The sequence below is a fragment of the Podarcis vaucheri genome (assembly GCF_965113315.1).
Source record: "Podarcis vaucheri genome assembly, chromosome: 9".
NCBI lineage: Eukaryota > Metazoa > Chordata > Lepidosauria > Squamata > Lacertidae > Podarcis > Podarcis vaucheri.
Genome location: NC_138767.1, coordinates 67,963,855 through 68,108,033, shown reverse-complemented (window position 1 = coordinate 68,108,033; position 144,179 = coordinate 67,963,855). Strand labels below are relative to the sequence as shown.

The window sequence follows — 144,179 nt, the reverse complement described above, 5'->3', positions numbered from 1 at the left end:
TACTAAGGCATTAGGTTTGATTCAGCACAAACACCTTGATAACTATACAAAGATAATGAAGTCTGTGTGCGTGTTTTAGCTGCAAAGAAAACCGCCAGTTTTCTTAATGTCTCATTACAGATGTTTCTCTGTGTCTCATACAAGCAAATGCAGTGATAAGATTGGGGAGAATGGATTGCATGCGACGTCTGGACTGATCAAGTCATATCCTCCCCAGCTTCTTTAAAACTAAGTCATTGCTTAGCAGGAGAGGTAGCCTTGCACTGCTGTCTGTTGTTCAGATTCATTTATTTATTTATAGGTGCTATCACAAAGCAAGGGAGTTATATATCAGTGTAAATCCTACCAGCCAATAGCAATGGACACAAACCAAAATAAAACACAAACTTCACATTTTGAATTTCCTTGGTGAACTGCAGTACAGTGGTACCTTGGGTTAAGTACTTAATTCGTTCCGGAGGTCCGTACTTAACCTGAAACTGTTCTTAACCTGAAGCACTACTCTAGCTAATGGGGCCTCCTGCTGCTGCCGCACCGCCAGAGCATGATTTGTGTTCTCATCCTGAAGCAAAGTTCTTAACCTGAAGCACTATTTCTGGGTTAGCGGAGTTTGTAACCTGAAGCGTCTGTAACCCGAGGTACCCCTGTATTCTCTGATGGGTCCCTATCTGAACAAGTGCTAACGTAAAATGAAATTTACACGGAACATAAATAAAGTGACGTAAAACCTGACTATTCTTGTTTAAAGAGTTACTGTGTTCTTGCTAAAGAGCTATTCTTGAATTGGCAGGACTTTGTTGCTTGTCCAGGCCTTTCTGCCCAGGGATGGGTCATCTCAGCTTTGCTTATTGCTAGAAATATAAGGCTTTCACTGTTCTTGGGGAAAGCTGAGAATGTAAATGGCAGGAAACAGGACAGGAAGGAAAAGTGTGTGCATCTGCCTTCTGAACAACAGCCAGAACTTCACTTTTCTCTTTGTATTCACCCCAGTTGTTCTAAATTAGCTTTTAATTTTTCCTATTTATTAGTACTTTGTTGAGTGTACTATGTTTTGACAGTTTAGATAAGATCAAAAGCTGGTAATGAATAGTGTTGGTTGTAAAGTGTGTGTTTAAGATAAAGGCCCTTTGTCATCTGAAAAAATGTTAATCTGCAAAATAGTAAGCTGCTCAAGAGGTAAAAACCATATCTCAGCCAGAAAATTATTATGTCCTCTGTCAGAAGCGCAGACATTTTCCCAAGACCTTTTTGCTTTTGACAAATGTAATTATCGAAAGGCTGCGTTTACAAAAATATTAAACAAAAAGGAGCTGTCTGAGTGGATGATGCGCAGGGAGACATTGCCATGGCACTGAAAGCATTCTAGGTAGAATGCAGATCCATACACTTTTCCTTCCTGTCAGCTATTCAGCTGCATAGATTTGTCCATACTTTTACAGCAAAATTAAATTAAATGTAATGCAAGAGATCCATGATCAGATCTCCCAGTTTCCTGGTTTTCTTAAAAGCAGCTAACAGGGAACCTCAAATTGCAGAAGCGGGGTTAATATTTTCCATCGATGTCTCTGTCCATCGGTCTCTCCCTCTCTCCCCCCCCCACCTGTTATTTGTCCAGCTGGGGAAAACACAGGTGAAAACAGAATTAGATTTCCAGGAATGCTTCCATCTCTTCAAAATCTAAACAAAAGAACTGTTCTTTTAGACAACTAATGCAATTTTGAGGAGGAAACACAGTTTATCTTGCCTTCATTCTACCTAGAATGCCATGGTAATGTTTCACTGTGCATCATCCACTCAGACAGCTCCTTTTTGTTTAATATTTTTGTAAACGCAGCCTTTTGATAATTATATTTGTCAAAAGCAAAAATGTCTTGGGAAAATGTCTGTGCTTTCTGACAGAGGACATAATAATTTTCTGGCTTTTACCTCCTTGAGCAGCTTGCTATTTTGCAGATTAACATTTTTTTCGGATGATAAAGGGCCTTTATCTTAAACACACACTTTACAACCAACATTATTCATTACCAGCTTTTGATCCTATCAAAACTATCAAAACATGGTACACTCAACAAAGTACTAATAAATAGGAAAAATTAAAAGCTAATTTATAACAACAGAGGTGAATACAAAGAGAAAAATGAAGTTCTGGCTGTTGTTCAGAATGAAGGCAAGATAAACTGTTTCCTCCTCAAACTTGCATTAGTTGTCTAAAAGACCAGTTCTTTTGTTTAGATTTTGAAGAGATGGAAGCACTTCTGGAAATGTAATTCTGTTTTCACCTGTGTTTTCCACAGCTGGATAAATAGCAGGTGTGTATGTGTGAGAAAGAGAGACAGAGACATGGATGGAAAATATTAAACCCCCCCTTCTGCAATTTGAGGTTCCCTGTTAGCTGCTTTTAAGAAAACCAAGAAAATGGGAGATCTGATCATGGATCTCTTACATTACATTTAGTTTTGCTGTAAAAGTGTGGACAAATCTATTGTCTGAATTAGATATACCTTGCTCTGAATTGGTGAGACAATTTACATGTTATAGAGAAACTCAAGGATTTAACTCACCTTTCTCAAAGTGACCGGTACAACTTGAGAGGATGAAGAGGCTAACCTAGTCAAATTTATTTGCCTTTATTTTTATTTTGCAGGAAATGGCGGTTTAATGTCAAACTTATTTGATCTTATTCACTGAACGGTTTCTGATATTCCTGTTGTTGTTTTTACAGGTATTACTTTGTTTCTCACGAGACACTTCAGTGTTGGAACACTTTGCGTACAATAGTGCTACTCCACCCAAGTCATACGTTCGAGGTAAAGAAACAAATATTTATTGATGGTATTCATAAAAGATTATTGTTGGTGACCAGCCTTTGACTTCCGCTGGTGATCGTCAACAGCTGAGCAGGACTCAAAACCAGATTTCTCTGGTCCAGGTCTTAACACTACAATGCAAACTGTATTTGTGGCTCACCACAAATAACCTACTTTTGTGCTGCCTGCAAAAACAGGTGGATTTTTTAATTGGCTTTTTTGTTGCAGAGGTTGAGTACTTGGCAGCAAAGCCGGTAGGCTACATTCGGGGTGGCAAGTCTTGTATTGCGCAAGTCTGACAAAGAGCGGGACTAGACATTATGTGTAGTTCTGTGTTTCTTTTTCCAGGCTTTGCCTCGTTCTATATACTGAGGCTGCAATTTGAAGCTGAAGACCAGGGGAAGAGGGTCATTCTAATCTTTCCCTCTTGCAGTGCTTTTCTCCTGACAAGTCTCACCCACTGATACTGTTATCCCTGCGGAGGGAAAAAATAATACATACCCATACTTTTTTTGATAGTGACTGTAAAGGCTGCTGGCTGTGTATTTGTGCTTTCTTTTCAGTTGCCTACATGTGAGGCAGTTCAATACTTTAAACAGCTATAATAGGATTACTCTCCCCGCCATAAAAGTAGGAAGTCTACAAATGTATATTTCCTGGCAACAGAATGCTTTTGACTTTGTGCCCAACTGTTACTGCATTTTGAAAATGCTAATTATGTTTTATAATGCAGCTTTAAAATAATTCCTACAGAATTCAATGTTGTGGATTGAATTTTCACTGCTAAACATTCTGCACATGAACGGTATTTATGAAAGATTGATTGATTGATGATTGATTGATTGAATTTATATACTGCCCTATACCCGGAGGTCTCAGGGCGGTTCACAGAAAAGACGAAAACAGATCAAACGCAGAACTAGAGAGCATTTTCATCTACCATAAAACCTAAGGCTCTAAAACCAACCATGACTGTCATCTTTTACATTCTCTCCAGATCGCATCATAGGTCCCTGCTTAACTTCAGAGAGAGAAAATGACCCTACAGTGGTACCTCGGGTTAAGTACTTAATTCGTTCCGGAGGTCCATTCTTAACCTGAAACTGTTCTTAACCTGAAGCACCACTTTAGCTAATGGGGCCTCCTGCTGCTGCCATGCCGCCGGAGCACGATTTCTGTTCTCATCCTGAAGCAAAGTTCTTAACTCGAGGTACTATTTCTGGGTTAGCGGAGTCTGTAACCTGAAGCGTATGTAACCTGAAGCGCATGTAACCCAAGGTACCACTGTATTTTAAAATTCATGTAGGCATATGCTAAAACAGCAATTTCGCTCAAATAATGCTTCTGCGCTCTAGATTTAAATAATGGGTTTGATCCTCTCAAAGCAAAGCACTTTTTAAGTCCTGCTAATTTCTTTTAAGCAAAACTGATACTAGGCTGAAGGGATGGGGAAGAGGGAATGACGCTTGGCTTTGTCATGGAAATCTGTCTTCACAGAAAGTGAAGGCAGGAAGGCAATTTTGTATTGTGCTGGGTAGAGCAGCCTAAGATCCTCTTCTCCTTTCAGTAGAAGGTCTCAGCTGATCCTCCCCCCAAAAAACAGAGTATGCTCTGTTCTCCTTGATGCCCTGAGAGAAAAAGTGATGGCCCTTTAACTGAATGGGCAGTAGAGTTTTCACCACTTTTTATTCCCTTACCTTCCTCTGCCTGATGTGACCCAGGGCAGAAATGATCAGGACGTCACACTTCCTTTCCCTGTCATAACAACTGCATGGAACTTTAATTTGACCAGGGAAGTGGGGTTGCAAAGAGGGCTTAGTCCTTTTCTTCTTAGCCCTGATATATGGCATTTTCCTTCAGAAGTTCATCTGGGTGAAGAGGGAATGGTTTGGGTCCCATGTCTCCACATCACCTGGGAGAGAGCATGCCAAAAGGAGTCGGCTTTTCCCTTCACTTAACGTTGAGCAACGACAGGTTCAAATCCTGAGCTGCCGACAAAAATGAAGTGGCTTGCCAAATTATTGGAGTACTACAATATATCCAAAACAATGGGAGAAATTGGAAGGATCTCAAAAGAGAAGATAGATATGGACTGGAAGGTGTTTAAAAGATACTTGCAAAACCATATCGAAAAATCAGAACTCCTATTAGAATAAACAAGTTCCATTTCAAATACTGAAATACTAAATAAGATGGATAAAGGTAAAGGTAAAGGTACCCCTGCCCGAACGGGCCAGTCTTGACAGACTCTGGGGTTTGTGCGCCCATCTCACTCAAGAGGCCGGGGGCCAGCGCTGTCCGGAGACACTTCCGGGTCACGTGGCCAGCGTGACAAAGCTGCATCTGGCGAGCCAGCACAGCACACGGAACGCCGTTTACCTTCCCGCTGGTAAGCGGTACCTATTTATCTACTTGCACCTGGGGGTGCTTTCGAACTGCTAGGTTGGCAGGCGCTGGGACCGAGCAGCGGGAGCGCACCCCGCCGCGGGGATTCGAACCGCCGACCTTTCGATCGGCAAGCCCTAGGCGCTGAGGCTTTAACCCACAGCGCCACCCGCGTCCCAACAATAAGATGGATAACAATGTGTAATAGAAAAAGAAGTATGAAATTAGGTTAAAGGCGTGTGAAAGTAATAGAAGTGGAAAGAAATTGCAATTGAGTAGATTGGAAGTCTAACACAAAAGTGGGGTGAGGGGTGGTGGATGGGAAAAGGAATTATTTGTGGGATTGAGTGTAAGTATGTTTGAACACTTTTAAGTATTGTATGAAATGTATGTTTGTATGCTTGTATATTTGTAATATATGTGTATTAATGATGAATTATTTTAACAATAAAAACTTATTAATTATAAAAAAAACCCAATCCTGAGCCTCAAAGGAAATGTGATGGGAAAGATCCGTTATGAGGATTTCCCAGAAACATTTTTACTCCAAAGTTGCTAGCATCAGCTGCTAGTTTAACTGCGATTGTGGGAGGGATGTTTAACTCCCTTCCCATCTCCAAAATAGATATGAAGAAGGATAATTACAGCAGGGAAATGCCATAGAAAGAAGGCGTTAAGCACCCAGTGATAGTTTGCCAGTCAAACTACCAGCCTCACACAACTGTTTTAAATTAAATCTACCTATCTATGAGAGAACCAAACCATCAACCACATCCGCTTTGGTGCTCAGTATTTGAACTGTTGTTGCTAAATAGCAAGTAAAGTGAGAAAACCACTCTCTCACTTTCTGTGAGCTGCCCTGAGACCTCCAGGTACAGTGGTACCTCGGGTTACATACGCTTCAGGTAACATATGCTTCAGGTTACAGACTCCACTAACCCAGAAATAGTACCTTGGGTTAAGAACTTTGCTTCAGGATGAGAACAGAAATCGTCCAGCGGCGCAGCGGCAGCAGGAGGCCCCAATAGCTAAAGTGGTGCTTCAGGTTAAGAACAGTGTCAGGTTAAGAACGGACCTCTGGAACGAATTAAGTACTTAACCCGAGGTACCACTGTATAGGGTGGTATATAAAATCAATCAATCAATCAATCAATCAATCAATCCTGTCCAACTTGCTTGCCTGCATGCAAAGTCAGAAATGGAGAGCAGGATTGTTTCCCCAAAATTCATATTAAGAAATCCAATAGGTGGCTGTTAAAAGTTTGAGTAAGACATGTTTCACGTATTTGCATAGATCTCATTCATTGTTCGTTCTTTTAGAAGATTATTTTGTAGATTGGTCTGTTTTACAGCTCTGTAGTGTTACACCATAGGGACGCGGGTGGTGCTGTGGGTTAAACCACAGAGCCTAGGACTTGCCGATCAGAAGGTCGGCGGTTCGAATCCCCGCGACAGGGTGAGCTCCCCTTGCTCAGTCCCTGCTCCTGCCAACCTAGTAGTTCGAAAGCACGTCAAAGTGCAAGTAGATAAAGAGGTACCGCTCCGGCGGGAAGGTAAACTGCGTTTCCGTGCGCTGCTCTGCTTCGCCAGAAGCGGCTTAGTCATGATGGCCACATGAGTCATGCTGGCTCCCTCGGCCAATAAAGCGAGATGAGCGCCACAACCCCAGAGTCGGCCACGACTGGACCTTATGGTCAGGGGTCCCTTTACCTTTACTAGCGTTACACCATAATCATTCCTAATTTCCCACTGCCGTTTCACTTTCTCAACTGTATCAGATCTACATTTTCAGTTTGAAAAGTCTTTGTTCTCTTCCCGTACGTCTGTTACTTACTCTTTCCCATTGACTGTTCTTTTCACAGGGAAACTTGGCATGGAAGAATATGCTGTCTTTTATCCGCCAAATGGTAAAGCAGTTATCCTGTTGCCTCCTCTAGTGGGGAAAGGGGAAACTGCAGTAATTTCTAAGACCACGGATTCTCCTGATTTATGTAACGGACAACTGGAAACACACCAGGCTTTGACAGGAAGGGGTTTCCCTCTTTTCTTAGAGAATTGACCATGTTTTATCATGTTCTAGCCACTGTTTGGGCATGCTCAATCCCACCATTGTCTTTGGCTGAGCCTATTTCGCATATGCTGTAGTACAATTTTTACATCAAGAGGTGGCCTTTCTGCCACTAGCTCATGGTTTGGAGTTGGAAGTCTGTGGGAGCGGGCTTGTTGAACGCTTCCCAACTCACCATGCGATTTGCATTAGTAGCAAGTGAGTTGCACAATTTGCAGACTGGGCCACCTGTATTTGGGGGACTGGAATATGGCAGCCCTGCACTAAGACCTTCTAGCAGTTGGTCCCTTACCTTTCCCGCCCCGACCTGGCCACAGTGGTCCATGTGAGGTCACCTCCAGGCTTGACTACTGTAATTCACTCTACGCGGGGCTGCCCTTGAAGCTGTCCCAGAAACTCCAGCGGGTGCAGAATGCTGCAGCGAGGCTCCTCACGGGGTCTCTGTCATGGGAGCATATTCACCCGGTGCTTTTCCAGCTGCACTGGCTCCCGGTGGAGTACAGGCTCAGATTTAAGGTGCTGGTTTTGACTTTTAAAGTCCTTCACGGCCTAGAACCCTCGTACCTACGGGATTGGCTCTCCTCGTATGCCCCACGGAGAACCTTAAGGTCCATATATAGCAACACCCTAGAGGTCCCGGGCCCTAAGGAAGTTAGATTAGCCTCAACCAGAGCCAGGGCCTTCTCAACACTGGCTCCAGCCTGGTGGAACGCTCTGTCTCTTGACACCAGGGCCCTGCGGGATCTGATCTCTTTCCGCAGGGCCTGTAAGACAGAGTTGTTCCGCCTGGCCTTTGGCTCAGAATCAGTTTGATTCCCTCCCCCTTTTCTTTTTCCTTTCTCCTCCTATGATGAGATTGCTCCCTAATTGTTTTAATATTGTATCTTAATCTTTTAAATTGTATTTTAATCAACTTGTTTGTATTATTGGTTGTTAGCCGCCCTGAGCCTGGTCTTGGCCGGGGAGGGTGGGGTATAAATAAAATTATTATTATTATTATTATTATTATTATTAGCGATGGTGCTGCACCGGAAAGAGAAGATATGCCTTTGCAAGACAGTATAATACAATCCCAGACAAATAGCACCAACAAATCCTTAGAACTCTTTCACAGTTGAACTGTCATGAGTGGCTCCACTTCTGAGTTTTCGGTAGGGAGCCAGGCAGAGGGCCTTCTCGGTGGTGGCGCCCTCCCTGTGGAACACCCTCTCATAAGATGTCAGGCAGATAAAGAATTACACCACTTCTAGAATACATCTGAAGGCAGTCCTGTTCAGAGAAGTTTCTAATGTCTGATGTTTTATTATTTTTTATATTTGCTGGAAGCCTCACAGAGTGGCTGGGGAAACCCAGACAGATGGGCGGAGTATAAACAATAAAATTATTATTATTATTCCTCCTAATTGCAGTGGGAAGTGCAAGACAAAGAGAGAGCACTGTGTGTCTCCATGTGCAGCGAGTGTATGCGGTGAACATATATGTGCAATGATTGTGTGCACATTGTTGACATGCAGCTCTTAGAGGGGTGGCTAACTTTACATTTGTCTTTGGGCTCAAAAAAAGCCTTCAACTCTGAACTAAAAGAAGCCTGCAGAATTTTTGACCCTTTACACTGAACGCAGCTCGCCAACCATCTGTTGTTAGGCTTGTTAGGCCTTCTGTTTTTGGCATTTGAAGAATGAGATTTTATTGAGCCACTGGTTAGCAATCATAAGTCAGAGGTGGACAGCATTCTGTTTGCTGGGTCACAGGTTCATTGATCCTGATCTCCAGTTTCCAGGAGAGCAGTTATTAGTTCAGTCTCTAGAGTTAAAGATGTGCTTATGCGTATGAAAGGAATCAAGTTCTGAAATATTTTGTGGAATTCTCCCTGGGTATACTTTTGTCTGGGGGTTTTTCCCGTACAAAGCATAAAGAACTATGGAATCATGAACAATCCTCACAGTAAACTAGAATATCTCTGTTTTGCAGGTGTAATCCCTTTCCATGGCTTTTCGATGTACGGTAAGTGACTCTTCAGTACTAGCACTGGAGCTAAAAATTGGAGGTTTGATTAATTGAATAAGTAAGTTTATATTGTTGCAATATACCGTATTTTTTGCTCTATAGGACGCACTTTTTCCCCTCCAGAAATTAAGGGGAAATGTGTGTGCGTCCTATGGAGCGAATGCAGGCTCCTTGGCTTCGCATTGCTTTTGCTGAAGCCTGGAGAGCGAGAGGGGTCGGTGCGCAGCGACCCCTCTCGCTCTGCAGGCTTCAGGGATAGCTGCCTGAAGCCTTCGGAGCGCAGCGCGAGTTCCCGCTTTGCTCTGCAAGCTTCAGGTTCCTTTTGCTGAAGCCGGGAGAGCAGCCCTTCGACCGACCGCCAGCCCCACAAGCTCGGGGGGGCAGCGGGAAGGCTGCGTGCAGCCTTTGCGCTGCTTCCCGACCTGGTCTTTGAGGCTGGCGGTGGAGGAAAGCAGTGCTTCCCCCCGCCAGCCCCAAAGAGCAGGTTGAAAGGAACCCGAAGCCTCCAGAGTGCAGCGGGAACTCCCACCGCTCTCCTGAGCGCCAGTGTGGTGTAGTGGTTAAGAGCGGTAGTCACGTAATCTGGGAAACCGGGTTCGTGTCTCCGCTCCTCCACCTGCAGCTGCTGGGTGACCTTGGGCCAGTCACACTTCTCTGAAGTCTCTCAGCCCCACTCACCTCACAGAGTGTTTGTTGTGGGGGAGGAAGGGAAAAGGAGATTGTTAGCCGCTTTGAGACTCCTGAAGGGGAGTGAAAGGCGGGATATCAAATCCAAACTCTTCTTCTTCTTCTTCCTGAGGCTTCGGGTTGCCTTCAATGAAGGCGACTGAACACACCTTAAATGCACTGAACGCACCTTGTTTTAGAGGGGAAGAACAAGGGAAAAAATCTCCCCCTCTCTGCACAGCGCCCCGCAGGAGAAACGGAAGGGGCTCCATTTCTCCTGCCCCTTCGCTGAAGGGGCGCTGAGCAAAAAGGGGGAGATTTTTTTTCTTGTTCTTCCCCTCTAAAACAAGGTGCGTCCTATGGTCGGGTGCATCCTATAGAGCGAAAAATATGGTAATATCTGTCTGTGTTTATCATACCTGGAGGTTTGGTGGAGATTGTTGGATTCCTGGTTCCAGCACTTCAGTAGGTGGAATTTCTGGAGAATGGGGCCAGGGAGTTGTTTGAGCTGTCAGGCTCCTATGTTTGGCTTGCATCTCATAGCCTTAGGACCTGGGGAATCTTTGGCAAGTAATGGGGCCTCTTGTTCATCGTTGGAGGAAGAAGAGCCTTCTTCCACATTCTTCCCCTGCCCAGGAGGCTAATTCTGAGTTTTTATTAATTTTTCTATTGTTGCTGTTCTTGATATTAGTATTAATTAAATGTTAGTCACTTTAATTTGCCCAAGATAACTCAAAGCAACTTACAACCAAACAAGTAACCAACCAAACACACACACACCCCATAAATACATTAAAATGAAGGTTAAAAAATACATTTAAAGCACCCAACCAACTTCTAAAAGGCCACAGATAGTTAAAGGCCACAGGCTTAGTTGTAGAAGAAAGAAGAAGAAGAAGAGTTTGGATTTGATATCCCGCTTTATCACTACCCTAGGGAGTCTCAAAGCGGCTAACATTCTCCTTTCCCTCCCCCCCCCCCACAACAAACACTCTGTGTGGTGAGTGGGGCTGAGAGACTTCAAAGAAGTGTGACTGGCCCAAGGTCACCCAGCAGCTGCATGTGGAGGAGCGGAGATGTGAACCCGGTTCACCAGATTACAAGTCTACCGCTCTTAACCACTACACCACACTGGTATATAAAGAGATATAATGATATAATGATGGTGTCAGGCGAAGCCTCCCTGGAGAGAACAGTTCACAAATAGGGAACCACCACAGAAAAGGCCCATTCTTGTGTTGCCGCCCTTGGGATCTCTCATGGAGGGAGCACACAAAGAAGGGCTTCAGGTGATGATTGCCAGTTCTGGGGTGGTTCATATTTTGCAACCAGGTTGGGGTTGCATGGAAGTATCTACCTATAGATAGTATTCATGTGGCTACCCCAGTTTCTTCACTGGTTATTTTACCAAATAAATAAATACAGTGGTACCTCGGGTTAAGTACTTAACTCGTTCTGGAGGTCTGTTCTTAACCTGAAACTGTTCTTAACCTGAAGCACCACTTTAGCTAATGGGGCCTCCTGCTGCCGCCGCGCAATTTCTGTTCCCATCCTGAAGCAAAGTCCTTAACCTGAAGCACTGTTTCTGGGTTAGCGGAGCCTGTAACCTGAAGCGTATGTAACCTGAAGCGTATGTAACCTGAGGTACCACTGTAAATAAATTTGTGTGACTTTGTATGTGCAACCCATGCTTTGGTCTTGATTAACAGCATTGTGCCTTCAAGCAAATCTGTCTCAGCTGTGAGGCTGGCATTCCCAAAGTAATCACATGTTTAAAGTGGCCTGTTGTTATTCCACTTGTCAATAAAAAGACAATACTTGAATGACTGTTAAGAAAAGACACGATTATTCTATAGCTGTGGCTACATTAACGTACGTATTGTTCTTATTTCTACCTCCACAAAGAACTGGTGTTCGTTCAGAATATGCAGGTTTTGTTTGACATGCATCTTGTGATTTTAACAAGTAGTGGTGTTGTGATAACGATTGTCTTTTATCCTTTCAGTCGCTCCGCTTTGTTTCCTGTATAACGAACCTTCCAAGCTGTATCAGATGTTTCGCGAAATATACGTGCGCTATTTCTTCCGACTTCATTCCATCTCTTCTCACCCGTCCGTAAGTTTGCTTTGAACAAATCTGAACATGCAAAATGCAACGAACTAAAATATGCCTCTCTCTTTTTACCGTGCCTGTTCTAAAAACACAGGACCGCTGTCTATGCAAACCTTCGCTTTGTTTGACTTGTACAAAAATATTTTAAAATGTAGACCTCTGTGTTGATAAAATCTCTTGCGTATTAAATATGAACATACAAGACAGCTTTGTACTGTCAGTTTATTGGCCTGTTTCTTAGGGATAATAGAATCACAAGTGTTGGAAGAGACCCTGAGGATCATTAGTCCAGGAACATTGTGATAGGAATTTTGAGGTCTTAGATATATGTTAAATGTTCATAAGTGTACCAACCAAGCACATACATAGATCAGCACAGGAAGACCGACCTGGACCATTTTGATTTTCAAACTGCCCCAAACTGACCAAATGTTTTTTCTGCAACGTCAAAGGAAAATGGAAAAGCCTCCCCATTGTCATTTCCTTCACAAATCCTGTCTTAAGGGTATGTCTGTGTTTGAATATGGTGTGAGCCTATGACCTGGTCCAGGAACTAAATATTTATCACTACAAAAGACTGGCCAGGCTCCCCAGGCAATCCAATCAAGTAACCTGCCAGACAGGAGATAAATAACGACAGGAGAAAAACAACATTCAAATTTCTGTTTTAAGACCGCCTTTTCTGTGATGTAGGTGTGATGTATCTGAGGGGTGGTCTTAGGTTACACCCCTTCTGTGATGTATGTATGATGTTTCTGGGGGTGGTCTTGATCTGCAGGGTGGCAATTTCAAAAGTCTTTATAAGGCCTTGCACGCCATTTTTCTGGGTCCCTCCTCTCTCCTGCAGATGAGGGGAGCACCCTGTTGCAACAGATCAATAAAGATCAAGCTTACTAGCTGCTTTGCTTCTAAATATTCTCTGGTTGGCCTCTGTTATTCTCTCCTACCAATAGGGAACCTATGTAAGGACTCTATATGGGCTCTTGGATACCCCATAAGGGGAAAGGGCAATTTTTGTTTACAACAACATGCAGGTGTCTCTTTTAGGGATCGAACCTGCAACCTTGGTGTAAACTATGCTCTAGCCAACTGAGCTATAGAAGCAACAGTTTAAAGCCTCAGCTGGATGTCTTTTCCAATCCTGCTGAGATTCTTCAACTAGAGATCTGGAGTTTGAACCTGGGACCTAATAATAATAATAATAATAATAATAATAATAATTTATTATTTATACCCCGCCCATCTGGCTTGGTTTCCCCTGCCACTCTGGGCGGCATTCAGCAGAATATTAAAATACCATCTATCATGTCATTTTGCATGCAAAACTATGCTACCATGTGTCGGTTTAAAAGGCAAACACATTTCTTGCGGCCTGAGCTTTTTTTGAGCTAGGGTCCACTTTGTGAGATTTGCAAAGCGTTGTAAAAAAATTGACAGATGTATACATACAGGGATAGAAAAGAATTTCAGAAATGGGAGTGAGTTTGGAAACGAAGTCTCGCAGTTCTTGGGTCGTGTTCAACAGCGGCTAACGTACTGAGCCTTCGATGCCAATATCCTCTTCAGTTTGAGTTTGTAATTTAATTACCTGATGCAAAATTACCCAGGTTAACTTTATCCAGGGTTAACAGGAGTTGCTCGCAACTTAAAACCTAGGCAGGGAAAAAGGTGTTATGTCTGAATCGGGCCAGAGTGTTTCCCACGCATTAAATGTTCTGGAGAAGTTTGATATATTCTATCCAGGGGATTAATTTAGGTTGGCCATGGGAGGGATTCAAATGAGTTTTTGCGTTGGTGGAACAAGATTCTTCCCTCCCTTTGTGTGTTGACACAACCCCTAAATCTGCTCTGGAGCATTGGGGGAATTTCCAGCACAGGTTTATGGGGTACACAGTGAGAAGATAGGGAGGGAAAGCCCGGGGGGGAGGAGAGATTATTAAGTTGTTTTTGTTTTTGTTATGTATTTTACATTTTTATATTGTGATTTTATGTTGTAGATGCCCTGGGACCTGCAGGTATAGGGTGCAAGGCTATGTAAATACTGTGATTTCACAGGGACTCAGAAAAAGCATTAGGTACTAAATTTGGCTTCCTAAGAATCTTTTAGCTTTCATTTAAAAAAACAAAACAAAACAAGAACATAATTCTCATGCTTTTGGTTGCAAATAAATGCTGGAAGATGTAATGTCTACTGAATCCTAGGAAGTAGGGTGGAATCCCAACTTCCTCATGACAAACAACACCAGGATAAATTATGTAAAACAGGAAAAATGGCAAAATAACAGGAAAAAATGGAAGCTTTGCTATTCCGTAAAACTAATATCCATCACAGAATTCAATTTTTCTTATTTTAGTGTGGAGTGCATGTAGTGCTGATTTTGTGGTTTAAACCTATATTTAAGAAAACTCATGCTGAAATCAAGATTATCTTTATATATTAATTTTGTTGGCGTTAAATGCCGGTTTGTTGCCCTTCATTGCATGTATCTAGGAAATAATCTGTTGTCTGTGTCTGCAACCGACGATGTTTTAATATGAAAAATTCCACAACCTCACTTTATCAAATCTTACTGTACTACTTTGACTTGTTATATGTATGTTTTCAATCTATGCATGAACTACATTGGGTATTTTTTCACTATCTATCTTTAAAACTCATTAGTAGTAAGAGGTACACTTGTTGTATGGTTGTGCTTTTATAAAAAGTAAATTATTATACTCTTTCTTTTTTAAAGGGCATTGTATCATTATGTTTGCTGTTTGAAACCCTTCTCCAAACCCATCTACCACAGCTGTTTTATCACCTTCGAGAAATAGGAGCACAGCCGTAAGTATTTTCCCTTACCTTTAAAAACTGACACCATTGTCGTCATTATATTTGCATGCCAACTTTCTGTAGTTAAACCCATGCTCCAGGCAGCTTACAACTTGAAAAGGTTTACTAAATTACAAATACAGTGGTACCTTGGTTCTCAAACTTAATCCATTCCCGAAGTCCGTTCCAAAACCAAAGCGTTCCAAAACCAAGGCATGCTTTCCCTTAGAAAGTAATGCAAAATGGATTAATCTGTTCCAGACTTTTAAAAAGAACCCCTAAAATGAAAGCAATAATCAATGTGCTGTACTATAAAATAAATAAGACAGTATTATAGATGATAAAAATTAAAATTATTTTTTTCCTGACCTGCACTGAAGATAACAACAACAACAACAACAACAACAACAACAACAATAATTTATTATTTGTACCCCGCCCATCTGGCTGGGTTTCCCCAGCCACTCTGGGCGGCTTCCACATAGACCAAAAATACACTAAGATGTCACACATTAAAAACTTCCCTGAACAGGGCTGCCTTAAGATGTCTTCTGAATGTCAGGTAGTTGTTTATCTCTTTGACATCTGATGGGAGGGCGTTCCACAGGGCAGGCGCCACTACCGAGAAGGCCCTCTGCCATTGCTTCTCGCAATGAGGGAACCGCCAGAAGGCCCTTGGCGCCGGACCTCAGCGTCCGGGCAAAAAGATGGGGGTGGAGACGCTAGTCACTGTTTGGATGGGGGGCTTTTATCCATTTCTGCAGTCACACAATCAATCAATCAGTAGCTGAACTGGGTTCCACATGGTCACAAAAACAAACGAACCGAAAAAGCCTCAAAAACAAAAAATGCAAAATAAATAGCAAAAACAAAAGCACCAAATATAGGCTCCAAATATCACCTCAGAACACTGCAATCGGAAACAGATGGCTTGAATTACAATGGGGGGACTCCCGCAAATTAGCAGTGCAACAGTTAAAAACAGAAATGGAAGGTTTCAATTACAATGGGGGACGCAAATTAGCAGTGCAACGGTAGAAACAGAAGCTCAGGACTCAAAACGGAGCACGCTTGACTTTTGAAGCAAAGTTTGCAAACTGGAACACAGACTAAACTGTTCGAAAACCGAGGTACCACTGTATAACATGACTAGTCATAAACAATTGAGAATGTTGAAAATAGGATCTAGGGAGGGGATGATGGGAAATCTCGAAATTCAGAGAAATCTCTTTATATGGCTATGTATTTGGTATTGTTATAACTTTACACTTGTAAAATCAAATAAAAACGATATACCATATTTTTTCATGTATAACACGCCCCAGTGTATAAGACGCCCCCTATTTTTGGAGACTTAGAATTAAGAAAATGGGGGGAGATTGCCCTCGTGTATAAGACTACCCCTCTTTTTAACATTCTTTTTAGTAAAAAAAAAACCTAGTCCACACAGAAAAGTACAGTATATCATTCCTCCCTTGGGATCCACAACGGAATCAGATGTGGGTAGGAACACTAGAAATATCACAATTCAAGTACAGGTTAAAAAAGTTAAAAAGCAGGTCCCAAAACACGTTTTTGGGTTAAAGATGATTTTTCAGGTCTGAAAAAGACTCCTGCTTCAAGGTACAAACTCAGAGTAACAAAAATCAAGGTTGACATCTTTGCTTACCTGCGTGGAGACACATAACATTTGCTGTTACCCTAAGGAGAATGCATTTACAATAGATGCTAAACAGTACTTTCTTTTTCGATTTTGAATATTGAAATACTGTTAAGCTCACGAAGCAGATAACAAATAGATTCTGAATGAGTGAACTGAGTGTATCATGCCAGATTTAGCATTAAGAAGAATTACTTTCTTTAGTTGGCTTTGGCTTTAGCTGTGCTCTTTTCCGTTTAAGGCTCAGAAATCCACATAAGCACATCCAAGTCAAAAGGCAAATCCACCGTGATTGTATGTTATGGGGAAATATAATAGTGTGTGTTTCTTTCCACTCATAGTCTAAGGATATCATTTAAATGGATGGTACGAGCATTCTCCGGCTACTTAGCTACAGATCAGCTTCTCCTTTTGTGGGACAGAGTTCTGGGATACAACTCTCTGGAAATTCTTGCTGGTAATGTAAACATATTTTGTTGATGGTATTGACATTCTCCCTTTTTAAAGAAAAATGATATCAACACTAGAGGCTTTAGTATCCTCGTGTGCAATTGCATGGTTTCAGTAGCTTTTCATTGTGTGACCTCCGACTCAGTGTCTTAAAACTTAGTATTTTGGAAACGGAGAATGGCTGGGCCTCTGTCCTGTTCACACACTTCTGCTATTCTGAGAACTGGCATGAAAGTAAAGGGACCCCTGACCATTAGGTCCAGTCATGGCCGACTCTGTGGTTGTGGCGCTCATCTCGCTTTACTGGCCGAGGGAGCCGGCATTTGTCCGCAGACAGCTTCCGGGTCATGTGGCCAGCATGACTAAGCCGCTTCTGGCAAACCAGAGCAGCACACTTAAACGCCATTTACCTTCCCACCAGAGCGGTCCCTATTTATCTACTTGCACTTTGACGTGCTTTCAAACTGCTAGGTTGGCAGGAGCAGGGACCGAGCAACGGGAGCTTCGAACTGCCGACCTTCTGATTGGCAAGCCCTAGGCTCTGTGGTTTAGACCATAGCGCCACCCGTGTCCCGTTTATAATACAAATACTAATACCAATCATTCAAATACTGCATTATATAATTTAGGTAGTCCCCCGCGTGCTAGATTTAATGGTGTGGTGATTTTCTTTATTTCTGCGTTGCAGAAGCTTATTAATTTCAATTATATTCTGGTCAAAATAATAATCCCTTATACAACAGCTGCAATATTAATAACTTCTATTCGTGTTGACACATGATTTATAGAACTACAAGTAAGGCAAATATCACATTAAGAAATTCTTAATATATTTATTCTGTTGAGCACTTTAAGTGACTTTCTCGAACGTCTTTTCTTTAAAACGAAACTGTCACAAATTGACTAGAATGGCACATTTAAGCTGGCTATATAATATTTCCCAAACTAAGTATTACTGAATTGAACGTAAAGAATAGCTAGACCAAAATATCTGTAGCAACTAATTAGTAGGCCGCCAGTCTAAATATTGTGCATTCTTTTTCAGTCCTGGCAGCTGCTGTGTTTGCTTTCCGAGCTGTGAATCTAATGGAGGTGACATCACTGGCTGCAGCTGAAGTAAGGATAAGTTTCAGTGGGAGAAAATGGAAATAGTTTGTGACATCTTGCCAACCACAGTAATTTAAGCTCCGTGTGCACATAGCATGCAATGTGAGGCTCTCTGCTGAAATTCTTATCTCGGCTAAATATTCAAAGGAAGTTATGAAAATATATGGATGAAGCTCATGATACTCCTATGACAAATACAAAGGAGAATGTTTAAACTGGGTTATAAACACGATGAAATAATTGAATTATTTTTTTCAATTACACTCAGGGCCTTTCATATACTTTGAGTGTACGCTTTTTAAAATATGCACCACTGTTCTGAGAGGTATGACAGAGAAATTCCTAAATCTACTTTAGGGCAATACTTTTATTAGGCCAACCAAAGCGTGCAAGTTTTCGAGTCCTGCTGAACTTCAGTCAGGGCAGAGGCGGAACAAGGCAAGTGGAGAGGATAGAAACCGGCTGGTGGTGAAGCTCTGAATCTTCATCTGCTAAGAGCCTTCCAGAATATTGGAGGAAGTAGCAAGTATTCAGATGAGGCTTTCTCCCTCGTTGCTTTGTTTTACCATCTAGCCTGATAAAGGCTATTTTGGGACATGTTAGTTGCCTTAATAAATGGTAAAGTAAAGGTAAAGGGACCCCTAACCATTAGGTCCAGTCGTGGCCGACTCTGGGGTTGCGGCGCTCATCTCTCTTTATTGGCCGAGGGAGCCGGCGTACAGCTTCCGGGTCATGTGGCCAGCATGACTAAGCCGCTTATGGCGAACCAGATCAGCACACGGAAACGCCGTTTACCTTCCCGCCGGGGCGGTACCTATATATCTACTTGCACTTGACGTGCTTTCAAACTGCTAGGTTGGCAGGAGCAGGTGCCGAACAACAGGAGCTCACTCCGTCACGGGGATTCGAACCGCCGACCTTCTGATCGGCAAGTCCTAGGCTCTGTGGTTTAACCCACAGTGCCACCTGCATCCCTTAATAAATGGTACTGCCCTAATAATGGATTTTGGAACCCTTTTCCTGGGCCAACATGACTACTTTTAAACTTTTTTGGGAAAAAATATGTTTACTACAAACCATTTCTGCTATGTGTAGGTTTTCAAGAGACAATATAACACTCTCACAGTGCAATTCTACACACCTGCTCAGAAGTAACCTCACTTCTCGCAGTGAAGGAACCGCCAGAAGGCCCTCAGAGCTGGACCTCAGTGTCCAGACTGAACAATGGGGGTGGAGACGCTCCTTCAGATATACTGGGCCGAGGCTGTTCAGGGCTTTAAAAGTCAACACCAACACTTTGAATTGTGCTCAGAAACGTACTGGGAGCCAATGTAAATCTTTCAGAACAGGTGTGATATGGTCTTGGCGGCAACTCCCAGTCACCAGTCTAGCTGCCACATTCTGGATTAGTTGTAGTTTCCGGGCCACCTTTAAAGGTAGCCCAAGTTAGAGTACATCACAGTAGTCCAAGCGGGAGATAACCAGAGCATGCACCACTCTGGCGAGACAGTCTGCGAGCAGGTAGGGTCTCAGCCTGCGTACCAGATGGAGCTGGTAGACAGCTGCCCTGGACACAGAATTGACCATGCATAATTTTACACATCAAAATTATGTGCAAATGTTGTAACCTCTTCTTGTAGGGGAGGTTTTCCAGCTTCCTTAGCATTTTGGTTGCCAGTTTCCATGTCTCCAATATCCTGATGATAGTTATTACGAGTTTGGTCACACCATTGTTTTCTTCTCCTTTCCTAATGATCCATGGTGTGTAGAATCCACCTTCTTCATAGCTGCTGCAATACTGTGTGGACTTCTTCACCTAGCTATTAGCCATGACCCCAAGATCTCATTCCTGCCAGTCACTGCTGGCTCAGTGCATATTATTATTATTGAATTTATATACCACCCTATGCCTGGAGGTCTCAGGGCAGTTCACAGAACAAAATCCAAATATAAAACCACAAAATTTATAATCAAAATAAAAACAACCCAATAACCCCCCCCCAAAAACCCCACATTTTAAAAGGTCAGGGGTGCCCAAACTTTTTTCAAAGAGGGCCAGATTTGATGGAGTGAAGATGCATGAGGGCCGACCAAAGTTGTTGACTTTTTTTAGGATTGAAGTCTTTTTGGGGGGATTTTACCCCAGGAAATAAACTGCCGGGGCTGAATTAAACTGTCTGGTGGGCCGGATTAGGCCCCCAAAACGGACTTTGGACATGCCTGGCATAGGATATCTATCAAATCAACCAAAGGCCCAGTTAAAAAGGAACATTTTCCCCTGGGGCCTAAAGGTTTATAATGAAGTTAGGATATTTTGCCCCAATGTACGACACTTTATACATACTTGCACTGAATCACATTTTCCCATTTTATTCCCCATTTGTCCAAACCCTAATTCTCTCTAAGAGCAGCGGAACTACCAACAGGAAACTGGCATTTCCTTGCTGTATCATTAAAGGTCTCCCTTTTTGTTTCTCTCATCTTACCTGTATTAGTCACCTTGCCTTCAAAGGAATGAACTTTGTCCTGAAGAGCTAGTTTTTCAGTTATTGCATCATGTCGACACAAGTTGTACCCAGCAGGGAGATAGTTGTACACGTGGCAATCTGGGTGACATTCTAATTTGGGATTTTCCTTTTTGGGTTTGTTTTTTTTTAAGCTAAGTCCAGTGCTGTGAGGTTTGGTGAGGTTTTCTGAAAAGCTTCCTGGCCCCATTGTGTTGGCAAACTCGCAAACGTTCTTAACTTTCCCAACTGCTTAATTCAGTGCTTCATCTCTAGGGCTCCAGTTCATCTGCAGAGCTCTCTCCAGACTTTTACTAAATATGGCTAGCTTTCCCCCAGTTAGCTAAAATGACTGGCCTTCAAAAAAGGGTGTGTTTGGCTAGTTTGCAGCCCCAAAGCTATTCACGTGGCTTGGCTGCTATGAAGCTCAACAGGCATGAACAAGATTAAAGCTAAAGATGATTAAGGTCATATCTAAACACATTCAGTCCCATGGAAGAATGGGGCAGATTTTATTGTGAATGCCTTTGGCTACATGCAATAAATGGATTGATTACGACTTAAGAGTAGACATACATAGGCTTCTACTGCACTCGTGTTGGAGCCCAGAAGCATGGCTCTCTGTCACCTCGGCTAAACTTTTAGTTTTCAGTTTTTTAAATCTCCCAAGAATTCAGCTAAACTATATTCTACTGCTGAACTAAATCTGTACTTGGAGCTTTTCACTTCAAATATGCTAGCTTTACTCTTTCCAGACTTTGCTTCCGTTAAGGCTTATCTGTAGTTAATCTGTCTTAATTGCTAGAGTAGAGGTAAAAAATTGCAAATTGCTGCAGGATTACCTTCTTAGGGCTTTGTTCTTGAATCTGTTCTAACCCTGGTTTAACTTTAATGTAAAGGTAAAGGGACCCCTGACCGTTAGGTCCAGTCACCAACGACTCTGAGGTTGTGGCGCTCATCTTGCTTTATTGGCTGAGGGAGCCAGTGTACAGCTTCCGGGTCATGTGGCCAGCATGACTAAGCTGCTTCCGGTGAAACCAGAGCAGCGCATGGAAACGTCATTTACCTTCCCACCACTGTGGTACCTATTTATCTACTTGCACTTTGACGTGGGCTGTGATATTACAAAGAAATAAATATAACTTGAGGTAGGGACGCGGGTGGCGCTGTGGGTTAAACCACAGAGTCTAGGACTTGCCGATCAGAAGGTCGGCGGTTCGAATCCCCGCAATGGGGTGAGCTTCCGTTGCTCTGTCCCAGCTTCTGCCAACCTAGCAGTTCGAAAGCACGAAGTGCAAGTAGATAAATAGGTACCGCTCTGGCGGGAAGGTAAACGGCATTTCTGTGCACTGCTCTGTTTCGCCAGAAGCGGCTTAGTCATGCTCGCCACATGACCCAGAAGCTGTACGCCAGCTCCCTCGGCCAATAAAGCGAGATGAGCGCCACAACCCCAGAGTCGGCCACGACTGGACCTAATGGTCAGGGTCCCCTTTACCTTATGAACTGATGAGCAATGACAGCAAAAAAAATTTCATATGCCTTGGATCCCAAACACCTTGATACTCAGACGTTTTGACTCCTGAACGCTGCAAACCTGGAAGTGATCCAGTTTGTGAACTATTTTTGGAAGCCGAACGTCCGATGGGGCTTCCGCAGCTTCCGATTGGCTGCAGGAGCCTCTTGAAGCCAATCAGAAGCCGCGCTTTCTGAACGTTTTGGAAGTCGAATGGACTTCCGGAACGGATTACGTTTGACTTCCAAGGTACGAGTGTACTACGGCTCCATTCACACATAACAAGGCAGATTTCTAACTTACTGTGTTTTTCCGAGTATCAGTTCTGTGTTTATATGGGCTGCCAGGGGGCTCTCACTTCGCTCCTCGCCTGGCAAGAACAAGACAAACCTTGGTTTTGTGTCATCTCTGAGCCAGGGATCATTCTTGGCTCTCATAACAGGCAACAATTTCTAGCCAAGCTACAGCCGTGGTTTGTTGTTGGCTTGCTGTTCATGATTTGTTAAGGAGCAAAAAAATCCACAATATGTGCTTTGGAAATATCCCCTGGTTTATCCCACTCATATTGAGAGGCAGGGGGAAATGAAATGGGAGCGATCAGGCTGTACACAAGAATGCTCTTGTTCTCAGTTAACAGTGATAAGCCAGAAAACGTGTTGGGGGCGGGGGGAGAGAGAGAGAGAAACTCTTTAAAACATTACTAAATAATAGTGGATCGTCCTGAACCCCTGAGCAAGGTAATTTTAAAGAGAATGCAATACCAGTTCATTACCAATCACCTTTTTCCCATGTTCGACGCTTCAAGAGTTACCCACACATCCGCTATTTGCCTAACTCAATTAAGGGAGCTATATTTAAAAGGTTCATCCATACTCATTCTGCAGGACATAAGTCGTGCCCTTATGCAATTTAAAACTTTGAGCTGATGAGTACACTTTCCAGTATTTGCATCGTCATATATTTTCAGAAACCACAGATGCTCACGGTGTTTGGTTCTTCCTCCCCCCCTCCCCTTGCTAGTTTTGTACTATTGCATTTTTGTTGTTGTTACTAATACATTTTTAAGTCCTTTTAGTCTCCAAGTGGCCCACATTTGATTAGGTTTATTAGAACATTTTTAAAAACAGCAGGTTTATTCATTTACTTTATGACTAGAAAAAACTGTTGTCCCAAAAAATAATAATGGCATGGATCAATACAGAAGGACGTGGGTGGCGCTGTGGGTTAAGCCACAGAGCCTAGGGCTTGCCGATCAGAAGGTCGGCGGTTCGAATCCCCGTGACGGGGTGAGCTCCTGTTGCTTGCTCTCTGCTCCTGCCAACCTATCCGTTCGAAAGCACGTCAAAGTGCAAGTAGATAAATAGGTACCACTCCGGCAGGAAGGTAAACAATGTTTCCGTGCGCTGCTCTGGTTCACTAGAAGCGGCTTAGTCATGCTGGGCACCTGACCTGGAAGCTGTACACCGGCTCCCTTGGCCAATAAAGTGAGATGAGTGCCAGAGTCGGCCACGACTGGACCTAATAGTCAGGGGTCCCTTTACCTTTACCTTTTATCAATACAGAAACAGAAATTCCCTATCTAAGGCAGACAATCTAAAGTTCTGCTGAGCGGGATCCACGGGCATCCTACAACCTTTGGCTATACAGATCTCATATATTTCTAATGGAAGGAAATATCATTACCATGGAGCCACCACAGAAAAGTCCCTAGTAACAGTAGTGATCATCTCTGTTTCAGATGGTGATGCCACCTGCGAAAAGGCCATATTCCAAAACTTTAAAAATGGGGAGACAAATGTCAGAGGATATGGTTACTTAAATATCCAAGACTTGGGCTCTAAAGCTTTAAAGATTAACACCTTTGTTGCCATGAGAAGATTAACTATGATTTATTATGTTTCCATAAATGATCCTTCCATTCATCCCTACCCCCCACCCCTGTCCCACTTCTTAACAGTTCCATGATATTGTGTAGATTGCACGGTATAACCTTTTCTGTCCAGGCATCATTTACGTCTGAACAAAATGTCCCTCAAAATATTTGGACTGGGGAGAGTGATATTTGCATTTTGCTGCCTTTATGAAAGTGGGTCATCTGCACATGATTATGCTAAGCACTCTTACTTTAAAATAAGATTTTAAAAAATGAATGTCACTCTCACTGTGAAGGCTCACTGAAGGATTCTTACAAATCAAGACTTATTCCGCAAGTACTACTCCAGACAAGCAGGGTAAGGGTTCCTAACGTACAATTATTTTTAGATGCAAGGTGAAATGTTAGACTGTCTTCCGCACCCATGATACCGCATATATTTGAATGAGGCCTAAATCCTAAAATAAGGATTCAGTGTACTTGATCCCACTATGTATAGGACTCTCATAGTACGGTTCAGAATTAAAGAGAATTTCTGTAGATAAAAGCAAAAGCAGGTAAATTAAGGAGATGTTGCAATTTTTTTTAAAGCGACAATTATTTCTTAATTATAAACATAACGTGATATTTTCCCCTTTTATTCCAGGCTGTACTTGCTGATCTTTCGACTCTGAAAGTTATGCCTCTTCTTCAGATTTTTCTGTTCGCCACCGGCACTTGATGTTCCTCAGAGCTGCTGTGCTGCACTGCTAGACTTTCATCAGATGCTAATAATAAACTATGCAACACTTTCATTAAAATCAAGCTCAAACGTTAATGGGCGGAATTCTGCAAGAGATAAAACTGCACTTCTCACATGGAAACCCCCCCCCCAAAGGCTTTTTGCATATCAAGTTAGCGCTGCTGCATGCTGCTGAATTTTAGCCAAACTGCAGTACCTGGATGTAATGCAAATCACATAACAGCCAATCCACCTAAGTGATAACCCCAAATGCATGTTCAATTAAATGCACCAAAAAGGAAATAGCGTATAATCATTCTAGAGTTCAGTTCTGCCTTTCTGACGCTGTAAGGTGGGGAAAGGATGTCTTCACTTATAATCTATTATCCAGTCACACCATCCATCATCTTAAAAGTCCTGCAATACTTGAAAAAAAAGTATTTCTGTAAAGTATTTAACTTTAAAAGTGTAATAATAACACTTCCTTTGAAAAAGCGCAGCAATACCTCTCTTTGCAACCTTTCTATATCATTCCTGATGGAAGAAGCATCTTGTTTTATTGTTCTTGGCTGGAGGCCGTGGACGAGTTTAGAGTTGAAGGTGGTATGATGGAGGCATCCTTTTTCTGTGACGTACTCCCTTTCCCCTTTCCCCTGCTGTTCTCCTTGGACTAACAGGTCTTGTAAGTTTTTGAAACGCTCCAAAAACCTCCAAAACCTGTTCGTTTTGGAGCTGACAGCAGGACCAATCGGCAACAATTGTCCTTATCATAGAACCTTCCGTGCCGTGAAAGAAACTAATCTTTCTCCTCCAGCCCTTACCAACTTATTCTCAAGCCTTTATCCTTGGTCCGTGTTGATTCTGCTTTGCAAAGATAAAAATGCCTCGGCGCAGCTTTCTTCAGAACCTATCAAAGCCTTTCTGAACGTGAGCCAAAGCAGTTGCTTGTGAATGACGTCAATAGTTTTCTCCCCCCTAGCTCCCACCTCCTCTTTAGGCGCTGAATGTGCTGCATCTGCCATTTCCCTAGCCCCTGCTGGTCCAGGAACTTGTGTATCAACTCGCTGAGTCTAAGCTCGTATTGCTGCGTGACTTGAGTCGCGCTGCCATCGGGACAGACAGTCTTTTACCGATGATGATTCCTCCTCCCCCCCCTTTTCTCCAGGGATTCCAGTAAGCCTCCCTAAAATCCTAATTGATTACCAGGTTGTTCTAATTTAACCACATACAGCTGTTGGCCAAGATTGGATGTCGAGACCTCATTCGCGGTAAAGCTGTATCATTGATATGCTGCGTTACTTTGGGCCAATTTGTTTCACGAGGTCCAACTTTGCTCTTGCAATTCCCAGCGGCCTAAAGACGTAACTTGTAATACTTTCTTTTGCCCATCGAAAGGAAGTTTTATGAACGTTCCTCAGCTCTAAGAAGTTGTCTGTCATTTGCAGTATTCAAATCTTTGTAGAAAAGAGAACGGCATGGCTTTTGAGCAGATCCACAAAATGTCCCGTTGCCCCCCCAGCATAGACCTTACTGCAAAGAAACTTGCACCAGGGACTTGAGAGTCACTTGTCCACCTGATACGTGTGGCACTCTCATCATCCAGATTTTGAGCTGTCAGCAAAACTGAAAAATGATTTCAAGTCCAAATTTAAATTTATGCTCTGTTGCATGTAAGATGGTGGCTACCTACACTGATATTCGCCCATTTCCCGAAAGTGTATTTTAAAGGTTGAGTTGAATAATTTAAAAGTATTTTATTTATTGTACTGTACACAGCCTTTCTGTTGTTGTGAAGCTTCCATTGCATTGACCTTGGAGCTTAATTCCTTCTTTTGTTAACTGAAATAATAAAAATGGTGTTTTCTTTCATAATATATATGCTGGCTGCAGAATCTGTTGTTCAGTTTTGGGATACAGTGGTACCTCGGGTTACATACGCTTCAGGTTACAGACTCCACTAACCCAGAAATAGTACCTCGGGTTAAGAACTTCAGGATGAGAACAGAAATCGTGCTCTGGTGGCAGCAGGAGGCCCCATTAGCTAAAGTGGTGCTTCAAGTTAAGAACAGCTTCAGGTTAAGAACGGACCTCCGGAACGAATTAAGTACTTAACCTGAGGTACCACTGTACTTACAGACCACTGTGAAGCATTCCCCATTTTTACACCTTCCATAGATAAAACCTCGTTTGTGAGGTGAAAATACATCCCTATTCTCTCTACAACTAAACAGTTCTGCATACAAGCAGGTTTTAAATGGGGATGTTGTGTACTACAGCATCCATCATCCCTAGCCGTTGGCCATGCTAGAAAAGGCTAATGGGAGTAGGGATCCACACCAGCACAAGTTCCACATCCTGTTAGAATGCAGTCAGTCCCAAAATATAGCACTTTTTTTAGCCAATGTCACCAGTGGTGCAGTGGCAAAGTTTGAAGTCCAGGAGCTCATCACAACAGACCCCAAAGGAGAGTCCAGAGATAAGAAGCAGCCTAACTGCAATTCTTGGACTACTGCAGTGCGCTCTACATGGGGCTACCTTTGAAGGTGACCCGGAAACTGCAATTAATCCAGAATGCGGCAGCTAGACTGGTGACTGGGAGTGGCCGCCAGGACCACATAACACCAGTCCTGAAAGACCTGCATTCACTCCCAGTATGTTTCCAAGCACAATTCAAAGTGTTGGTCTGACCTTTAAAGCCCTAAATGGCCTCGGCCCAGTGTACCCGAAGGAGCGTCTCCACCCCCATCGCTCAGCCCAGACACTGAGGTCCAGCGCCGAGGGCCTTCTGGCGGTTCCCTCACTGCGAGAAGCCAAGTTACAGGGAACCAGGCAGAGGGCCTTCTCAGTAGTGGCGCCCGCCCTGTGGAACGCCCTCCCACCAGATGTCAAGGGAATAAACAATTACCTGATTTTAGAAGACATTTGAAAGCAGCCCTGGTTAGGGAAGTTTGTAATGTTTGATGTTTTATTGTGTTTTTAATATTCTATTGGAAGCCGCCCAAAGTGACTGGGGAAACCCAGCCAGATGGGCAGGATATGAATTTATTATTACAGTGGTACCTCGGGTTAAGTACTTAATTCGTTCTGGAGGTCCGTACTTAACCTGAAACTGTTCTTAACCTGAAGCACCACTTTAGCTAATGGGGCCTCCTGCTGCTGCCGCGCCGCTGGAGCACGATTTCTGTTCTCTCCCTGAAGCAAAGTTCTTAACCTGAAGCACTATTTCTGGGTTAGCGGAGTTACATACACTTCAGGTTACATACGCTTCAGGTTACAGACTCCGCTTCAGGTTAAGAACTTTGCTTCAGGGAGAGAACAGAAATCGTACTCTGGTGGCGCGGCGGCAGCAGGAGGCCCCATTAGCTAAAGTGGTGCTTCAGGTTAAGAACAGTTTCAGGTTAAGAACAGACCTCTGGAACAAATTAAGTACTTAACCCGAGGTACCACTGTATTGGGAAGTTTTTAATATCTAAAGTTTTTACAATTTTTTAATGTGCTTTGAGCCGCCCAGAGTGGCTTGGGAAACCCAGCCAGATGGACAGGGTATAAATAATATATGATGATGCTGATGATGATGATGATGGGGGGGGAGTATTTGATTCCCTGCTAAATTTGCCCGTTTGCCCTCTGACCAAGAAATGACCAGTCCATAATTTTAATGGTAGGTTTATTGTAACTGTGAATAACAGAATAACAGGGAAACCCCCAGAAACCCAGAAGACAAAAGTCAGAGATGGATGTGCATTATGTATTATTATTATTATCATCAGCCACTTCAATTTTTTTATTAAGCGGTATACAATTTGTGATAGCTTGCTTGTACGAATGAGTCCTCACGGGTCAAACATTTATAACATCTCACAAAGCTTTTGCAGCTCACACATTCAGCTTTGAGACATCAAGTGTTGAGGAAACCAATTGATGAGAAACCAAGTGATGTTATCTGCATGCATGACTGTATCTCCAGCTCCCAAATTCCATACGAAGATAGTACAGTGGTACCTCTGGTTACGTACTTAATTCATTCCAGAGGTCCGTTCTTAACCTGAAACTGTTCTTAACCTTAAGCACCACTTTAGGTAATGGGGCCTCCCGCTACCGCCGCACGATTTCTGTTCTCATCCTGAAGCAAAGTTCTTAACGCGAGGTACTATTTCTGGGTTAGCGGAGTCTGTAACCTGAAGCGGATGTAACCTGAAGCGGATGTAACCTGAGGTACCATGGTATGTGTGGCTGAGAAAACAGAGACAGGGCCTAAAATGATTTGGAAATTTCTGCTTGCACCTGTGTCAGTAGCACCGTTCGGTTTCAAAACAGAGACCCGGATCCAAAATGCTCGATCCAAGAATGTGGGTTGGGGTGGACGGAATGGTTAGGAAACTTGACTAGTGTGGAGGAAATTTTCTAGGGCAGAAGTGATGATGCTTGTGCACCATTGTTCAGGGTTCTCCCACTCTCCTGCGTATGTTGAGTGGGGACCCTGTTGCAACAGTTTTCCTTGAATAAAGATCAGGCTTGCTAGCCGCTTTGCTTCTCAATTTATTCTGGTTGGCCTCTGTTATTTCTCCTACCAATAGGGAACCCACTTAAGGACTGTATACAGGCTTTGGAATACCCCATAAGGGAAAAGGAGCAGTTTTTCTTATAATAGCTTCCTGTTATGTACTGAAGTTCTCACCCTGGGCCAGCAGGGGGGATACTGTAGATAGTTATGCAAATGAAGGATCGAAAGTGACGTTCAGTGATTGGATAGTTTTAGAAAGTTGCTACAGTAACGTTGTACTGGAGCTCTATATAAGCAGGCTGGCTGAACCCTTCAGTTCAGTTCTGTTATGGTCTGTGAATAAACAAGAGCTGTTTGAAGAATCGCTGTGTCGTCTGATATGTTCACCCACAACTTAACACTTCCCTTGCTAAAATTCCTTCTTCTGCGCAACTACTGATGGTACAAGTCCGTTCATTTTACCAGAAGAAAGCTTCAGACTAGTTTCCTCTGAAAAGGAGCAGTTAAGGATGCTTTTCGTTCCTGTTTTATTTGCATCATGAATCAAGGGCAAAATTCAGAGATTTCCTTCTGGCATGGCCCCAAAAGGGGCTTCAGGCAATGTGTGTGTACAGTATGTGGTGTAGAGAAGGGATGGTTTTTGCTCAGAGGAAAATAATTAAGAATCCCATGGGCTTTGAGCAAAGTTAAAATGGACATCCTCGAGATGGCGGCTGGTGGCCATCCCATAATTTGTCCATGAGGTATTATGGTTGACTGGGAAAGGCTTAAGGAAGTGATTTCCATTAAGAAAACCTTTGTGCGGCTTCCTGTGGTTTTGCTGGTGTCCCACCATGCAATTTGAATATAATGATGCCATTCAATCCATTTAGCAAAAGTTATTTTTTAAGTGCAGCATGGCTAACATTTACAAATGTTACATATATAAATGCGAATAAAGGTTCTGTAAGTCATGCTGGCCACATGACCCGGAAAAACTGTCTATGAACAAACGCCAGTTCCCTTGGCCAGTAAAGCTAGATGAGCGCCGCAACCCCAGAGTCGTTTGCGACTGGACTTAACAGTCAGGGGTTCCTTTACCTTTACCTTTTAAGTATAGATGCAAATTCCTAGATGCTACTATTGGGCTGGAGTGTTTGAGGGTTATTTTGTTTTGTTGGGGGGGGGGTTGTTGCTGTTGGTTTTTTTTGGATTTTTATGCTAGATCTTGTGAATTGTGTGGAAATTGTTCCATTTGGTTGCGCATTTTTAAATTTATTGTTTATGACTGCTTTTGTCATGTTGCAGTTAAGTAGTTTTTTCATGTTGTAAACCGCCTTAAGCGTGGTTTGAAAAGCTGGCACACTAATAAAATTATGTCTGTGTGCATGTATGTACTTCAGATTCTCCCTCTGTCAGGCTAAATCAAGTATCTTATTATTTATTTATTTATTTATTTATTTATTTATTTATTTATTAATTATTATTGTTGTTGTTGTTGTTGTTGTTGTTGTTGTTATTATTATTATTAATTATTCATCAAACCTTTTATCGGCATCACATACAAACATCCAAAACAAATCAATACAGAATTACCACTTCCCCAGTGGCACAAAACATTTGCTAAAAGGAAGGAGGCAGAGCAGTCTATCGTCACATCTCTAGGTCTCCAGGGAGATCAGACGTCTGCAGTGTATTTCAACGACAAAAAACCAAATAGAGATACAGTGGTGCCCCACAAGACGAATGCCTCGCAAGACGGAAAACCCGCTAGACGAAAGGGTTTTCCGTTTTGTAGGTGCTTCGCAAAATGAATTTCCTATGGGCTTGCTTCGCAAGACGAAAATGTCTTGCGAGTTCCTGCGGGTATTTTCCCTCCCCCCCTTTTTCCCAAGCTGCTAAGCCGCTTATCAGATGATCCTAAGCCACTAAGCCGCTTAACAGCTGATCCGCTAAGCCGCTTATCAGCTGATCCGCTAAGCCGCTAAGCCGCTTATCAGCTGATCCGCTAAGCCCGCTAAGCCGCTAATAGCGCTAAGCCGCTAATGGGCTTGCTTCGCAAGACGAAAAAACCGCAAGACGAAGAGACTCGCGGAACGGATTCTTTTCGTCTTGCGAGGCACCACTGTATTTAGCATCTAACTTGGTGAGCTCCTGATCATTCCCCAGTAATAGAAAATGTATGACCTCTGACTCTGGTTTCCATTTGGGGATACAGAGTTGATCTAGAAATTGCTGGTGGAGATCGGCATATAGTTTACAACTGAGAACCATATGTGTAAGGGTTTCCACCAGGTGGTCTTCACATGGGCAAGTTCTTTCTCCTTCCATCCTGCCTGAGAAGCTCCCCCAAAGGAGGTTTGATGGATTTGAATTAAACCTGGCCAGCAAAAATGCCCTTCTTTCTTGAGGGTTAAGCAGAAATTCAAGGTAATTGTGGTTAGTTTCATGTGCCCAAGAAAGCTGAAAATAAAGAGGGGAACATATTTATTTAATTTAGATACCACCTTATACCCGGAGGTCTCAGGGCGGTTCACAGAATAAAATCAAAATATAAAACCACAAAATACATAATCAAAATAAAAACAACAACCCAATAACTGCCCCCCTCCCATCTCAAGTGACAATGGAATTCCTACAGCTGGCAAGTGCCTAAAGATTGCATGATGAAATGGAACTCCTTATTTTCATTCCCAATTTCAGGTAGAGACCACAGGGTTTTGTGTGTGTGTACAGTTGAATACTATTTTGAGGTACAAATTAGCAGCAGGGCCCAGCTGGTCGCCTTAAGATTAAACGGCAAAAAGGGGGAAAGGAAGGTATTTCAAAAGCAGTTGTAGGTATTTTATTTTTAAAGTACTCCATAAGAACTATAGCAATGTTGACACGGGGCAAACAGAACACCCTCTTTTATGGAAGCAGAGGCCCAGTTAATATGAAATAATTGCCATTCCATCTGGCTAGATACCAGAAATACACTTCCTTGTAAACCATAATTGCATATAATCTAGGATATTGGATTGGGGTCTGGCTGATCCTGCTGTCATTCCTAAATGACATAAAAAAAAGAAAATTATGCTTTTCAGGTTTATACATTTCACAAATTTTACAATCATTTTAACATTTCAAAACTTGACTTCCCCCTCATTCTGCAGTTCCCTAAATTTATTTTTAAAATTTTCTGCATATCCCAGTTAACTTAATTTGCTCATTTATTCATCTTCTTTAAATACTCTTATGAAACTGCAGGTTATTACACTAATCCTGCCAATGTTCTTATCTGTAAATATTCAATAAACCATTTCCATTCTTTTATAAAAAGTTTGTTATTTTGATTTCTTATTCATTCTTCCAGTAAGTTTCACCATTCCTAAATGACATTAGAACCCATGTCCATCAGAATATTTATAGCCAAAAGACATCGGGGGGGGGAGAGTTTCTTTCCACCTTGCTTATTTTTAGACCACTTTGCACAAAATTGTGACCAATTGTGGTTCGCAATATATCCGACAAACAACAGGAATGAAAATAGCTTTTAAAAAACAATTAGAAATAATATCAGTACTGTAAGTGAATACAAAAGGGAAAAAATCAATCCATACAACTTTGTTCAAAAGGGTACATATAAACCAACCTCGTTTCGTAGCTTAAATGAAACAGAAGAGAGAGTAATAGCAACAAACAAACACTATAAAAGCACAGTAGTATACAAAATGTTATGTACTGAAGTTCTCACCCTGGGCCAGCAGGGGGATACTGTAGATAGTTATGCAAATAAGGGATCAAAGTGACGTTCAGTGATTGGATAGTTTTAGAAAGTTGTTACTGTTACGTTGTACTGGAGCTCTATATAAGCAGGCTGGCTGAACCCTTCAGTTCAGTTCTGTTCTGGCATCTGAATAAACAAGAGCTGTTTGAAGAATCGCTGTGTCGTCTGATATGTTCACCCACAACTTAACACAAAACACCACCATGTTTCCAGATCATTCAGTCGTATAGATCAGAGACTCAAATCTCTCAACATCCAAGAACCTGGCTTCATTTCTCACCTAGAACAACACAGACATTGCTACCAGCTCTCACCCAGAGGAGTCTAATGCCCACCATTATTGCTGGTTCTCATCCCACGCGGCAGACAATTACCTTTCTTCCATAATCTCCCACCAAGCGAAATTCAGGGGTTACACTTCCTCTGAAGGAGCAGGTTCGTAGCTTGGGGGTTTCCCTGGATCCTTTGCTGTCGCTCGGAATGCCTTCCATCAGCTTCAGCTGGTGGCCCTATCTGGGCAGGGATAGCCTAACTACTGTTGTCTATGCCCTGGTAACCTCTATGTTAGATTACTGCAATGTGTTATATGTAAGGCTGCCTCTGAAGATGGTTCGGAAACTTCAGCTAGTGCAGAATTCAGCGGCGCAAGACGGTTTGAGCATATTACACCCATCCTGGTCTGACTGCACTGGCTACCAATTAGTTTCTGGGCCCAATTCAACCTTAAGATATCTGGAGGGTGGCAACAAGAGAACAGGGCCTTCTCTGCAGTGGCTCCCCGTCAAATGCGCTCCCCAGGGAAGGTTGCCTGGTACCTTCACTATACACCTTTAGGCACCAGGCAAAAGCATTCCTTTTTAACCAGACCTGATGGACATCCTATACCCTTTTAAAATGTGGCTCTTTTTGTGGGCAGTTATTGGGTTATTGTTCTTATTTTGATTTTATAGGTTGTGGTTTTATTCTGTGAACTGCCCTGAGACCTCTGGGTATAGGGCGGTATATAAATTCAATCAATTAACCAATCAATCAATCAACCAACCAACCAACCAATCAATCAAATCCATCCAGGCCAGTATTTCCCAAACTTGGGTCTCCAGTTGTTTTTGGACAATACAGTGGTACCTTGGGTTAAGTACTTAATTCGTTCTGGAGGTCCGTTCTTAACCTGAAACTGTTCATAACCTGAAGCACCACTTTAGCTAATGGGGCCTCCTGCTGCCGCCACTGTGCTGCCGGAGCATGATTTCTGTTCTCATCCTGAAGCAAGGTTCTTGACCCGAGGTACTATTTCTGGGTTAGCGGAGTCTGTAACCTGAAGCGTCTGTAACCTGAAGCGTATGTAACCCAAGGTACCACTGTACTGTAATAGGTTAAGATCTGGTGAAGTACAATAGCAACTTTGTAAAGTATACAGTTTTGGGTTTTCCCCCCTCCCCCCTTTATTTTTCCTTTTACATGGGTGCTGCTTCTTTTTTCTTTTCTCTCTCTTTTATTTACATCTCATCGTGTTTAGTGCACATATAATTATGTACTTTTTGAACTTTCAATAAAGATGTCTGAAGAATTAATAATAATAATAATAATAATAATACACAAACGGCAAATGATTAAATATCCCAGTTGCCCATTGTGTGAGGTCATGGGGATTGTTTTGCATGAAAGACAGTCAGATGGCACCAAATTAAGTCATTAAAATGTTGCTGTTGAACCAAGGACTTCATATCAGAAAGAAAACAGCAACATGCTCCACCTGTGGGATGTAATCCACTGGGAGCAGTCAAGTACAACATTCCTTATAATGCTAGAGAAGACAGGTGAGGGAATGTTTGGTACAGCCAGTTGAAACTTCCTGTTCCTCCTGGCTGGAGCATCCTTCCTTTGCATGTGACTAAAGGTGGGCGTGACCTAACCTGTCCAGGTAACAAAAGGATGAGTCGTGCAGCACACCTCTCTCTTTTTCACTTTTTTCTTTGTTTGACCAGTTTCTAGCTAGGACTGCTCTGCAAGCTCTCAGCTAGCAGAAGCACTGGGATTATTTCCCCATATGGGGTAGATCCACATGTACATACAGTGGTACCTCAGGTTAAGTACTTAATTTGTTCTGTAGGTCCGTACTTAACCTGAAACTGTTCTTAACCTGAAGCACCACTTTAGCTAATGGGGTCTCCTGCTGCTGCCGCGCCGCTGGAGCCCGATTTCTGTTCTTATCCTGAAGCAAAGTTCTTAACCTGAAGCACTATTTCTGGGTTAGCGGAGTGTGTAACCTGAAGCGTATGTAACCTGAAGCGTATGTAACCCGAGGTACCACTGTATTTGTAACTAAGTCTGCCTTCAGGGATCCAACTGTGAACTGATGTAACTAAACTTCTTTTATTGACTTTGAATAAGGTTGTGGCGTCTTTATTCTTTTAAGAGGGATTCAAGGGAATTTACCAGGAACGTACAATTCAATCTCAGACAGACTGAATTGTACAATAGTGAGAGGCTTATACAAGCCTGCAACCAGCTATCTGCTGTGCATGTGAAAAGGGGAATGTAAACCCTGCTAAGTAAAGGAACTTGCTAGCGCAATGTAGGAAGAATATTAATAAACAATATATCCTCTCCTGTTACCCTGAACATTCCCACACCACCAACCTCATTCTGCTCTCAGACAGCCTCTCATCCATCTGCCTTCTTACTTACAACATACAGTGATACCTCGGGTTACATACGCTTCAGGTTACAGACTCCACTAACCCAGAAGTAGTGCTTCAGGTTAAGTAATTTGCTTCAGGATGAGAACAGAAATTGTGCTCCAGCGGAGCGGCAGCAGCAGGAGGCCCCATTAGCTAAAGTGGTGCTTCAGCTTAAGAACAGTTTCAGGTTAAGTGCAGACCTCCGGAACGAATTAAGTACTTAACCCGAGGTACCACCGTAATACCTCTCAGGATCCTCTTAGCAGAACTCAGAAGAGAGAAGGAAGGGACAAAATCAGTATTAGTTGGTTCTGGTTCAACCTGCTGTTGGTCACCCCATCAGATCCAACCAGCAGAATATTTGCATAGAGAAAAATCAGAATTATTTGCAGTTTTATTACTGGTGACTGTACTAAAACGCAAGACTTGGTTGAGGCCATTGTCACCTTTGGAAATTTACTCAGCAGTATGCAAAAAGAAGAGAGAGGGGCCTAGTCTAAAAATTGCCCTCTATCTGATAAGAACAGATATGACACTTGATCTTAGCCAAAAGGCCGAGAAGCGAGAATGTTACTTGCCCCAAAATGGAAAGAAGCAGAAGTCCCAGCAAAGGAAGAATGGATACAAAAACTTATGGAATATGCAGAAATGGAGAAACTTACCGGAGGACTAAGAAATAACAATAAGATAAGATAATAAGGAATAAGATAACAAACTTTTTATAAAAGAATGGAAATGTTTTGTTGAATATTTACATATAAATTGCAAACGGAGAAAAACACTGGCAGGATTATTGTAATAACCTGCAGTTTTATAAGAGTATATATATTTAAAGTAGATAATTAAATGAGCAGATTAAATGAATTTGGATATAAAGAAGATATTAAAAGATAAATACAGTGGTACCTCGGGTTAAGTACTTAATTCATTCTGAAGGTCCGTACTTAACCTGAAACTGTTCTTAACCTGAAGCACCACTTTAGCTAATGGGGCCTCCCGCTGCTACCGCGCAGCTGGAGCACGATTTCTGTTCTCATCCTGAAGCAAAGTTCTTAACCTGAAGCACTATTTATGGGTTAGCGGAGTCTGTAACCTGAAGCGTATGTAACCTGAGGTACCACTGTATAAGGAACCACAGAAAGAGGGAGAAACAAGTCAAACCTTGAAATGTTAAAATGATTGTAAAATCAATGAAATGTAATTTGAAAAGTATAAATAAAAATTTAAATAAATAAATAAAAATTGCCCTCTATCTTGCAGGATGTGAATGAGTTCCACCGCTATTCTTAAAAAACAAACACAAAAAACATGGGAAGCAGATATGCAAGTTGGAAATTCAGGTGTCTGACAACATGAGAGGAAATTCACTGAAGCTGATTCACAAATGGTATCAGACTCCAGCTCAGCTATCCAAAATGTTTTCTTCTGGACCACCGATATTTACGAAGGGATGTGGAAAAGTTCCGAGAAATGGTTTATGTGGAACAGCACATATTTTGTCCACAACTGTCGTAGCTAAATATGTCTGAAGACGAGAACAAGGATATATTGACAAGGATATATATGGCGCTGGTAGATTCATTAGTTATGGGAAACTGCTAAGGACCTTTCCCTGCAGAGTTCGTATCAATTTAAGTGGAATATAACTTTCATAGAAAAGATCACTCATCAGCTGAAGCTTTATCAATGTCAAGACACACCGGGCTCTCTTTATATGATTTGGCAATCTTTTTTGACCTTATGTCATGACTTGCATATCTCAAACATCCTGCACTTCAGGCGTGGCACATTTGGCAATACTTCTGGCAGTTATAGCTGGATTAATAGTTATAGTTTTCTCTGTGCAACTGTGGAGGGCAAAGAAAAATTAAGAACTCTAAGAAGGCACATGCATAAGACGTTGCGTTATTCTGTTTGTTCTCTATTCTGGTTTTATTGTTCATCCCAGTACTGGATAAAATAAGAAAAGCAATAAAAACGCTTATAACAAAGTAAAAATCAGAATAATTTCACAGGTACCTGATGTAAGAGGGTGATAAGTTTATTAGTGTCAGGCACTTCCTAACTCCTACATGGACAAAACTAAAAACAAGAAATAATGTGAAACACGACAACAGCAGTTCCTTTGCCTCCATGGAGTTCTCTGAGAATTCATGTCACAATAACGTCAGTAGGGAATACTCCTAAGTTCCCCTTGATACGACACAGTGGGTATTTGTGAGTTAAATGGGATCAACCATTCCATTGTGTTGCAGAGGGCTATGCGATCTTCTTTTGAGGAACCGATAGAGAAGAGAAGCGCACATCCTTTTGCAGTAGTCTCAAACTTAACCTGTTCTGGAAGTCCGTTCCAAAACCAAAGCGTTCCAACCCAAGGTGCGCTTTCCCATTGAAAGTAATGCAAAACCGTTCCAGACTTTTAAAAACAACCCCTTAAAACAGCAATTTAACATGAATTTTACGCTCTAACAAGACCATTGATCCATAAAACGAAAGCAATAAACTATGTAAGGTAAAGGGACCTCTGACCGTTAGGTCCAGTCGTGGATGACTCTGGGGTTGTGGCGCTCATCTCGCTTTACTGGCTGAGGGAGCCGGCGTTTGTCTGCAGACAGCTTCCAGGTCATGTGGCCAACATGACTAAGCCGCTTCTGGCAAACCAGAGCAGCACACGGAAACGCCGTTTACCTTTCCACCAGAGCAGTACCTATTTATCTACTTGCACTTTGATGTGCTTTCTTACTGCTAGCTTGGCAGGAGCTGGTACTGAACAATGGGAGCTCACCCCGTCGCGGGGATTCAAACTGCTGACCTTCTGATTGGCAAGCCCTAGGCTCTGTGGTTTAGACCACAGCGCCATCCGCATCCTCTAATAAACAATGTACTAAATAAATAAGACAGTATTGTAAAGGTAAAGGGACCCCTGACCATTAGGTCCAGCTGTGACTGACTCTAGGGTTGCAGCGCTCATCTCGCTTTATCTCATCTGGTCATGTGGCCAGCATGACTAAACCGCTTCTGGCGAACCAGAGCAGCGCACGGAAACGCCGTTTACCTTCCCGTCGGAGCGGTACCTGTTTATCTACTTGCACTTTGACGTGCTTTCAAACTGCTAGGTTGGCAGGAGCAGGGACCGAGCAATGGGAGCTCACCCCATTGCGGGGATTCGAACCGCCAACCTTCTGATTGGCAAGTCCTAGGCTCTGTGGTTTAACCCACAGCGCCACCTGCTGTATTGTAGATGATAAAAATTAAAATTACTTTTTTTTTTTCATACCTGCACTGATGATAGTCATTGTTTGGATGCGGGGCTTTTATCCATTTCCGCAGTCACACAATCATTCAATCAATAACTCAGTAGCTGAACTGGGTTCCACACTGCACAAAAACAAACGAACCGAAAAAGCCTCAAAAACAAAAAAGCAAAATAAATAGCAAAAACAGAAGTACCTAACTTCATCAGTTCCAGAAGTACGTTTGACTTTTGAAATGTTCAAAGACCAAGGTGCAGCTTCTGATTGGTGTGGGCGCCCTGGAAAAAATAGCTGACAGCCGCATCAGATGTTCAGCTTCTGAGAAACGTTTGAAAACTGTAACACTTACGTCCGGGTTTTCGGCGTTTGAGTACCAAGGCGTTTGAGAACCAAGGTACCGCTGTATTCATTAACAATTGTGGCATAAAGGCCACAGGTCATTTACCTTGGCACCCCCATCCCCATAATTCCTAGACCTATATCTAGGAGATGAGTGCAACAAAACAATAATATGGGAGTGAGTGGTTTCAGAGAGCCAGTGTTCCTGAATGTTTAAAGGTCAAGGTAAAGGGACCACTGACCGTTAGGTCCAGTCACGGACGACTCTGGGGTTGCGGAGCTCATCTCGCTTTATTGGCCGAGGGAGCCGGCGTACAGCTTCCGGGTCATGTGGCCAGCATGACTAAGCCGCTTCTGGCGAACCAGAGCAGCGCACGGAAACGCCATTTACCTTCCCGCCAGAGCGGTACCTATTTATCTACTTGTACTTTGATGTGCTTTCGAACTGCTAGGTTGGCAGGAGCAGGGACCGAGCAACGGGAGCTCACCCCGTCACGGGGATTCGAACCGCCGACCTTCTGATCGGCAAGCCCTAGGCTCTGTGGTTTAACCCACCGTGCCACCCGTGTCCCTGAATGTTTAGCCCACTGTAAAAGATGCAGCTATATATGTTTGTGCCCAAACAGCATTGGCTTTGGCCACTGAGAAAGGCTCCCTTTCTAGTGTCCAAACTTCTCTGGATTTTTAGCTCATCATTGCTACGGAAAAAACCTGCTCCTTTTCCCTTATGGGGTTCCCAAGAGCCCGTATAGAGTCCTTAAGTGGGTTCCCTATTGGTAGGAGAAAATAACAGAGGCCAACCAGAGAATACAGTATTGAGAAGCAAAGCAGCTAGTAAGCCTGATTTTTATTAAACTGTTGCAACAGGGTTCTCACTCACCACACGTAAGAGGGTGGAGGAACCCAGAACAATGGTGCGCAAGCCCTTCTATAGACTTTTAAAATTGCCCACCCTGTAGCTCAAGACCCCCCCCCCCAAAACATCATACATACATCACAGAAGGATGATGTATGTCTACAGCAGAAATACATCACAGGAGATGGTGTGCAGCAGAAATCCTGTTTGCCAGGATGCCTGATAATGGTCAATAACGGCCATTCTTTTGTGATGGTAAATACTTTTAATTCCTGAATCCAGGTCACAGGCTCACCCTATTCAAACACAAAGACGCCCTTAAGACAGGTAAGCAAAACACAATGGAGAGGCTTTCCCATTTCCTTCCTCCTTGCAGAGAAAAATTTGAAGTCAATTTGGGAGAGTCAAAATGGTTTGGGAGAGTCAAAATTGCTTCAGGATTGCTATCCTGTACTATTTCAGACATGTGGTTTATATACTTATGTACAGTGGTACCTCGGGTTAGGTACTTAATTCGTTCCGGAGGTCCGTACTTAACCTGAAACTGTTCTTAACCTGAAGCACCACTTTAGCTAATGGGGTCTCCTGCTGCTGCCACGCCGCCGGAGCACAATTTCTGTTCTTATCCTGAAGCAAAGTTCTTAACCTGAAGCACTATTTCTGGCTTAGTGGAGTGTGTAACCTGAAGTGTATGTAACCTGAAGTGTATGTAACCTGAGGTACCACTGTATGTGTTTGCCTTGTACATTTATGAACGTTTATTTTATATTTGGGACCTTAGAATTCTTATAACAATATTTATCGTCTCCGTTTCAAGAGTGCTTTCTGGAAGGCTAGACTGACAGTGTGAGTTGCTTTAAACTGCTGGGATGAACAAGCCAAACCCCATCGTTAAGATGGAGTGCATAGTGTACAAGGAAATGAATGAGATGTTAGTGCAAGATAGAGAGATAGAGAACCACCCTTCATATTTTAAGATGCTGCAGCAATTTGGGGGCCTGGGTATATCCTGAACAGAAAGCATATAACATTTTAAACATTTGGACACTGAAAACTGCAAGAGCGAGCTTACTGTTTTGCTGGATATCAAGTCTCCACGTCGTTTTTCTATTTGTCTGGTTTGACCCTATCCCTCAGCCAGCATCTGAATCATAGAATCATAGAGTTGGAAGAGACCACAAGGGCCATCGAGTCCAACCGCCTGCCAAGCAGGAAACATCTGAGATGTTGGTCAAGGCCTGACATTCTCACAGAATTTTTTATACTTTTCAAATTTATACATTTCACTGATTTTACAATAATTTAGACATTTCAAAACTTGACTTCCCTTCCCCTCTTTCTGCTGTTCCTTAAATTTGTTTTTAATATCTTCTGCATATCCAAATTAACTTAATATTTAAATATTAAACTTAATATTTAAAGATGACTCAATGAACAAATATATGCTCTTATAAAACGGCAGGTTATTATGATAATCCTCCCAATGTTTTTTATTTGTTTATCTGCAAATATTCAATAAACCGTTTCCATTCTTTTATAAAAAGTTTGATTTCTTATTCTTCCAGTAAGTTTCACCATTTCTGTGTATTCCATAAGTTTTTGTATCCATTCTTCCTTTACTGGGACTTCTGCGTCTTTCCATTTTGGGGCAAGTAACATTCTTGCTGCTGTAGTAGGATACATGAATAAGTTTCTATACATTTTAGGTATCTCTATACATTTTCTATACATTTCCAAATATTTTCTTCTTTAAGATACATGCGCTCTCTTCCTATTTCTAGAGAACATGTTGAATTCTTCCCTGCTTGCAAGAAATTCTAGGCCTCCTTTATAGGTTGCCTGGCGTAAATCAAATAATAAAATTTCCTATAGGAACTCACAATGTAAAAGGATTACAGTTCTAGTAAGAAAACTGAAGCAGGAAGCCCCAGGCAGATGTTTGGGGATTAACAGTGTTTACTTTAACTATCATGCAGCCGCAGATTGTTCCAACGTCTCCCATTCCCCATAATTCTATAAATATTTGTTGAATAATATAGAATTGGTCAAGGGATAAAAATTCTGACGTGATTTGGACAGTTGATTTGACTTTGCTCACAGGATGGAAGTTTAATCAGGGTGATCAGATATCTAGCAGGCTGTGGGTATTTTCCTGTAATAGTGTTTTCTATCATCTATGTGGGACAAGAAGCTACAGTTAGAACTGGATATGGAACAACTGATTGGATCAAAATTGGGAAAAGAGTACGGCAAGGCTGTATATGGTCTCCCTGCTTATTTAACTTATATGCAGAATTCATCATGCAAAAGGCTGGACTGGATGAATACAAACCGGAATTAAGATTGCCGGAAGAAATATCAACAACCTCAGATATGCAGATGACACATCTTTGGTGGCAGAAAGTGAGGAGGAATTAAATAACCTTTTAATGAGAGTGAAAAAGGAGAGCGCAAAATATGGTTTGAAGCTCAACATCAAAAAAACGAAGATCATGGCCACTGGTCCCATCACCTCCTGGCAAATAGAAGGGGAAGAAATTGAGGCAGTGAGAGATTTTACTTTCTTGGGCTCTGTGATCACTGCAGATGGTGACAGCAGTCACAAAATTAAAAGACGCCTGCTTCTTGGGAAAAAAGCAATGACAAACCTAAACAGCATCTTAAAAAGCAGAGACATCACCTTGCTGACAAAGGTCTGTATAGTTAAAGATATGGTTTTGCCAGTAGTGATGTATGGAAGTAAGAGCTGGACCATAATGAAGGCTGATCGCCGAAGAATTGATGCTTTTGAATTATGGTGCTGGAGGAGACTCTTGAGAGTCCCATGGACTGCAAGAAGATCAAACCTCTCCATTCTTAAGGAAATCAGCCCTGAGTGCTCACTGGAAGGACAGATTGTGAAGCTGAGGCTCCAATATTTTGGCCACCTCATGAGAAGAGAAGACTCCCTGCAAAAGACCCTGATGTTGGGAAAGATGGAAGGCACAAGGAGAACGGGATGACAGAGGACGAGATGGTTGGACAGTGTTCTCGAAGCTACCAGCATGAGTTTGACTAAACTGCGGGAGACAGTGGAAGACAGGAGTGCCTGGCGTGCTCTGGTCCATGGGGTCACGAAGAGTCGGACACGACTAAACAAAACAACAAATCATCTGGATATTCAATTCCAGAGGTATCTCCCTCCTTTTGCAAACTTGGTTAGAGGGAATAGACTGAAATGCAGCAATCAGCCACTACGGGTGAGATTTTAAGTCTGATTGCAAGACTGATTTAAAAGACCAATGTGCTGTGTACTCAGAAGAGGCATCCTTCTTTAAAATGCATACAGTATACAAAAATTTCTAGTCCTTTATGTTTAAACTAATATATTATCATTGCTGCAAGGATGAATGGATACAAAAACTTATGGAATATGCAGAAATGGCAAAACTTACCGGAAGAATAAGAAATCAAGATAACAAACTTCTTATAAAACACTGGCAGGATTGTAATAACCAGGAGCTACCTCCTGGCAAATAGAAGGGGAAGAAATGAAGACAGTGAGAGATTTTACTTTCTTGGGCTCCATGATCACTGCAGATGGTGACAGCAGTCACAAAATTAAAAGACGCCTGCTTCTTGGGAGAAAAGCAATGACAAACCTAGACAGCATCTTAAAAAGCAGAGAAATCACCTTGCCAACAAAGGTCCATATAGTTAAAGATATGGGGGTTTTCCCAGTAGTGATGTGTGGAAGTGAGAGCTGGACCATAAAGAAGGCTGATCGCCGAAAAATTGATGCTTTTGAATTATGGTGTTGGAGGAGACTCTTGAGAGTCCCATGGACTGCAAGAAGATCAAACCTCTCCATTCTTAAGGAAATCAGCCCTGAGTGCTCACTGGAAGGACAGATTGTGAAGCTGAGGCTCCAATACTTTGGCCACCTCATGAGAAGAGAAGACCCCCTGCAAAAGACCCTGATGTTGGGAAAGATGGAGGGCACAAGGAGAAGGGGACGACAGAGGATGAGATGGCTGGACAGTGTTCTCGAAGCTACAAACATGAGTTTGACCAAACTGCGGGAGGCAGTGGAAGACAGGAGTGCCTGGCGTGCTCTGGGCCATGGGGTCACGAAGAGTCGGACACCACTAAATGACTAAACAACAACAATATAAGAGTATACATATACAAAGAAGATAAATAAAAGAGTAAGTTAAGTTAAGTGAATTTGGATACGCAGAAGATATTAAAAATAAGTTTAAGGGACCGTAGAAAGAGGGGGAAGGAAGTCAAGATTTAAAATGTCAAAATGAATGTAAAATCAGTGAAATGTATATATCTGAAAAGTATAAATAATTGGTAAATACCAATAGTTCTGATTTTGCCATGTAAGAGTTAGAACCATCTGGATTTATAAGAGTCCTTAAGTAAGCCGGAGAGCAGACTTGAAGGCTGGCAACACAAATGGCAACGCAACCAGTATTTTATAGTGCTAGTTGGAAACTGGGAAACACACACACACACACACACACACACACACACACTTGATTCTGTTGCTTCGAATACAGAAGGTACTCAATAACAAGGCATCAGTTTTAGCAGCCCATTGTTTTCTTTTTACAAAACTTCTGATTAGCTTGATTGCATTTTGATCACAATGTCTCCAGTAAACGACGCTCTTACATGCAGTAAATAGAATACACAGTCTTTTTCAAAGGGATGGATGATTTTGCAGTTCTCCATTCGCCATTCATTTGAAAACTGACTGCAATTCGATGCACACCTTTATTTTGGAAAGGAGCCTCATTCAAAGAAGAAGGACCTGCTTCTGGATAAACAGGAACTAGGGATTAGCTTGTACAGTACACACGATGCCCTCTCATGAAACCGTTTTTTCTTGTGGGAAAATACGGACAAATTGTTACAGTGGCACAGAGAAACTTCTTTGAAGAAGTCCATAAAAATGGGATCTGTAGTATCAAGTTGGCAGGGCTAAAACTTGAGTATTAGATGTGGTGGAATGTAAAGGTAAAAGTAAAGGGACCCCTGACCATTAGGTCCAGTCGTGACCGACTCTGGGGTTGCGGCGCTCATCTCGCTTTATTGGCCAAGGGAGCCGGTGTACAGCTTCCGGGTCATGTGGCCAGCAGGACTAGACCACTTCTGGTGAACCAGAGCAGCGCACAGAAACGCCATTTACCTTCCCGCCGGAGCGGTACCTATTTATCTACCTGCACTTGGAAGTGTTTTCGAACTGCTAGGTTGGCAGGAGCAGGGACCGAGCAAAGGGCGCTCACCCCATCGCGGGGATTCAAACCGCCTACCTTCTGATCGGCAAGTCCTAGGCTCTGTGGTTTAACCCACAGCGCCACCCGCATCCCTGTGGTGGAATGTACTTCTTCGCAAAAGGAAAAAGAATTACCGTAATCCTTCTGGCCCACCCCTGCACTTAATGAAAAGTGATTCCACGATTCCACCGTATAGGGAAATGATCCACAATAAATTCAAAAAAATGTTTAAAACTACTCCCCCCCAACTGCGGCCCCAAAATGGAAAAAGAGCGAGGTCCCAAACAAAGAACCAAATTATATATATATACACAAACACATAGTGCTTTTTTCTGGGGGGACACGGGGCACACATATGTGACGTTAACATATGAGTGCTGGAGGTGAAATAGTTAAACAGGTTACCCAATCAGAACCCAGGGGGGTGGAGTCAGAGGGACTATAAAACCAGCTCTGGGAGGGGTGAAGGAAAAGTTCGTTGGGAGGTTGGTTGGAGTGGGAGTGAATTGGGATAAGAGTCTGGGGGTAGGTTGAGTTAGTGTAGCGAAATAAGCTGAGTCAGGAACAGTTAGGAGCTAGGAAGATAAGTAAATATCTGAGAGGTAGTTTAGTGAGTGAGAGCAGGGAGCGGAAGTTATAGGTCTGGATAGGCACCCCATGATTGTAACTGACTGAGACGCTTGTTTAAACTGCAATTAATAAACAGAAGTTTATGTTCCAATTTAACCCTGACTGGACTCAGAATTGTACCAGGTAGGGCCTGGGTGGCAGCAGCGAGAAATAAAGTGGTGGCACAGGGATCAATAGATGGTGAAACGTCTGGGGACCCTGTGTGATCGCCACAACATACCCCTAAACATTTTGTGAATTGAACTTTGGCCTCATTGAGGGGCAATATTACATTATGTGTAGGAAAATGAGAGTACCCCTAAACATTTTTTAAAGAAAAAAAGCACTGTGTGTGTGTGTTTATATGAATGCAGTAATGGAATACTGAATGGTATAGATTTTGTAAAATATGCAGGGATTCATGATATGTAAAATGAACAACAGGAAGATAAGGGAAGTCACTGATCTCTTAAGGATGTAAAATGAGTATTTTAAATAATATATATATATATATATATATATATATATATATATATATTTGCTTTCGTAGATTTTCACGGGTACAGGAATGCAGGTTTTGGTGTCTTCGGGTGTCTTCCCGTGTAAGAGTCGGGGTGTCTGTGCGACGTTTCGACGAGGTCTCACTCGTCATCTTCAGGCTGGTGCTTTCGGCTTCTTGTTACTCACGGTGGCGTCGTCGGTGCCTCCGAGGCAGAAGCGCTTCTTCGGGGAAGGCGCCCTCGCGCGCCCTCCCTCCCGCTCCTCTCCTCTCCTCGCCAGCAGGTGCTGGCGAGGAGAGGAGAGGAGCGGGAGAGAGGGCGCGCGAGGGCGCCTTCCCCGAAGAAGCGCTTCTGCCTCGGAGGCACCGACGACGCCACCGTGAGTAACAAGAAGCCGAAAGCACCAGCCTGAAGATGACGAGTGAGACCTCGTCGAAACGTCGCACAGACACCCCGACTCTTACACGGGAAGACACCCGAAGACACCAAAACCTGCATATATATATATATATATATATATATATATATATATATATATATGCTTTCGTAGATTTTCACGGGTACAGGAATGCAGGTTTTGGTGTCTTCGGGTGTCTTCCCGTGTAAGAGTCGGGGTGTCTGGGCGACGTTTCGACGAGGTCTCACTCGTCATCTTCAGGCTGGTGCTTTCGGCTTCTTGTTACTGGAACAGAGCAGAATCTGGTGTTTGAGTTCCTATAAATACTGTTGAGGGGTGTGGTGTATAGCCTCCAACGTTCTGGGCAGAGAGGAAGTTCCTAGATTAGTGTGCCTTTTCTTCTTTTGTTCCTTAATTACTTGAGGGATATCTTGAGTGATTTCATGAGTGATATTCTGAATACCACTGGGTGGGTCATTAAGTGTAGATTAGTTGCTAAAGCTTTCGTGTCTTGACCTCTTGAGCTTGTGAAGAGTTTTTCTGAGAAGATGGCTGTGCTGCATTTAGTTGTGCTCTGGCTTGGCTTCGTGTATAGGGGCGAGCTGTGGTTTTGTGCCTTGTGCCAGCCAGATCTGTGTAGGGATTGCAGGGGGGTGCAGCATCCGGAGGTGCCACTATAGTTTGGCTACTGGATGGAGTCTGTAATATGTCTGTGGAGGGGGTCTGGGTTTGGGTCTGGTGTGGTTGATTGGTGACGGCGTTCTGTGTGCCTCTGGTTCTGGTGTCGGTTTTTGTGGGGAGGGCTAATTTCCAGATGTCTGGCAGGCGGGACGTGTCGTCACGCTTGTTCATGTTGTGAGGGTGTTTCTCTATCTCGATGGCTTCCATGATTATTCTCTTGTGGTGATGTTCCATGTTAAAGAGCAATTTGGAATCTGCAAAATTAATTTCGTGTCCTGTTTCTTTCATGTGTTGGAAAAGAGAGGAAGTTTTTTCTTCTTTTTTGACGGCATTCTTGTGTTCTGCGATACGTGCATTTATTCGTCTGTTTGTTTGTCCAATGTACGTGGCTGGGCAGACTTTGCAGGGTATTTCATAGACCCCTTGGTTTTCCAGCTGGATTTTGTCTTTTGGGTTTCTGAGGATATTGGCTATTTTTTGGTTGGTGCAGAAGGCTGTTTTGATATTGTGTTTATGGAGGATTTTGCTAATTTTGTCTGTAGTGCCCTTGATATAAGGAAGGAGGGCCATGCCATTGTTTTCTTCTGTGTCTTGGTTTTTGGGGGGTGTTTCTTTTTGGATTAGCTTCGTAACCCTGTTTTTCTGGTATCCATTGGCGATTAACACATTTGAGAGATTCTGTAACTCAGTTGTCAAGTGGTCTTTGTCAGCCAGGCGTTTGGTTCTGGAGATGAGAGTCTTGGCTACGGAGTTTATTTGTGCAGGGTGGTGGTGTGATTGTGCATGTAAGTAGCGGTTGGTGTGTGTTTTTTTCCGGTAGATAGTGTAATCCCCCCTGCAATCCCTACACAGATCTGGCTGGCACAAGGCACAAAACCACAGCTCGCCCCTATACACGAAGCCAAGCCAGAGCACAACTAAATGCAGCACAGCCATCTTCTCAGAAAAACTCTTCACAAGCTCAAGAGGTCAAGACACGAAAGCTTTAGCAACTAATCTACACTTAATGACCCACCCAGTGGTATTCAGAATATCACTCATGAAATCACTCAAGATATCCCTCAAGTAATTAAGGAACAAAAGAAGAAAAGGCACACTAATCTAGGAACTTCCTCTCTGCCCAGAACGTTGGAGGCTATACACCACACCCCTCAACAGTATTTATAGGAACTCAAACACCAGATTCTGCTCTGTTCCAGTAACAAGAAGCCGAAAGCACCAGCCTGAAGATGACGAGTGAGACCTCGTCGAAACGTCGCCCAGACACCCCGACTCTTACACGGGAAGACACCCGAAGACACCAAAACCTGCATATATATATATATATATATATATATATATATATATTTGTGTGTGTGTGTATGTGATATATATAGGTAACATATTACATTTTCAACTGCATATTACTCAGTTGTTTTTGTGTGTGTGTATAACTCAGTGTGTATTACTCAGTATGTGTGTGAATAATAATAATAATAATAAGTGTGCATGCACATGAAAGCTCATACCAAGAACTAACTTAGTTGGTCTTTAAGGTGCTACTGGAAGGAATTTTTTTTATTTTAATAATAATAATAATAATAGTAAACTGAGTAATAGACTCATGTAAGGGAAGGTGGGAAGTCCAGAGATTCGGAGGAATCTTTAAACATGGATATATACGGTTGTACTGTTACGATTTTATATTTGTTAAACCAAATAAAAATTATTTCAAAATAAAAAAAATAAAAATAAAGCGCTGGCCCTGAGTATGCTCAGCCCACGTGGCAGGAGTCAATAAGACAGCGATGCTCCTGAGCATGCGCATCCCCACGTGGCAGCTTCCCATTCAAAGGGATGCCCCTGAGCGTGCTCACCCCCAAAAAACAACGCCATCTCGTTCCCAGCTTCGCTGCACCCAGCCGCCCCTTCTTGCCTTGCTCCTTTCCCTTGATAAGAGAGAGACCCTTCAAGCCGTAAGGGCAGGCGCGGCTTCGCTCACCGCTACTGCGCACGCCCCACCGCCTGCGTGGCGGCGCGCATGCGGAGTGGCGTCCTCGGCGGCGCGAGCGGGCAGCAACCGCCGCATCGGCTGCTTTCGTCAGCGGAGCGCGAGGGGCCCCCTCCCGGCGGGGGGCGGGGCTTCGGCGGCGGCGCGGGCGGCATCCTCGCGAGCTGAGGCGACGACGAAGGAGCCCGTCGCCTGAGCCGAGCCGAGCCGCCGCGCCGATGAACCGTTGCTGCCCCGCCGCCGCCGCCGCCGTGAGGAGAGCCGCGCGGCCGGGAGGGATCCTGCTGCTGCCGCTGCTCCTGCTGCTGCTGCTTTTGCCGAAGGCGGATGCCGCCGCCGCCGCCGCCCGCGCTGCTTCCTCGCCTTCGCCGCCGGCCCCGGGGCGCTGCGAGGCGGAGGCGGCGGACGTGGCCGGCGGCGGCGGCGGCAGAAGGGGAAGCGGAGGCGGAGCGGGTGGAGCGGCTTCTGCGGCTGCTTCCGACAGCCCGGCCCCGGGGACAGGTGAGAAGCAGCGGGTGAGGGTTGGAGCATCCCCGCCGACGCCGCCGCCGGAGGAGGAAACGGGGGAGCCGCCGAGGCTTCCTCCGCGCTGAGGGAGGGAATCTTCGTTGCGGTTCCTCAGAGGCTCGCAGGGACGAGGACGCGTTGACGTCACGTGTGGAACGGCGGACGCGTGTCTCGCTCCTTTCGCCCGCTGCGACGCGCGAAGTTGGCCCCGAGTTGGTGGCGCGGGGGCGGGGATGCGGATCTTCGGCGCCGGCATCTCCTGCGGGTGAAGGAGGCGAAAGGAGTAGAAGACCATTAAATGCAGGGCACGGAACGGATCCCTCGGGTCTCGCCTCTGCTCCGGGAGGAGGGGGGGTGTCGGCGTCACGTGTGGAGCGGGAGACGCGTGTTTCGCGAGAGCGAGCTGCTGTTGGGGTGTGACGCGTGTAAAGTGGTCCTCAGTTGGGGGGAGGGAGAAGCCAAGGGGCGGGGGAGTTGCTGGTCTCTCCAAGGATGGAGCTTTGGGGGGGGGATGAGGGGAAGGGAAGAAAGCCTCCTAAAACCAGCCTTTCTCAACCGTGGGTCCTCAGATGTTGTTTGTTTGCTTGTTGATTCATTGAATTTATATACCGCTCTATACCTGGAGGTCTCAGGGATGTTCACAGAAAAGATCACAATATATAAAATCAAAATAAAAACAATAACCCAATAACACCCCCCCTAGCTGCCAGGATGGGAGTTGTAGTCCCACAACATCCGAGGACCCGAGTTGGCCTCAGGTAACACTCAGGAGGTTCTGTCCTGCGGTGAGGTGTGTGCAGGATGAAAACTGGGAAGGCTTTTAGTGCTAGTTATCGCTGAACTTAAGATCTGACGTACCTTTGGATGTGTAGGTGGGAGAAGTAGTGGCGTTTTACCCTAAGCGCTGCATAATAGGGAACACTTGACAGAGTTTGTTCATTGGTAGTCGTCCCCCCCAAATTATTTTACTAATTTTCCAGATTATTACCAAACCAAATTACTTCAATTTAATACAATTTCATAAAATCAGGTTTCCTGCTGCTGTTGCAAACTTATGTCGATCATTTCCCCTCGTAGCCGCATCATCTCTTGTTTAAGAGACATTTTTCCTCCTTACAAACAGCGCCTGTGTTACATTTTATAAATATAAAATCCATTGCACATGTGTAGTCCTTCATATACATTGTGGTTTCAGTCCTGGCGTGCTGGGAGAATTAATTACTGTCTTCCATTCTTCAGTTCTTTGCAGTGTTTGGTCATTATTATTATTGTTAATTATATTTATACATCACTTTTTTCCTCCTAAGGAGCTCAAGGCTGTGTACATGGTTCTCCTCCCCAGTTCATCCTCATTAGGTAGGGCTGGTGACTGGCCCAAGATCACCCAGTGCTCTTCCTTGCTGAGTGGGGATTCGAACTCTGGTCTCCCAAGTCTAACTGTTAAATCACACTGTTTAGGAAGCCTTCTGAACACCCTTGCTGTATCTACACTGAAATGTAGCCAGTGTTGCACCCTTTCAATTCCTATCTTTGAGTGGAGCATTAATGAAGAGCTTAGGATTTCAGTTTCAGTTTCAAAGCCCCCCTTGGGCCAACTCCTCATTTATCTTACCCATTTGCAATGTGTTGGTTTTTTTTACACGTCTTAAACGGCTTGTAAAAAATAAATGGAGTGGGAAGGCTGTCAGTGCAGTTCTCTTGGCTCTTTCATTGCTCATCCACTTATTCCTGCAGAAGAACCAGATGTGTCGGCAGGCAACTCTGGTCCTCTCTCTTTTTCTGTGTTTGAATTACTAGTCAAAAGGAGTAGAAGCAGCAATGCGGAACTGAGGCAAGTGTGTGAAGCTTTCCCGGCAATCCCAGACTTCTAACTCGACATTAGCCCACAAGGAAGTTACTATAAAAGTGCTCCGGAGGCTTTAAAAATAATCTTCGTAGGAGGGTGCTGTTTAATATTTATCATCCTATTGTCTGCATGTTTTATAGTTGTGTGTAACTGGAATATAGCAACTGCTCTAACCATTTATCTTGCGTCTGGGTCTTGTGCTGTGCAGAGGGCAAAAGACGCTGTTTGCACGTTAGTGGAATCTGAAGCAGAGTGAAGGAAGTTGGGAGTGAAATAAACAGTCCTATGAAGTGTTGATAATATATTATCAGCAGGAAGACTTGCTCAGAGGCGGATGAATTCATTCCCAGGAAATAAACTTGCCATCATACTGTTGAAAATGAGAAGATGGAATGTAGATTGTTCTGGAGGAAGTTTCGTGGACGTGATAGATGGAACTGAAACTTTGACATCTTCAAAAGTGTGTTCAGCGAACACCTTGACAGTGAATCACTTTCCTGGGGGGAAAAGTAACCATTTTGGAAATGAATTGACCATATTGCAGACACTGTTTAAAAGCAACAAAACATGGAAGTGTTTTCAGAAGTATGTAGCTTCTGCGAACGATGGCAAAAAAGACAAGTGTGCTTCTGTGAGAAAGATAAGCATCGGGGGGGGGGGAGCATATATCAGGTCATTTGAAGTGTGGGTTATTACAGACTTTGCAGAATTTTCTTTATTTGTTACATTTGTGCCCTATCTTTCTGTTAGGGTGTCCAGAATGGTATGTGGATGGTAGTATCAAGTTTTCCAAACAACGTTGTGAGGTATGTTAGTTAGGCTCAGAGCTGGTGACTTGCCTGTGGCCTGTCAGTGAGTTTTATGAGTAAATAGGTATTTGAACTCAAGTCCTGTTCTAATGGCTGTTCAGCACATTGCAGAATGCCACAGGGAACTGTTTTGTCCTCCTCCTGGATGTTCTTAAGGTCCAGAACTTGCTTGGCTTTGCTACTTTGCTTTTTCTAATAGTATTTCTGTAACTGGGAGAAGCAATATAACACAGCCAGGAACAGCTGAAGAGCCAGAGAAAATGTGTCCTGTATTTGTGAGTTCCCGACTCAGGGTAGTTTTAGCAATTTCTCCCAGCCAGAGGATGCTGCGAGGAGCCAGAGGTTCTAGGTACCAAGTATGGCTGCTGCTTTGGTGGGGCCAATGGGTATGAATGGGGAATTGTGGAGCACTCTGCAGTAGTAAATGATGGAATAATGTTGGGGATTTGACTAGTGTTTTCAGATAACTAGATTGAGTGTGTGATTCTATTTTATCCTGTTAGCATGGGAGTGATCCTGTTTTCTATTTTAAATACTTTGGCTTGGATCCATGTTAATGGAGCAGGGCTTTCCTGCCCCCTTTTCCTCTGCAGCCCCCTGAAACCTTGCTGCTGTGAATTGGTTGGCCCCTGGGATATTGAGGGGAGTGGTGGCAATTTAGGACCTAAACCATGATTTATACTGTAATAAATCTGAAAAGTTTGTTATCCAGAAAAGTTTTTCTGGATAAATAGCTTAAGGATCTGTGGTATTTCCAGAATAGCATGACGTTAAATTAGGTTTCTCTGTTCTGTTTTTTAGTATCAGAGACATAGTGCGCAGTGAATCATTTACCCTTCTTGCCTTTTCTCTCTCTTTTGTATAAAAACAGTTTCTCAGCTCTGTTTTTCTTCTTTGGTCTAAAAGAAGCTTTGGCAAATGGGCACTGCCCTGGTATGTATACTGTGATCTTTTAGGTGCCAAGTGAAGACCAGTTCCTGTTCTCCCAGACCTTTTATTTACAATCTTATGTATTGTTTTAGTTCTTGCACCAAGTTTCCCGTTGCTGGGTTTTTTGTTTTTTGTTTGGCTGGTTTTAAGTATTGTTGCTGCTGGGGGTTATGCTGATTTTAGTCAAGTTTTGCAGAGTTTTACTTTATTTTGTTTATTGTGTTGGGAATTGTATTTTGTATATTGTTTATGTAAGCTGCCCAGAGAACTTTGCTGATTGGTGGTTTATAAATTAATAATAATTACATTTATAACCCATCGATCAGCAATGCTCTTTAGGCATCTTACATAAACAATATACAACATACAATTCACTTTGACTTACAGTGTATTAACATCTCGGGATTTGAGGGATTCTTACCTGTATTCCAAGTTCTCAGCATATTTCCAGTCTACTGTGGGTATGTTTTTCCCTTATCAGTTTCTTCTAGTTGATCTTTCTTTTTCTGAAGTCTTCCTGTAGATTGATATCTATTGTGCTATGCTGCTTTTATCTCAACTTTCTAAATAGTGATTCTGAAGTAAAGCTGCATGTTTACACTGATAAATGAGAAACAATCCTACTTGACAAGTGATGGTATGCTGCATATATTCTATGTTTGGGATAGGTTGTGGTAAATTGCCATGGTTCAAGTGTCCTATATGGAGTGCCTAATATAGATGTAGGACTTTACATGGATTCATGTGAGAAGCCTTTCAGCTTTGAGGCCGGGAATGGAAATTGGAACCAAATTCTTCTTCATATTACTATGGCTGAAGATGTCATTGCATGCAAAACATCTTATTCAGCAAACATTGTCAACAACAATCATTTGTTTAGCAAACTTTTCTGCAATACATTACTCTGGATTGTTTTGGTTTTTTGGGGTGGGAAGGGAAGCTATTTCTGTCTCTTTGAATTTTTACACTTTTCTATTCCAAGAACTCACAACATGTACTAGCCTAAATCAAAATATAAGCAAATAGCTAAAGCGGACTCCATAAAATAAAAATTCACACAGTTCCAATGGTTGAAATCCCAGCTTCTCTTCTACTTCCCAGTAGAGCAGGCCATTTCCCACTGACAGTGCGTCAGTTATACCTGGACTGGGCTTCAGTTTATTGGCTCTCATCTAGATACCAAGACAAGACAACAATCCAGCACATTTATAGCCAAGCCTGCCAGATGTAAAGGAGAGGCAGAGCTGTGTGTCATTTACATGTTACTGACAGCGTAATTATCAAAGTCTGGATGACTCCACTCAGCTGTTTCATGCAGATGTTAAATAGCATAGGGGGTAAAATCGAACTCTGAGGAACCGCACATAGAAGGCTCCATGGGGCTGAAGAGCACTCTCCCAAGTAGCGCCCTCTGGAAATGCTCATTCAAGTAGGACTGTGGAACCACTGCAAAGTTAACAAAGGACACATAAACCCCAGTTTGAACGGATCTAGAAAATCAGTTGTCTTCAAGAGCACTTGGATCTGATCTGCAATATTAGTCTACTGAGTATATTTTTGGTCCAAGCTGGATTTTGCTTATTAGTTTTTCACAATGTGATGATACAAGATATCAAAAATAGTAGAATGAATGTGCAGTATAGCTGGCATCTCTTTTTAAGGATTAAGAAAACCAGAACTGAATTAGAAGCAGTCATTTTTGTGTGTATTAATTTTCTCATAATAAAACTCTGGATGAAGTAAAAAAAAGTCTGTTGCCTGGGAACTCATGTTTCCCAAACTGAAAGTTGGTGATTAACTATCTATGAAGTATCTTGCACTGCTGGTGACAGTTATATAATGACCTGTCTTTCATTCTTTTTAGATACAGTTATCATTCTGCAGTGTTGGTTGCTGTGGAAACCAAGCTATGTGATACCCACAGTAGTTAAAGCAAATTCATTATGTAATAGTTATATACTTTTATATTGCACTAATTACAGTAATCTTGCATTTGTACTAACCACAGGTAGTGAATGCTATATATATGTAGTACAGTGGTACCTCGGGTTACATACGCTTCAGGTTACATACTCTGCTAACCCAGAAATAATACCTCGGGCTTTAGGATGAGAACAGAAATCACGTGGCGTTGGCACGGCAGCAGCGGGAGGCCCCATTAGCTAAAGTGGTGCTTCAGGTTAAGAACAGTTCCAGGTTAAGAACGGACCTCCAGAACAAATTAAGTACATAACCAGAGGTACCCCTGTACTGATAGGCCAAAAAATATATTACTGTTTATCACAAATATGTGTTTCAGACTATAGTGTTAAGAACAGATAGTTTTCAGTTGGGAATATTATTGGCTACTTTTATTGCAGACATCATTTCCATCGTAAATGGAACTTCAGAAAGGATACAGTGCACAGTAGAAATTTAACTTTCAGCTTCCTGTACACATTTGTATTGGTTAGGTTTGCAAAAAGTTGCCACATTTTTTATATGCAAAGAGTTGATTTTAGATAAACAGTGCTAAATGAGGGCTACTTCCCACACACCCATCTTTGGTAATGTCTCTTATGCAATTATTGGCTGAGACTAGCCTCTCTTCCCAGCGGTCTTGCTTCCTTGACTATTAAAAGACATTTCCAATCAATATGGAAACAAGCAGTGGATAATATAATAACAACTCTAGGATTCAATCCACAGTTCTTACTTAACATGGGGAACGAGCAAGCAAAAACCATTATCAAACAGCGTGTGGTCTTCTTCTTTCTTTGCCAGGTCCCCCAAATTTTTAATTAGCGAAACTAGAAGATACTCCACTTCCCAAATGCCATACATAGCTAATCTTGAAATACCAAAACAACGAAGGGCTTTCGCCTTGACACGTTGTCAGGCCTTCCCTTCAGCAGTTCAGGAAGGCAGTTATAGGAAGATACCATATGAGGAGAGGAAATTCCCATGTGGCTCTGGGCAGCAGGAAACAACGGAGCATGCCCTTCTTCATTGCCAGTATTACATAGACATTCAAGCTAGGTTTATCCAGCCCATCCTATATAAGTTCCCTGGGCATTCAGAACAACACTACATCTCCGTATTAGTACAGGACGATACCCCAGAAGTCACATATTTAGTCGCCAGATTTTGCGCTGCCATGATAGATATTCGTCTAAGGATGGTCTATGCTACAAATCAGTCCTAAATAAAAGGCCCATATTGTTAGAGCTGCACCTCTGAAGCCCCACCCCATACAGCTGTTCTTTTTTAACTGATATCCTTTAAATTTTCCTTATTGGTTTTTATTCATCCATTACCTATGCTTAATCAAGTATTCTAGGTATATGTTTTAATCTACGTTTGGTTCTTGTTCCCAATTAATTTAATAATTATCTGCTTAGAGATGTTATGCTATTTATTTAGATGTTTTGCTTCTGCTGGTCTGTGACCGTAATAAAGTAAATTCATTCGTTCTTATGCAACATGTCTCTGAAAATCCCTTGCAGTCATGCCCCTGGAAGCCACATGATTGGCTGAGAATCCTAAAAACTTATTTTTTGCATGTGTTCAGTTACACAAAAGTACTTCAGATGTTGCAGAAGTGATATGGTCAACTCAAAGTTGGGCACCTTATATTTGCTGTAATGTGTGAAGTGCCTCTGATCATTGTTGAAAATATTGGTGTATAGGGGCAGACTTTAAGTTTTCATTGTCTTTGCTCCCTGGAGAAGGATGGGTTTAATTTCTTCTTTTGCTTTTTAGTACTTTCTTTGCGGGGGGCAGGCAGTTAATTTGTTTTCTGTGACACAATTTGATTCTAGTGCTCTGGCTGTTGAGGTCATGTTGTTCCTGCTTATATTTGGTGTTCTTTTGTCAGCACGCTTTCTGAAGGGATCAACTGCTGTTCGTTCTTAACATGAATTGTTGAGCAGGGCTAGAAATTTTTATCGCTGCAGGCTTATAGATCAACAAAAGTATTTATTGATTTCATGTACCTATCGCACGGGTGATAAGGTTGGGAAATAATTTTCTTGAAGGAATTTTTTTACTTAGCTGTTCAACCAGCTTAGGACAACTAAAGCTTGGACCTCTTCATTCAGTGCTATGAGTCACATGGTGTGTCAGTTCTATAAAGTTAAGATCCCTCACCCAGCAAAGCATGCAGGGTTGGTTTTAGCAGAGGCCTTTGGCTTGCTTGGGTGAAATGCCTCCCAGTATGCAGGCATATCCATACGCTGGAAGGGGTTCACACATGGAGACATGATCGCTACATATTTCAAGTTCCATTTTGTTTTCTGGTATTTTATTTGACAGAAATTGTGGATTCAGAAGGTATCTTCATTTTTCAGTAGCTCTTGTACTAAGTAGCACCCCTGTTTTTTTAAAAAAACTTGCTTTGAACGTGAACTTAAATCCCATTGATTTCCGAGCAGCTTAATTCAGAGAAATAAGGCATGCTGCCTATATGTCTCTTCGTGGATTGAAATTGTCTTCTGTATCAATTTTTGGGTGAAACACTTATTAAATTACTGGGTCAGCATTATTGTTTTGTGTAGTGATAAGTAAGTAACTTATCCACACTTGTATTAGTTTTGTCAAAGAAGGGCTTAAAATACGCATTTCAAAGCAAATGATCATGCTTACAGGCATACTTGAGATTATGGTGTTTTGTAATTAACAATGAAAGTACATCATATTTTTTGACTTTGTGGTCTGATTGTTGCAATTCCAAGTATGTTTGATTCTGTCTTAGCTTAGTAGTAACCTGAAATGCTCCAGTAAGGTGGTACAAGCAAAAACGTTGGCTAGCAAGATCTCTTTTCCTAATTTATTTATCTCACTGCAAACTGTTCTTCCAAAGTTACATCTAAAGGCTTGGTTTTATTTATCTAATGAAATTCTTGCTCTGTTTAACAATAGTTTTATATCTTTGTTCAGTAGTTATTGTGACCTGGTCCCAATAACAGAAGCATCCTTGCAACAACAGAAACATTCCTGTTCAGTGTTGTCAATAGACATTCCGTCTCTTAGGTGCCACCCTGTTCCTCTTGGCCCAGCTACATGTCAGAAGATAATGCAGTATCTCTTCTGAAGAGAAGGAAACTCCATCCTACTATACATACTATTCTTTTTGTCTTTTGCAAGAAGGAACATTTTTCTTTGGTATTTCCAAAACTCATTCCTATATTGGTTTGTATGCAAACAAATATGGAAATATAATTGACACTTCAAAATATGTCATATTTGAAAGAATATATATAGAAGAAGAGCCATGTTCATACAAACCAAAAGTTTTAAAAATGAAATAGGATTCCTGTTGAATTGGTCCAAGGGTCTATCTATAATAGTCAGCCAGATGACCCTGGGAAACCCATGGCTAAGCAAGAAGGAAATACTCCTTCCTGATAGTTTTCCCTCCAGCAAATGGTTTTCAGTGGGATGCTGCCTCTGCACATGGAGGTTCCATCTAGCTGTCATGGCTAATAGAGCTCTATCTCCCCTCTCTGTCCCCAATTAGTCTAATCCTCTTTTAAAGCTATCTTAAGCCAATCTCCCGTCAGCACATCCTGTGTCTTTCAAGTCCATAAATTAATTGTACGTTTTGTGAAGAAGTATGTACTGTTGTCCACCCTGAATCTGCAGTCTGCCACTCAGTTTCATTGGGTGACCTTGGAGGAGCTAGAATTACACAAGAGGCAGAAAAAATTCTCAATATGTACCCTCCCCATAACATCACGGAAAAGCTGCAACCCTTCTTGAGTATCATTTATACTGAAGAGCCTCTGTCAATGCCTAAAGATGTGGGTGTTGCTCACCTTTGAAAAGTATTCATCAAATGCAAGCCATTAAATTAGGTTAGTTAATTTTTATTGTTTTATACAATGTTGTTCAGTTTAAACTGTTTAGTTGAGTTAGCTTATATTTATAATTTCAATAAAGTACTGTATGGATTTTTTTTTTGGTTTGGCTTTTACTTATTAATATTATGATTGCTTTTAATTGTTTCTGATCTTTTAAAATTGTTATTATTCATTTTATATTCTATATTATATTATATGCATTGGGCACAATTTTGTGGGAAAGCCTCATGCAAATAGATAATGCAGTGATGTATAAACCAAGATTCCATTCCAGTTGTGCCATGTGTTAAACCTTTGCTGAGTAACAAAGTTTTGTCTGAGCTTCTACACCTATTAAAGGAGGGCAAACCAGCACGTTACAATATGGTTGTTTTTTTAAAAGCAGGCACTTCCAGTTTACTGCCAATCATCTTGGTTAAATTTCACTGCTGTCTGGAACATACATGTGTAGGAGGGTGACTTACTGAATGTATTAAATGCCCACATTGTTTGTCTTTGGGGGCATTATTCATGTATCTGATTAATATAGAATTAATATTCTGGATATAGAATATGTTCTCTCACAGGAGATAGATTACTGAATAGGAGTGGACTATTGGATCGGGTGGAGTGGTCATTTGGATTGGCTTCAAAGATAGCTAGTTGTGGATTCAGTTGAGCTCCCTCATTGCCTTCCTTGGTAGTTTGCATTTGGCTAGAGACCTTATTGTATGTGGGATAATGACCCTCTCTATACCACACAGCAACACACTTAAATACTACCAGGGGTCTTGTTTGGTTGGTGTTACACTTGATTATAGGAATGCGGATGGCACTGTGGTCTAAACCACTGAGCCTCTTGGGCTTGCTGATCAGAAGGTCGGTGGTTCGAATCCCCATGACGAGGTCCCAGCTCCTGCCAACCTAGTAGTTTGCAAGCATGCCAGTGCAAGTAGATAAATAGGTAGTGTTGTGGCAGGAAGGTAAACGGCATTTCCGTGTGCTCTGGTTTCCATCACGGTGTCCTGTTGTGCCAGAAGCAGTGTGGGATGTTTTAATATTTTGTTGTGTTTTCCTAGAAAAGAGGGTAGGAAGGGCAACAGTGGTGTGATTGTTTGGGATGGGAAACCTACTTGCATCTTGCTAATTTGTCATGCTTATTTCAAAAGCTGCTTCTTTGCTGTGTCTCATGAAGAAGAATTCTTTCTCTGAGCTGCTTTGAATTCATTTGAATCCATTTTTAAATTTAGCTTTTCAAAGCTTTGTTTCAAGCTCTTGTTTCAAGCTGTATTCTCTTGCCTTTAATATAAACAAATGCATAAAGAAAACTTCATGCTTTACAAGCTTGTGATATGTAATGACTGTGAAATATCTAGCAGTCGTGTTTAAGGGCATGAAAGAAAGTAATGTTTCTTTCTTCCGTAAACACAGAGAGTAAATTTGTTTAGTGTAGAAATTATAATTGGGCTTCACTAACTCTATTCTGCCTGGACCAACAACAGACACTTTGCCTGTTTCTGGGATAGGGATGGAGACAGAGGAAGGTAATATTACTGTGGCTGTGTAAGGAGCAGGGTGTGGCACTATGGATCTATCAGACTGAAGGCCCTGATGTACCAGGAGAAGCTGAGATGCAAATGGCAAATGTTTAGACCACACAAAGGGAGAAAAGGCATTGAGATCTGAGAAATGGAGTAGAGAGAAATAAAAGAGTTGAGGTACCAATAGTTACCTTTTCCAAAGAGAATAGGAGTGGGTTTCCTGAGTTTCACAGGCTTTTGAACAGAGGGATTGGATTGAAAACGAAGGTATGCATTGTGGCTACATGCAACTTCTGAATTCCACTTAGTAAGCATTCACTGAAATGTTTCTTCAGTGGAGTGGCAATGATGTGGAATCTAAAAGGTAAGGTAAGGTAAAGGACCCCTTGACGGTTAAGGTGTCTATGGGGTGCGGCGCTCATCTCGCTTTCAGGCCGAGGGAACTGGTGTTTGTCCAAAGACAGCTTCCCGGGTCACGTGACCAGCATGACTAAATGGCTTCTGGCGCAGCAGGACACTGCGACAGAAACCAGAGCACACGGAAACGCCATTTACCTTCCCGTCACAGTGGTATCTATTTATCTACTTGCACTGGCATGCTTTCGAACTGCTAGGTTGGCAGGAGCTGGGACAGAGCAACGGGAGCTCACCCTGTCATGCAGATTCGAACCACTGACCTTCTGATCGGCAAGCCCAATAGGCTCAGTGGTTTAGACCACTGTAGGCCACCCTAGAGTTCTGTACCATAAATTAGGTTGAGATGGGAATTCTAGACCAAGATGGGTATCCTAAAGTGAAAATGATGGACCACTCTGGGGCCTGGGCTGAAGTCTGGTTTCTGAAGTCTAAACTGTTCTTGGCCTTGAGGGCAAAATAGTGAGGTGTCAATGGATTTTCCTGTGCAAAATAGAGATGGAAGATACTTTCAGAGATACAAATGATTGCTGTTTATGTTACCAGTGGAGGCAGTTCTTGCTGGGGAAGCCACTTTTTTCTTGCCAGGATGGCCTAATGGAGGCACTTGCTGGTATTGGCAGTTAGCCAATAGATCAGGCACAATTAGGTCATGCGTCTGGAGCACTTTATGTTTGCAGACATTGCAGAGAAGTTAGTTTTCTATTAATGAAGATAGCTTGTGTGCAGCTAGGCTTACTGCTTCTTACACCCTTGTCTTGCACAGCCTCCTGTAGAGCAATGCTAAAGAAGCCAAGGTGTTTAGCAGCATGCACAAAGTGCTAGCCAGACTGGCCACCTGGGTAATAAGCAGCCAAAGGCAGACTCTCCGTAATGATAGTTCTATTGTAAATAGATACACCTTCAAGCTTCTGTTTATTTTTATACTTTCTTTGAGGGGTTAACAATAGGTAGCCTCTCCCCCCTTCACTGTTTATTGGACAGAAATTCTCTGTACCTGAAGCACCTGAGAGAAAGGCTGCAGTGGGATAGTGATTGACATTTAAAAGATATTATATTTCTGATTCAGCCTGACCACCTGTGTTCAGTCAGAAGTCCCAGTTCTAGAGATAGACAGATCTGGAATCTTTGAATCCAATGCCATAGTTAGTGGGGTGAGCTATGAGCACTTATGGAGTGAGCTATGAGCACTGTCACTTGTTTTAGCCATGTGTATTATAAATATCTTTGTTTCTTCACATTCCTTTCAGTGTTCGAAACTCCCATTGTTCTAGGCGCATTTTGCGACAGGGAATTTCATCAGTGCAAGCATTTTCAGATCTCTGGGCGCAGTACTGTGCCTAAGATTTCAGATTAAAACAGCAGAGTGGAAGGAAAGGAGGACCTTTTCCTGTCTCCCCACTTCTAGCTCTCTGAAGACTGGAGAAGAGACCCTCTTAAGAATATTAGGGGGGTGGGGCAGGGGAAGGACTAGACCATGTGAAAAATGAACATAATATTTTAGCTGCAGTTCATTCATTTTCAACTTTGTATTCTTGTTAAAAAAGCGCACCTTGACATTCTGTTGTTGCACCCATAACCTAGGTGCAGTTTAGTTCCTTGCTATCATATGTCAGTTTCTAACACTGATTTGTCTGGAAAGAGGTGCGTAGACGTCTTTTTAAGGCTAAGGACCAGGAAAGTGGGATGGTGTACCTGGGAATTCATCATGTTTTGAACACTGTGGACCAGAATTCTTTCAGCACTGTTGTACTGAGGAACATAGTCTGGTGGTTTGCCAGTTCCTTCTGAGATACCACACCCTCTTACTTTATGGCCATCACACAATAGGGGACTTGAAAAGTTTCCAAATTAAAACTTAGTACCTTCTGCTCACTGGAACAGTTGTATTGTATTTACAAGAATAAACATGCAAGGAAAATGGAAAGGGACCATAAGTAGGAGGCAGGTATTGAGGCTTGGTTGAAATATCCTGAGATGTTTTGTTATGGTTGATATTCAGTGTTACGCAGCATAGACTGTTGGACTTGCATAACTATTTCAGTGATTCTGCTGTGAGTATAAACTTGGTTAGAACTGCTACATAGTTCTTCAAGTATTTTTGTTTTTCTTAAAGACCAGCCCAACCTACCATTTATTTACAGGATTTTTATGCTGCTTTCCAGGACCAAGGCCCTTTCAAAGTGTCTGGCAATCAAAATCATAATAAGCTGTAGCAAAACAATATCAATACAAACTTTAAAACTACATTTTTAAAATAAAAAATACATCTTTATCCCTGCCTAAAATTCAGTAAGGAGGGAGCCGGCCTCTAGGCCAGGGGGAGGTAGTTTCACAAACAGGATGCCACAACTGAGACGGCACCACACTATGTACTATGCTTAGCTGTGAGAGTGCAGTTGTACCTTGGATCCCAAATGCCATGGAATTCAGACATTTTGGCTCCGAAATGCCACAAACCTGGAAGTGATTGTTCCGGTTTGCAACCGTTCTTTTGGAACCCGAACGTCCGACGGGACTTCTGCAGCTTCTGATTGCCTGCAGGAGCTTCCTGAAGACAACCAGAAGCCGCTATTTGGTTTCCAAACATTTTGGAAGTAGAACAGACTTCCGGAACGGATTCCGTTTGACTTCCAAGGTACTACTGGACAAGGAAGGCCTTCCCAGCAGAGCTTAAGGCATGGTCTGGCAGATAATGGAAGAGGCACTCCTTCAAGTACGTGGAATGCAGGTTGTTCAGGACTTTATATGGCAACAACAAATCTTGAATTGAGTTGTATCATATTGGCAGACAAAGCAGTTTGTACGTGTACGTTATCTATTTTATTAATTCAAAAAAATTATGTACTGCTTGATTGGGGGTGGGGAACCACAAAGGGGTTTTTGTGTTACATGATCCCAAACAGAAGTACCACTCACAATCCTGATGCTGAACCAGTTGCAACTTCTGGATTATCTTCACAAGTAGCCCAGTATAAAGCACATTGCAGTATGTTAAATGTAAGGTTACCAAAGCATGGATAACTGTTACTAAGTTATCCTGGCCCAGGAACAGCTGCAGCTGCAGCCACTGATGCCACCTGGGCTTCGAGTGACAGTGCAGAATCAAGGAGCACTCCCAAGCTACAAATTGTTCCTTCAGGAGGTGTGCAACCTCATCTAGCATAGGCCATACCTCCAAATCCCGGACACAAGAGCCATCCATCAGCTGCACCCCCATCTTGTTGGGATTCAGCTTTAGTTTATTGGCCCTCATCCAGCCTGCCTCCAGACACCAGTCCAGCATTTGCAGAGCTTCACCTCATTCATACTGGGGAGAGAGAAAGCTGGGTTCCCCCAACATATTGATGGCGCCATGTTCCACATTACCAGATGACTACCCCCATCAGTTTCATAGAGCTGTTAAACAGCATAGGAGACAGGATAGACCGCTGCCAAACCCCACAGCCTAGTAGATGAGGGACCAAGCAGTAGTCCTGAAATTCTACTCTATGGAAATGACCCTGCAGGTAGGAGAGGAATCGCAGTATCATTATGCTTTCAATTCCCAACCTGTATTGGCCTGAATATAAGCCTCACTTTCCCCCCAAATTCTGACCGTGAAATGTTAAAGTGTAGCTTATATTCGCGACCTTATGGTATGCAGCCAGGAAGCCCCCCCCCCCCCCAGTATGCAGCCAGGAGCAGTGAGGAATGGAGCAGCTTATATTTGAGTATTTTTTCTTTTTTTCTTCCTCCCCCCCCCGGTCCAATTTTATAGGTGCAGCTTATACTCAGGTGTGGCTTATATTTGGGGCAGTACGGTACTTGAGGAGGATTGCATTGTTGATGGTCTTAAAAGCTGCTGATAGATCAAGGAGAATCAATGGTAAACCAAGTAGTGGTTTCACACACTACTTGTGTCTCTTTTCGAATAAAGGTTATCATACAGGGCAATGAAAACTGTTCCAGTGCCAAGAAGCCAGATTGAACCTTCCTCTTCCTCACAGATTATCCAGCCTGTAATCCAGCTCCTAGAAAAAAACAATTCAACCTTCTTAAACTAAATGTAGCCCCATGCATTATAAAACAAAACACTACCTGTGGAACCTGACAAAGTTAAGGAAAAACACACCTAACTCATCAAAACATCTATCTTATTATAAACCTTACCTTATCTTATACAGTGGTGCCCTGCAAGACGAAAAACTCGCTAGACGAAAGAGTTTTCCGTTTTTTGAGTCGTTCTGCAAGACAAATTTCCCTATGGGCTTGCTTTGCAAGACGAAACGTCTTGCGAGTTCTTGTGAGTTTGTTTCCTTTTTCTTAAAGCCGCTAATAGCCGCTAATAGCCGTGCTTTGCAAGATGAAAAAACCGCAAGACGAAGAGACTTGCGGAACGGATTAATTTCGTCTTGCGAGGCACCACTGTATCTCATTAGCAGTATATAAACTCCACTCAAATATATAGACCAAGACTTGAAAACCTCATTTTAGCAAACCGCTCTAACAGAATACTCAACAGAACACCTCTTTACCAGAGCATTTGAACAAACTTCACACTTTATAACCTCACCTTTCATATAGGTAAAGGTAAAGGGACCCCTGACCATTAGGTCCAGTTGTGATCGACTCTGGGGTTGCGGCTCTCATCTCGCTTTATTGGCCGAGGGAGCCAGCGCACAGCTTCCGGGTCATGTGGCCAGCATGACTAAACCGCTTCTGGCGAACCAGAGCAGCGCACAGAAACGCCGTTTACCTTCCCACTGGAGTGGTAACTATTTATCTACTTGCACTTTGACGTGCTTTCAAACTGCTAGGTTGGCAGGAGCAGGGACTGAGCAGAGGGAGCTCACCCCATCGCGGGGATTCGAACCGCCGACCTTCTGATTGGCAAGTCCTAGGCTCTGTGGCTTAACCCACAGCGCCACCCGCGTCCCCCACCTTTCATATACCTCCACACTAAACCTCCAGACTAAAGAATCTTCCACCTAGACAACTAGTCCATTAATTGATTGACAGCTTCAGCAAATCACAGTCCACACAGTCGCAGGTCAACATTCCCGACACTGACAACTTGAAACAACTAAAGCAGTGTTTCCCAACCGGTGTTCCGCGGCACACTAGTGTGCCGCGAGACGTTGCCTGGTGTGCCGTGGGAGGGAGCGGGCGAGTCGGGCGGCGAGAGGCGGGGCGGCGGTAGCGAGGAGAGGCCGCCCAGTGCGGGGCTCTCGCCGTCTGCCTGCCTGGCTGCCTGCGTGGCGCTGACGTCACGGGGCTGTAATGTGCCCCACATAGGCACACGCGGGGCGGAGAGCGAGCTCCCTCCCACATCCCATCGCCGGCTCTGCACCAGGCGGTAGAGCTCGGCGAAGTCGCTGCGCTGGAAGGCCAGCAGTGCGCGCGCCTTGGCCAGGCTCTCGCCCGCCTGCGCCTCCAGGCATGGCGCCTCGGCGTCGGGCGGCAGCGAGCCCAGGAAGCGGCCCAGCCAGCCGGGGTCGCCCGCCTGCAGCAGCGCCTCGCACACGCACGAGACCTGCTCCGCCGAGAAGCGCGGCGAGCGCGGAGGATCGGGCGCGGCGGAGGCCAGCCCCGCGCTTGGAGAGGATGCAGCAGCCGTCGCCAAACCCGATCCTCCTCCTCCTGCTCCGCCGCCGTCCTCTGGCTCTCGGCCGGGAGGAGCCTGCGGCGACGGGGTGGGCGCCGAAGTTGGCAGAAGTTGGCGCGCCTCCTCGGCAGCGCCTTCGTCCTCCTCCTCCTGCCTCTGCTCTCCTCCGGCGGCGGGGGCGCGCCGCCCTCTCCGGCCGGGGGGCTCGGCGGGGCCCGCGGGGAGGGAGGCCATGTTCGCGGCGCGCGGGATCGCGGCTCCCCTCGCCTGCCTCCGGCCTGCTCCCCTCCCTCTGCGCGCTGCCCTAGCCGTGCGGGTCTCCTCCCCCTGCGCCGCCGTCCCCTTTCCACATCCTAGGAGCCGCGGTCCGCCTTCCGCCCCCGGGCCACGGCACGGCTCCCAGCCCGGGCTGGCCTCCGCCTCCTGGGACGCGCGCCCACCCCCGCGGCCCCCCAAACTTCGGAGCAACTCTCCAGACGCTTCTCCCCCGCCTCGGTCTCCCTCCTTTCCACTTCTCTTCCCCCCTTCCTTCCCTCTTTCTTTCTCTTTCTCTCCCACCCGCCTTTCCTTCTATTAACTTTCCTTTCCCCTTCCCATGTAGAACAGTCCCTGCAAATAAAAACCTAGCATATTTGGAAGAGGGATGCTAGCCTAACCATTACCTTCTATGCTGTTACTATTTTTTTATTTTTTTTTACATAAGTAAAAAGTGACCTTTCCCCATCTGGCATGGTGGTGTGCCTCGAGATTTTTTTCATGAAACAAGTGTGTCTTTGCCGAAAAAAGGTTGGGAAACACTGAACTAAAGAACCAAGAAGAATACATCCAAAGATACCTGTTCACAGACCATTGTCAAAGAACCATGAAAACACTTGTGTAAATTTTTCACATCTATTCTGGCCTGTTACTTTAGAATTGCAAGCTTCCTTGCCACACCCCGCTACTTCCTGGCGAGGCAAAAGAAGAACTCTGTGATAGACATGAACACTATTGAAAAACCATTACCTTACCTCTCTCTCTGACCTTGTACCTGCCCTTACTCTTCGGGAGAAAAAAACTGAAACAGATTGAAATGGGTCCAGATAATCCAGTTCCTGCAAGCATGCCCAAAGTTGCTGAGCCACCACCCTTTCTGCAAAGCTTAGTCGTACAAGTTTGTTAAACTTCATAATGTTGCAACACAGGAGTGTAACTCTTTTTGCTGGTGCATTGCAAAGAATTTATATCACTTCTATATTCTGTTGCACTTTGGGGAACAGTGAGCCTCTCCCTGCTACATGCTAAAGAAGTAAGCAACTTCAGTAATATATGGCTCTTCAATACCCCCCTCCAATATCTCCATATCTCCTTCAATATCTCCATCATAGTATTGAGGACTTCCTAGAAAGTAAACCATGAAGCTCAATTTAAGAATCATTCTTTAGTTAATAATCTCAAAAAAGATCAACTATTTCAAACACTTCCCCTGCATATACTGAATGTTTGATTAAATGCGATGTAACTAAAGATGTAGTGAAAACACCAGGAGCTCATTAAAGATCCCCATAAAGGGCAGATGAGCTTTAGAAGCACTTGAATTCTAGTTTGTAATTTCAAGGCTGAGAGTTTGAGTAATTTTAGGGATTCTTGTATTTGCTTGGAAAAAAGATCTGAGATCTTTCAAAATAAGCAAATTGGAAGATGTATAATATTTGCTAAGGCAAGCCTGTCTATTTCTAAGTGTAACTTAGCTTTGCAGGTAACCTATGGCTAACAGATTTTTTTCAATGAATCTGAGGGAGGTCTGGTAACCCTAAAATAACCTATCCCAGCAATGCAGATGTTTTCAAGCTTTGTATATAGCCCATGATGTAAATAGCAAGCTTGCTTTTTGTATTCCTGAAATGTTGCTACCTTTCTATTCTATCAGAATAAAAATTCATTGAGACTTGAAAAGCTATATACTCAAATGTGAATCAAAACTGATCCAAATTTTAAAAATAATTTTACTTATTTTTTATTTCTCTCCTTTGGTAGGAACTTAAGAAATAGTCTAGGAAGGGAAAACAATTTCTGGTCAGACTGCAACTTAACTAATGAATACTTTTGGGAGAGAGTCAAAAGATCAAGGCATGTGCTCTGGATTATAAAAAGGAATTTAGATGCCAATGTCTTACGTTTCATTTTCTTAAATCTTTCTTCAGTAAGAGAGCAGTTACAGCATTAAAAAAACCAAACAAAGTCCTTTTGTACTGTAGTTGGTAAATCTTCATTTCTGTAACATTGTGTGGTAGCTGATTAAGTCCTGTGATTTTGAGTTCAAGAGTTTTTCAAGGCTTGTGCTTGTTTTGCATATATGTAGTAAATGGTACTGCACAGTAAATTATGAAATCACTAAACAAAACACTACTTAAATGTCTGAGCTTGCCGTCAATTAGTAATGCCTTGTTCAGAACAATTTAGATGGTATTTTTGCTTTAGGAGTTCTTGGTAAGTATAAATAGAGGATTTTCGAGCTTTTACTGAAATTCTGGGGTTTTAATTATTAGTACTTGGACTGCAAATACTAGAAATGTTTATTCAGAAGCAAGCTCTACTGTGTTCAGTGGGAGTTACTTTGAGGTAATATTTCTAGGTTTTCCATTTTTAAAAGTTCATATAGTAGCTGTTGCTTTATGGGAAAGCCTTGCAAAAAAACCCCAAAAAACTTTTCAGATAGTACTGATCAGCTCACGTGCCTTCTCAATATTTTTTCTTACTGATATTTTATGCCATTGATCAGTTATGAAGGCTTGACTTGTATCTTCTGATTTTCCCATCTTTCTTCCCTCCTGTGTTCAATATGCTGCCCAGTTATATTGTTTCTCCCCTTGCAAATATGTACCAGAATGTATAAAACACAATATCCAATTGACAGAAGCACAAAGTGATAAATTAGTTCTTAAAAATAAGAATCTGTAATTTACTGTAATTGGTTTTTAATTGCAGAATCTCTGATCAGTTGCTGATAATCAGATGACCAACAGGATGCTTGTATCACTGTTTATGTTAAAGGTGCTTTAATGATGAGCATGTTGACTAGAGCATTAACTGCTATAAGAAATAAGGTGATTAAGACAAAGCAGATAAACTCATACTTTGAGGTGTCATTGACAGTGCAATTCTATGTATGCTGACATGCAGAACTACATCTCAAAATTTAGGACACATAGAGGAGAGTTTTGTTCTGGTTTGTGTGTTTATCTGAAAAGGCAAACCACATTCATTTATTATTATTTATTATTTAGTAAATTTCTATACTTCCCTACACCTGTAGATCTAAGGGCAGTTCACAACACTTCTCTTCCTCTAGTTTCATTGAGTTCAAAGTGACTTCCTCCTAGGTCAGTGAGTACAGGATTACGGTCGGAGAGTTCCCTAAATGTTAAAAAATTCTGATGGACTCCAACTCCCATCAGCCCCTTCTGGTATGGGCCATTGATTAGGAATGATGACAGTGGTTGTGCAGCAACATCTCAGGGGCCAGCTGTTCTACCTCGTTTCAAAATTGCAGGAAACTTGGTTCAGTGGTTGAACCTACCACATGCTTGCTAGTTTTGTCAGGAGTATTTGTCACATGCTTTGCTATGATCTATCCATTTTGTGTGTGTGTGGGAGACTCTACTGAAAAAACTCAGTGGCTGATAGCTGCATTTTTAATCTGCTGTGATAAAAATAGAATTGAGAAGGTGTAAAAGGAAGATGATACATATCAAAAGGGAGGGACGTATCTGTGGTGGTATATTTGCTATGTGGAAGGTACCTGAAGGGTAGCAGTATTTAGCAAGCACAGCAGTTTTTGTCGTCCCGCAAAGACATGTATAAAGTACCAATTTCTGTATTTGGTAAAGTGCTAATAGAAACTTACGTCGTTTAGGTCCAACAGGACTCCAAAACGCAGGAGAAAGCTGTGGGTTTGTAAGTTTCTTTTAATGACTGTTGCAGATGACCTAACAAACTTTAAAGCAGAGATAGGAACCTGTGGCTCTCCAGATTATGTTGGATTTGAACTCGCATCAGCCCAATTCTGCCTGGCCAATGTTAACAGCTGATGAGAGCTGTAATTGAACAACATTTTGAGGGCCACGGGTCCCCCCTTGCTCTAAGGCGTTCCTGAATAGGAACCCCCTGTTTGCCTGTGAATAGCACCCACGTACAAGAGGTCTGTTTTATTCATCGTGGGTAGTGTATGAACATGAACAACTGAAGACTTAGTGTGTGAATTATGGTAGGGTTTACAGAGAAGTTTCATTTTCCAGTTTTCTCAAGCTTCTCTAGCAATCCAGTCTTAGAGTTGTGTCCAGGTTGGGAAAGACTGCTTTAGCGAATGTTGAAAGCAATATGTTTTCCTTAATTCTAATGCGGGTTGTGTGTGTATTCAAATGAAATGTCACTTGATTTGTTTAGGAGTGGCATGTCAAGCAGCTTACTTTAAAGTTTAGCGTGACTGATGCATTGCAGTTAAAGCCAAGAGGTTTGTCTCCTTTAACGGTGCATGTAAAATCTTCCTCCCATTTTGGCTTAAAATTTCAATTTTCTCCATAATTGCATTTCTTATGACTTGATTATGTTATGCTTTCATGCATGCACAGAATATAAATCAGATGCCACAGCAAACTCCAGCAGCTGATTAGAAAGGGTTTATTGCAAGATGGCAAGATGTCTATCATTGCCTCACAAATGTATTGCACAATATCCTTTTTGAACACTGCAAATGTGCACTGCTGGACATAATGATGATGATGATGATGTTATTTATAAGCTGCCCATTTGACTGGGTTGCCCCAGCACTCTGGGTGGCTTCCAACAGATTATAAAACTACAGTAAAACATCAAACATTAAAAGCTTCCCTATACAGGAGTGCCTTCAGATGTCTTCTAAAAGTTAGATAGTAGGCAGATTGATTGACCCTGCTTCTAGGCAAAGCCTGCAGAGAGGGACTGGAAGGGAAAGTGGCATTGGGGAAAGAGAACCGCCTCTTCTATATGAACCTACCTGGACCCCGAGATCACCTTCTGAGGCCCTCCTTCGAGTGCCTCCTTGAGAGGTACGGAGGGTGGCAACATGAGAATGGGCCTTCTCTGCAGTGGAATGGAATGCTCTCCCCAGGGAAGTTCGCCTGGTGCCTTCATTATGCACCTTTAGGAGCCAGGCAAAAACGTTCCTTTTTAATCAGGCCTTTGGTGGATCTGATTTACCTCCTAAGCCCTTTTAAAATGTGTTTTTGTGGGGGGGGGGAGCTATTGGGTTGTTGTTTTTATTTTTATTATATATATTGTGGTTTTATATCTTGATTTTATTCTGTGACCCGCTCTGAGGCCCCTGGGTATAGGACGGAATAATAATAATAATAATAATAATAATAATAATAATAATAATAATTGCCTGAACCTTACTTCTGCAAAGGGGCCAAGGGCAACACTGGTTGATTTCTTACCATTCTTTAGGCCTAGTAAACCTCCTTTTTTCCCTCTCTAGCCCAGGCTTATGTGTGTCCGTTGCTTGTCTCTCTTCTTCATAATCTACACACCTCTTCAATAGCCAACAACTCTGTCTTCTCTTTTCCATCATCTGACATAGTTTCTTATTGTCTCCTCTCCTATGCTTCTTTGCCCCCTTCTGTCTTCTGATTTGCTGACCATGCCTCCAATTACTTCTCTCTTACGCATGGCAGATACTCCTTTGTCCTGAATGGCATCTACTACCAAAGGGATTGCAGAAAGCAGGGATTGCTGTTCCATCAGTGTTTTGGGAAGGATACAGGAAATTATAAAACACATGGGCACCTTTTGTGGTCTCAAGAGCTGCAGCTGGAAGTGTCAAAGAGGTGCATGAAGTTTAGGAGCTACAGTTTGGTGACCTCTGAACCAAACTATCCTGTTCATTACAGAGGAAGAACCATGTATGAAATTTTGAGAATAGTTGTAGTTCTATTTAATGTCATCAGACTGCATATCCATTTATATGAAATAGTAGTGGTCTAAACCATGGTATTTTGTTTGAAAGCTATATGGGTATGTTAACTTTGAAGGTAGCAGGGAAACTTTCTGGCAAGAGAAGAGGGGGATCAGTACCTAGGTTGTAGGTGGAACTTATTTGGGATGGTAGGAATGGTATAGTTACAATCAGATGGAACAAACGGATAAACCTTTTGGGTTTTGTGGTATTCCTCTTGTTGTATGCATGTAGTCTTTAAAGCTTGCAGTTTGCCCTTGATCTTGCTGCAGTCGGTTTCCTCCCCTGCTAACTCTGTTCACGTTGCCTTGACAAATACTTCTAGTCACCCACTAAAAACAAAAAAACCTTTATATATCAGTCAAGATGCTGCCATCTCCCTTTCACCAGTATAGAGGAAACACTGTGAAGCTAAGAACAGATTGTCTCCTTGTTTGTGTTTCCTTTGCTTGGCACTGCAGCCATTTCCAGTTGCTATGATGAACCATTTACAGAGGAAGTTCGGTCAGCCACTTCAATTTCTTTCTTACCCGGGAATATGTTGAATACTGATAGGAACTTCAGAACAATGCAGCTGAAGTATTCTTTCCTTGAGCATGTGTATTACAAAATGTCAAACTTAGAAATCACAGAATTGTAGGGTTGGAAGGGATCTCATGGGTCATCTAGTCCAACCCCCTGCAATTCAGGAATCACAGCTAAACAATGCCTGACAAATGACCATCCAACTTTTGTTTAAAAACTTCCAGTGAAGGAGAGCACAAGGGAGTCCATTCCATTGTTGAACAGCTCTTACTATCAGAAAGTTCTTCCTATTGTTTAGGCGGAATTGCCTTTCTTCTAATTTGAATCCATTGGTTCGGGTCCTACCCTCTGGACCAGCAAAAAACAAAGCTTGCTCCATCTTCCATGTGGCAGCCCTTCAGATATTTGAAGAAGGCTATCATATCACCTCTGAGTCTTCTCTCTTGTACAGCAAACTTACATAACTCCCTCAACTGTTCCTAATGAGCCTTGGTTTCCAGATCCTTCTATCATTTTGGTCAGCCTCCTCTGCAGACGTTCTCACTTGTCAGCATCCTCTTGAAACTGTGGTGCCCAGAACTGGAGACAGTACTCACCGTGGGGTCTGACCAAGGCAGAATGGAGTGGAACTGTTGCTTCCCTCTTGTTAAATAGACTTATTAGCTTGAAAGGGGTGTAATTTGGATTGGTGGAAGTGCTTTTCAGTGTGATCCGAATTAAACAACCTGAAAGGACCCTTCAAGCTGCAAGGGGGAAAACTTTCTAACTCTTCAAGATCTTCCAAGGCAAGGCAGAAGGGAAAATGCTTCTGCAGTTAATGGTCCTTCTCTCATCAGTTTCTTGCCATGAGTTCTTAGACTGTAAAGCCACAAGTGGTAGGTACCTACCTGTACAGTAATCTATTTTCATTTTCTTGCTTCTCTCTGGGTGACCCCTTCACATTACTGTACTAGTTGGTCTTCGGTCACACATTTTGCTACTGGAAGGCATGAGATGAGTCATGGTCGGTTTTAGAAACTGAGATATGAAAGCTAGGAGCTAAATGGCACCTTAAGCCTAGGTTATGGGTGCAATAACGGAATGTCAAGGTGCAATTTTTTAATAACAAGAATACAAAGCTGAAAATGAATGAACTGTAGCGAAAACATTGGGTTCATTTTTCACATGTCCTTCCCCTAATCTAGTCCTTCCCCTAATCCCCCCCCCCAATATTCTTAAAATGATCTCTTCTCCAGCCTTAAGAGAGTAGCTGGAAGTGGGGAGGCAGGAAAAGTTCCTCCTTTCCTTCCACTCTGCAGTTTTAATCTGAAATCTTAGGGTGCTGTACTGCGCCCAGAGCTCAGAAACTGCTCGCGCTAATGAAATTCCCTGTTGCAAAATGCGCCTAGAACAATGGGAGTTTTGAACACTGGCCATGGTCAAATTGCACCATTCCTACGTGCCTGCATAGCAGATTGCTTTGGGATTTTAATGAAGTCACTGATACAACCTTCTCTTTCTGTAAAATGCATTATGCAAATATTAGCATCGCCACTAACATTTTGGTGCCTGGAAAACTGATAGTGAAGAATTACATAACTAAATTTGTGGGTACATCTGCAGAACAGGTTTAATTTTAAATTTGGTGCATTCAACTCTTTCGTAGGAGGTAGCATATTTCTGTTGAATTGTGTTGCCTAGAAATTAGGTGGTAAATGATTACCAGATGGTGAGGACAGTGTGTGTAATGGGGATCCTCATTTACCACTCACTTGTCTTACAAGTGTGGTGTTTACGACTTTTCATCACTACACTTCAAAGGAAACCCTGGCTAGCCACTTGTCATATCAGAGGGTGGACTTACCACCTGCATCATGTTGGCTCATAACTCTTCCCCCCCCCCAGCCTCTGCTATCACAGAGATAGCAGCTGCTACCTTTATGTACCAGGGGTTATACTTCCCTTTACACATTGATGTACCAATGTACACAAATTGATATGGCAGAGAAGATTTTAATATGTGAACTGGCCCATAGAGCAGTTGGACATAAGATGTAGAAAACTTCACTTAAACAGAAACAGCTGAGACAGACTTTGTCCTTTCTCTTGTATATATATTGTCACAGTAAGGTGCTTTTTTAGAGTTGTGAAGATGATTTTGTTGTTGTGGCAGTATTGCCCATACTGTATACAGTGGTACCTCTGGTTACGTACTTAATTCGTTCCGGAGGTCCATTCTTAACCTGAAACTGTTCTTAACCTGAAGCACCACTTTAGCTAATGGGGCCTCCTGCCGCCGCCGCACTACCGGAGCACAATTTCTGTTTTCATCCTGAAGCAAAGTTCTTAACCTGAAGCACTATTTCTTGGTTAGCGGAGTCTGTAACCTGAAGCGTATGTAACCTGAAGTGCATGTAACCCGAGGTACCACTGTATTTGACTGTCCATTGCCTACAGCAAATAGCATGTTAGGTTTGGGTTGTGTTTTTACAAATTGTTTGCTCATAGATAACAGTAGGACAAAAGAAATATATGTACACATTTCTCTTCCATTTATTTCCAATTTTCCCATTTTATTCTGCCTACAACCCTAACCTAAGCTGAGAAAGAAACTGGCAAAAAGGCACCCAAATAGGTTAATGGGTGAGTTGGGATTTGAGCCTGTATCTTCCCTAGGTAAAGGTAAAGGTACCCCTGCCCGAACGGGCCAGTCTTGACAGACTCTGGGGTTTGTGCGCCCATCTCACATCTATAGGCCGGGGGCCAGCGCTGTCCGGAGACACTTCCGGGTCACGTGGCCAGCGTGACAAGCTGCATCTGGCGAGCCAGCGCAGCACACGGAACGCCGTTTACCTTCCCGCTGGTAAGCGGTACCTATTTATCTACTTGCACCCGGGGGTGCTTTCGAACTGCTAGGTTGGCAGGCGCTGGGACCGAGCAGCGGGAGCGCACCCCGCCGCGGGGATTCGAACCGCCAACCTTTCGATCGGCAAGCCCTAGGCGCTGAGGCTTTAACCCACAGCGCCACCCGCGTCCCCAAGTTCTATGCTAATGGCAGCTGTGTCTGTCTCTTCCCTGTCTCTTCCCTGTGTCTGTGTCTGTATCTTCCCTAGTTCTATGCTAATGGCAGCTGTGTCTGTCCAACCACTTCCAGCTCTTAGAGTGCAATTCTGTATGTCTGCTCGGAAACAAGTCTCATTGTGTGGTCAATGGCGTTTATTTCCAGGTAAGTGGGTATAGGATTGCGGCCTTAGAACCGTTTTGGTCTTCAGCCTACATTCCAAAAGTCAGATAAAAAACCCTTCAGTCGTGATGCATAAATTATAGTAATTGTCTTTACAGATGGAATTGATTTGGAAAACAGCTACTAAGCTGCGGCTGTAGAGAACATGTTATTGCACTGATTTACTAGCTTCCCTGTCGAATACCAGGGCAAATCCAGGGTATCAGCCTACGTCTTGAAAGTCCTTAATGGAACTGGCTCTGGTTACATGTAAGGACAAACTCTCCTGTGTTAGCATGACCTCCTTGAACAGCTGTGTTAAGTTTAAATACAATGGAACCAGTGACTTGATGGGAAGCTTGTTTTAAAGGGGGCTTTTGGAGTTGACTATTCAAAGAAGAGATTGACTCTCTGCAAACTGACCTAATTGTACTGGTCGTGCCACTTTCCCTCTTTTTACTCTCTTGCTGTTTTGTGATCTCAATTTCCTGCTGGTGTTTTCACAGAGGTGGCAGCGTTAGTGTGCTGCTCATTGGGAATCATGGAGTTAAAGATTATGTTCCCTTGCCGTACATCCAGACAATTTTAACTTCCCCCAGATGTGTTTCATCGGCCTCTGTTTCTTTATGGTGCATGGAGTAGTTAGCATGGGAGTGTGTGATTGTTTTATAGGCATGTTCTGCATAATTCTTAAGAGTTCTCTTAATCAGGAAGGCTAAGAGACAAACATGTTGTGGTTTTAGGTTTTCTGAAGTGCATTGGATCCTGCATTGGGCTCAAAGGTATTTCTGTGCACCTGGAGGTGCTCTCTCCCTCCCTCATCCCCAATATTGGGCTTTATTCCCATTTATTAGTGACCATTAGTGATTGTATTGTGATTTGTATTTTTACTACTCCCCCCCTTTTGTTAAAAATGGTGTGTGCTGTGGCCTAGATTGCCCTGTGTCTTTCAATCTTTAAATTGCTACTCTTCTATTTTCCATACTAGGCTTTTCATGTGCACAAAAAATTATTATCTTTGCACCATTTTTTCACATTTTTTGAAAAGAGCCTCTTATTTAAACCAATGTTTGACATCTATATTTTTGGTGTTTTCTTGCTTTTCAACATCATCTTGTTCCTCTCGCTGCTTGACTTGTGTGATTGTGTTAGTGACACATTGCATCTGTCATCATGATAACAAAGATGCCCATAAACAAAATTCTGTGAAGTTTGTCTCAGAATTGGTTCTCTTAGAGAAAATGAACCTGGCATACATACTTCAGTTATTTCCAGAGCAGATGACTGTGCTGTTCTGTATATGGGGGCTATCTTGTGAAATTCTGACATATTGAAAATGTCTTTAAAATGTCCGTTAGTCCAAAATGTGGCAGCTGGACTCCTGAGTGTTGGCTAATCATTGGCATGTTTAACTCCAATCTTGTTTCAGCTTGATTGGTTCCCTTTGTTTTTGGAAAGTCTTTAAATGTTCTTGATCTGCCATGCAGACCTGCCCAGGCTTTAAGAACTTCCTTGGAGTCCTTACCACCATTTTGGGCAGTTAAATGAGTGAGCATAAGAGATGTGGCTGTTTTAGTGATGGTGCCAATGCTATGGCTCATCTTCAGTGGTGATCTCTCTGGCTCCCTCTTTTGGTCCATTCAGACACAAATAGAAAACACTTTTACTTGGCAGTAATGTATAATTCAATTGCTTTTCAAAAATTATTTTTAACATCATTACTGCTTTTTCAGATTACGTTGTTCTAAGTTGCTTTTTCTTCATTCCCTTTTTGTAACTGTATTTATTTTATTTGCTTGTAAATATATTGTACTTCTCTTCATCTTAACTGCTGGGTGTTCTATGGGCAGAAGAACAGTAAAAAAAAATTAATAGCAAGAATAATATTGATATTTTAACGGCATTCTTTTAACCTTAAGTAAAATAGAACATAGGTATGTTGTTAAGAATTACGTTTTTCAACTATTATCAATCCCCACCCCAGCTATAATTAAACTGGCCTTTATTTTTCATAAAATGACTTGTTTCTTAATTTCAAACTGTTCGCTGTTTTCCCTTCATGTTCTTCACTCTTGAATGCCTTCAGGAACTTGATCTGTGAGCGGTATCAAGTGTTCTTTCGACAAATGCTCAAGGGAACCGACACTGTTTTCCGCTCTCTTGTATAAAAAAGCACATAACGTTTTACATGAGAAAAATAGCACCTATTTGTCCATTATACAATTAAGAGGGTTATGAGGAACAAGTTGTGTAAAAAGTAAGTCCAGTGTCTTAGGAAAAAACTTTTAATTACAAAACGTTGGGTCCTCTTTAGTGGATGCCTCATGTCTGTGACCATAGTTGGTACTTACTTTGGTGAGGACTGCAAGTGAGAACCAATCGCTCCCACTGCTACAATACAGATTCCCTGATTTTGTGTGTGTGTGTGTGTGTGTGTGTGTGTGTGTGTAATAGAATGGGGTTTGACATACTTTAGAATCTAGATTTTATTTACAATGTGGTACCCCTGCACATCAGGGACACAGGTGGCGCTGTGGGTTAAACCACAGAGCCTAGGATCAGAAGGTTGGCGGTTCGAATCCCCGTGACGGGGTGAGCTCTCGTTGCTCGGTCCCAGCTCCTGCCAACCTAGCAGTTCGAAAGCACGTCAAAGTGCAAGTAGATAAATAGGTACCGCTCCGGCGGAAAGGTAAACGGCGTTTCTGTGCGCTGTTCTGGTTCGCCAGAAGTGGCTTAGTCATGCTGGCCACATGACCCGGAAGCTGTCTGTGGACAAACGCCGGCTCCTTCGGCCCATAGAGCAAGATGAGCGCCGCAACCCCAGAGTCGGTCACGACTGGACCTAATGGTCAGGGGTCCCTTTACCTTTACCTTACCCCTGCACATTTAATTTATGGGTGTATTTACCCTACCTTTCGCAAAGCGGTCTTAAGGAGTTTACAGTAAAAACATAAGAAAATAAGCAATGACACAAATAACCATAAAAGCAGCAAATAAACCTGTAAACAGAAACCAATAAAGCCAGAAGTTATGACCAAAATAAAAACAACAGATAAAAGATAAATAGCTGTGGCTCCAATGCCATTAAGAACCATTACAGGTACCTGAGGACAGAACTGCTTGGTGCTTAACAAGTAATGAGGCTACTTCTCAAAAACAACCTCATGTACAACGAGTTGTAGTTGTCAACACTGGATTCTAATAGAACATTGATATCTGTAGCCAGAGAAGAGATGCAGCTGATATCCCCAGTGAAACTGATTAAAAGCAGCATTTTGTCATTTTTGCATCATCACAAAGGTTTAGCCTCTGTTGTGACCAAATATGATTCAAAGCATGGGGCAATTCAATGTATGTTTGTGAAGAGATATGAAATTTAGTACTGGTAACTTGCAGCTTACGTGAGGGTTTGCTTTTGAGGGTTTTTGTGTAAACACAAAACCATGTAAAGCCAGGAACATCCAGAACCTTCCCTCTGCATGACCATCCCTACTTGTCTGGAACAGGCATTGCCCCCCGCATCTTGCTTACTAAACTCTGTAAAGGATGGGCAACCCTCCATGGCCCTCACATGACCTTCCCAAAGTCCAGTAAGTGAGACGGAGGGCTTTAAAAAATCCCTCCAGAGCAGGTTTTACTGTGACCGGCAGGAAAATACAAATGGAGAGCTAGAAAACCCACTGTGGAAAGAGCTTCTTGTGGCCACTGAGCCCCAAGCGACAGCAAAGGATGCAGAAGTCCCCTAGTCTGTGTACCCGCTCTTTCAGAGGGTGGTTAACTCCATCAAAAGGAGGCAGCCTTCCAACACAAGAAGTCCCAACAGTGGAGGAATGGCAGATGAGGATGATGGACTTTTCGGAGCTAGCCGACCTGACTGGAAGAGTCCACGACCAGAAGGAGGAGGAGTACCAGGAGGAATGGATGAAATTCAAAGACTATTTAGTTAAATCTGCTAAGATAACTTAATTGGAAAAACTTGCAAATACCAGATAGGCCTAGGATTTAAATATGTGATGTTAGAGAATAATATCTTTAAAGTTAAAATGAAAAGGAAGAAAGATGTTAAGTGATTAAGTTAATTTTATGAGAAAATTGGTTTTGGAAAACTGTTACAATGAAATACACTGAAATTCAGCTAGGGGGATTTGAGGAAGTCACTTAACAATGTTACTAAGATTGGATTAAGTACAGTTAAGATGTTTGTTTGTTTAAAAATTCTGGAAAATCAATTTTTTTTTTTTTGGAAAAACAAAACAAAAACAAAAGGAGGCAGCTTTCCATCCATGCGGTCCAGGGAACCACCCACTAACAGTGCCTCAGTCTTGTTTGGATTGCGCTTCAGTTTGTTGGCTCTCATCCAGTCCGTTGCCAAAGACAGTAATGGTCCAGCGAAAGTAAGGCCATGTGCCATCTGCATATTGCTGACAACTTCATGTTGATGTTAAACAGCATGGGGGATAAAATTGAATCCTTAGGTACCCACATTGAGAGCACCACAGGGCCAAAGAGCACACCCCAAGCGTCACCCTCTGGAAACGACCATCCAAGTAGGACCACAAAGCTGTGCCATCCACCCATAACTCAAGACAGCTGCTCCAGAAGGCCATCATGCTCGATGGTATTGAAAGACGCTGAGAGGTCAAGGAAAATGAAGACATTTCCCCTGTCTGTCTCCTGACAGAGGTCATCATACAGGGCGACCAAAGCTGTTAATTAAAACTTAATTAGAGGACTTCCTTTCTGGATAAGCTGTCATTTAATAGCAATAACTTTTATTTCCTCTGTGGTATACAATATGTTTCCTGCAGGAAAATAAATTGAAAGCACATTTAAGACTGAGGGCCTTGTCGGATGCCAAGAACTAATTTACTCAGAATGCTTAAATACTTCTCCTTTCCCTCGTTTTCTGCAGAACCTTTTGTGTGGGAGAATGCTTTGTGCTGTGCAAGGAAATTCAGACAGGTTATAACAGCACAGGCTGGCATAAGAACATACAAAGAGCTCTGCTGGATCAGACCAAGGGCCTTTTGGATCCAAAATTCTGTTCTTATAGCCCACAATTTCTGTTTGTGGAAAGAAGAAAATTAAGAAGGACTTGTGGCACCTAGTAGTACAGTCGGGGAGCTACGGGTGACCCACTGGTACCACCTCACCACTGCCCAACTTCCTCTTTAACTGCACGGCTGCTTCTACTTCCTTTATTTGCATTTCTGGCATTTCTACCTCCACTTGTCCCCAGCTCTCTGCAGGGAGATCCCACTTAACTGTTCTGCCCAAAACATAGTATTATAGGATGAAGAAGCTTGGACTGCTTCTAGTCTATTGTAATGGGTGCTTCCAGCAAATTTGTTCTACACTCTTGCACTCCACATTGTGTGTGGACTTTCCCACCTCCCACCCCCGCTATTGTATGTTTGTATGAAAAACACTCATGTTGGAGAAGCTATTAACAGCCGCTTCCCAGTAATAAGTTATTTTGTACTTGCTGCCTTTTAGTTTCTTACCCCTCTTTATTATTATTCCCCCCTTTTAAGTAACCTTTTATTGGATTTTATAAACAACGATCATAGGAATAATAAACTGTATAAAAAAGACCAAGTCTTTGAATGTCATTTGTGCATCGCAAAAATAGCATAATAAATTTGCAATAATATCTACAACATATGATTCATTATTAGTGGTTAGTATACAAGTCTTTGGTTTAAATAAACCAAGTGGAGTGGATTAAATAAAAACAGCAAGTGGAAACAGGATAGGACTGCTTGGCTCTGTTTTGTTTAAAGCTTCCTATCTTTATTATTATTATTCACACACTCCTGTGTGTGTGTGTGTGTGTGTGTGTGTGTGTATGTATGTATATGTATATGTATATGTATATGTATATGTATATATGAATGAATATGAAGCCTAGAATTGCCACTCATGAGGGTCATTCTTACCTGATTAACATGTGGCTGAAGAAGAGGCCAGGGATTTGATGAGCAAAAGCTATGTTAACTGATTCAGCCTGCGTGGCCCAATGTGCTTGTACGCTCTGTAGTGGCATTGTTGTGAAGCATTTCCCATGCTATACAGGAGTGTGTGAGTTGCAGTTCCTGGCATGTTGCTCACCAATCCTCAACCCGTATAAATAAAAGACCACTAAGAGTGGTTTGGACCGAAAAAGGTCACAACTTTATTGAATACAGATGAAAGAGGTTTGGCTTGGGCATGGGGCAATCGGAATACTTCTGGCTTGCCCACCAGAAGTGATTCGTAGGTCAATTCAGGTGTGGATTCCTAAGACTTACATCAAATAGGGTGACCCCCACAGGGACCGCTGTCTGGGAGAGTGCCTTTAGCCCTGGTCCTGCCTGGGCACGTGGACATGTCCACTCCCCTCCCCGAATTCCTTTAATGGGATACCCCAGCATTTGGAGGGGCAGGTGGAGACTACAACTCCCCCTCCATCCAAAATAAAGGATTGCCCCAATGCCCAACCCAGTTGTGATGATTGCTGTGAAGTAGGCCAAACCACTGGGCTGGAGCCAATTTGCCTGGTGGACAAATTCGTACCCGGCCCCATAAAACGGCAACCACCGTAGCCACAGCAAAGTCCTTGACTATGAGCTTGAACCAAGGGTGGGCGGGCAGGGAATACGACAAAGTAAAAGCAGATAGGGCCCCAGGTGAGGGCTGTTTAAATAGCCATGGAGCAGACCGCTTTGTCAGCTCCACATCCTGGCCCAGTCTGTGTCCAAGCCTGCATCCTCATTCGCCAAACCAGGATGCAAGCCAGGATCCGGCTCCTGATAGGCAGTGGGGGCTTATGGCTCTGCCACCTATCAGGAAGGGGCACTGATGTCATGATTCCCTTGTCGGGGTCCCAGGGGAGCCTCAGCCGTTCTGCAGTGCCACTACACCGAAAGGGTAAGCGGAATTTGGCCTATGACAGTTTAGTAGCATGGAACTTGGGCCCTACTATATTATGAACTGACATTAATAATTCCTAAAAACTTGAAAGTAACGTTTCGTTTCCTCCATTTCCCTCTTGAAGCCCAAATTGTTAAGAATTGTTTCTGATTTTTGTCCTTTAGATCCTTGCCATTTACTGAGTCCACCATGTTTCACTGAGGAAGATAAATACAGCCTGGAAGCTCTTCGCACAATTCATAAACAAATGGATGATGACAAAGATGGGGGCATTGAAGTAGATGAAAGTGATGAGGTACGTGAAGAAAATATATTACTCTGAATATCTTCCTTAAAAATGGAATTTTGTATGAAAAGGAGCACATAAACAATTAACTTACCACTGTTTTGTTGTACCCCTTGCAGCTATGGAATTTATGCTTTACATTAGTGGTGTAGCTTTTCTGGAAAATTTTGAACCAGAAATTTTGCTGATATTCTACAAATGATCTAATTTACTTGTATTAGGAAGCAAAACAAGATCCTTTGAAACTTCCATACTCGTCTAAGCTCATATTTACAATTGTCGTCCGTTCATTGCTACTAATGAACTTACAAAGAAAATTTTGCTTACCGTTTATAGTCAAATATATTGAAATAGACCAATTCAGCTGTCTATGAAACATATAAATCCTTTTGAGATCTTCCCTGAAGATATCCCCCTCCCGCCTTCCCCCCTCCCCGAATTTGCCCCCTCCGCCCTGAGATCTTCCCTGAAGATATCCCCCTCCTTCCCCCTCCCCGGATATGCCCCCCTGAGATCTTCCCTGAAGATATCCCCCTCCCTCCTTCCCCCTCCCCCCCTGTGTCCCCCTCAGACCTTGTCCCCCTCCTTTGCTCCCTCTCCCTTCAGCCCACCCCCGAATATGCCCCCTGCCCCCTGAAACCCTTCCCCCCCAATCACTCCCGGAAAAGATCCTTCCGTATGTCCCCTTCCCGCCCTCTAAGAGACCCTTTTTTGCACCCCTCCCAGCTCCAACCTTACCCCTGATACCTTTCTACACCCCGGAACACTGGGCTGAGTACGACTAAGCTGCAGCTTTTGGTAAGTATGACAGCCCAATGGGTTATTGTCTGCCCACGTGCTAATCTGCAAAAGAACCTGCAGAGCTGCACAGAGGCAGCCTTGTCAATATAATGATAGTTGCTTCCCCAAAGAAGCAGAAACTATGAGAGAGTAAACAATCTTTACACAACCATAGTGATGTAAAGTATTATGCCAAAATAAGTGCCAAGTTTTAAGACTAAACAGTAATCTACATTTTAGCAGACTAAGTATTTTGATTTACTTTGCAATAAGAAAATGTTACCGAATTCTATTTTTAGTAAACTGTATGGAGATTATTAGTGAAGTAGAGAACAAGGGAAATAGAAATGGAAGAGAATCTTGCTGGATTTTCTGTGCTTACTTTGACAAAGCACTGCTTTTAAAAAGTTTTGAGTAGGAGTGCCAAGTCTTCAGCTTATACAGCTGTCCATAGTGTATTACTGTCACTGCTTTTCTTACCCTGCTACAGCTGTTTGCTTTTTTCATATACAATTTTGCATCATATCACTTCATAGGAAACTCTACTATTTTCATGAGCCTCTTTAAGGATCGCTAGTCTATTAAAAAGTTTTGTTAGCGGGCCAAGAACATGCTTTCTTTAAAAACACCAAATTAACCTCTATAGTTTAGTCATGTTAAATTTTCAAAATTTAGCCATACTTTGATGACAACTATTTGGCATTAAAAACAATGCTGTGAAAAGTTTGGCAGTTCAGTTGTAACTAGTAGTGCAGAGAAAATAACACATGGACTTTTTATAGCATAGGGATTGTGAATGTTAGCAAACAATTGGGGAGAATCTTATGCATTTTCAGGCGCAATTGTTACTATAACTGGAAAAGAATAGCACTGTGCCCGATGGGGAAGTGGAAAGTTCACTTGTAACCAGTAGTGGGGAGAAAATAACACAGAAGTCTAAACATGGAGTTTTTATAGGATAGGGATTGTGAATGTTAACAAACATTCTGGGAGAATGTCATGCATTTTCAAGCACAATTGCTACTATAACTCTGGGGGGGAAATAGCACTGCCCGATGGGGAAGTGAGAAATGTTCACATTCATTTTAATGCTGTCAGAAACAAAGTTGCACATTTAGGAATACAGAATGTAGGGCAGGGTACAGGAAAGCTGCCGATGGTACGAACTTGACCCTTACTCCTCGGTCTCCAGCATGTCCTGGCCTCCAGTGTAGCAGTCACTATGAAAGGCAGTAGAAGGTGTGAATTGCTCAGCTGCTTCTGCTCCTCTTGATTTAGGGCAGCTTGTATAACAAGGTTGGAGGTGTAAGGAGGAGGCATTTTGAGTCCTCCCCTCTCTCCCATGCTATGGACAGACTTTATGCTAAAGCAGACTAGAAAAAGTGGGGTGAACTTAAATGCTGTATGTTTTCAACTCATGCCACAGAGTATAAACGACTATTTTAAGATACAGTGGTACCTCGTGTGACGTTAACATAAGAGAGAGTGCTGGAGGTAAATGCCGTATTTTTCGCTCTATAGGACGCACTTTTCCCCTCCAAAAATTAAGGGGAAATGTGTGTGTGTCCTGTAGAGCGAATGCAGGCTGCGCGGCTAAGCCCAAAGCCAGAACAGGGAGACGGAGCGCTCCATCTCGCTGTTCTAGCTTGGGGATGGCTGCGCGCAAAGCCTCTGCAGGGCAGCGGGGTGCCTTCACCCCGCTGTCCTGCAGAGGCTAGCAAGGCTGTTCCCAAGCCAGAACAGCGAGACAGAGGGCTCTGTCTCGCTCTTCTAGCTTGGGGATGGCTGCGCGCAAAGGAAGGCTGTTCCCAAGCCAGAACAGCGAGACGGAGAGGTCCATCTCGCTCTTCTAGCTTGGGAATGGCTGCACGCAAAGCCTCTGCAGGGCAGCGGGGTGCTGCGCTCCAAAGACTTAAGGGATCTTCAGCACTTCCCCACCACCACCGGCCCCACAAGCTCGGGTGAATGCACCTTGAACGCACCTTGTTTTAGAGGGGGAGAACAAGAAAAAAAAAATTCCCCCCTGTTCTCCTCCTCCTGTGGTCCGGTGCGTCCTATGGTCCTATAGAGTGAAAAATACGGTAGTTAAACAGGTTGCCCAGTCAGGACCTAGGGGGGTGGAGTCAGTGGGACTATAAAACAAGTTCTGGGTGGAGTTCGTTGGGAGTTGTTGGTGGGTAGTTGGTTGGTTTTAGTGGGATGGCTGATTGGGAAAGGCAGTTGGTAATAGAGAGACAGTTAGGGCAGTGGGTTCTTGAGTGTGGGGAGGTAGAAGAGATAGAGAGAGGAAAATAAGACTAAGTAAAGAGTAACCATGTTTGGAATGCCGTAAATGTTTGTGTCTGAAATAAAATACACTCTTCTTTATTAATTGAGAAGCTGACTGAGACTGAAGTGATTTTACCAGGGAGGACCTGGTTGGTGGCAGCGGATTAGTGGTGTACGGGTCAATAGTCCGTGAGATGACCTGGGGCTCCGTACGAACGCCACACCTCGGTTTAAGAACAGCCCTGTTTACGAACTATTCAGTAGTGTTCAAAAGTGGAAGTAGTGTTCTGGTTTGCGAACTTTTCTTCGGTCTACAAACGGAAGCCGAACGGTGGAAGGGCACTGGCGGTGGGAAGCCTCATTAGGGAAAGCGCACCTTGGTTTAAGAACAGCTTTGGTTTAAGAACAGACTTCTGGAACGGATTAAGTTCGTAAACCAAGGTACCACTGTACCAGTTCCTCGAAACTGCAGAAGGGAAGACTTCTCTTACGTTCATGTCCTGCTTGCTGTGGCCACAGACTAGATGGGGCATTGATCTGTTCCAGCAGCCTCTTCTAACTGGGTTTACTGAGCATTTGAGCAGCGTTTATAGGATAATAAAAACAAATCACAAATGGACATCCCTTATGTATGTGATTCAGCATCCCCCCACTTTTCCCATAGTTGATAGAAGGTATTTGGGGGAAAAATATGTCTGAGACTCTGGAAAGCTGTCTCCCAAGAAGAATCAACAATCTGACTCTATAAAGCGGGTTCATATACTGTACAGATTTCCATGCTGCATTCAATGTGTGAATATTAAGGAAAAACAGTTAATGCTTATTTCAATGAACTTACATTTATTGATCCAAATTGAGCTTGGAAATGGCCACATAGCAATTGATTTTTCTGGCAATAGTGCTCATTTGACCATACTACTCCAGTTCAAGACAATTTTGTGTTAAAGCTTTTATTTACGATTTTTTTTAAAAAAACTAACTCTATGTCATTACATATCAAATGAAGAGAGTCCGTTGGAAACATTTAGCAAAGCCTACATAGGAGCGTTGGAATGTTGTCCTCTAAAACATTGTTTTCAGCTTTCTTAACACTCCTATGTATGCTATATGGGGTTCTGCTTTGTCTATTTAATTTGTGCTTTTGTCTTAATGTTGCTAGATTTCTCCTACTTTCATGGAACATGGGTTGCAGATTAAAAATAAATAAATCCAAAGCAGCTTTCTATCGGTCATCCAACTAAAACAACTAAAAAGCACAAATTAAATTGACAAAGCAGAACCCCATACAGCATTAAAAATATATTAGTCATTCAACCTGGCTAACCCTGCCAAAGAGATGGGCAGAGCCCATTCCATTGATTTAGCTGAAAGGCTAGCTCTAGTTGGCTTCTCTCTGTGAACTATTTACATTTCATTATAAGTTTAAGAACTGTTGCCTAAGTTTGTTTTTTTCCTTTTCCTTCTCCATCTCTCTGCAGATGGAGAATGTCTTGATTTTAATCTGTGTATGCCACTTACCGTATTTTTCCATGTATAAGAGTAGGGTTGTTTCCTAAAAACTAATGTCGGCAATTAGGGGCGTCTTATACACGGATACATCTCCCCCATTTTCTTAAATCTGAGCCCTCAAAAATAGGGGGCGTCTTATACATAGGGGTGTCTTATGCATGGAAAAATACGGTAAATTGTGTTTATTAATTATTAATAATAAAAGCAGAAAATTGTAAATAATTATTTAAAATGAAAAGTTTTAGGGTTATAGCCAGTGCTAGTCCTACTCAGAGTAGACATATTGACAAGCCCCTCATTGGGGGCAAAGATTCCTGCATTGCAGGGGGTTGGACTAGATGACCCTCGTGTTCCCTTCCAACTCTACAACTCGATGCTTCTATTGTATTAATTAATATTAATGGACACGACTAACTTAAGTTTCCCCCGTCTACTCTGAGTAGCACTTCGGTGGATATATCCCTTAAACTGTCATCTTAAAAAGACAATATTTGTGCCTCACAGATCTGCTTGGGAAGTTATTCCACAGACAAGGTCCAACACGGGAAAGGTTGTCTTTTTGATGGCCACCCTTCTAATCACTAAAGCCTGGCCCACCTGGAGGGAGAATCCCTGAAGCAGATCTGAAAAACTGGGTAGGCACAACTACCTCTGTACCAAGCCATTTAGAACATTAAAGCTTCTTTAATTGTGCCTGGAGTAACATTGGAAGCCAGTGATAAGACTGGAAGACGGATGAGATATTTAGGCCGGCACATTCTAGTTAATAATCTAGCTGCTATGTTCTGAAGCAGCTAAAGGTTTTCAGATAGTCTCCAAAGGCAACCTCCCCTACCACACTAGTAATCTAGTGTGAATAAATGTATAAAACATATACCTGTCTAGGAAGCTCCTGGCTAGTAAATGTGCTCGCGTCACTGGATTTGAGCATCTAGTGAAAGTGCTAGATCATATAGGAACCTGGAGATACATTGAGGCTTCCAACATGCTCTTTAAGGGTGAGTGCAACTCCATCCAGAACAGGTCAGATGTCATGTCCACAGCATCCTGATCTAGATTAAGCCTCAGTTTCTTAGACCAGGGCATTGTTCATTCTTGGCACCTGTTCATCATTTCCACTGCCTTTCCTTGCTCAGATGAAAAGGAGAAATAGCATCCTAATGATCCCTTACTCCAAATATCAGAAAAATCTCACCCAGCAGCTCCGCCAACATTTTCAATAGGATGGGGACTGGTCTAGAAGCCTGGGGAACACATAGCAGTGAACTACTTTGTCCTCAGCTCCACTTTCTTGAATACACCCACCGGAGAAGAGTAAACATGAACATATTCATCCCAGAGAGGTGGTCTCGAAAGAAACCTTTCATACTGAGAAGCAGATGCACACCCCTGTCCTTATCCTTTTGCATGCCACCCACAGAATGACCAAGGTAGTTTCTGTGCCACATCTGAGCTGGAAGCCAGATTGAAATGGGTCCACGTAATCGGTATCATCTACAAATGCCTGGAATTGAACTGCTACCTTATGGCTGAGTACTGTGGCCCAGAAGGAGAGAATTGCAACACAGGAGTTGTTGCGGTTGTCTAGATCCAAACTTCAGGGTTGTAGGCTACATCTCTTTGAACACCTTGCATCTGAGGCAAACAGTGTTACCTGTAGAAAGGGGTTTTGAAAAGAATTTGTGGTGGTGTGTTGAGGGTTCTATTTGATCCACTCAAGTCTGTAGGGCGCCTGCTTTCAAAACTAGTCCCCTGGAAGTCCTTGTGCATTCTTTGGTGCATTTACCTCCACAGAGCAGGCTCTAAAATGAACTCTAGCTTGTGTTCAGGCAGTTCTGAGTTTTCCATTTGCAGTAAAGCCATCAATCCAATTGTTTCATGGATAGGAATGCCAACAAGCGGAATGAACACAGTCCAGTGGAAAGGGGAATTTAAATGTGATTGTTTCTGCAGACTGAATCACTTAAGCATTCTACAGATTGACCTGGACCACCTGCCATATCAACAGGAAATTGCATCAGAGATGTTAGGAAACCCATCTGTGTGAACTTGCCTGCCACCCGCTCTGTTATCCTTCAGGCAGTAGATGAAAACTGCTTTGTTATTCTAGGCTTAGAGTGGCGTAAAGTAACTATGCTGTTAATGAATTGTACTATTTAGGTTGATGTGGTTTGGAGCTTGATTTATTTTGTACTTGTGCTGTACTTGTGTTAGTCTTACGTAAAAGCTTCTTGGAGACTGCTGATTGTATGGTGGAATATGAATCTTTTTTTTTGAAAAAATTAATTCCCTGTGCATTTTGCCATTCTTAGAGCCTCCTAAGAAAAGTAGTAGGACGGCCTTTGGTATTGCGTTCTAGGACCATTGGAAATGTTTCAGGACTTAAAGCCAAAGCAACTTAATGTGCTAGTGAGAAACTACATATCACAAATACTGAGGATTTTAAAATTTAAAAAGTGAGGCAAAGCTTCATTTGCAGGCTGGTTACAATTGTGAGGCATTCTACATTCAGCTTGATGTGTTTTAACTGACGATTGAAACTATCTCTTTGTCTCTTGGAAAGCCCATTTTAATAAATGGTTGCTGTTATTGCTGACTTGCCAGGTAGGCTATTTTTTTTACGCCTTGGGACTACGATCCCAAAAGGTGCTTTTCTTTTGCAGCAACTAAATTGGCTAGAGTAAGAATTTGTAGATGTTGGTAGCAATATGTCAACATTCCTGTTTAGGAGTGTGATCCCAGATATTTCCAAGCAGCATTGAACACTTTGGTTTGCATTTTGAATTTGGGGGCTTTTGAGGATACCATTTCTTTTCTTTTCACAAAAACCACTTGCTAGAACAAGACCAGGCTTGCCAAATGAAAGTAAGAACATTTTACGTAAAAGGAAGTGTCCTTGATGGTTGTTTATGCTAGAAGTGATGAGCCTTGTTTTCAGAAAATCCAACTTCCCCAATCCTTTTTTTGTGGTTGAATGACTGTGAGTATTGTGAATGTTTGGCTGCATTCATTGTGTTTCCTAATACAGAGCAAAAGCATTTGGATATTTCCCCCACACTTATTGTGAAAGGCTGCTCAACATCACATCAGAGACTATTTCCACTGGCTCAGTTATGGAGGTTGTAGTCTAACACCGTCCAAATTGGTAGCAAAGATCAGTTTCTTTCCCCATTACATCTTTAAAACTAGAGAGTGTCTGATCTTTGCTACCAGTCTGGGCATGCAGAAAAAGGGAAGCTATCTGTATTTTTCCTTGCTTCTCTAATATACATGTTTCTAAACTTGTGTCCTTGAGGTTCATTGGAAAAAAACTGAATTTTTGGCTCCACCTATGAGCCGAGTGAGGTGGTAGGGGGACTCTACTATGTTAGACTGTGGATGGGAGAATTAACTTTTAAACATTCCCATTATTATTATTTTTTTAAAGCTCTCTGCAGATAGTTGTTTTTTTAAATCACAGGGAGGTTTCAACCTGTTCCTATTACGAGTTTTCCACTTCCAAAGAGTTGAATCTTGCTAAAGTACCAAACCAGGTTTGAAAATGATGTGATTTGGATCTCCAGGATTTTCTGGTGTAACTTGGGGTTCAAGTTTTTCAGCATTTTTAAAAACTTGCTTTGTATTCCTGCCTTAAAAAATTCAGTTAGGAAATGATTTTCCAGTTATAATAGCAGCATGTATGTTGCTTGTTCAGAGGCTAGAGATGAAAAAAACAACCCTAAATATTTGGAGCACATTAGCTGCACTGCTAAAATTGATACATACTTTGCAAGTCTATTCTTGTTCTCGTGAGACTTACTGGCAACTTTAGATTTTAGAAGAATGCAAGCCTTCAGAGGTTCCAATAAAAAATACTAGAGGCAGGAAGAATATAATGTTTCCCATGCCGAGGTGTGCAGAGTTCCATTCAACATGGAGGGGGGGGGGAGAGAGAGATGTGTGTGCATGTGACATCACGTGTGCAAGTGTGTGCACGACATCATGTGTGCAGCATTTGTGATGTCAGACGGTGGGAGGAGGCCCGATGGAACCCTGCACGCCTTCTGATGGGCTCAACGGGGCCTGCCAAGGCTGCAGTCAAAGTAGTTTCCCAGGGTGTGGCTGTGATATGGTGATAAACTGACAGTTTCTAGGAGCCACAGATGAGAGTTTAGTGCCGGGTGGGGACTACCCCAGAAGGATCATGATGTGTTCCTCACCAGAGATACTACCCTCTCTCCTAACACCCAATACGCTTCTATAAGGACACAGGTGGCGCTGTGGTCTAAACTACATGAGCCTCTTGGGCTTGCCAATCAGAAGGTCGGTGGTTCAAATCCCCACAACGGAGTGAGCTCCCGTTGCTCTGTCCCAGCTACTGCCAACCTAGCAGTTCGAAAGCACGCCAGTGCAAGTAGATAAATAGGTACTGCTGGGGCGCGAAGGTAAACAGCATTTCCGTGCACTCTGGTTTCCGTCACAGTGTCCCGTTGTGCCAGAAACGGAATTAGTCATGCTGGCAACATGACCTGGAAAGCTGTCTGTGGACAAATGTTGGCTCCCTCGGCCTGAAAGCGAGATGAGCGCTGCAACCCCATGGTCTCCTTTGACTGGACTTAACCCTTCAGGGGTCCTTTATCCTTTATCTTTACCTTACACTTCTATATAAGGTTATATTCATTCATTCTTAGCTGAAATCATATATGTCTTTTTAAAATCAGTTCATTCGATAGAGTATAATGAATACTATCCATATATGTAAATCAAATAACTCATAGAGGATATTCATCCCTTTCTTTAAAATCTAAGAAATGGTCTGCTTCCTTGCCAAATCTGGTCACTAATGTTTCTTTCAATTTAAGTCAGTCCAATGTGTTTTAAGTAAGTTCAAAACTCATTCTATGTAGTCCAAGGTGATGAAATTTCTAACTCTAGCTAGTTCAGTCACAGCCAGTGCATGCCCCAAATGCTTATAAAGTCTCTCTCTTTTTTTATATAATTTTTTTATTGGTTTTACAAAATTTTTTAAACAATACAAACATATAAAAAGACATACAAACATGTATAATTTCATAACCTTTTTTTCATAAACCTCATTTCTCAGACTCCCCCATACCTCCCCTTCCTGCATCCCAATGTCCAAAATTATTTCAGCAACTTCTAAATAATTTTATCAAACATATGTCTTCCTAATCTTTCCTTCAACCTAATCTTATATCGCTGTAATCTCCCTTTCTTTCTCAAAACCTCGGCATTTTAGCATTCATCAACTTTATAATAGTTCTTAAGGTAGATTTTAAATTTCTTCCAGTCTTCTTCCGCTGTCTCTTTCCCCTGGTCGCGGATTCTGCCAGTCATCTCAGCCAGTGTCATGTAGTCCATCACTTTCATCTGCCATTCTTCCAGAGTGGGTAGATCTTGTGTCTTCCAATACTTTGCGATGAGTATTCTTGCTGCTGTAGTGGCGTACATAAAAAAGTTTCTATCTTTCTTTAACACCAATTGGCCGACAATGCCCAAGAGAGAAATGCTTATAAACCTCTCAAGTTCATTTAGATATGTTTAGCTTAATTGATTCAGTTTGATAGTTCCTGTGTTTAGTGACAATTTTATCGGTGTACACTGTACAGTTTTGGCCTGGGAAAAAACAGAAGTTAGGTTGCACAGCAGTAATGCTTGCAAGGAGTAATGTCAAATATGTTTCCCAAATAAGCTGTCAAATAGTAATCTTATTTCTATCAAGGTCAAGGCTACTTAAAGAGTTAAATGTCCATATCTACATCACAATCTCAGTTGGTAAGCTTTACTTAATGCTTCCGTTTCAACAGAACTGTAATCCATTGTTTTAGGCAGTCTCCACATCCCTGACAGGTTTTATGTGTTTACTTAAACAGGTTTTAAACTCTCTTCTTTCATGCAGCCAAAGACCTTTCCTTCAGTGTCTCAAATGCTGCTGCAGCAGCAGCCTTTCCTTGCAGCCTCTCTGTTTGCCAAAGCGGCTTGCCAAAGTAGCAAGCCCTTCTAAATGTATTCCTCTGACAGTGCTGCACCCCAGCAGCTTCCCATACTTTTAAAGGCAGCCCACTAGATTCCAGATGAAGGAGCTCTAGGGTAAAATAACAGCTCCTTCTCTCCTGTGCCAGGGAGAGTTGCATCCTCCTTTCAGAGGCAAAGGAGAGCAGCACAGCTTCCACAAGGGGTTGGGGGATCAATGTTGTTAATGCAGCCTCCCTCCCACTCTCAGGGTCAGCCCACATCCTTCTAGGTCCCTCTCTGGTTTCAGATTTGTGCTGTCAATAACTTGCTGTACTGTGCTTGCACACACATGATGATGATGATGATGATGATGATAGTTATACCCCGCCCATCTGGCTGGGTTTCCCCAGCCACTCTGTGCGGCTTCCAACAGAATATTAAAATAAAATAGTCTATTAAACATTAAAAGCTTCCCTAAACAGGGCTGCCTTCAGATGTCTTCTAAAAGTCAGGTAGTTGTTTTTCTCTTTGACAACTGGTGGGAGGGCATTCCACATGGCGGGTGCCACTACTGAGAAGGCCCTCTGCCTGGTTCCCTGTGTAATAAGCAAAAATATGCCCTTATTCCCTTATGGGGGACACAAGAACCCTTATAGAGTCCTTTGTAGGTTCTCCATCAGTTGGAGAAAATAACAGAGGCCAACCAGAGAATATTGAGAATTGAGTCCAGTACCAAAGCAAACAAAGCCCAATTTAAAGGTTTATATAAACATAATCTAGTCCATTGCTGTATTATTATTATTATTATTATTATTATTATTATTATTATTATTATTATTTGAATTCATATACCGCCCTATACCTGGAGGTCTCAGGGCAGTTCTCAGAATAAGAAGCATTCATATGGGAGGCCCTTTTCATTTTCAGTTTGAAACTCTGACCTGCATCAATTGGGTAATGCAAATCAGCATTTAAAAGTAACTTGCAATACCAAGTTACTGAAGAAGTGTGCATGCACACGAAAGCTCATACCAATAACAAACTTAGTTGGTCTCTAAGGTGCTACTGGAAGGGATTTTTTTATTTTGAAATACCAAGCGACAAAAATACTAGGATAAGCAGTATAATGATTTGGTTGAAGCAACAGTTCTGATCAAAGGTTGAACCTGTGTGCGACCATAAAGGTATGACCATAAAGCAATGAGGAAAGAGTTTGATTCTATTACTATTTTTAAAAACAACATTTCAAAAGCACTTAATTCTACAGTGCTACTGCAATGCAAGTCGCTCCACATTTTTCAGGAGTACAGATGTGGATATTCTGCCTGTACTGTATTGAACTGTACTGAAACCATTGCGTTCTCTGAATTACAATGAGCATCTAATGACAAATGAAGGATTGAGAATTGTGAATGGAAGTAAGGGGAAATTGGTGATGAAGTACCAAGTGGATTTTTTAAAGTACCGCCAATTTGGGGGTTTGCAGCCCACCGCTGTTAGTGTCTTAGCTGCAAGAACTCTCTGACCTAACTTTCTTTCTTTTCCAGTTTATCAGAGAAGATATGAAATATAAAGACGCTTCTAATAAGCACAACCATCTACACCGGGAAGACAAACACATCACCGTTGAAGATCTGTGGAAACGCTGGAAAACATCTGAAGGTAAGATACTGAAAGCTGTACTCGTCCCTTTTCTGCAGTCTTTACTGCTCTCATTAGTGAACACAACAGACCATATTTAATTACTGTCTTGACCTGGGACTGGAAGCCATGGGGAGAAGGGACCTGCAGGCAAAGGTCATGAGCTCAGTTATTGGCAGCTTGTCATAGCAGGGTATTCTAGGCAATTTGGAGTCAGCAGGAGGTTGCAGAAAGGTCTGGTTTTGGAGAGGCAAGCCAGAGCTAACAAGGAGCTGAGTCAATGTGGTCTGTGGAGCAATAAAAAACAACAACAGATAGCATTTATATAGCAGGTTGTAATGTGTAAAGCTCTTTGGGAATCCTTACAGCAACTGTGCAAGGTACGACAGTGTTGCTGTTCCCGTATTGCAGACGAAAGGCTAAGTGAAATCTTCGTACATAATGAGATCAAAAATTTTGCTAGATTTCAGTCTTGGAATACTTTGGTTCACAGTTCATTCTAAGTCATTATGCTATATCAGCTCTCATCAGCAACTCTGCTCTACTGCTTGAAAGGTGGTGATGTTAAAAGTTGTGGTTTGTTGTGTGTCTACTTGCAGAAATTCGTGTAAAGATTTAGCACATTGTGTAGTACATTTTGCTGTGTATTGTTTTTGTTGCTTTGGGTGTGTTTTTTTTGTAAGGATGGTTTTGCACTATTTTATTTAAGTAGGATTTTGAGTCTTTGAACATCAGACCCCTCTTATGCTTAGTTAAGGAAGTTTTTCTTACAGGCAATCCTCGTTTTGCGCAGGGGTTACATTCCAGACCCCGTGTTAAGTGTTCTGCCCCTCTCCTGTTTTGCCCCTTTAGTGACGTTTTAGGGTCATTTACAGGTTTGGCGCCATGTGTGCGCGTGCGATTTTGCGTCAATTGGTCATTCCCTGTATTGCTCTTTGTTTGTTTATATATTTTTATTAAAATATATATATAAATACATGCATTGTCTCTTTTTTCAAGTTGTGTTTTCTAGAGATCAGTTTCATTTGTTGTGAAACATTAGTGCTGCATGCAATATTAGGTTGGGAAGAAAAGAGGGGGAAGGGGGAATGGTGAGTGGGGTGGGGTAGTAATGCTTCTATTCTTCTGAGTGTATGTGTGGGGTTTTGTGTCAGCGTCACTTGTACGGGTTCTCTTGCTATTTGCTTGTTGTATTTCCTTGGTGGTAAGAGAGGTTGGGGGTGGTCTAGGGAGTGGTTGGCTGTAGTGAGATTTGTTTATGTGTGTACATATTTGGATCAGGTTAGCCAGATTGATTTGTAGCTGTGAACAGATTCTTCTTGTTATCTTGTTGGACTATGTATGTCCCCGTTCTTCTATTTGTCCCCGTGTCAGTTTCAGTTTATTGGTTGGTTTTTCTATTAAGGCTTTTCTATTGGTCCATGCTTACTCCTGACATGTCTCTCCAATGTCTGGCTATGATGCTTCTGGCTGCTGAGGGTAGGTGGGTTATGAGCTCATTGTAATGTGAGTGAGCATTATTATCTTGGAAGATGTTCAGTAGGGCCAGTTGTGCGGTGACTTCTAATACTTGCTTAGTTATTTTGCATATTTCTTGTATGGCTGATGTCCAGAAGAGTTGGATTTTGGGACATTCCCACCACATGTGGAAATATGTGCCTGTGGAGGTGCCGCCTCTCCAACATTTTGGTGAGGCTCCTGGGTGTATCAGCGCTGGTTTCCGTGATACAAATGAGTTTCAGGGTGAGTTCTTTTCTTTTATCTGAGATGGATTTAAAGGGAAGTTTAGACCACATTCTAGTCCATTGGGTGGCGGTAATCTCATAGCCTATGTCGTCCTCCCATTGTATTTTTATTACATCGAGGGGGTTTGTGGGATTTTGGAGCACTATTTTGAATATTGTGGATACTATCCCCTTGCCGTGTTAGGAGGAGCTTTTCAAAGGTTGTCAAGGGCCTAGTTGCTGCTGATTTTACTACTGGATTGTTTAAGAAGGCATGTAATTGGTGGTGTGTTAGCCAGGGCATTTTGGGTGTCCCCTAGTTTCTCTTGTATTTCTTGTGTCGATGTGGGTTTGTTATTTTTGTAGAGGTCTGCTAGGTGGTATAAGCCTTTGGCTTGCCAGGTTTTTATTTGGGAGTTTTGTGCTGCATGGTGGAATAATGGGTGGTGAGCCAGTATGGTTTGTGTGAAGTATGGTTTGTGTGAACCTGTTTAGTGTGGGGATTTTCCTTAGGTTGTTTGGGAAGAATGGGTATGTTGTGGTGGAGGTATTTTTGACGATGTCTCTCTCCAAGTGTGCCCAATGTTTTGTCTAGTCTTCTAAAATGTATGGGATTATGTGGTGCACTTGGTTGACAATGTAGTATAGTTCTATGTTGGGAATTCCCCACCCTCCTACTGAGGAGGGGAGGTGTAGATATTTGGGGTTTATTCTTGGATTTTTGTGTGATAAACGAGTGTAATTTTTTCTGCCATTTGCGGATTTGGGTTGGGGGAATCCAGATTGGAAGAGTTTTGAATAGATAGGTTAATTTTGGGAGGGTGAGCATTTTGGTCATAACCATTTTGTCTTAGAGGGTGAAGTTGGTGTTGTTCCATTTCCTCAAGTCTTCTACCTGAAAGAATGTATTTCCTGACCCACTTCTACCTGAAAGAACGCATTTTCTGACTGACTTTGTTTCATAAACTATTTTTGTTTAATAAAACTTTTCTTGCTTGTTTGAATATTTTTTTCCTGAGACTAATCATTAGGTTTTGTCTCACACAAGTCCCCCACTAGATAATCCATGGTAAATTGTAGAAATTATTGTAATTGGTGTACCATGAATATGATGCATAGTACATCTCTACCACGTTGTAAACAAACAGTTTTATTGCTTATTATTTTATTTTATTTACTTTGGTTTTCTAAATGAGATCTTCTTGTTCCTTGAACATTCCAAAGTTATTTGCAACCAGATGGACTTAATTAACCTCTGGTTTAACTTTCAGGTATTAATCTGCAAACTGGAGCTGTAAACAAGTTCCCCTGGGGTGCTAAAAGCATGTCAGCCTTCTATTATGAATCTAATTGGACAGCTATATTTGCATAAATTCAATATTCTAGTTTGCAAAACAGGTCTGCATTTTGCTTTAGGCCATGCAAAAATAGGATGGTGGAAAAGAAAACATAATTTTTAACTCTCTTGCCCTGTAATGTATGTTTGTCCTTAATGGCAACTTTAATTTGGTATTTTGTTCTAATTAAAACTGTGGCTTGCTTTGCTTTCCCAACCATTTGGTTAACTGCTGCAGGTTAAGCAAGTTATTGGCATGGAATTAAATGGATTTAAGATGCTCGTGTAAAGGATGGTGTCAATAACATCAACTTCCTTGAGCTTGCTTGAAAGGTATTTGTGTGTCAGAGTCACAGGCCATAAATAGTACCGATCATGGCCGATTAAGCACCAAAGTAAGCCCTACCCAGAAATACTTCATCATGAGGTGTCTGTTCTTTGATTAGGTTATGCCAAGGCATCAATTTAAGATTCTTTTTTAAAAAATAATGAAATTGTGAGACCATTCCATTGCAGATTATTCATAAGTTGTTGTTGTTGTTGTTGTTGTTGTTAAAATTTATATACTGCCCTATACCCGTAGGTCTCAGGACAGTTCACAAGATAAAATCAGAATATAAAACCACAAAATACATAATCAAAACAAAAACAACCCATTAACACATTTTGAATTTTTAAAAGGACATAGGATGTCAGTCAACCAAAGACCTGGTTAAAGTTGCCAGTGCAGTCGGACCAGGATCGGTGTAATGTGCTCGAACCGTCTTGCTCCGGTGAGCAACCTGGCCGCTGAATTCTGCACCAGCTGAAGTTTCCGAACCGTTTCAGAGGCAGCCCTACATATAACGCATTGCAGTAATCTAACCTTGAGGTTATCAGAGTATAGACAACAGTAGTTAGGCTTATCCTGTCCAGATAGGGGCGTAGCTGGGTCACCAGCTGAAGTTGATGGAAGGGCCACTGGGCCACTGAGGCCACCTAAGTCTCAGGTGACACCAAAGGATCCAGTAGTACCCCCAAGCTACAAACCTGCTCCTTCAGAGGAAGTGGAACTCCATCAAGAGCAGGCGATCACCCGCCCATCTGGTCTAGGGAACCACCTACTAAAAGTCCCTCAATCTTATCTGGACTGAGTTTCAGTTTGTTGGCTCTCATCCAGTCCATTACTGAGACAAGACACTGGTCCAGCACTTCCACTGCCTCACCTGCACACGTAAAGGAGAAATAGAGCTGGGTATCATCAGCATACTGCTGACGACGTACTCCAAACCACCCAGCAGTTTCATGTAGATGTTGACCAACATAGAGGATAGTATCAAACCCTGCGGACCCCACATTGAAGGCTTCACGGGGCTGAAAAGCACTCCCCAAACAGCACCCTCTGGGAACAACCATCCAAGTAGGACTGGAACCATCACAAAGCAGTGTCACCCACTCCTAGTTCAAACAGCCCTCCAGAAGGATACCATGGTTGATGGTATCGAAAGCTGTTTATCTTGTTAAAGCATTTAGCTGTTCTGGTCATTCTTCTATAATTACAGCTGTGTTTTATGTGCTATATTTGTGTCCTGTCTTTTGTGCAAGAAACATAAAGAAAGGATGATCTCCAGGTGCCCAAGGAAAAAATAAGTTGCCGCAGTGTACAGGTGCCAGGCTGAAATCTATTGTTCAGAAGTGTCGCTGAGGAAGAACTTTGTTCAGAATGTGTTGGGCTCAGTTAAAAATGAAAAATTATTGTGCACCTGGAAGTACCCCTCCTTCCTTTCGCCTGTTGCTAGCACCTTCCTGATTTTCTTCTTCATTTTAGCAGTGCAGCAACTCTGAGTTAGGCTGAAGGAGATTTGTCCAATATCTGCTGAGCTATGTAGCAGAATGGTAATTTGAGGTTGCAGTTTTTTCTGCAGACTTTACAATGAAAGAGGCAGCCTACACACCATCAAATGAACTAGAAATATAGGGCCAGATTTAACTAACCCATTCTACTGTGTTTTTACACCCCTTTCATAAATCTATAGCTCTTGATTTTTGACTTTATCACCGAAAGCTCCTTGTACTGAATAAATACGTTTTTATTGTAAATATCTGTCATTTTTCTCATTTGTATGTTCTGTTTTATTCTTTAATAAAAATAAAATAAAACTATAAAAGGGAACAAAAGAAATACACAGCAAGATTCAACTAACCTGTTCTGTTGGTGGGTGCCAGCGCAAGGTCTCTTGCTAGGGCAGTGGTCCTTCCCTCACCCCCCGCCAAGTCCTCTCTGGTGGGTTGGGAGAGCCCAAGTGGACAAAGGAGAGGGGAGATCAATTGGACAAGCAAAAATGCTTGAGCTGACAGAACAGTTTTCCTTAGCAGTGAATTGAGTTCCACCCATAGCTTTGATCGCCACATCTTGCAAACTGTGTGTTCATAAATTAGTGTTCCTTCTCCTTTCTTTAAAACAGGTACATTGTTTTACATGTGCTACTATGTTTCCATTTATACAGGTGCATATGCATAAATCCCCCCCTTAATACCCCAAATAATAAATGGTTCAAAAATGCTTTTCGTTTGAAAGTACAGTCATACCTCGCGTTACAGACACTGCGGATTGCGCGATTTTGGGTTGCGCACCGCGCCGAACCCAGAAGTACCGGAACGGTGCTTCTGGGTTTTGGCGCATGTGCAGAAGCGCTAAATTGTGCATTGCGCATGCGCAGAAACACCGAATTGCAACCCGCGCTCGTGTGCACACACGGTGCTGCGGGTTGCGAACGTGCTTCTCGCACGGATCACGTTCGCAACCCGAGCGTCCATTGTATTACTGCTGGTGTTTGCATGTCAGAAGTAGGGAACCTTGGGCCAAGGGGCAAAAGGCAACACTCCAACCCTCTATATTTGGCTCTCAGGATTATCCCCAGGTCACTCTTCCATGCCCTCCTTGCATGCATTTTCCTTGCTAGAATATGCTCCTGAAGTGTGATAATGCTTCTTGCTTGCATGGGTGGAAGAGGAAGAGACGTGTAGAAATGTCTGGTGTTTTTCATGGCTGGAATGTAGCCTAGTGTACAAACATGAGTCTCATCTGCCTACTTTTGTCTCTGGCCCCACTTACCACTGGCATGTGACCCTTAGAAAGCAGCCCAGTAGGGATTCTGGCCCTTTTCACTCAGAAAGGTTCCCCACTCCGGTCATATATCTTGATGCTAACATATAAAGCCTGTGATAATTCCTGTTTCTGTGTGAGCACATTGGGGAGGGGGGTGGCATTCAGAGTGAATACTCTTGCTTTCTTGTCCTTGATCAAAGGCATAATGCTCATCTGTACTACTTTGTATGTGTTATAACACAAAAAGCAGGATAGGAGCAAATTGCTCAAATCCAGAGCAGAACAAATTCTAGTGTCTCATCAAGAAAGGAATGAGGATTAACCACTGAACCTCTTGGGCTTGCTGTTCAGAAGGTTGGCGGTTCAAATCCCCGCGACAGACTGACCTCCCATTGGTTTGTCCCAGCTCCTGCCAACCTAGCAGTTCGAAAGCACGCCAGTGCAAGTAGATAAATAAGTACCGTTGCGGCGGGAAGGTAAACAGCATTTCCGTGCGCTCAGGTTTCCATAGTGGTGTCCTGCTGCGCCAGAAGTGGTTTAGTCATGCTGGCCACATGACCCATGACAAACACTGGCTCCCTTGGCCTGAAAGTGAGATGAGCACTGCTACCCCATAGTGGCTTTTGACTGGACTTAACCCTCCTGGGGTCCTTTACCTTTACCTTTAACAAGTTGTCAGGGTGCCTCAGGTAGTGAGAAAATGCTCTGCTATTGAATGGTTAATCTGCATGACTTGGGAGTTAGCCTTCTGGCACAGTAATTCATTCAGTTGAAATTGCATATGTGCAAAGAACAGGACTAATAGTGGAGAAACAGACCAACACAAATGTGGCGTGGGTAGCATGTGACCATCTTCAAATAATGTTTCTAAGGCACTGTGCACAGCAGATGTTCTTCCAGCAACTGGGAACAAGTTGCATACCATCTAGAAATGTTATGGTTGCATTGCACATTCTTCTTTATTGGCAGCCATGGGTTTTGAATAGCTAGACAGTGGAAATGAATGCAAACCAAGCACTACTGGGGATGCAATATGTAACCTCAAATTCCTTTTCAAATAAGCCAATGCAGGAGTTCCAGATCCCCTTTCTTGGAAGCGCATGCTTGCAATGTTAAATTGTTGGTTGAATGTGAGTTTAGAGTAAACGTCACTGTTGTTTCATTATGTAACATCTTGGCACCAGTTTGAGCAGAGATGGACAACTTGGCCCCTTTACTAATGCTGAAAGGAGAACTGCCTAAGGCAAATTTAAGTTTCTCTTAAATTACTGCTAACTGTAAATAGCTGTTATTTATTCAGTATAGCTAGTAACCGTGATTGCTTTTCTGCACACAGCTATTAAATTGGGGAGGGGGGGGGAGAGGTCCTAAGCTTGCTGTTCCTATTTTGAGTTTCTTTCCTATTTTGAGTTTCACAGTAAATCTAGGGTTTTTGGAATTGCTTTAGATGTGAAGTTTCAGGTATAAACTGCAAACTTAGAAAAGTGGAGCAAAGTGATACTAAAGGAAGACAATGATACTTATAAGGTTTTTTTAAAAAAATTAAATTAAAGCCTGCTTCATGTGAAATGTAATTAGCCTAACATAAATGTTCTTGTTGCTGATTATTAATATGTGTTAGAGCCTCTTTCAAAGAAACCAAGTGGCACTCTGGAAAAGAAGGGGGAGAGTGAGGAACTAGGGAGATGATAGTATATTAGCAGTGCTTTTTTCCTGGGGTACTCAAGGTACTCGCGAACCAGCAGCTTTCCCCCAAATGTTAAAAGTGTGATACTTACTGTAACAACTTTATGGTGATTGCCAGCACTGTTTTTTTCTTTAAACAACAGCAAACCACTGTGTATTAGAGCTTTGAGTGAATGTAGTAGTCTGTTCAGACCTCTGCTGTGTTGATGATAATGTTTTGAATAATAAAACTTTGGTTATCTGAATCTCCCTGGTCGGGAGTGCAACTCTCAAACAATATGCTTTACACACACAAATAAGATACTTTACATAAGAGCTTATACATTTCTGCTCCTTTTGGCAAGCGTGGCAAAAGTCTGTGATCACATTTGGTGCATGATCCCCAACTGGCAGAAATCATATTTCCAGGAAGGAGGGGCAGCTTGAAAAAATGTTTTCTACTTGGTTGCTGATTAGTGGTTTGTTTGGTGCTTGATTAGTGGTTGTTTGGTGCAATGCTAGCTTGCAGGGAAGACCTGTCCAAAATAATCAAGATGTGATAGTGTGTTTCATTGCTTTGGCACGCTTTATGCCTATGGCAAGTTGTGTTTTGCTTTGAAGCTTTAGGTCTTTTATAGATTTTTTTATCTGACTTGTGTTATGACGAGGCATTGTCTCTGGTGTCATCTAGGTAGGCCACAAGTTCCAAATCTTCTCTGGAAGCATACAGCTTGGGGCTTCCTATAGGAAGGTGTGTGTGTGTGTGTGTGTGTGTGTGTGTGTGTGTTCGTTCCCACTGACAACTCTCTAACTTTGGTAAAGCGAGTTCTGGAAATGAGCCGTAGTGGGATTAGCATCTCAACAACACCAACATGTTAATCCTTGCAAAATCTCCCACCAGATTCCACAGGAAATTAATTTTGCGGTGAATAGAACCTCACTGTTAAGCTAAATAATGAGCTCCTGTTTTGTGACATTTTGTGACTTTCTCTAAGTTGCCTGCCACTACTTATGCTTTTAATTCGTAGTGGATTTTCTTTGAACTCCATGCACCCTTACTTTCTCCAGAACTCTAACAGTGAAAGCAATAAGACTTGGAGTTTATCTAAATCAGGAGTTGCCAGCCTACAGGAGCTTAACAACAACAACAACAACAACAACAACAACCAACCAAACAAACAAACAAACAAACAAACAACAAGAAGTCAGATTTAAAAGCAGTTCATGAACTATGTATTGCTAAAGGTAAAGGTAAAGGTACCCCTGCCCGAACGGGCCAGTCTTGACAGACTCTGGGGTTTGTGCGCCCATCTCACATCTATTGGCCGGGGGCCAGCGCTGTCCGCAGACACTTCCGGGTCACGTGGCCAGCGTGACAACGCTGCTCTGGCGAGCCAGAGCCGCACACGGAACGCCGTTTACCTTCCCGCTGGTAAGCGGTACCTATTTATCTACTTGCCCCCGGGGGTGCTTTCGAACTGCTAGGTGGGCAGGCGCTGGGACCGAGCAGCGGGAGCGCACCCCGCCGCGGGGATTCGAACCGCCGACCTTTCGATCGGCAAGCCCTAGGCGCTGAGGCTTTAGCCCACAGCGCCACCCGCGTCCCATGTATTGCTAAACTGAAGTCTAAAACAAAACGAAGTCACACAGGCTTAGTAAAGTTTCTGGAAGGAACAGTTTGGAAGCAAGCAATCATTAGTCTAGGGGAGCAAATACTGTTAGGAAGATTCGGAACTACCAAAGACATTGAACAGGCCGTTGCCTGTAGACCAGAGATTATGTTTGAGGAGTACAGTGAGAGGTGAAATGGATTTCAAAGGATGACGAGGGTATGGTATAAGCTTTTAATTTCATGTGGCACATAGTAATGCACTGGATTAAGAAGGTCAGGATCAGCAAGTAGATTAGGGTTGCTGTGACATGGGGGACAGGAAGCGGGCAGGTGTAGAGGACTCCCTGGTCCTGAATGGGGTAACTGTGCCCCGAAGCCTGGGAGTCCTTTTGGACTCACAGCTGTCCGTGGAGGCGCAGGTCAATTCTGTGTCCAGGTCAGCTGCCTACCAGCTCCATCTGGTACACAGGCTGAGACCCTACCTGCCCGCAGCCTGTCTCGCCAGAGTGGTGAATGCTCTGGTTATCTCCCGCTTGGACTACCGCAACACGTTCTACGTGTGGCTACCTTTGAAGGTGACCCGGAAACTACAACTAATCCAGAAAGCAGCAGCTAGACTGGTGACTGGGAGAGACCATATAGCGCTGGTCCTGAAAGACCTACATTGGCTCCCAGTATGTTTCTGAGCACAATTCAAAGTGTTGGTGCTGACCTTTAAAGCGCTAAACGACCTTGGCCCAGTATACCTGAAGAAGCATCTCCACCCCCATTGTTCAGCCCGGACACTGAGGTCCAGCTCCGAGGGCCTTCTAGTGGCTCTCTCACTGCGAGTACAGGGAACCAGGCAGAGGGCCTTCTCAGTAGTGGCGCCCGCCCTGTGGAATGCCCTCCCATCAGCTGTTGAACAGATAAACCAGTGTTTCCCAACCACTGTTCCGTGGCACACTAGTGTGCCACGAGATGTTGCCTGGTGTGCCGCAGGAAAAATTAAAAAAATTCGAAAGATTTTTTTTTTAAAGTCAAATTTTCGATTGGGGCGCCGTCACTAGATGACCCCTGGGGTTCCCTCCCTCCCTCCCGCTCTGCGCCTCCCTCCTCCTCCTCCTCCGGAGAGGCCCTTCCTGGCTCTCGGCCAAGGCTTGGCGGCTGCCACTCACTCACTCGCTCGCCCACCCGTACCTCCATCCCTGCACCCGGCCTCTCCCCCTCCATCCCCGGCGCCCCCGCGGAGATCGGGCGGCAGGATGGAGCCTGGGGATCCCCGCGGAGGCGGAGCGGCGGAGGCGGAGGCTGCCCCCCAGGTAGGGCTGCGTCGGGGGGTGGTGGTTTATTTTTGCAATGCTGCATCCGCGCCGGAGGGGACGCATCGGACCGCAGGGAGACCCCTTGGCGGGCGTGCAAGGCAATGCATGCGTGCAGGCGTTGCATGGAGTGCAGTGTAATGCAATGGCAACGCGGCGCCCTGCATGCATGCATGCAACTTCCACCGGCGCTCCGGACTTGGCAGGTGAGGGGGGTCCCTAGTGGGCGGCAGAGAGAGCCGGGAGGGCGAAGGGGAGCCGGGGGGGAGCAGTGCTGCTCCCCGAGCCGAGCCCGGGGGGAAACTTCGGTGTCGTTGCGCCGGGTGTTGGAAGCGGAGGCTGGCGGGGGCCCCTCACCTGCAAAACCTGGTCGCCTCTCATATATTTCGTGCATTGCATTCATCGCCCGCTTTCTCCTCCAAGGAGCTCCCGGGGGCGCGCGTGGTTCTCCCTGTGTTATCCTCGCAACAACAGCCCTGCGAGGTGGGTCAGGCGAGTGGCCCAAGGGAGCACCCAGGGATTGTCCTGGCCAGGTGGGGTGATTTGAACCCTGCTCTCTGCCCGGTCTTCGTCCTCATTTAGCCCCCACATGTGCATGAATGTGCATGACTGAGGTTTTCCCCCCTCGTCTTGGCTATGGTGTGAGTCTGTGCTATTAATTAATGGGGTTCTGCCTTCGGAGAAGATGAGCCAGCCCTCAAGGAGGTGATTATGTAATTTGCTAGCCCTCCCGGCGTGACGCTGCGCGCTGACGTCACGGGGCTGTAATGGTGGTGTGCCTCAAGATTTTTTTCATGAAACAAGTGTGCCTTTGCCCAAAAAAGGCTGGGAAACACTGAGATAAACAACCATCTGACTTTTAGAAGACATCTGAAGGCAGCCCTGTTTAGGGAAGTTTTAATGTTTGATGCTTTATCACTATTATTATTTTTGTTGTTGTTGCTGTTGTTGTTGTTCAATTGGGAGCCCCCCAGAGTGGCTGGGGAAACCCAGCCATATGGGCTGGGTATGTATGTATGTATGATGGTGATGGTGATGGTGATGATGATGATGATGATGATAATTATTATTATATAAGACTGTCTCTGATGTGTTTCTAGAAGCCTTAGCTGGTCCAGATGCTTACGAGAATATGGCTTGTGGGAGCATGCTCTACCCATTTTAGAACAGTTGCATTGGTTACCAATATGTTTCTCAGCACAATTCAAAGTGTTAATTATTGCTTATAATGCCCTAAATTGCTTCAGACTGGGATACCTGAAGGAATGCCCCTTCTCTGCATTGATGCTTAGTTGGACAGGACATGTAAGAGTCCTTTCTGCGGCCGCAGCCCAGTTTTGGAATTCTCCCCTGCAGGAAATTCAGCTGTGCCTCTCATCCTTTGTCTTTGCCAGACAGTGTAAACTGATCTCGTTTATTAGCCTAGGCAGGGCCGTAGCTAGGGGGTGGGGAGGTGGGCCCCTGCCAGGGGTGCAGCCAATGGGCACTCTCCTGCAAAGTCGGCTAAAAACATGTCTATAAACATAAATATTGATTATTGCCTCATAAGAAATGGTTTTAAATAGAGGGTGAATTGAATGGGTGGAAGGGTGTGTGTGGAGGAGAGGTGGAAAGAAGAGTTAATTTGTCCAGGGCTAGGGGGCGCAATCTGGACGGTTCTGCCAGGGGTGCAAGATCACCTAGCTATGGCTCTGAGCCTTGGTATTTTAAAGGCTGACTTTGTTTTCCTCCGCCATGCGGACGGTTATCATCTGGCGGTTCGTGAATCATGAAACAAGAATGCCCTTCTTTTTGAAAGAAAGAAAAGAATAGATTGCGCTGGGTGGGAGCAAGCATTTTGGCATGCTAAAAGCACTCTTAGTATTCCAGTGAGAATGTTACTAGCTTGTTGTGATGGCATCATGCAATTCCTAAAGCTGTCAGCTGAGGCCAAGGTTATGGCTCCTTCTATATTTAAGCGATTGTACTTTCTTGTCTGCAAGGTCTTGAACGTAGAGAGCCTTATCCTAACCAAGCCACTAGCTTTCACATTAATAAGCGTTGCATGCGAAGATAAAGATAAACCCTTTAGCTGGGTGAACACTGGGCATTTTAATTGTTTTGTTATGTAGGTGATTAGTGGATGCAAAATGTTGCATTGTGGAATGCTTCTGTGCAGGCTTTGTCTGTGGAGCCATTCCCCTTTTCTCTCTCGCCTTACCCGCTGAGCATGCTCAGTCAGTGTTGGGTTTGGCTGGGAAGGTGAATGGACTCCAAAGTGTCGTCTTCTGAGACTTTGGAGTTCTTCTGAGACTACTGGTTGCTCCTCTTTGTTCATTTTGGATACACTGAGGTCCAGCGCCAAGGGCCTTCTGGCGGTTCCCTCCCTGCGAGAAGTGAGGTTACAGGCAGAGGGCCTTCTTGGTAGTGGCACCCAACCCTGTGGAATGTCCTCTCACCAGATGTCAAGGAAACAAACAACTATCTGACTTTTAGAAGATACTTGAAGGCAGCTCTGTTTAGGAATTTTTTTATGTTTGATGTTTTATAGTGTTTTTAATATTCTGTTGGGAGCCACCCAGAGTGACTGGGGTATAAAAATATTTTGATTATGATTATGATTATTTTATTTAAGGAGTAGCACGGTTGAAATTGAGATTGATACCAGTCTATATGGTACTGTATTTTTAAGTTTTAATTATCCGTAGTATTTTAGGATTTGTATGTTGCTTTCTTTAATTTTCTCATTGCCCAACTAGCATGCTCTCTGTGTCACCAAAATATCATGGGCCCACATGATGTTCTACCAAACTCAAGTAGAGTTCTTCTCTTATGTGGGTACACAACCTGGTTGCATCCACTTCGTTCCACAGTATGAGTTGAAGAATAACAGGATCAAGAACTCTGTGTACACTTCACTGGTCACAAGACCTTTTTCAATCATGCCATGGAATTTTTAATAATGAAATATTTTTAAGAATTACTTCTTGATAATCTTTCTGTAATCTTGACTTGGATGAGCACATGGTGAAGACGGCGAACCTGCCAATAACTTGCCATTGCTTTTTTATTTGTACGGTTGCTTTAATTCTTGATAATCTAGCCAGTGTAAAATAGTATTTGTGTTTGTGTTGTAGTTCACAACTGGACGCAGGAGGAGACTCTTCAGTGGCTGGTAGAATTTGTTGAACTTCCTCAGTATGAGAAGACTTTCAGAGAAAACAACGTCAAAGGAACAACATTGCCGAGGTGAATTTTGTACCTTTTTGGGTCCTCCTGCAGTGTCGGGCTCTCTGTGCAGAGCATGCTTAGTGAAATATATTAAACATTAAGATTAAACATTTCTTACATCTAAAACATTGTTAGCCTAAGAAATCTGCTTTTTGGATGGTACATTATTGCACTTAAACTGACAAAGTCATGCAGTTCTGTATAGTTTCATGCTATATCAGTTTAAACAAAGACATTCTGTTAATGCCAGACTTGATGTTAGTTTGGTACATTAAAATCTTCCATCTCTGGTTTAGTGTTGCACATGAAATTTGATAAACCACACAACATACTATCTATTTCTCAGTGACTTTGAGTTACCGCACACAATAGAATCTGCATTTTTAGTTGTGTCTCTAACAGTTGCTTTCAGGACAAGGAACATAAAATCCCTGCTTTATTGTGTACAGGATAGCAGTTAATGAAGCCGCGTTTATGATCTCTCAGTTGAAAATAATTGATCGGAGCCACCGGCAGAAACTACAACTGAAGGCCTTGGATGTTGTCTTATTTGGACCTCTCACACGTTAGTATTATTTCCTCTCTCTGCCTCCTCCCCAGATATACACCTTTAAACTGCTAGCAGAAAGAATTGTTGAACTGTGATTTATGTTAATATTTAGGCTAGCTAATTCTTCTGAGGGATATCTCCAATGATACTATTGTGGGTATCCTTCGGCGGATGTGTTTTGAGTATAAAAATAAACCGTGGTTGATCAGGACAGGAATAAGCCTAGGTAAGTCTTGGATTTGTGTGCTATTTTATCCTCTGGTGCAGTCCTAAGGAGTTAGGAAGCTTTCACTTCTGCTTTAGATGAACCACAATTTAGCATTACATCTAAATCCTAAACTATGAGTCATCTAATTATAGCAAACCAGTTTCATTGCATGGTTTGAAGCTGCCTTGTTTCAGACAAACTGTAGATGCAAACCATCATTTCACTTGCTTGTTTTTAAGTGAAAGGAGATGGCAAGTGGGAAGTCAAATTCTGAATTAGCCTTTTTTTGGGGGGAGGGAGTGTTAAAAAAATATTATTATTTATTGAATTTATATACAACCGTATACCCAGGGGTTTCAGGGCGGTTCACAGAATAAAATCAAGATATAAAACCACAAAATACCTAATAAAAATAACACCACCACCACAATGGTACTCATAGCTTGATAAATTGAAAAATGTCTAGATCCCACCCAGCCCTTCTTTCTATGCCCCTCCCCCTTCTCTACTGAACTTGTGGTACACATTTTTATTTTGTATTTTATTATCAACTTTTTAATTGAAATTTGACATTTTATGGATGACATTTATTAGAAAGAATTAAAAATCGCGATTGGTGCCAAGGACATTGGAAGAATTGCTTTTTGACGTTTCTTCCACCTCATGCTTGCCATGGGAAGTTAGTGCAGTGCTCTGCTGGTCCTGTTTGTGGCAATCACACAATGTTGCTTTTATACACCCACCATGCCACACCTAACCCAAACCCCGAGAAAATGAGAGAAAGAGAGAGAGATGTTATCTAATAACAACAGGCAACATTCCCCACTGGGGGGGGGGAGGGGAGACCCAAGTTGGGCAGCCGCATACCTCTTATGTGCACACAGAGCACATGGGGAGCGGGTGGCGCTGTGGTCTAAAAAACTGAGCTTCTTGGGCTTGCTAATCAGAAGGTCAGTGGTTTGAATCCCTGCAACAGAGTGATCTCCCGTTGCTCTGTCCCAGCTCCTGCCAACCTAGTAGTTCGAAAGCACACCTGTGCAAGTAGATAAATAGGTACCACTGCAGCGGGAAGCTAAGCGGCGTTTCCATGTGCTCTGGTTTCCATCACGGTGTTCTGTTGCACCAGAAGCAGTTTAGTCCTGCTGGCCACATGACCCTTGGCCTGAAAGCAAGATGAGCGCCGCAACCCCATAGTGACCTTTGACTGGACTTAACCGTCTAGGGGTCCTTTTCCTTTACCTCTTTTTTTTTTTACACCGAGCACATGCATGTATTCAGAGCACAGAGACATGCGCATCTCCCTATGCGACTCACAAACATGCACTTCACAGATATAACTCCTTCTCTTTGTCTCGCATGCCACAAATGCACACATAGCCCCCTCTTCTCTCTCTCACACAGGCCACACTTAGATCTCTTCCTCTCTGTCCAGATGTACCTCTCTCCTAGGAGACCTCACATGCCTGCCTCCATTTCTCTCTCATTCGCACAGACAACTTATAGAACTCTCCCTCCCACCAAATGCCACAAAATACATCTCTTCCTCTCTCATACATAGCCCCTCCTTCAGAAAAAGGCCTTCCCTCCGGCAGAGGAAGCACCTGCCACCAGTTCCACATCAATGGCAGACAACAGCAGCCTGAGTCTGTGAGGATACCACTGCTCCCCCCCAACCTTTTTTTTTTAATAATAAAAAATAAACCCCCAGCATGGAGTGAAAGAGGTACCGTATTTTTCGCCCTATAGGACACACTTTTCCTCCTCCAAAAATGAAGGGGAAATGTGTGTGTGTCCTATGGGGCGAATGCAGGCTTTCGCTGAAGCCTGGAGAGTGAGAGGGGTCGGTGCGCACTGACCCCTCTCACTCTCCAGGCTTCAGGAAGCTATCAGCAAGCCTTGGGAGACCGGTGGGAGTTCCCACCGGGCTCCCAAGGCTTGCGGATAGCAGCCTGTTCTAGGGGCTGGGGTTGGGGGAAGCTCGGGGGAAAATAATTTTTTTCCCTTTATTTCCCCCCCCCCCAAAAAAACACACACGCTTAAGTGCGCCCTATGGGCCGGTGCGCACTATAGGGCGAAAAATACGGTACTTGTGGCTGGCTGGCTGGCTGGCAGTGGCAGCCTAAGTTTGCAGGAACATCCCCAGCCACTACCCCCATATCTCCGGCTAGCATGGGATGAAGGAGGCACCTGTTCCTTTTAAGAAGGCAGTGGCAGCCACTGCCAAAGCATATGATGATAACTTAATTGCTCCTCCCCCTTGAACTTTTTGTTTTTTTTTAAGTAAGCCCCAGGGCAGGCAAAGGCTAGCAGGCAGCAGTGGCAGCCCAAGCGAAGATTTTGGTACTCCTTTCTGGAATATTTTGTCAGAAAAATCCACTGGCTGCACCAAAAAACGCTGCACATCAACCTTTTTCTCGGCGCCACGTGTTTTCTACTGTTGCTCTAGTTAATCTTAGGCATGATTAGTGAAAACAAGCCAGCTTAATTTAACTTGGTTTGACCCTTTCAGGATTACAGTGACTCTTCTTTAAGACACATGTGCAGACATGTTGCCAGGAGAGAGAGGGGAAAAAATTATGCTGAGCACTAACCATACTTAAGATTAACTGCAGTTTGTAATTATTTTTTTTAACTTCGACAAACTGGTCGACCTAAAATGGAAGTGGAAGTTTCTGAACTCACAGAGCTATGCTGGAGGGGAGCGTGTGGCCTCATGGCTTGTTGCAGCTTGTGTAGCACTAAACCCTGGTTTAGCATTGTATCCAAATCAGCCCAGTCTTGGTAGATGACCTATCTCTTTAACTCATGTACAACTGCATTTTTTTCAGGACCGCCTCACAACTGGATGAAAGATTTCATCCTCACCATTTCTATAGTGATTGGCGTTGGGGGCTGCTGGTTTGCATATACTCAGAACAAGACTTCGAAAGAGCATATGACAAAAATGATGAAAGATTTAGAAAGCCTTCAAACGGCAGAACAAAGTCTGTGCGATTTGCAAGAGAGGTACGTGAAAAATAGACAATACTTTAGGGTGTTCAAAGTATTGAAAGGACATTTAGTGTGAAAATATTGCAGGACTTTGCCTGTTCCACATAGTGAATTCATGGTTAAGGTGATGTATGAAGAGGAGACTACTCAAGTTACATTTAGCCACTAAGCTACACCAGCATTCCTGTTAATGTATCAGTTCTGATGTTCTTCACAAATTTGAATATCTTCACCTTATTATTATTATTATTATTATTATTATTATTATTATTATTAATTGAGTTTATATACTGCCGTATACCCGGAGGTCTCAGGGCGGTTCGCAGAAAGATCACAACATATATAATCAGAATAAAAACAACAACCCAATAACACACCCCCCCTCTGAAAAGGGCCACATTTTAAAAAGGGCATAGGATGTAAATCGGATCAACCAAAGGCCTGGATAAAAAGGAACGTTTTTGCCTGGCGCCTAAAGGTGTATAATGAAGGCACCAGGCGAACTTCCCCATAGAGAGCATTCCACGGACGGGGAGCCACTGCAGAGAAGGCCCTGTTCTTGTGTTGCCACCCTCCAGACCTCTCGAGGAGGAGGCACATGAAGGAGGGCCTCAGAAGACGATCTCAGGGTCTGGGAAGGTTCATATGGAAAGAGGCGGTTCTTGAGGTATTGTGATCCTGAGCCTTAGCATCGTAACTTGACAGTAAACATAGCTTAAGTTTGTTGAGAGAGATGGGTAACCCTCTGGTGTTCTTTTGTCACATATTGAGAGGTTTAGTGACATGTCGCTTGGCGATGCCACAGAGTAGCTTAAATTATTTGTCCAATCAATTGAGGCATGAACGGAACTGAACAAACACTATTAACTTGTGGAAAAAAAATGTCTACTTTGAAGGCTTGAAAAAGCACAGGAGGAAAATCGGACTGTTGCTGTGGAAAAGCAAAACCTGGAGCGCAAGATGATGGATGAAATCAGCGACGCAAAACGGGAAGCGTGTCGGCTGAGAGAGTTGAGGGAAGGAGCTGAATGTGAACTCAGCAGGCTTAAATATGCAGAAGAGGAGCTGGTGCAGGTATTTGCAAATAAAATCTACCATCTCAGCCCACGCAGAGTCGTACCTTTTCCAGCCACTTCATGGCACTGTAGCACCGGAGCAAGGGACACGATGAAATCGTAAATCAGAGAAGCAAACTGAGATCAATTCCAGAAAGGGAGTTTAGACATACAAAGCTGAAACTGGTAGAGAAATGGGTGTAACAATCAGTAGAAGGAAAGAGTCAGAACTGGGGCCTTTGAGCTGCATACTGTAGGTGACTTGCTTCATCAAGTGATGCTGACACAAAACCCCACACATACGCTAAGTAGAAGAATTAGAAGCATTGCCACTCCACTCACCATGTCCTCCTCCCCCTCTTTCCCCCTTTTTTCTTCCACACCATTAGGAATATCCCTCCTCATATCATATTCCAAGGAGAGCTGAGTTTGCAGCTCTGCATCTATACACTTAAAAGTTCCTCTGGTAGCCCTTTATACACTTTGGAGTAACAGGGACGCGGGTGGCCCTGTAGGTTAAACCACAAAGCCAATCAGAAGGCTGGCGGTTCAATTCCCCGCGACGGGGTGAGCTCCTGTTGCTTGGTCCCTGCTCCTGCCAGCCTAGCAGTTCGAAAGCACGTCAAAGTGCAAGTAGATAAATAGGTACCGCTCCGGTGGGAAGGTAAATGGCGCTTCCGTGTGCTGCTCTGGTTCACCAGAAGCGGCTTAGTCTTGCTGGCCACATGACCCGGAAGCTGTATGCCGGCTCCCTCGGCCAATAAAGCGAGATGAGCGCAGCAACCCCAGAGTCTGCCACGACTGGACCTAATGGTCAGGGGTCCCTTTACCTTTGGAGTAACAGCTTGGCTCCACACGCAGCTCCCCCACTCTCGCTCTGTTTTTCTCTCTCTTTCACACTTAACTGGCACACACACTCACAGACTTTAATCTCCCCCTCCCCAGTTGCATTAGCATCACCCAAGGCTTAACCTGCGCTTTCCAGCAATCCTGATGCAGCTGAAATAGTCACCTCATTGCTCTTCAGCATTGCAGGAACACGAATCTTTTCCCCACGGTGCAGCTGATGACTGAGCAGTGTGGAAAGTGGGTGTGTCTCCTGGAGGCTTGGGGGCTACACCCGTGCGTGCCCAAGGGCTGCATGCAGGCTGCGGATCATCCACATGTAGTCTAAAGAAATAATAGGGAAAGAAAACTGAAACACCACATTTGTTCAAGAACACTGATAGGGCTTATGTTCATAACTTTATTGAATTTCCTGTTTTACATTTTAGAATATTCATTTAAACAACCTTAAAATATCAGTGACTTATCTTCTTCTCTTTCCATGGTTCATTTTAAATCCCTGAATATTTTATATAAACTGAACCATCTGATATTCCACTATTGGATCTATCAAAACTTATTTACACTGTTGAATTTATCTTAATGCTGCCCACGTTTTCAAATAAACACAATTTTCCTCCATATATTCAATAAACCAGTCCTCTTTAAACGTTCTCTTATTCTTTGTGTTAGGTCTGCAAGTTGTGCATATTCCATCAGTTTAAGTTGCCATTCTTCTTTGGTATGATAGGGCTTATGTTCAAGGGGGTCTTACCTACCTGACATTCAGAAGACATCTTAAGGCGGCCCTATTCAGGGAAGCTTTTAATGTATGATATTTTAGTGTTTTTTGGTTTCTGTGGAAGCCGCCCAGAGTGGCTGGGGAAACCCAGCCAGATGGGCGGGGTACAAATAATAAATTATTATTATTATTATTATTACCCAGAGAAATTAATCATATGAGTTTTAATTTATTCATCCTGCAATTAAAGCAATATAAATTTGTATAAATAAAAGCAATAATCCTGGAAAGAAGAAAGTGTGCCTTTGGTACTAAGATGATGCAAACACTACAGTAGCCAACACCTTAAATAAGGCTTTCCCCTCTTTTGCATGAGTAAACAAATGCCTCTTTAAATATGGGGTCCACCACCTATAATTTCTGCATGTACTGGTGTTTTTAAATTAACTAAATCCTGAGAAATTCTGAAGTCTTCTATCTGGAACATCTTAAAAAATCTATTTTAGTTGATTAATCAATTAATCAACCATATTATATAGTAATACTCAGTGACTCATCGTTGATGCAAAGTGTTAAGGGGCAAAAGCTGTTTTAAAAATACTTTTACACTTCAGGCTTAGGTGTCTCAATATCTTTGCATATTTCTTCTGGCTCTTAGGTCCGCATGGCCTTAAAAAAGGCCGAGAAGGAGTTTGAACTGAGAAGCAATTGGTCTGTTCCTGATGCGCTGCAGAAATGGCTTCAGCTCACGCACGAAGTGGAAGTGCAATACTACAACATTAAGAGACAAAATGCAGAAATGCAATTGGCAATTGCCAAGGATGAGGTATTGTTCATTTTTGAGTCCTCGCAATCAAAAGCAGTGTGTACTCTGTTGATTTCATCACTGAACTAATACAATTCGGGATGTGGGATTGCAACTAGATGTATGTCTGTGTACCCTTGTCTCCTGCAAGTTTAAGTTTTGAGCTAAAAGGACAGTTACAGTTCTGGGGCATCACATTTTTGTCTCATTTTGTCTCTTGCTACTGTATCGCCACCTTTCTAAGAGCTGTGCAGCTGCTCCTGCTACTCTATTCTAGCCTGCCCACAGTTTTCTGAGTTTAGCCCAGCTTTAAATGTTTTACATTTTATAACTTTGTGCTTTGTCTTAAAGTCCAGGATAGATACCCTTTGAGGCAGCAAACATAAATTACTCAGATTAACGCAATATCTGCAAATTGTATTTAAAGGCAGTTCATAAAGCATTTTAATAAAAGAAATAAATGAATGCTAATCTCACTTTAAGAAGACACTTTTAGCATGCCTCTTTTTGGGGGTGTTGCATAGTTGTGGAGTTACCTGTTGAGAATACCTTTGACTATGCCCCTAGCTGTTCTCACTTATGTAAAGATGGAAAACCTTAAGGGAGTTTTTGTTCTGTTTTAGAGATTGTGATAGAACAGCATGTCTCTTTGGATATGCTATTCCCATGGTCACTATAGTTTTCTTTTTCTTCCTCTCCTCCTCCTCCTCCTTTGGTGATCACTTGTAGCCAAGTAAGAATGTCTTCCATAAACACAGTTTTAACAGTGAGTCCATAAGTGACTGTGGAGGTCAATTCTGGATCCATGCATCCTTCCACAGTGCGGACATAGGTTTCCAGGCAGGAGTTCATCATGGTGAGGGTTTGCCAAGTGTGCCTTCCTCTTAGCACGTTTCTTTCTTTTCTGAGTTTGAACGTCTTCAAACCTTTGGTAAAGGCTGTTCTCCAGCTGGAGCGCTTTCAGCCCAGTGTTTCCCAGTTGCCGGTGTTTATACTACATTTTTTTTAGATTTGCCAAACTATAGTTTGACTTACTATAGTTTAACCTCATAACGTTTCCCAATCATATTAACTAGATAAAAAAAAGGTATATATTCCTCTTTACCCATTGCATTGTATATGTAAACTTGGCTTCATATTTGTCCTTTAATAATAGGCAGAAAAGATTAAGAAAAAGAGAAGTACAGTCTTTGGGACATTACATGTTGCACACAGCTCTTCTCTCGATGAAGTGGACCACAAGATTCTGGAAGCAAAGTAAGAGAACTGCCTAGTGGGTGATGCCCCTTGTGCTCAATGCATAAATTGGTTGATACTGTAGTGCTCAATATTTTAATGTTAAGATTTTTATTTTTTTAAATTGGGATGCTGGTGGCGCTGTGGTCTAAACCACTGAGCCTCTTGGGCTTGGTGATCAGAAGGTCGGCAGTTCGAATCCCCGTGACCGGGTGAGCTCCCTTGGTCTGTCCCAGCTCCTGCCAACCTAGCAGTTCAAAAGCACGCCAGTGCAAGTAGATTAAATAGGTACCGCTGCGGCAGGAAGGTAAACGGCGTTTACATGCGCTGCTCTGGTTTCCGCCGCCATGTCCTGCCGTGCCAGAAGCGGTTTAGGCATGCTGGCCACATGACCTTCAAAGCTGTCTGTGGACAAACGCTGGCTCCCTCGGCCTGAAAGCGAAATGAGCGCCACAACCCTATAGTTGCCTTTGACTGTATTCAACTGTCCAGGGGTCCTTTACCTTTTTTTTACCTTTTAATGTAGGCTGCATTTTAAATTGAAAATACCAGATTCTATAACGTAACTGTTTGTTTGTAGCTCGTGAAGAACGATAGTACTGTATACATTAATATGGCTGATCATAAATATCCCCAAATGCATAATTTGGAGAGGAAAACCCCCCAAACAAACACAAACTTCTATTGTTTCCTAGGAAAGCACTTTCTGAATTAACCACTTGTTTGAGAGAGCGACTCTACCGATGGCAGCAGATTGAGAAGATCTGTGGCTTCCAGATAGCACATAACTCAGGATTACCGAGTCTGACTTCATCACTTTACTCTGATCATAGTTGGGTGGTAATGCCACGAGTTTCCATCCCGCCGTATCCAATTGCCGGGGGTGTTGATGACCTTGACGAAGACACTCCTCCTATCGTTTCTCAGTTTCATGGTATGTGGTAGTATATCTAAGAAGACATTGAATGCCTGGCGATACACAGGAGTTTGGCAAATAACCACAACCATTAGAAGAATTGGCAAAATGAAATGCCAAATGAAGCAATGGGTCAGAGGGGTTAGCAAGATTCAGCAGAACAAAGATGCTAGGAAATATGGAAAAGCAGAAACACTTGGCATATGGAACCCCAGCTATTTAATGTGTGGGAATGTTGAGGATAGTAGGAGATGATATATTGATTAAATATTATCCTTCTTCACTCACGCTAGTGAGCTAGTAGGAGAGCACATTCCTTTGTACATAGCAGGAAGCTAGCTGATGGATTCTTTAGAACCTTTTGAGTTAAGCAGTCCAGTCTGGCTTGTCCAGATTGGATTCTTCCTGGTAAATCCCCTTTAGTTCCCTCTTAAAAACAATAATGACACAACAGTCTTCTTTTAGAAAGTAATGATAAGGTTTACTTACATTCAGTTACATCCCACATAATAGACCGTATAAGAGCTTTGAAACTGAGAGTCAATTACATTTATGGGAATGAAAAATAAGCTGGGAGGGAACCTTTTGAAAACAAAACAAAACATGTTCTTCCAGGAAGGAAGCAGAGAAGGTGTGCTCTCTTTTAGTCGAGTCCAGCTCTTCCCATTTAAAAGGCAGAGGGGAAATGGGACTCTGGAGGCTTGCTTCCTGGAAAGTGCCGGAAGCTTTCCCCTCCCAGCCGCTAGTTTCCCCAAAAAGAGAAAAGAACAGCCACATGCTCAGGGTTTCAAATTTTAGCACTGTGCTTCTTTGTGCACAGTGTGGTGCTTAAAGAGTTGCTTTCTCTCTCGCAGGCAGCCTCGAAATGCTGGCTTTGTGGATGGAGCTCTCTCCTTTCTGCTTTTGTAGGAAATAAAAGAAAGGGCTTTCATTTGGAAGTTGCAACAGAAAGCTGCTTGTTGGGCGCTCTTGTTTCTGGGAAGCCTGAAAGGGGAGAGTGTCTCAGAGATTAAGAGTCTTACTAGGGTTCTGCTGTGCAGAGGACGACATTTTTAATGCTGTTCCTTTTAAAGTTCATTTTCACAGCTGATTGTAGACATCTTTTCTTCAAAACCTGTATCACATTCCCCCCACCCAACTTTGCATTTCTATGGCTGGCAAAACAATTGTTTCCCTCTACTGCCGCCCTAACCTTTTGAGATTCTGAGGGCTGTGTGATTTTACTGATAAAGCCTTTTTTTAAAAAAAAAACAACAACACCACTCTGCTTCTGATCTGCAGCAGTTGAAAATTATTTTGGTTTGGTTTACGTCTGATGTAATTGCTGATATTTGCAGAGAGTGACATCATCTTCTTCTTTGGCAGTCACTTGTACCCGAGTAAAATTGTCTTCCATAAACGTGGTCTTAACAATCTGTCCATAAGTGGCTGTGGAGGCCAATTCTGGATCCACATGTCCTTCCATAGTGTGGACATAGGTTTTCCAGCCAGGAGTTGATCACTTTGAGGGTTTGCCAAACGTGCCTTCCTCTTAGCTCATTCCTCCCTTTTGTCCAGAGTTTGAGTGTCTTCAAAGTCCATGACACCTTTGATAAAGGCTGTTCTCCAATTAGAGCACTCACAGGCCAGTGATTCCCAGTTGTCAGTGTTTATACTACATTTTTTTAGATTTGCCTTGAGAGCGTTTTTAAACCTCTCTTGCTGTCCACCGACATTACATTTAGCATTCTTAGGTTGGGAATAGAGTACAATAGTTGCTTTGGAAAATGATAATTGGGCATCCACACAACATGACCAGTCCAACAAAGTTGATGTTGAAGAACCATTGCTTCGACACTGGTGATCTTTGCTTCTTCTAGTACACTGGCATTAGTTTGCCTGTCTTCCCAAGGGATATGTAAAAATTTTCGGAGATACCGTTGATGGAATCTTTCGAGGAGTTGGAGATTGTGTTTATAAGTGGTCCATGTTTCACAAGCGTACAGGAAAGTTGGTAGTACAATAGCTTTGTAAACAAGCATTTTGGTTTACCTGCAAATGTCCCAGTCCTCAAACACTCTGAGCTTCAGTTGGGAGAAAGCTGCACTCACAGAGCATACCACAACTGTGATCAGGTTGATCTGGGCCTGAGCAATATCCTGAAGTCCCATGATCTAATCAGCAACACTCTTCAACTGGACAGTCATTCAATTTTGAAGTTGTTTTTTGGTTCACATTTTAACTGTTTTCCACGGCTCCTTTGATACTGTTTCAGATATCATAGGTAACCTAGGGCTCATTTCATAGATACAGTTTTTCATGGTGGACACTCTTGCTAAAGCTTTTAATAAATAAACCTTTAAAAATAATAGATGATGATCATAGAATTCCTCTCCATCCATCCCATTGATCATAATCATTTAGTGAGATGTTACAGATTCCTGTTAAATATTTGAGTCAGGTGTTGCTGCCAACATCATAAGTTTGTGACTTCCCTTGTGACCTTCTCCAGTAAGACTTCAAAATGATAACCGAGCCTTCTGTGAAATTCCGTCAAGTGGAGGTCAGTTTTACACCTGCCTTGCCCTTGCCTGTCTATTTTGCTGATGTATTTTAAGTATGGATTAATAGGAAGGAAGGAAGAAAGGAAGGAAGGAAGGAAGGAAGGAAGGAAGGAAGGAAGGAAGGAAGGAAGGATATATTATTCAAGATTAAAATGAAGTCTATGGTTGCTGCTGCTTCTACTCAAAATCATTTGTGGGCTCATGCAGATAGGACTATTTGCAAATTCTGCCTGCCTGCAACAGAGTAATGGCTCGGTTGATAACTTAGAGCAGCTGGTTGATTTTTGAATAACATTGTTTTGTCGTTCTCAGGGTCTGTCGTGAAAACGAGCACCTTAGCAAGAAGCAGTAGCATGTGTCGCTCCCGGCGAAGCGTCATGCCGTCGTCTCCGCAGTCGCAACACACAGCACAAACACCGCATCCGCCACATGCCCAAGCTACTTTGCACTCTGCAGATCCAGACATCCTTTCCGTGTCCAGCTGCCCCGCTGCTTACCGTACAGAAGAGGAGGAAGAGGCAATTTACTTCACTGCTGACAAGCAATGGTATGGGCATTGGGGACGCTAGCGTGACGGTTTCGGTTAGAGCTAGTTCCATGAAGTCTCTTATGTGCCCTCGCTGTCCAGACTTGGACACACCAGAAGGATTTGCAAAGGATCTTTTCCGTTTAGATCTGGAAGATTGCGATAAGACTGTTAACTCCCCTGTGCCCTCTGTGGTATGCAAGATGCAAGGTATTCAGGGCTTGAAATGCAGATTTAATGTGCCCTTAGAGACTTGTCTGTTACAGCAGGCAGGCGGCTACACTTGGCACGGTCTACAAGGGCATTCCCGACATAAAAGCTGCTAACAGAGATCTGACCTTGAGGTGATGAAGTCATGGCTGACAATGAAGCCAGTGGAGGAGACAGTTCTAAGCACTGTGTTTCTTGTGGTGCCAGGGCCATCTTTGGTTAGCTGAGTCTCTGTGCAGTGAACTGCTTGATGCCTTGTTTTGAAGAGATATGGGGGGGGGTGAACAGTTACACAATTTTAGAATTTTATGAATCCTGGGGAGGGTCAGATAAACAAGAATTGAGTTGGCTGTTTTTAAAAAATCATTTTAGTGCAGAAGGAGTAGATTGATTGTTTCCACATACCTTAGGAGCCGAACGCCTTGCGAGTTGAATGTTTTGACTCCCGAACGCTGCAAACCCAGAAGTGAGTGTTCCAGTTTGTGGACGCTCTTTGGACCCTGAACGTCCGACACGGGAAATAACCTATTTCATGATGAGCTTTGCCATTTGCAGTTTTTGTTTCCGCTGCTGACAAGTAAAAGTTGTGTGTGTGTGTTTGTGTGTAAACTCAGGATTTGGAAGATTTAATGAAGTAGGTAATTTGATTATTGACAGAGGGATAGATAGATAGATAGATAGATAGATAGATAGATAGATAGATAGATAGATAGATAGATTCTTAAATGGAACAGTCTGACACCTTACAATTGTCTCCTCTTTGCTGCAGGGAAGTACAAGATACAGTTTCTGAATGTGACTCCTTAAATTCTTCTGGAAGGAAACAATCTCCTCCTTCGAGCCTTGAAATATATCAACCTTTGTCACCTCAGAAAATATCACGAGAGGAACTCTCATTGGAAGAGTCTTCTACTGGAGACTCTTCTTCCCTGACGGCCAATATTTCCAGGGGTTCCCCTGACTGTGTTGGCATGACGGAAACTAAAAGTATGATCTTCAGTCCCGCAAACAAGGTGTACAATGGCATTCTGGAGAAGTCGTGCAGCATGAACCAGCTCTCCAGCAGTGCTCCCGTCCCCAAGCCTCGCCACACCTCTTGTTCCTCCACCAGCAGCGAAAGCAAAACGGGTCACGAAACCTCGGCCGTCCCTCGGATAAGTAGCACCCCACAGGACCTCTGCCAGAACGGAGAGCGAAACAAAAAGGCCTCCAAAATAAAAAGCCTCTTTAAGAAGAAGTCAAAGTGAGGCTGCCGGAGGAAAATGCGCAATTGTGGCATCGTTAGACTTGTTGTTTTCTTTTTTCTTTTTCTTTTTTAAATTAAGAATGTAGTTTTCTTTGTTTTCTGGGCTTGGATGCCGCAGCAGGAAAACCTCTTAGGTCAATTCCTCTTCTGTTTTAAATGACTTTATGGTAAAGTTGTGCCAGCTGTCAATGAAAAATTTTAATTTCAAGGCAGTTTACAGTCATTTGTCTATTTATTTCTGCTTTTTTTTTTTAGTTTATATAAAAACGCCATTTTTTTAAAAAAAACACCACAACACTTTAACACAAGCTTTAACGGACTAGTAAGCCTGTCTGGGCTTGCCAAAGTTTTTTCTTGTTTACTGAAGCATCTTCTTATCTTTCCACAGAAGCTATGGCATTTGCATTACTGGACATCAGTAACTTTTAATGAAGTAAAACTACTTAAATTGCACTACTGTTTTCCTGACTGGAAAGTATCTTTGCAAGTGAAACTGTTTAGACTTGTAAAATGATGGAAGAGATGGGTTGGTTCATGGTTATTTTTTAAAATTGTTTTTAATGTAGAAGCTAGCATTTCTAACAATTGATTTCTGGAACTGGAACCTCGTTTCGCCAACATAATGCTTCTTTAAATGCATTTATTAACCTAATGGGTTGGGTCCTGTTGTAAAAAATCATGTTTATCCAGGGCTTTCACTGTGATTTTACTGCATTGCACAGGCTGAATGGTTAAAAAAAAAAAGACTTATTATAAAAAGAAGAGGCTCCTGATTCCATTCTCAAATGACAAAATTCAAAACTTGATTTTGAAGGACTTTTTAAGACATTCACAACCTTAAAACTGGGATTGGGACAACTGTGGGCACTTGTTTACATACTTTGACAGACGACGGATGTTTGATTTGTGAATATTTGTACTGTGGCAAAGATAATAAATTGAAAATATTATTGTGCATTGACTTGTTCTGATTTTAGCCATTCCAGTCCCACCCCCACCCCCAATTCTTGCTTGTCAGAGGTAATGGCCTGCCACGACTGGTACTTGCCGTTATATTGTGGATGCCTGTATTTCATTTTATATATTTTATTAGAGTGAGCATAAGTATTAATAACACTTAACCCTATTATTGGGCATAGTCAGTTTTGAAGCAAATTGTCAGTCGAGCATGTTTACTTTTGCAGCAAGTCCCCCCCCCCCCGATTCGGTTGGATGTCATGCCAAACTGCTACACAAATAAGCCTTGTGCTTTGTACACTTTCTCTTCCCCTCTTCTTGTTTGCCGTTGATTCATTTAATTTGTTCTTCTTTTAGCATAAACCAAATGCTACACCAGAACATTACTACTCACACCTTCCGCTTTTCGAGACCAAGTTAGTTTGAAGCCGGTTCACAATCCTAATTTGGAGGGAACGCATGAACATTGAGGTCATTCACATAGCACCAAATCGTTGTTTGCTATTAAGTAGGAATCAGCCGCCCAGGTTCAGTGGGTCTTCCTATCCTGTTACACCTCTTGGTTCTAGTATAAAATCCTATGTATTTGCTTTAACAAGGTTGGGATCACACATGTATGTGTAAAGGTAAAGGACCCCTGGACGGTTAAGTCCAGTCAAAGGTGACTATGGGGTTGTGGCACTCATCTCGCTTTCAGGCCAAGAGAGCAGGCGTTTGTCCACAGACAGCTTTCCGGGTCATGTGGCCAGCAGGACTAAACTGCTTCTGGCGCAACGGGACACTGTGACGGAAACCAGAGTGCACGGAAACGCCATTTACCTTCCCACTGCAGCAGTACCTATTTATCTACTTGCCCTGGCGTGCTTTCGAGCTGCTAGATGGGCAGGAGCTGGGACAGAACAACGGGAGCTCACTCCGTCACAGGGATTTAAACCGCTGAGTGGGAAGCCCAAGAGGCTCAGTGGTTTAGACCACAGCGCCACCCACACCTGCATGTATGTGTAATAGCTGATGATCAGCAACTATGGGTAAATGACTTGGCAGCTTGGATGTGTGAATGGCCTATTATTAAAAAAGCATTGTGTTTGCAAGTTATTTGAAAGTTCTGTATGTGGTGTTATAATTACAATAACCCTTTCAGATGTGATGGGTGATTTTGCAGGCAAGTGATGAACATACACATGTAATTCACCTCTCTATGCATGTGTCAGGGTCGCGGGTGGTGCTGTGGGTAAAACCTCAGCGCCTAGGACTTGCCGATCGTATGGTCGGCGGTTCGAATCCCCGCGGCGGGGTGAGCTCCCGTCGTTTGGTCCCAGCTGCTGCCCACCTAGCAGTTCGAAAGCACTCTTAAGTGCAAGTAGATAAATAGGTACCGCTTTATAGCGGGAAGGTAAACGGCGTTTCCGTGTGCTGCGCTGGCTCGCCAGAGCAGCTTCGTCACGCTGGCCACGTGACCCGGAAGTGTCTCCGCACAGCGCTGGCCCCCGGCCTCTTAAGCGAGATGGGCGCGCAACCCCAGAGTCGGACACAACTGGCCCGTACGGGCAGGGGTACCTTTACCTTTACATGCATGTGTCAGATTTGTATGATCTTATGCTGCTAGCTTAATGTAATTTTTAAGGGCCAGATGTAATTTTGTGTGTTAACTTAAAACTAACAATATTGCTGTGCGATGTCTTCTTCTTCTTCTTATTCTTATTCTTATTCTTATTCTTATTATTATTATTATTATTATTATTATTATTATTTTATATACTGCTCTATACCCAGGGGTCTCAAGATATAAAATCACAAAATACCTAATAAAAATAAAAACAACCCAGTAGCCCCCCCCTCAAAAAAAAATACATTTTAAAAGGGCATAGGATGTAAATTGGATCAACCAAAGGCCTGGTTAAAAAGGAACGCTTTTGCCTGGTGCCTAAAGGTGTGTAATGAAGGCACCAGGCAAACTTCCCTGGGGAGAGCATTCCATAGACTGCAGAGAAGGCCCCGTTCTCGTGTTGCCACCCTCCAGACCTCTCGAGGAGGAGGCACACGAAGGAGGGCCTCCAAAGATGATCTCAGGGTCCGGGTCGGTTCATATGGAAGGAGGTTGTCCTTGAGGTATTGCGGTCCTGGGCAATTTAAGGCTTTATAGGGAAAAACCACCACTTTGAATTGGGCCTGGAAACTAATTGGTAGCCAGTGCAATCGGACCAAGATGGGTGCAATATGCTCAAACCGTCTTGCTCTGGTGAGCAACCTGGCCACTGAATTCTGCACCAGCTGAAGTTTCCAAACCGTCTTCAGAGGCAGCCCTAAGTATAACACATTGCAGTAATCTAATCTTGAGGTTACCAGAGCCTAGACAACAGTAGTTAGGCTATCCCTGCCCAGATAGGGGTGTAGCTGGGCCACCAGTCGAAGATCTTAGAATCTAAAACTGAGGGGAGATTCAGAAGGCAAGCTTTCAGATAAAAGCAGCCAATCTTTATGTTCAGCAAGCTTTTATCTTTTTGTTTGAAGTTAACCGTTCAGTAACAAAGGCAGCTTTCACCATGAAATAGTGGCTGGTTGTACAAAGCCATCACCATTTTGATATCGGTCAAATAACAGTGTCTCTTAGTCTTGAAGAGTGTAGATCTAATTGAGAATTTTGTGGAAGTGAACACTTCCCAATTCCTCTCTACTTAGCAAGTACAAAAGACATTTGTAAGAAATATCCACATATTTCTTCACAGTGGCAATGGGACATGGTCTCAATAGTCATTGGAAATTGGGGGGGGGGTCAAAGTATTGGCTCACATTCATTTGCATAACTGCATAGCAGAATCTGTTCCAGCTCAACTATCTTGCTGGTAGGTAACCTTTCATGAAGGGCTTCCCTTTGCTTAGTATTTGTATTCATTTTCCTGCTATAATGCCATTATACAGAACTTTTCAGGGAGGTGGGAAGATCTGGAAGATCAGAGGCCTCTCAAATTGAATCTTCCCCCAGTCCTTTTAGTTGCCTTGTCCCTGCCATGTGTTGCATGTTTATGACATGTGTTGCAACCTGGAGATTCCTCCCCTTACCTTTAAATCTGTTGTGGAATCAAGAGTCGATGCAGTTGCAGCTTTTTATTCTCCCAGTCCTGCAATCTTACCCACCACCACCATTTCGACTTGTAGAAATCTTCATGCTGTCGCAGTAGGAAGAAGGGAGGGAGGAAACAGAAGGAAGCTGGTGACAGGGCTGGGTGCATGCATGTATGTGTCTGCAAGCTGTAGTTAGGTAGTGCTGTGGTCTAAACCACTGAGCCTCTTGGGCTTGCCGATCGGAAGGTCGGTGGTTCAAATCCCCGTGACGGGGTGAGCTCCCATTGCTCTGTCCCAGCTCCTGCCAACCTAGCAGTTTGAAATCACACCAGTGCAAGTAGATAAATAGGTACCTCTGCGGCGGGAAGGTAAACAGCGTTTCCTTGCACTCTGCTTTCCATCACAGTGTTCTGTTGTACCAGAAGCGGTTTAGTCCTGCTGGCCACATGACCCGGAAAACTGTCTGCGGACAAATGCCGGCTCCCTCGGCCTGAAAGCAAGATGAATGCCACAACGCCATAGTCACCTTTGACTAGACTTAAGCGTCCAGGGGTCCTTTACCTTTTTTTAAAACCTTTATTAAGCTATGTGAAAATAAAATGTGACTTCCAAGGATGCATCATTTTACATAAAGTTCTAAAAAGGCTTGAGGCTACAAGAAGGCCTCAGGTGATCTACTTTAGTGGCAGATGGTGACAGACTGAGGAGGGGGGATCTAGTCGGTTGTTCGGGAGCTGGGGGTGGAGATCTAAATGTGCTGCTGCAATGCAGAGAGCCCAGTTTTAGCTTACCATCTGCTGCTGAATTTGTAGATGAAGCAGCCAACCCCCGCCCCATTGCCCCTTGCAACGTTGGATGGTGCAAATACCATGTTTCCAGGTAGGCAAAAATTGAGCCCTCAGTACCCTGAACCGCAGGGCATGGTTTTTACCAAAATTCTGACGTCCGATTCACATGAAAATGGTGCCAAAAACCTTCAAATGGCCTCTTGCAACGTTTGATCGTGCAAACACCGTGTTTCCAGGTAGGCCAAAATTGAGCCCTCAGCGCCATGAACAGCAGGGCATGGTTCTTGCCAAAATTCTGACATTGTCCGATTCACTCGAAAGCAGCGCCAAACACCTGCAAATTGCCTTCTGCAACATTTGGCAATGGAAACGCCACGTTTCTAGGTAGGCCAGAAAATGTGGTCTCAGCGCCCTGACCTTGTTCACGGTTTTCGCCAAAACTGTGACATTGTCTGATTCACTCGAAAACAGTGCCAAACACCTGCAGATTGCCACCTGCAACGTTTGGCGATGCAAACGCCGCGTTTTCAGGTAGGCCAAAAAACGAGCCCTTGGCATCCTTACCCACTCGTCATGGTTTTCGCCAAAAACAGGTCTGGGCACCCTGACCTGCAGGTCACGGTTTTTGCCGAAATTCTGATGACCTCCGATTCACCTGAAAACGGTGCAAAAAACACCTGCAAATTGCCCCCTGCAAAATTTGGCGCTGTGTTGAGAGCAGGGACCTATTCTGAGCTACAGCACAACTCTTTTCCATTTAGTTAGGGGGTGTTTGTAAATTTGCAAAGGTTCAGAGGCCAAAGTCGCTTTGCAAGGGAGGAGGTCTATTGGGAGCCTACAACCACTGTACACAATTCAAATATTTGCCACTTTTGATTGATGGGGTCTGTGTGGAGAGGGTAACAACGTTCAGATTTTTGGGCATTGAATTACAAGAGGATCTGCCCTGGAGTGTCAACACAAGGGGGCTCGTGAAGAAGGCGCAGCAGAGACTGTACTTTTTGAGAATACTAAGGAAAAACCATCTTCCGCAGAAACTGCTGCTTGCCTTCTATCACTGTGCCATTGAGAGCATGCTCACTTATGGCTTATGTGTGTGGTACGGAAGCTGTACTGCCCAGGACAGGATGGGGTTGTGCAGGGTTGTTAAGGCAGCAGAGAGCATTGTTGCCCACTCTCCACCTTAGAGCTGCCCACTCTCCACCTTAGAGCAGATTTATGCCACAAGGTGCCATAGGAAGGCACTGGACATAGTAAAAGATCCATCGCATCCTGGTCACTGTCTCTTCGAGCTCTTGCTGCTGGGACGGAGATACAGGACGATGAAGACAAGAATGAGCCGTCTTAAGAACAGCTTCTTTTCCAGAGCGATCTCGGCCCTGAATGGGAAGCCCGGACTTTGAAAGTCATCTAATCTCCCTTGCTGTATTATACTGTATTGTTTAATTAGTGTTTTTATGGAGCAGTCAAGTAATTTCGTTGTCCCCGATGGGGGCAATGACTAAAAATATTATTATTATTATTATTATTATTATTATTATTATTATTATATTTCAACAATATTAATAATTTTATTATTTATACTCCACGCATCTGACTTGGGTGGTTTCCAACATAATAAGAACACAGCAAACATAAAAATTGAAAAGCTTCCCTAAACAGGACTGCCTTCAGGTCAGATAATTGTTTATTTCCTTGACATCTGATGGGAGGGCATTCCACAGGGTGGGTGCCACTTCCGAGAAGGCCCTATGCCTGGTTCCCTGTAACCTCACTTCTTGCAATGGGGGAATGGTCAGAAGGCCCTCAGAGCTGGACCTCAGTGTTCGGGCTGAAAGATGGGGGTGGAGATGCTCCTTCAGGCAGAGGTAAAGGACCCCTGGACGGTTAAGTCCAGTCAAAGGCGACACAGGTTGTGGCACTCATCTTGCTTTCAGGCCGAGGGAGCTGGCGTTTGTCCACAGACAGCTTTCTGGGTCATGTGGCCAGCATGACTAACCTGCTACTGGCACAACAGAACACCGTGACGGTAACCAGAGCGCATGGAAATGCTGTTTACCTTTCCACCACAGCGGTACCTATTTATCTACTTGCACTGCATTGCTTTCAAACTGCTAGGTTAGGGGTAGTCAACCTAAGGCCCGTGGGCCGGATGCGGCCCAATCACCTTCTCAAGCCAGCCTGCAGATGGTCCGGGAATCAGCGTGTTTTTACATGAGTAGAATGTGTCCTTTTATTTAAAATGCATCTCTGGGTTATTTGTGGGGCATAGGAATTCGTTCATTTTTTTCTTCAAAATATAGTCTGACCCACCACATGGTCTGAGGGGCGGTGGACTGGCCCACGACGGAAAAAGGTTGCTGACCGCTGTGCTAGGTTGGCAAGAGCTGGGACAGAGCAAGGGGAGCTCACTCCATCGCGGGGCGGGGATTCAAACAGCTGACCTTCTGATCGGCAAGCTCAAGAGGCTCAGTGGTGCCAAAGGTTTTAATGGTCAGTACCCCATCAAATCACAGCTGGAGAATATCTGCTCTTCAGGAACAGTGTGAGGTTTAGTATCACATGGTGCTTGCTTTTAGTTCAGACAGATTTAAAGAAGGATTAAAACAGATAAATGAATGGGAGCAGAGGTGGGTCAATGGCAATTACCGTATTTTTCGCTCTATAAGACGCACTTTCTGTTACGATATAGAAGCAATGCGGCAGCGAGCTGCTAGTTTGAAAGCAAAACATAAATGGGAATGTTGGGACTGTTCCGTGGGAAACAGAGGGACAGTCTATTCTCAGTGCGAAGCACCGGAATTAGCTCAGAGTGTAATATGAGCTGTACAGGAAGTACGGGAGGAGTTTTGTCTCTCGGCTGCTGGAGTTTGAAGACAGCAGACGTGTTTTCTGTATCGCTGCAAAGACAGAAATAAAAGCATGTAAATATGTTTCTGTCTATCTCTTTCCCCTGCCCACGGGGGGGGGGGGCAGGAAAGAGTGGTGTGTTCTTCTCACGCTGAGGAGGATCGCCGATCGCGACCTAGCCTGTATCCTGCCGGGAAATGCAGACAGGGAGGTCAACCGGAGATCAAGCCGGGTGCCTGGAGAATGGCCAGTTTCTCCTGATAATGGCTTGAATCCCAACACTTTCCCCCTCCTAAAAAGTAAGGGGAAATGTGTGTGCGTCTTATGGAGTGAATGCAGGCTCCATGCCTTAGGGATAGTCGCCCGAAGCCTCCGGAGCGCAGCGGGAACTCCTGCTGCACTCTGGAGGCTTCGCATTGCTTTTGCTGAATCCAGGAGAGTGAGAGGGGTCAGTGTGCACTGGTCCCTCTAGCTCTCCAGGCTTCGCTGGAGAGGCGCTGCATAGCTTTCCCTTTCTGCACAGCGCCCCTTCAGCGAAGCAGGAGGAGAAATGGAAGGGGCTCCGTTTCTCCTTCCACTTCGCTGAAGGGGCGCCGAGCAGAGAAGGAGAGAATTTTTTTTCTTGTTCTCCCCCTCTAAAACTAGGTACGTCTTATGGTAGGGTGCGTCCTATAGAGTGAAAAATACAGTAGCTGTAGGAACTAAACTGAACTTCCATGTTCAGAGCACTAGCTCTCAAATCACTATATACTGAGGATAATTGGCATCACCCTCATGCTCTGCTTCTAAAACCTACGAAGAATGCTGCAGACTCACAATTCTCATTTCAATAAATGGGGAGCAACGTAATTTCTATGCTGGGAATTTCAACTGTTCCCTGTATTCAAAAAGTCCTGACAATTCTAAATCGGAGTTGCTTGACATAGAAGACACTCTTTCAATAATTATGCAGTGCGACTGAAATATTAATACAGGCATAATATGATCTGCTATAATTGCCTGACATTCAAGACTGTCATTTTATCAAGAGAGACCATCATTTTATTTGAGCTGTGGAAAAGGAAGTGTCTGGTTAGGAAAAGTTTCGGCTACCTCATGCATTTGTCCTCTGGGTGGCAGAGTCGCACTATCTATTAGAGTCCAGGCCTTGCAAAATTCCAAATATTTCCCCAGCCAATCGCTAATATGACTGTTCCTGGCTTACATTTCCCTCCCGCGACTGTGTCAAATTTATTAGCAAGAGGTTGGGAAAGCAAGATAGGGACTAAAAAGAGGTAATTCTCATTCTTGTAGGAATTGCCTGACTCGGTTAGCTCCTGCAGATGATAGAACAAAATATGGGCTTTGTGAGAAGAGAGCTGCTTGTCTTGTCTTCATGGGTATGCATGATCTTAATTTTCTTTTCTTTTCTTTCTTTTTTTGCACTTCAACAGCTACAGAAGCAAATAACTATATATATATATATATATATATATATATATGCAGGTTTTGGTGTCTTCGGGTGTCTTCCCGTGTAAGAGTCGGGGTGTCTGTGCGACGTTTCGACGAGGTCTCACTCGTCATCTTCAGGCTGGTGCTTTCGGCTTCTTGTTACTGGAACAGAGCAGAGTCTGGTGTTTGAGTTCCTATAAATACTGTTGAGGGGTGTGGTGTATAGCCTCCAACGTTCTGGGTAGAGAGGAAGTTCCTAGATTAGTGTGCCTTTTCTTCTTTTGTTCCTTAATTACTTGAGGGATATCTTGGGTGATTTCATGAGTGATATTCTGAATATCACTGGGTGGGTCATTAATTACTTGAGGGATATCTTGGGTGATTTCATGAGTGATATTCTGAATATCACTGGGTGGGTCATTAAGTGTAGATTAGTTGCTAAAGCTCTCGTGTCTTGACCTCTTGAGCTTGTGAAGAGTTTTTCTGAGAAGATGGCTGTGCTGCATTTAGTTGTGCTCTGGCTTGGCTTCGTGTATAGGGGCGAGCTATGGTTTTGTGCCTTGTGCCAGCCAGATCTGTGTAGGGATTGCAGGGGGGTGCAGCATCCGGAGGTGCCACTATAGTTTGGTTGCTGGATGGAGTCTGTAATATGTCTGTGGAGAGGGTCTGGGTTTGGGTCTGGTGTGGTTGATTGGTGACGGCGTTCTGTGTGCCTCTGGTTCTGGTGTCGGTTTTTGTGGGGAGGGCTAATTTCCAGATGTCTGGCAGGCGGGACGTGTCGTCACGCTTGTTCATGTTGTGAGGGTGTTTCTCTATCTCGATGGCTTCCATGATTATTCTCTTGTGGTGATGTTCCATGTTAAAAAACCGACACCAGAACCAGAGGCACACAGAACGCCGTCACCAATCAACCACACCAGACCCAAACCCAGACCCTCTCCACAGACATATTACAGACTCCATCCAGCAACCAAACTATAGTGGCACCTCCGGATGCTGCACCCCCCTGCAATCCCTACACAGATCTGGCTGGCACAAGGCACAAAACCATAGCTCGCCCCTATACACGAAGCCAAGCCAGAGCACAACTAAATGCAGCACAGCCATCTTCTCAGAAAAACTCTTCACAAGCTCAAGAGGTCAAGACACGAGAGCTTTAGCAACTAATCTACACTTAATGACCCACCCAGTGATATTCAGAATATCACTCATGAAATCACCCAAGATATCCCTCAAGTAATTAATGACCCACCCAGTGATATTCAGAATATCACTCATGAAATCACCCAAGATATCCCTCAAGTAATTAAGGAACAAAAGAAGAAAAGGCACACTAATCTAGGAACTTCCTCTCTACCCAGAACGTTGGAGGCTATACACCACACCCCTCAACAGTATTTATAGGAACTCAAACACCAGACTCTGCTCTGTTCCAGTAACAAGAAGCCGAAAGCACCAGCCTGAAGATGACGAGTGAGACCTCGTCGAAACGTCGCACAGACACCCCGACTCTTACACGGGAAGACACCCGAAGACACCAAAACCTGCATTCCTATACCCGTGAAAATCTACGAAAGCATATATATATATATATATATATATATATATATATATATATATATATATATATGCAGGTTTTGGTGTCTTCGGGTGTCTTCCCGTGTAAGAGTCGGGGTGTCTGTGCGACGTTTCGACGAGGTCTCACTCGTCATCTTCAGGCTGGTGCTTTCGGCTTCTTGTTACTGGAACAGAGCAGAATCTGGTGTTTGAGTTCCTATAAATACTGTTGAGGGGTGTGGTGTATAGCCTCCAACGTTCTGGGCAGAGAGGAAGTTCCTAGATTAGTGTGCCTTTTCTTCTTTTGTTCCTTAATTACTTGAGGGATATCTTGAGTGATTTCATGAGTGATATTCTGAATACCACTGGGTGGGTCATTTATAGGAATTTTATAGGAATTCAAACACCAGATTCTGCTCTGTTCCAGTAACAAGAAGCCGAAAGCACCAGCCTGAAGATGACGAGTGAGACCTCGTCGAAACGTCGCACAGACACCCCGACTCTTACACGGGAAGACACCCGAAGACACCAAAACCTGCATTCCTGTACCCGTGAAAATCTACGAAAGCATATATATATATATATATATATATATATATATAGCAGGGTTGGTGCTACCATGACACAATGTGAATTATTAAATGAATCAAATTGTGAACTATTTAATTGATCAGCTATGATTGAACTTGCCTGTTCAGCCTTCAATTTGCTTGCAACAAGATATTTCCCTTGAAACTTGGGGTATTATAACGAAATAGGCTGCTGTGCTTCAGGTTCAAATGTCTGCTCGACCTTGACACCTGCTTTTGAAATGCAGGGAGAGGAAACCACTGTGTGTGTTTGCATTGAAGAGTGAAATAATTAAGCAATTATTGGTGTGCATGTTCAAATGAATCCCCCTTGCATTCACTTCCAAGGGGCCAGGGGATGTGTAGAAGGCCTTGTAGTGTAAAATGCCCTTTAAACGTGGGAATGTTGTAGATACTAGGAAAGGATATATTGATTAAATAGTATCCTTCCTCACTCACTCTTGTGAGTCAGCAGCAGAGCGACATTCCCCAATACAGTGGTACCTCAGGTTACATACGCTTCAGGTTACATACGCTTCAGGTTACAGACTCCGCTAACTCAGAAATAGTACCTCGGGTTAAGAACTTTGCTTCAGGATGAGAACAGAAATCGTGCTCTGGCGGCGTGGCAGCAGCCAGAGGCCCTATTAGCTAAAGTGGTGCTTCAGGTTAAGAACAGTTTCAGGTTAAGAAATGACCTCCGGAACGAATTAAGTACGTAACCATAGGTACCACTGTAGATAGCAGGAAGCTAGTTGGTAGATTCGTTTGAATCTCTTTACTTAAGTAATCTAATCTGGCTTTGTTCAGATTAGGTTCCGTTCCTGGCAAGTCCCCTTTTATCCCTCCTAAAAAGAATAAAGACACAAGAAGCTTCTTTTAAAAGTATAACAAGAAGTTTACTCACATCCAGTTCACAGTTGGATCCCTGAAGGCAGGCCTTAGCTTAGAGTTACAGAAGAGGGTTTGGGTTCTTCCCATATGGCAGACACGTCCAACGCGCCGTTTGCGATCGATGGGTAGATCCTGCGATAAATTCTGGTTGATCACCCCTGCCCCCTGCTGGAGACGTTGGGAGGGGCTGTTTTGACGCTGTGTGTGCACCCACCCCTGCCCCATCGGTGCCTGCAAGCCCTCCTTGCACCCACCCCTGCCATATCGGGGGAAGCAGCTGGCTTCAGGGGAAGCAGCCAGTGCTCGCCTGCCCTGCACCCATCCCTGCTGCCCACTCTGCACCCATCCCTGTCGCTCAACGTGCACCCATCCCTGCCCCCTTGAGAGAAGCAGCCAGTGCCTACCCACCCACCTATTTGGTGTTTCGCAACTTTCTGACTAGTTGCAGGACCTTAGCCAGACCTAGCAGAGTACACGCAGAATCCACGGAAGCAATTGGCAACTTGGCTGCAGAGAGAATAGACAAAGCAGGAACCAGGAACTTGTAGTTAGGTGTTTATTATATACAGTGGACTATTTACAGGGACAGAACATGGATCTTTTGCTAGCTCTTTTTTAAAATAAAATATTTATTAAAGTTTCAGAAAAAGGAGTTACATAAAAGCAAGAAATACAAAAGTACAAGACAAAAAAAATACAAGAAAAATACAGAATAAAAAAGAAAATAAATACACTTACAGAAAAAAATAGAAAAAAATTCAACCTTTCCATATCCTTGTTTCCCTGACCTCCTCGTACCTCCCTTTTTTGTGTTCCAATTCAATTAATTAATTCAGCAATTTCTTTCCCTCCTTATTATCTGGGCTCCTTTGCCAATTGGCGGGGCGCAAACGGTGCCCGCCGAGTCCCACGGTCACAGGCTTCACCCGCCTGTGATTTTTAAAGGGTCCCCGCTGCGCCGTAGCGGTAAAGACCCGATTTCCGCAGAGCCGGTTCCCTCCTAGTCAGAGGGAATCCGCCATTACCGATGGCGCCACCCCGGAAGTCCTTTTGCTAGCTCTTTCTGACACGACTCACAACTCCTACACTCACTGACACAGAACTCTGAACTCACGAACTCTGAACTAACACATTCCAGTTAGCAGGCCATTAATTATCACTCCTTTGAGAGAGCTTGACCAATCAGGGAGCGGTCTCCATGTCTCTGTTATCACCAGGCAGACGTACTCCTTCAGATTGCCTTCTGGCTGTCTGCCAAACCTTAATTGACTCTGTGTGAGTAGCTGCACGTACACAGTTTCCCAACACCTTGCACCCATCCCTGCCCCCTTTGGGGGAAGCAGCCAGCGCCCGCCCACCTTGCACCCATCTCTGGGTGGTAGATCACTGCCAGTTTTTATATTGGATCGTGGATCACAGTCAACTTCAAGTTGGACATGCCTGCCATATGGGAATGAGCCCATGTCTTGGTGGCTGAGAGCCAGCAGACAGCAAAATACATCCATATCAAGAAAGCATGGCATCAAGGAGGAAAAAAAATGGCTGCGTGACCAGCCCCTTTTCTGGGGTCTCCCAGGGTCATGCCCACCTACCTGGTCACACACAGGGGGAGGATGCTCCAGACCAGGTGTGACAGGAAGTCCTCCTTGTTGTGGAGCAACACCCCTCTGCGTGTCCACTCTGGGCAAACAGGAAGTGTTGTACTTGTTATGTATGGTACAACAGCAGCAAGAATACTTATTGCAAAGTATTGGAAGACACAAGACTTACCCACTCTGGAAGAATGGCAGATGAAAGTGATGGACTACATGGAATTGGCGGAAATGACTGGCAGAATCCGAGACCAGGGAGAAGAGTCGGTGGAAGAAGATTGGAGGAAATTTAAAGACCATTTACAGAAATATTGCAAAATTAAGGAATGCTAGAATGATGTTGGATTGAAGTTAAGTGGTTTCTAGCTGTAATGGTTTAAAAGAATATGGAAAAATTGGATTTTTAATAGGTAAAAAATTAATGTTATAATATATTAATATTAAAGATCAGGATAATAAAGAGGGAAAGGAATTGCTGAACTAATAAATTGAACTGGAATACAAAAAAGGGAGGTATGAGGAGGTCCGGGAAACAAGTAAATGAAAGATAAGTGATGTAAAAATGGAATTATTTTTAACTGTTTTTTATTTCCTATTTTTTCTTTTTCATTATGTAATACTGTGAAATCTTTAATAAATATTTATTAAAAAAAAGGAAGTGTTGTACTTGACTGCTTCTATTACATCCCACATCAACTAGAATCATAGAATTGTGGATTTGGAAGAAAGTCTAGTCCAACCTTCAGCAACGCAGGAATCTTGCAGCACAGGAGTCTATTGCCTACCATGGGGCTTGAACAGGCGCCCCTGAATTTAAGAGTCTCATGCTCTTAACTGAGTTATCTCAGGCAGGGGCATCTTACCTATAGACATTAGTGGCACAGGGCGTCAGGGCGCCAGATTTTGGACGACGCCACAAGTTGAGTGTCCGGGAAGGAGAGTCAGGGTACGCTCCCTTCCCCGCTCTGGGGCAGCCCGCTCCTCTGCTCTCAACCATCCATCGGAGTGCACTGCGCCCGGCTCAGGGAAGCCCCTTCACGCCCTCTCCTGGCGGGGCTGCTTGGGTGCCTGACGGGCGCGATCGGGGGCGGGCACGGGGTGCCCCTCTCTGGCTGCGTCACCGCCTGTGCGCCTCCCTGCGGAGTCTGCAAGCGGAGCAGAGAAGCGCCCTGTGTGATCCTGGCGCTGAGCAAGGATGGCACACCCGGCGAGCCACCTGATCCGCTTGCTGGCCCTCCTGTGGCACAGATTTCCCCAGACGGGGGCAGGTAAGGAATACCGGGAGCTTAGAGGGAGGCTTCGCGGGAGGCCATCTGAGCTGCGATCCGGGTGCCTCTTATGTACAGCACCGAGTGCGCATCGGACCATGCAATGTAAACAAGCTGGACCTTAAAAAAGGTTGACAACTCTGGGAAACGGGGGGCGGTGCCGGAGAGATAGGTGTACCACGGTGCCAGATATGCTTAACACGGCCCTGATCTCAGGTTGCAAATCTCAAGAGAGCCAGTGTGGTGTGGTGGTTAAGAGCGCTGGAGTCGTAATCTGGTGAACTGGGTTCACATCTCTGCTCCTCCACATGCAGCTGCTGGGTGACCTTGGGCCAGTCACACTTCTCTGAAGTCTCTCAGCCTCACTCACCTCACAGAGTGTTTGTTGTGGGGGAAGAAGGGAAAGGAGATTGTTAGTCGCTATGGGACTCCCTAGGGTAGTGATAAAGCGGAATATCAAATCCAAACTCCTCCTCCTCTTCTTCTTCTTTCTTCTTCTTTTTCTTCTTCTTCAAGGAAACTTGCCCTATAAGCTTACACGACCCAGTTTTCTACTTGAGCTGATAACATCCGCTGAATCACCACACCCATTACCAAGGAACACAAAACTTATTATAAAGGAAACTTCAGAGCAAGGATTCTCTGGTATTGTGACTTTGTTTCTTTGCATCAAAATCTTTTGGACCCTCGTGGCAGCTTAGAGTACATACTCCCATACTGCAATTTTTTAAAATAAAATGCCTAGCCCATAATGGAGGCTGTTTGTGAACGGTTGAAATGAGAGGTGTAAATGAGAGTTGCTGTGTCAAGCGAACAGGTTTGGGGATTATGAGAAACAATAAAAGCCCAAGCAACTGCAAGGCTTCTCTATCTGCATCATTATATAAAACTTGCAAAATATTGAGCTGCCAATGAATATTGCCAGAGGCATGTTAATTAGACAGTGCTTTGAGAACAATTCCTCCCTGGAACATATAATTGCAATATTTTCATTGAGGTACATTAGATTATTCTGTGGGCGAACAGCGATATTAGAAGCTTTTTAAATCTTAAAACCCGTAAGATGGAAGCGCATTGCATGAAAGAAATCTCAAGTAAAAACCACAACATGTTTTCGTTATCATAACTATATTCTGTTGCTTAAAGTGTCGTCGCTTTGTTTTAAATTGCTGTTTATAAATGCAAATATCAATCTCTTTTAAAAAAGGTTACAGAACTGATTCTGGAAAGTATCAAGGCATCTCTCTATTAGCTGTGGCTGGTAAAATTCTTGCAAGGATCTTAGCAAACCGTCTCTTAACAATATCCAAGGTGAGTCTTCCTGAATCCCAAAATGATTTTTGGCCTTCTAGGGGGACTATGGACATGATTTTCACTGCTCAACAGCTTCAAGAAAAAGGCAGAGAGCAAAACCAACCCCTGTATAATGCCCTGTGGACTGTCCTTCTGAAAATTGGCTGCCCAGATATATTTGTAAACATCATTTGGCTCCTCCATGATAATATGACAGCAACAATCGCAGATAACAATGGCTCTCAAAGTGAACCATTCACAGTGGGATCAGGTGTTAAACAGGGTTGTGTTATTGCCCCAACTCTATTCATGATTTTCATTGCCATGATCCTACACTTTGTTGAAGGGAAGCTGCCCACCGGAGTAGAAATCATAAATCGAACAGATGGGAAGCTCTTCAATCTGAGCAGGCTGAAAGCAAAGAGTAAGGTTACTGTAACTTCCATTATAGAGCTTCAGTATGCTGACGACCATCCTAAATATTTTTGCAGAAGCTTACGAAAAGCTTGGCCTATTACTCAACATCCAAAAAACCAAAGTGTTGCACCGACAAGTACAAAATAACCCTTCTGCAATGCCACAAATCCAACTCAATGGTGTAACGTTGGAAAATGTTGATCACTTCTCGTACCTAGGCAGTTCTCTTTCCATAAGGGCCGACACTGATGCCGAAATCCAGCATCGCCTGAGCTCTGCAAGTGCAGCTTTCTCCTGATTGAAGTGCAGAGTATTTGAAGACCAGGACATTTGCAGGGAAACCAAAATACTTGTTTAAACCACTGAGCCTCTTGGGCTTGCCACTCAGAAGGTAAACAGTTTGGATTCCCATGACGGAGTGAGCTCCCATTCCTCCGTCTCATCTCCTGCCAACCTAGCAGTTCGAAAGCACACCAGTGTGAGTAGATAAATAGGTACTGCTGTGGTGGGAAGGTAAATGGCATTTCTGTGAGCTCTGGCTTCTGTCATGGTGTCCCATTGTGTCAAAAGCAGTTTAGTCCTGCTGGCCACACGATCCGGGAAGCTGTCTGTGGACAAATACCGGCTCCCTCGGCCTGAAAGCGAGATGAGCGCCACAACCCCATAGTCGCCTTTGACTGGACTTAACCGTCCAGGGGTCCTTTACTTTTTATCTTCACCCTGCCTTGAGTTCCACAATGGAAGAAAAAGGCTGTGTGCATGTAACAAAAACAAAATTGCCTTGCCAGACGCACTGATTTGTAGCAGACCTTTAAAGCCCTAAATGGCATCAGCCCAGTTATTCCTGAAGGAGCATCTCCACTCCCATCATTCTGCTCAGACACTGAGGTCCAGCTCTGAGGGCCTTCGGGCGGTTCCCTCACTGCGAGAAGTGAAGTTACGGGGAACCAGGCAGAGGGCCTCCTTGGAAATAAACAACTATCTGACTTTTAGAAGACATCTGAAGGGACCCCTGATCAGGGAAATTTTAAGTGGTTGATGTTTTATTGTGTTTTAATATTTTGACAGGAGCTACCCAGAGTGGCTGGGGCAACCCAGTCAGATGGATGACATAATAATAATAATAATAATAATAATAATAATAATAATAATAATAATAAATGATTTGGGGAAATTCACCATAGTACCCATCTATAAAGTATGTCACACTTTTAAAAAGGCCTTTCAAGTAACTCTTCTCCTTTGCCCCATGCTAAGAATTAACAAAGGTTATTTATGTATGTCACTATGTATGCCCGTGTTTCGTTAGCCCAAAAATGGAAAACGAGTGAGATCCCAACCAAAGAAGAATGGCAACTTAAGTTGACAGATTATGCACTTAAGACTTAACATATAGAATAAGAGAACAAGAAGAATGTACATTTAGAGAAGACTGGAAAATGTTTATTGAATATATGGGAAATAACTGTGTGCAGCTGAAAACACTGGCAGCATTAAGAAAAATTCAACAGTGTAAATAAGTTTTGATGGATGCAATAATGGAATACTGAATGGTATAGTTTTTGTAAAATATGCAGGGATTTTTGATATGTAAAATGAACCATGGATAGAGAAGAAGGGAAGTCAATGATATCTTAAGGATGTAAAATGAGTATTTTAAATTGTAAAAAAGAAAATTCAATATATATATCTGTATATATCTATATATAAAATTAACAAATACTTGGTGCCACTTCTTTATGTAACCCCCCCTAGGATGACAGTGCCCCACATCAAAAGCAAATACGGCATCTAGGGCAACTCTGTATCTTTAGTATAGAAATGAGTTAGAACGTTTTCTTCCCGCCACGCTTCCAGTATCCATGTGCCAAGGAAAGATACCTGCTGAGTTTTTAAACTTCCAAAGGATCAGAAAGCAACGACTCAACTTTCCTGCCAGCCTCGCAGTGGAGCAAGTGCCGAATCATGAATCTGCTCTGAGATATTGGCGCCGGTTTACCTCCGATGATTACGGTTTGTTTTGACAGGCTGGCTCGCTCCTCTCGTTCTGAGTGGTTTAGACACTGTCAGATTAATTTAATGCACCATGTTGCCTTAATTAGCTACCATTTCCACATCACTTTCTGAATTATAGATTTACATAGATGAAAACATCAGTAGCCTGTTTGTCAGCCTCTACAGGGCTTGCGAGGGAAGAAGCCCTTTGTAGTCCTCCGTCTGAAAGAAGCTGACAGAACAATTAGCCGAAAAGAGCAATCAGGGTTGAAACAGAAACTTGTCTGACCTTCCAACAAGTTTTGCATACCTCACTTTAAACTTTCCTTTGAATTATGTGAACGGTTGCGCATGCTTAATACATGGAGCCCTCGCTTTGTTTGAACGGCTCAGGCCGAAGTGGCCACAATGCCTGCAGCTTGAATTTCACGATGGAAGAAAAGTAGGATATAAATGACACAAACCATGTCCAGGAGAAACTGCACCTGTGGATTTTCTGCTTCTCCCGCAGCTATGGAAGACAGGGACTCCTTGGCAATCCTTGTTTTTTAAAAGTAGTGACACTATTTGTAGCTTTGGGCACATCTATGCTATAGGCGTCAGAGGATTTAACAGAGTCCCAGGGAAGCCTTGTGAACAGCCCTTAGACCTCCAGGCATAGGGCAGTATGTAAATTCAAAAAATAATAATAATAGATAACTTCAGCTCTGCGAGGTGGTTATGCTGATTCAACATTTCTGACTTGCACTTTTGCACATGTTAAAAGAAAACTGCTCCCTTTCCCTTATGGGGTATTTGAGAGCCCATATAGAGTCCTTCAAGCCCCTTCGCCACGGCAAGGCAGTGATCCATGAAGGGGAACAACTGATTGGTTCCAAATTGGGAAAGGAGTACGGCAAGGCTGTATATTGTCTCCCTGCTTATTTAACTTATATGCAGAATTCATCATGCGAAAGGCTGGGCTGGATGAATCCCAAGCCGGAATTAAGATTGCCGGAAGAAATATCAACAACCTCAGATATGCAGATGACACAACCTTGATGGCAGAAAGTGAAGAGGAATTAAAGAACCTTTTAATGAGGGTGAAAGAGGAGAGCGCAAAATATGGTCTGAAGCTCAACATCAAAAAAACGAAGATCATGGCCACTGGTCCCATCACCTCCTGGCAAATAGATGGGGAAGAAATGGAGGCAGTGAGAGATTTTACTTTCTTGGGCTCCATGATCAGTGCAGATGGTGACAGCAGTCACGAAATTAAAAGACGCCTGCTCCTTGGGAGAAAGGCGATGGCAAACCTAGACAACATCTTAAAAAGCAGAGACATCACCTTGCCAACAAAGGTCCGTATAGTAAAAGCCATGGTTTTCCCAGTAGTGATGTATGGAAGTGAGAGCTGGACCATAAAGAAGGCTGATCGCCGAAGAATTGATGCTTTTGAATTATGGTGCTGGAGGAGACTCTTGAGAGTCCCATGGACTGCAAGAAGATCAAACCTCTCCATTCTGAAGGAAATCAGCCCTGAGTGCTCACTGGAAGGACAGATCGTGAAGCTGAGGCTCCAATACTTTGGCCACCTCATGAGAAGAGAGGACTCCCTGGAAAAGACCCTGATGTTGGGAAAGATGGAGGGCACAAGGAGAAGGGGACGACAGAGAATGAGATGGTTGGATGGTGTTCTTGAAGCTACTAGCATGAGT

The 144,179-nt window shown here is 43.3% G+C and overlaps 2 protein-coding genes across 2 annotated transcripts in view; both read left to right on the top strand.

The window, feature by feature from the left end:
* Positions 1 to 26,564, top strand: part of TBC1D19 (TBC1 domain family member 19) — a 74,479-nt gene extending 47,915 nt beyond the window's left edge. The window contains exons 14-21 of the mRNA XM_082238210.1: positions 2,723 to 2,807; positions 7,055 to 7,099; positions 9,232 to 9,264; positions 11,939 to 12,048; positions 14,781 to 14,872; positions 16,862 to 16,977; positions 18,016 to 18,086; positions 24,614 to 26,564. Of these exons, the coding sequence (XP_082094336.1) occupies positions 2,723 to 2,807; positions 7,055 to 7,099; positions 9,232 to 9,264; positions 11,939 to 12,048; positions 14,781 to 14,872; positions 16,862 to 16,977; positions 18,016 to 18,086; positions 24,614 to 24,688 (627 nt within the window). The 3' untranslated portion in view covers positions 24,689 to 26,564. The remainder of the gene's footprint in view (positions 1 to 2,722; positions 2,808 to 7,054; positions 7,100 to 9,231; positions 9,265 to 11,938; positions 12,049 to 14,780; positions 14,873 to 16,861; positions 16,978 to 18,015; positions 18,087 to 24,613) is intronic.
* A 23,127-nt stretch (positions 26,565 to 49,691) lies between these two features.
* On the top strand, positions 49,692 to 124,763 carry STIM2 (stromal interaction molecule 2). Its single transcript, XM_082238128.1, has 12 exons — positions 49,692 to 50,015; positions 83,745 to 83,875; positions 95,926 to 96,040; positions 109,862 to 109,973; positions 110,405 to 110,520; positions 113,542 to 113,719; positions 114,601 to 114,778; positions 116,985 to 117,152; positions 118,288 to 118,388; positions 119,063 to 119,301; positions 122,139 to 122,373; positions 123,332 to 124,763. The coding sequence occupies exons 1-12, from the start codon at positions 49,733 to 49,735 to the stop codon at positions 123,807 to 123,809; spliced, it is 2,334 nt and encodes a 777-aa protein (XP_082094254.1). The 5' UTR covers positions 49,692 to 49,732; the 3' UTR covers positions 123,810 to 124,763.
* Positions 124,764 to 144,179: the final 19,416 nt, after the last annotated feature.

What these genes read in the sequence shown, in the direction of transcription:
- STIM2 (XM_082238128.1), top strand. Translation starts at nt 49,733, where the DNA reads ATGAACCGTTGCTGCCCCGCCGCCGCCGCCGCCGTGAGGAGAGCCGCG. An exon ending in CACAAGATTCTGGAAGCAAA is followed by an intron (nt 118,389 to 119,062) that starts GTAAGAGAACTG and finishes ATTGTTTCCTAG; the next exon opens with GAAAGCACTTTCTGAATTAA. An exon ending in TATCGTTTCTCAGTTTCATG is followed by an intron (nt 119,302 to 122,138) that starts GTATGTGGTAGT and finishes TGTCGTTCTCAG; the next exon opens with GGTCTGTCGTGAAAACGAGC.